At 66.7% G+C, this 118,115-nt stretch overlaps 7 protein-coding genes across 13 annotated transcripts; 3 read left to right on the top strand and 4 right to left on the bottom strand.

Moving 5' to 3' along the window:
- The first annotated feature begins 4,390 nt into the window (after positions 1-4,390).
- Positions 4,391-5,693, top strand: JUND (JunD proto-oncogene, AP-1 transcription factor subunit). Its single transcript, XM_019489799.2, has one exon. It carries the CDS (start codon positions 4,515-4,517, stop codon positions 5,517-5,519), a length of 1,005 nt encoding a protein of 334 aa, XP_019345344.2. The 5' UTR covers positions 4,391-4,514; the 3' UTR covers positions 5,520-5,693.
- A 92-nt stretch (positions 5,694-5,785) lies between these two features.
- Positions 5,786-31,166, top strand: PDE4C (phosphodiesterase 4C). Of its 5 annotated transcripts, none has more exons than XM_059719870.1 (20): positions 5,786-6,768; positions 7,384-7,671; positions 8,123-8,259; positions 8,354-9,020; positions 10,849-10,924; positions 12,740-12,957; positions 19,729-19,920; positions 20,117-20,153; positions 20,506-20,579; positions 20,793-20,842; positions 23,015-23,127; positions 24,216-24,309; positions 25,780-25,955; positions 26,150-26,248; positions 26,502-26,666; positions 26,908-27,007; positions 27,409-27,563; positions 28,040-28,162; positions 28,631-28,813; positions 29,325-31,166. In XM_059719870.1, exons 4-20 carry the CDS (start codon positions 8,950-8,952, stop codon positions 29,874-29,876), a joined length of 2,478 nt encoding a protein of 825 aa, XP_059575853.1. In that variant the 5' UTR covers positions 5,786-6,768; positions 7,384-7,671; positions 8,123-8,259; positions 8,354-8,949; the 3' UTR covers positions 29,877-31,166. The 5 variants fall into 5 exon arrangements, with proteins under 5 accessions (XP_059575853.1, XP_059575854.1, XP_059575852.1 ...); XM_059719871.1 differs by having other exon boundaries at positions 8,123-8,268; positions 8,354-8,475; XM_059719869.1 differs by having other exon boundaries at positions 8,123-8,268.
- A 1,407-nt stretch (positions 31,167-32,573) lies between these two features.
- RAB3A (RAB3A, member RAS oncogene family) lies at positions 32,574-40,016 on the top strand. The gene is made up of 5 exons (XM_019484691.2): positions 32,574-32,683; positions 35,434-35,661; positions 36,413-36,531; positions 37,114-37,238; positions 38,131-40,016. Exons 2-5 carry the CDS (start codon positions 35,434-35,436, stop codon positions 38,319-38,321), a joined length of 663 nt encoding a protein of 220 aa, XP_019340236.1. The 5' UTR covers positions 32,574-32,683; the 3' UTR covers positions 38,322-40,016.
- A 391-nt stretch (positions 40,017-40,407) lies between these two features.
- MPV17L2 (MPV17 mitochondrial inner membrane protein like 2) lies at positions 40,408-43,689 on the bottom strand. The gene is made up of 6 exons (XM_059719875.1): positions 43,618-43,689; positions 43,168-43,381; positions 42,675-42,845; positions 42,097-42,173; positions 41,880-42,008; positions 40,408-41,720 (listed from the first exon to the last, which is right to left on the bottom strand). Exons 2-6 carry the CDS (start codon positions 43,352-43,354, stop codon positions 41,646-41,648), a joined length of 639 nt encoding a protein of 212 aa, XP_059575858.1. The 5' UTR covers positions 43,355-43,381; positions 43,618-43,689; the 3' UTR covers positions 40,408-41,645.
- Positions 43,690-44,650: 961 nt separating this feature from the next.
- On the bottom strand, positions 44,651-47,755 carry IFI30 (IFI30 lysosomal thiol reductase). Its single transcript, XM_059719874.1, has 7 exons — positions 47,609-47,755; positions 46,766-46,951; positions 46,591-46,665; positions 46,329-46,424; positions 45,788-45,940; positions 45,594-45,662; positions 44,651-45,339 (listed from the first exon to the last, which is right to left on the bottom strand). Exons 1-7 carry the CDS (start codon positions 47,738-47,740, stop codon positions 45,262-45,264), a joined length of 789 nt encoding a protein of 262 aa, XP_059575857.1. The 5' UTR covers positions 47,741-47,755; the 3' UTR covers positions 44,651-45,261.
- Positions 47,756-49,048: 1,293 nt separating this feature from the next.
- On the bottom strand, positions 49,049-62,815 carry PIK3R2 (phosphoinositide-3-kinase regulatory subunit 2). Of its 2 annotated transcripts, none has more exons than XM_019492434.2 (16): positions 62,736-62,815; positions 56,257-56,893; positions 54,896-54,988; positions 54,470-54,532; positions 53,780-53,911; positions 53,440-53,641; positions 53,270-53,355; positions 52,884-52,989; positions 52,595-52,693; positions 52,241-52,421; positions 51,885-52,010; positions 51,487-51,629; positions 51,142-51,318; positions 50,893-50,964; positions 50,409-50,579; positions 49,049-50,036 (listed from the first exon to the last, which is right to left on the bottom strand). In XM_019492434.2, the coding sequence occupies exons 2-16, from the start codon at positions 56,594-56,596 to the stop codon at positions 49,844-49,846; spliced, it is 2,184 nt and encodes a 727-aa protein (XP_019347979.1). In that variant the 5' UTR covers positions 56,597-56,893; positions 62,736-62,815; the 3' UTR covers positions 49,049-49,843. The 2 variants fall into 2 exon arrangements, with proteins under 2 accessions (XP_019347979.1, XP_019347980.1); XM_019492435.2 differs by lacking the exon at positions 62,736-62,815 and adding an exon at positions 58,263-59,001.
- A 1,262-nt stretch (positions 62,816-64,077) lies between these two features.
- MAST3 (microtubule associated serine/threonine kinase 3) lies at positions 64,078-101,247 on the bottom strand. Of its 2 annotated transcripts, XM_059719825.1 has the most exons (28): positions 101,152-101,247; positions 100,881-100,970; positions 89,235-89,323; positions 88,644-88,716; positions 87,938-87,958; positions 86,564-86,642; positions 85,849-86,006; positions 83,618-83,693; positions 82,457-82,666; positions 82,273-82,374; positions 81,319-81,451; positions 80,398-80,465; positions 79,749-79,834; positions 78,811-79,019; positions 78,048-78,186; positions 77,515-77,647; positions 77,184-77,349; positions 76,585-76,686; positions 76,039-76,161; positions 75,798-75,907; positions 74,671-74,825; positions 74,003-74,235; positions 73,410-73,610; positions 72,712-72,938; positions 72,353-72,475; positions 71,562-71,698; positions 70,757-70,938; positions 64,078-70,330 (listed from the first exon to the last, which is right to left on the bottom strand). In XM_059719825.1, exons 1-28 carry the CDS (start codon positions 101,196-101,198, stop codon positions 69,096-69,098), a joined length of 4,707 nt encoding a protein of 1,568 aa, XP_059575808.1. In that variant the 5' UTR covers positions 101,199-101,247; the 3' UTR covers positions 64,078-69,095. The 2 variants fall into 2 exon arrangements, with proteins under 2 accessions (XP_059575808.1, XP_059575809.1); XM_059719826.1 differs by lacking the exons at positions 100,881-100,970; positions 101,152-101,247 and adding an exon at positions 94,654-94,784.
- Between the last annotated feature and the right edge of the window lie 16,868 nt (positions 101,248-118,115).

Below are 118,115 nucleotides of genomic sequence, written 5' to 3'. Positions count from 1 at the left end.
TGGGCTCACGCCCTTCCAGAGCAGCACTGCGGGCTCCCCTCCCTGCCGTCTGCCACGGCTGGAGCCGCCCGGCTCAGACTCGCTGGCATCAAGGCCGCCGGGCGAAGGGGGAGCAGAGGCCTTGGCCACGGGCGAGGCCGCACCAGCCGCCGGAGCCCCTCGCGCCTGGCTGGGGCCTGTGGCCGAGTGGGGGTTTATGCACAGCAGCTGCGCCCGCCCCCCACCGCAGCCGGCTGCAGGCGAGCGGGGCCTTGGCGTCACTGCTGACGCGGATCCACCCCCTCAGCCGCCTGCAGGGCTGTGACGCAGTGTGCACTGCTTTAACTCCTTCCCTGCTGCAGTGCAGTGCAGTGCTGTGCGAGGCAGGCCACCTGCAGGCACGAGGGGCCGCGGACTGGAGCTACGTAGGGGCTCCCTCTGCCCGGGGGTCACAGAAGACCAGGCTGGGCTGCACGGTGCAGTACCAGGGTCTGCTGCATGAACCTGTGCCCCTGAGCTGGGCTCGCTCCCCCGTAGTCCCAGGCTGCTGACCCACAGGACTGGCTGGTGGGAGCCGGGCGCTGGGGCCAGCTCCTCAGCCTGGCAAGGTGGTGGAGCCTCCATCCTCCCAGGGTCACAGAGCCGGGCACAGGGAGGCAGGGGGGACAGTGGCCTGCCCAGTGCAGGCAGCTCGGTGTGGCGTGCCCTGCTGCCAGCCTGGCTCTTTTGCGGCCCTGCAAGTGCAGGCCCAGGCGGTGTCAGCTCGGTCCCCGCTCACTGCCCGGGAGGGAGCTTGGCTCGCGCTAGCTGTCTCTGGTGATCGGGCACGACTGCTCTCCAGAGCTGCTTTTTCCTCAAGCGCTGGCGAGAGGGGCCCACGGCTCCTGCTGCCAGTGGCGGCACAGCCGGTCCAAGGGGCAGCCCCCACCCCCTTCCCCAGCGGGCTTCTGTCCAGGGCTGGCAGCATGGTGCTGAGGTTGCTCCCGCGTGCAGCGGGCCAGGCAGCTCTGCCAGGGTTTGGGGGCTGGGGGCAGAGGTGGGGAATGGCCAGGTCCCACCCGCAGCGCCGTGGCTCCCTCGCACCCCTGCGCCGCGCACAGCTGGGAGCTGACACGCGGGTCACGATGGCTCTCCCTGCAAAACAGGAAGCGTTGCCTGGAGCTGGCGGGGAGCAGGGGGCGGGGGGGAGGGCGGTGTTTTGCTCCAGGGTTTCTGTTTCCCCCAAGGCAGCCCCCTCCCTCCAGCCAGCCTGCAGGCACTGCCTGCCCCTGCTTCTGGGGGGAGGCCTCGCAGGCAGGAAGGAGTTAAAGCAACCCTTCCCCATTCCCCAGCTCTGAGGCCCCCAGCCTGACCTGGGGAGTGTGGGTGGGGAGGGGGCGTAGAGCCAGGGTGGGCGTGAGTCACGGTGAGTGTCAGCCTGGGCTGGGGGAGCCCTGCCGCCCCCTGCACCGTGCCGCCGAGAAACCTGCTTCTCCCGGCTCTGGTGCCCCACGCTTCCTGGGACTCGGTGTGCCGGGAACGGCCTTGAAAGGCTGGCGCGGAGCCCCGTGCAGCCAGCCAGCGCCTCGCCGGCCTGCAGGCCTGTGGCTCAGCACTGCAGCACCCTGGGCCGGGGGCTCTGGGCCAGGGGGTCGGCAGGTCCCCGAGCCACGGCTCCGTCACAGCCCTGCTCGCACCTGCTGCAGGGGCACAGGCAGGTCCCCTGGGCTGAGGGCGCAGGGCTGGCCTGCCTGGGCCTTGTCCTGCACCCACGGGCATGGAGGGGATCAGGCCAGGGTGGCAGCTGTCAGGATGCTCCCAGCTCAAGGGCTGGGGGCGGGCGCCTCGTGATCCTACCCTGGGCTCTGCCTTTGGTTTGTCCCCGTCCTGCCGCAGCTCCTCCGTGGGAGGGAAGCTCCCGCCTCCTGCCTTTGTCTCCCAGAGCAACCTAATCCCAGAGCATCTGCCCCGGCTTCGCCTCCAGGCTGGTACGTCCCAGGGCTGCGCACGCGCTCCTGGCTCTGATCACACGGGCTCCCCGCTGCCTCTGGGTCCAGGCTAAGGGCGAGGGGATGCCCTTTCCTGTGGTTTCTCTGTGGAGCAGCTGCCACCCCAGCCGGCCTACTGGGGCAGGGAGACCCCAAAGAGCAGCGCCCAGCCCTGCTCCGCACAGGTGTCCTCTGGGCCCCAGCGCAGCCTCGGGGGTGCTGGCGGGTCACCCTCCGGCTGCTGGCCCCAAGGAGCTCTGCTGGGACATGGGAAAGTCTGGCCTCACCTTGGGGGACAGGAGTTGGGACTGGGGGTGCTGGCAGGGAGTGCAGGCCGGGCCGTGGGTCGGAGCCATGTCCCCTCCCGCTGCCTCTGCCCCGCCTGCCGCCCTCCTCGCCCAGCTCCTCTCCCATGGCTGCGTTTGCTCCCTCTGGTTGAGCATTGCCCTTCCCTCCCAGGCATGTCGAAGGCCACGGGGGCCTTGGGCTGGCCTGGTCCAGGACAGGCATCGCGGGTGCTGTGCAGTGCAGAGGCTGTGGGAGCTGCCCCGGGCCCCCCACAGTGCTCTGGGGAAGTCTGAACCCAGGATCCTGTGAGTGTCTGTCACCCGCCCGGTGCTGGGGCCCGGTGCAGTGAGCGGCTGTGCTGGGCACCCCGGGCACAGCATCCAGGGGCAGCGCAACCCTGGCCTGCAAGGATGTGGGGGTACAACAGGCATCGAGGCAGGTCACAGTCCACCCAGGCAGGGAATGAGCTGCCCTGCAGCTGACGCTGATGCTGGGCTCTCATCAGGTCACAGGAGGGGAGAGTCCCCCACTGTGGAGGCCTGGGAGCTCTTCCAGACCCCGGCTCTGCCCAGGGGCTCTGCATGACAGCGGGCACATCAGCTCCCCTCTCTGTGCCTGTGGTGGTGGCATGCAAGCCAGGCCCCGCGGAAGCTGGGGGACGCGTGGAGGACCCCTGCATTCAGAGCACCGCAGACCGGGCCCTGGCCTACGCGCCGGGGCTCGCTGTTCCTCACCGGGAGACGTGCTGCTGGAAGCATCCTCGGTGAGGAAAAGCAGCCGGCCCATTGCACACAGCCCGGCCACAGCTGGCTGCAGAGCCCCTCCCAGCTCGGCACCCTCCAGGCACCTCCCCGGCCAGGGACGCGGCGGGAAGGGCCTGGCTGTGTCCTGGAGACTGAGCCGGTGTCAGGCGCCTCCTCAAAGGCCGCCCTGTAGCAGCAGCAGATGTTTGCCCGCAGGGCTGCGAGCAAGGGTCTCGCTGGGCGGCCGCAGGTGGTAGAAGAGCCCAAGCCATGCGAGGCAAGAAAGCCCCGGGCGGTGGCGGGGAGTGTGCAGGCCGGCGGGCCTGGGACCGCGCTGCGGGGCAGCTGCCCTGCGATGCGGCGCGGCGCGACGCCGGCAAGGCCCGGCCCGGTCCCGCGGGGAGGAGCAGGCGTGCGCCGGCCGCGGGCGCCGTGCGTCTGCGCCCGTCCCGCTGGAGGCTGCCGCGGGCCCGCACCGTCCCCGCTCGGGCAAGAGCGAGCTCGCCGAGCTGTGCGGCCATGGGTGGACGGGATCCCGGGACACGGCGCCCAGCCCAGCCCAGCCCAGCCCCTGATGGGAGCGTGGCCCCCGCCCGCCCGCCCGCCCGCCGCTGGCTCTGCTTCTTCCCCAAACTCGTTAGGCTTCATTTTTACTCGAGCCCTGATGAGATTAACCCTTCCACGGCTCCAGCCCGCGCTGAAGCAACAGGGCCTGCGGCTGCGGGTGTCCTGGGCGGAGCCGGGCCGGGGGCTGCAGAGCCGAGCACCGAACGGCGCGAGCGGCCCGGGCCCGGGGCTCCGCTGGAAGCCCGGCTCCTGCGCCGTGGGCCCGGGGCTGCGGCCCCTTCCCCAGCCCGGCACACGCGGAGCGAGCTCCAGCTCGGGCAGCGGGGAGCGACGGGCAGGTGCAGGGCGGCGGGGAGCTGCCCCAGGCCGGGCCGGCTGTCGGGACGGGGTCGGAGCTGCTTGCAGGGGGGCGGGGCCGGGCGGTCGTACCCCGCTCCGCCCCGCTGCAGCTCCCCGAGGGGCTCCGCGCAGCGCCGAGCACGCCCCGCCAGGCCCGAGCCAGGCCCCGCGGCGGCTCCCTTCGTGCCTATAAATAACCCCGGGCCGGGCCCGCGGGGCGCGCACCACGTGAGCCCTCCCCCCTCCCCTCCCCTATGACGTCAACCCAGGAGGCCCCGCGCTGTTGCCGTTTACCAGCCCGGTCTCCCCGGCGACAGCGCGGCCAGGAGGGGGCGTGGCGAGCAGGCCCCGCCCCCCATGCAAATGAGCCCCCGGAGACGTCATCTGCAGCCAATGGCGGCTGCGCGCGGTGAGCTCATCGGGCAGGCGCTGGGGATTTAAGGGCTCGGCGCGGCCGCGGCGCCCGAGACGCGCGTGTGCGTGGGGAGCGGGCGGAGGTGGCGGAGCAGCGCCCGGAGCTTCCCGCGCCCGCCCCCCGCCCCACTCCGCCGCCGCCGTCCCTCCCGCGCCGCCGCCGCCCCCGCGCCGCGCCGCGCCGAGCCGAGCCCCCGCCGCCGGGCGGGGGAGGAGGATGGAAACACCCTTCTACCATGATGATGTGTTGAGCGCGCTCGGCAGCGGCTTCGCCCCGTCGGCCGGCGGCAGCAGCAGCGGCCTCCTCCCGCCCTTCCCCGGCGGCAGCATGATGAAGAAGGACGCGCTGGGCCTGGCGCTCAGCGACCAGGTGGTGGCCGGCCTGAAGGCGCCCGGCGGCGCCGGCCCCGCGCACCCGCACCCGCACGCGCACCCGCACCCGCACGCGCGGGCCGAGGCGGCGGGCGGCAGCGGGGAGGCGCCCGCGCTGCTGGGCTCGCCCGAGCTGGGGCTGCTCAAGCTGGCGTCGCCCGAGCTGGAGCGGCTCATCATCCAGTCCAACGGGCTGGTGACCACCACGCCGACCAGCGGCCAGTTCCTCTACCCCAAGGCGGCGGCCAGCGAGGAGCAGGAGTTCGCCGAGGGCTTCGTCAAGGCGCTGGAGGACCTGCACAAGCAGAACCAGCTGGGCCCCGCGGCCGGGCCCGGCGCCGCCGGGGACCTGCCCGCCGCCAGCCTGGCGCCCGCGCCGCCGCCGCCGCCCGAGCCGCCGGTCTACGCCAACCTGAGCACCTACCCCGGCCCCGCCGGCACCTACGCCCCCGAGCCCGTGCCCTACCTGGCGCCGGGCCCCGCCGCGCAGCACCCGCGCCTGCAGCCGCCGCCGCTCAAGGACGAGCCGCAGACCGTGCCCGAGGCGCCCAGCTTCGGCGAGAGCCCGCCGCTCTCGCCCATCGACATGGACACGCAGGAGCGCATCAAGGCGGAGCGCAAGCGGCTGCGGAACCGCATCGCCGCCTCCAAGTGCCGCAAGAGGAAGCTGGAGCGCATCTCGCGGCTGGAGGAGAAGGTGAAGAGCCTCAAGAGCCAGAACACGGAGCTCGCCTCCACCGCCAACCTGCTGCGCGAGCAGGTGGCGCAGCTCAAGCAGAAGGTGCTCAGCCACGTCAACAGCGGCTGCCAGCTCCTGCCCCAGCCGCAGCACCAGGTGCCGGCCTACTGAGCGCCCCGGACTGTGCCCGGCCCCGGGACTGTGCCGGGCCGGGCCGCGCTCCCGCCCCGCCCGCCCCGCCCGGACTCTTCCTTTTTGCTCTATTTATGTCCGTGCCGGGCCCCGCGCCCTTTGTTCTCCGCACATTCCAGCGCGCGGCCCGTGCAGTAAAGCGCCGTGCCCGGACCTGTGTGTGCCTCTGCTTCTCCGCCCGCGGGGACGGGACGGGACGGGACGGGAGGGAGGGAGGACCGGCGGGCGGGCGGGGGACCTGGAGGAGGAGGAGGAGGAGGCCGCGCGCGGGGCCGGGCCGGGTTTCGGGCGCGGCGGAAGCCGACTGAGACAGAAAATGGAAGCTCCGGCCTCGCTTCCCTTCTGGGAAACCCCGAGCGAGCGGGAACTGGCGGCGCGGCCCGGGCCGGCCCTCCCCGAAAGCGGAACCGGGGGCCGCCACCGGGCTCGGGGACAGGGCAGGCCGGGCCCAAGGCCGGCAGGTACTTCCCTGCGCCCGGCGGAGAGCACGGAGCTCGGCTGGCCGGAAGGACTGGGCCCCGCTCGACCCTGGCCGTCTCCCGTCCGGTGGGCCGCAGCCCCCCTCTCCCCCCGGGACTGCCCGCGCCCCCGTTTCCCCGAGCCGCAGCTACGGCGGGGCTGGAGCCGCGGTTCCGGGCAGGAAGCTCCAGCCCCCTCGCCCTGCCCCGGCCTGGCACCAGCCCTCGCTCCTCCTCCCAGCGTCCGTCGCCTGGAAGCCAGATGTGGAGCTGGAAACACCCCCGCCCCACGCCGCGGCTGCTCCCGGCCCCACCGGGGCTCCCCACGGCCGGATCCGGGCCTGGCTGCTGGAACGAGCCCCGGGGGCAGAGGGCAGGCGCCTGCGGGCGGGGAAAGGCGGCGCGGTGCGGGAGGGGGGAGGCGAGCAGGGCCGCCCGCGTCTTCCCGGCCCGGGCCGATGACGGGGAAACTGAGGCACGGAGGGGCAAAGTGACTCCCCCACGATCGCGTGGCAAAGTGGCGGAGCCGGGAGGGGAGCCCAGGCGTCCTGCGCCGCCCCCGGAGGAGGCCGCGGGGAGTGCTGCCCGGCGGGGGAGCGCCTGTCCCGCCCCCCCGGCCCGCAGGTGAGAGCTGCCGCAGGTGCCGGGCCCCGCCTCCCCGGGGCGGATATAAGCTGGAGCCGGGCGCGGGGCTGGGCCCGGCTGCAGGATGACCGGGGGTGCGTCCTGGCTGCTGCTCGGCTGCTGCGTGTGGGCCGCGCTGGCCCGAGGTAAGGGCGGGAGGGGTCCAGCAGGCAGGTGGGTGCGAGGGGCGCCCCACAGCCTCGGCTGCACCGCGGCCCCGGGCAGCTCCCGTCCTGTCCCCCCGGAGCAGAGCCGTGTCCCGGTCGAGGGGAGGTGGGCATCGCCCCTAATCCGCGGGGCGGGATTCATGTGTCTCCCCGAGGGTCTGGAGCAGGCGTGGCTGGGGGGAGAGCGACGTGGGGCCAGGTCCTTTCCAGACGGCGCCTGTCCCACGGTGCAGATCGTCCCCGGGTCCCGCGGGGAAGGGGTTCCCCGTCTGCGGCTGCTGCCTGTAGGGCCTGGGCGTCCCATTCCCCTCCGGGGCAGTTCCCCGGGCCGCGGGGCTGGGACCCCACGCAGGGTAGCGGGGGCGGGGCTCCCCCGGAGCGGGGCCGGCCTGCCGCGTGGAGCTGGCGGCGGGGGAGGGACGGGGCGGGCGCCGATGCAGCCTCCCTTCCCCGGAGGGACGCGGCTCGCTGCGCCGGGGCCCGCCCGTGGCTGCCTTGGCCCCCGGCCCAGGTGGCCCCGCCCGCCGGGCAAACAGGATCCGCGTCGCTGCAGGCATCAGCGGCGGGCGGGAGCTTCCCCTCTCGCACCTGCAGGGAAGGCGGCGGGGCCCCTCGCGAGCGCCGACCCGCACTCCCAGAGCGCCCCCACCCCGCGGAGCCCCGGCAGCGGCCCCGGCCCCAGCCCCAGCCCCGGCCCGCCTGCCACGGGCAAAGAAGCGGAGACGTCTCCGGCAGCGCCTGAGCTGAGCTCCGCAGCCAGCCCCGCTCCCTCCCGCACAGTCTCGGCCCCGAGCCCCGCAACGACCCTGGGCAACGCTACCGCCGCCTCCGCCACCGGGGAGACCGCGGGGCCCGGCAGCAGCACGAACGGCACCGGCCCGGGTGAGCCGCTGCGGGGTGCGGGGGGCGCGGTGCGGGGCCGGCTCCCGCTCGGGGTCTCCCTTTCGGTGCAGCTCATCCCGGGGCCACCAGGTGGCGCCGCCGCCCCATCACGGGCCCGGAGCGGGGGGCTGCGGGCTCCGAGCCGGGGCGTCGGGAGGTACCAGCCTTCCACCGCGGGGTCGGAGAGGGCTGGGGGAGCGGGGCGGCCACGGGAGCGGGGCCGCGGGCTCCGTGGGGCAAAGAGCGCGGGGGCCCGCAGGCTCCACGGCCGGCTCGCAGCCTCGGGGCGCCATCCCCCCGCCGTGCCCGGCCCCCGGAGCGGCCTCGGGGCTGGGGGGAAGGGGGAGAAGAGGTCGAGCGGCCCCCGAGCAAGCGAGGAGTACTGCCGTGGGTGCTCCTCGGGCGGTGAGAGCTGGGGGGAGCCTCCGAGCCGTGTCCCCAACCCCCACAGCGGAACCGTCCGTGTCCCGGAGCCCGGGCCTGGTGGCCGTGATCTGCCTCTTCGTCTCCGTCCTGGCCATCACCTCCGCCCTGCTGCTCGCCCGCTTGTGCTGCCCCGCCGAGCCCGCCTTCCAGCGCCTGGACGAGGTGCCCATGGTGGGTGGGCCGGCGGGCTGGGGCGGGGGCAGGCCGGGTCGCTCCCGGCTCTGGGCTCAGGCTCCGCCTGGCTTTCTCCCCCCAGGGGCCCGTGGCCGAGGACTCGCCCTTCGCTCGCTGCCCTCCCAAGTAGTGGGTCCCGTCGGCGGAGCCCGGGGCCGCCCCGCGTCCTGCCGTCGCGGGCCAGGCCCGCTCGCGCCAGTTGCGGTGAATAAAGAGGCTGGGAGGATGCTCCTCGTGGCTGCGCGCTGCCTCGGCTCCTGGGGGCCCCTCGTCGCGGCCTGCAGCAAGTAGCTGCCCCGCGGGTCGGTGCGGGCCGGGGCAGCCCGAGCCCGCTCTGAAGGAGCCGGGCGCTGCAGCCGCCTGTGCCCGCGCCGCTCCCTCCGTCTGGTGCCAGGGAACCGGCTCCGCTTCACAGGCGCCCCTGGCAAGGTCACAGGGAGCCGGGGCGGCGCCTGCGCTCCGCGGCCCGGGTCAGGCTGGGGACACGGCCCCCGCAGGACCGGGAGGGCTACTCCCTGCCTCCGGCATCGCTGGGTATCGCGCTGCGCCCCCGTCCCAGACCTAGCCAGGTAGGGCCGAAGCCCCCGGCCCAAGCTCCCATCCCCGGGCGGGGCACAAGCCAGGGCCTGGCTCCCGGGCGGGAGGTCCGAGCTGGGGGCCGGCCATGGGAGAGAAGCGATGTGTCGGATGCCCCGGGACTCGCATCGCAGCCGCGACGGACAGAGGCAGGCGGAGGCTGGGTCCCCCAGGTAGGTGCCCCTCGGCGCGGCACCCCGCAAGCCCCCGCCGGCGCCCCGGGTCTACACGGCACTGCCCAGCGCCGGCCCCATGCTGCCCTACGGCCCGTGTCCCGCGGAGGCGGACACGGTCGGAGCGGCGGAGCCGGAGCGGGTTCCCATGACCTCCGGCGGCCGCGGCGTGGCCGGACACGCAGCCCAGGCTAATGAATAACGCGGGGCTGCAGCTAATTATTAACGCGGCGGCTGCAGCCTGCGGCTCAGCGCTGTGAACCGAGGAACTAGCAGGTGCTGGGGCGGGAGGGGAGCTCGGGCCTCCCGAGAGGCAGAGGATAGGATGCTCCTGAGGTGAGCGGCGCCCCCGGCTTCTCGTGACCGTGGCCTCAGCCCCGGGGCACTCCCCACACCGCGGGCTCCGGGGTGCCGGTGTGGGGTACACCCTCTGCTGGGGTGGGACCAGGTGAGGTTGGGAATGGGGGGGGGGTCCTTCGGGGCTCCACTGTCCCCTGGCTGCACTCGGGGCAGCAACCGCCTTGCCTGCTCCCCCGCAGGTGCTTCTACGTCTGGGTGCTTCTCCGCACCTATGCGGGGCCGCGCCCCGGCTACCCGCTGCGGGAGACGCTTCCCAGTCCCTCGGCTCAGCGGGTCTGCGTGGCCGAGGAGCTGGGAGCCCGGGTGCGGGGGGCTGTGGGGAGAGACCCGGCCTACCTTGTCGCGGCTTATCCCGCGGCTTTTCCAGTATAACTAGTGCCGCGCCCCGCCCCGCCCCGCCCCGCCGTGCCAGGGCTCCGGGCAGAGCAGTCGGAGGGGAACAGCGCGCTGCGGAAACGCGGAAGGCGAGAGCCGCGCTCCTCCTCCGCTGCCAGCGCCGGCCCCACACGGCCCGCGGGGAGGGCAGAGGCGTGAGGGCCCGTGAGGGGGAAGTGTACGGGTCACTGCGGGCTGCCAGAGCCCCGCGGCCAGCGAGGGAGCAGGGCGCGCTCCCGTTGCCCCTGCCCCTGCCCCTGCCCGCGGGCGCCCGGCTGCTCGCGGTAAGTCTGGGTGGACCCGGGACCGGCTGCGCGGGGCGCTGGCGGCTCCTTCCCTGGAGCGTGCCCCGTCGGCCGGTGCGGGCGCGGGGTCCAAGCCGGAGCGCCGGCGTGGCTCCCGAGCTGTCTGCGCGGAGCCTGCGGCGTCTTCCCTGCGGGGCGCTGCCCGGGCCCCGGGCTGGAGCAGGGGGAAGGAGGGGAGGCGGCTCCGCGGTGCGGGGCAGTGGCGGGCTCTGCCAGGCGCTGGGCTTTCGGGGGAGGCCGAAGGCAGTTGCTCCCGGCTCTGGCTTCGGTCCTCAGGCGCCGAGGGGCAGCGAGGGGGCAGCAGGGTCCTGAGGCAGGGCTGATGCCCTGGGCCTGGCGACAGAGCCGGGGCCGAAGCCCTGTCCTGAGCCCGGCGGGGGCATCGCGGCCGGCCCCGTCGGGGCAGGGGGACAGGACACAGCTCCTCTCTGCAGCTGCCCGGACGGCTCGGAGCCGAGCCGGCAGTTGGGCAGCCGGGGCGCTCTGAGTCACGGGAAAGCGGCAGGGGCAGGAGCTCCGCGGCCGGGGCGGGCCGGCGAGGAGGGCAGGGGCCACTCCAGGGTGTCTCCGGGTACCCGGAAGCGGCCCAGAGCCGGGGCCGAGACTGACGCCTCCTCCCGGCGCGGTCATCCTCGGGCCCTGGCTGTGCGGCCGGGCCGGGCCGGGCCGGGCCGGGCCGGGGGTTAGACGGGGCCTGCGGGACAGGGGCGTCCGAGCTGTCGGAGCAGCCTCGGGGCCCGGGCCGGCCCGGGCCTGGGCTCTGACCTCCGCTGTGCTGTCCGTTGCAGGGACGGAGCGATAGCGGCCGGCGCGGGGGGCAGGATGCGGCGGAGCCGGACGGCCGTGTCCTTCCTGAGCATGGAGGTGAGTGCGGCCGGGCGGGGGGTGCTCACGGTCATGGTCATGGTCACGGTCACAGCGCCCGGCCCCGCCATCCGCGGTCACCGGGGGCAGAAGCGTGAGGACGGGGCCGGCGGGGCGGGGCGGCGGGATGCTCCCCGAGCAGAGCGGCCGGTGCCCCCTCCCCCCGGCTGAGGAAGGGAAGGAAGGAACTTTCCCCATCGCGGGGCCTTGGCTAAGAGCGGCCGGGCCCGCAGCCGCTGCCAGTTAATTATCCCCCAGCGCCGGTTAATGATTGCGGGTCCCGCTGCCCGCGCAGCTCGGGCCTCTCTAGGATTTTTCCGCTGTGCAGTTTCGGGGGGGGACCCCGCACGGCCGGGGTCGCTCCCTCGGGGGCCGGGCCGCGGGCTCCCCGTGCTTCCCAGAGACCACCCCCGCACGGGGAGCGGGGAGCTTCCTCGCCGCCTGGGTGGTCGCGGGCCGGCCCCGCGCAGCCTCCCCGGGGCACGAGTCGAAGGACATTCTTCAGCCTAAAAAGGGAAGAGGCAGGGACGTCTCCGGAGCGAGCGGCGGCCCCGCTCCCCGCAGGGTCAGGCCTGGGCCGCGGCTGCAGCTGCCTCCCGCATCCCGGGACCCCCGCCGCAGGGCTGGGACCGCAGGGGACGCCCCGGGCAAGGCTGCAGCCCCCGCAGCTCCTCCCGGCTACTCCTGCCCTGGTGCTCAGCGCTGCACGTCCCTAGAGACAGAGAAGGGGAGACAGGGCAGGGGCCGAGCTGGGCAGGGGCCCAGGCGCAGTCCCGGCCGGGAGAGCACGGGGACCCCGGCCCCCTGCCCCGGCAGGGCTGGCGCTCCGAGGCGCTGCATGCTCGCGGGGTCCTGACCCCTCGCCCGCCGCCGGGCCTGTCCGCCTCGGCGGGGGCTGGCTCGGGCGTCCCGGTCCAGGCCACGGCCGCCGGGCAGGCGGCTCCTCGGCCCCAGCTGCTGCAGCCGCCAGCGGGGCCGGGCTGCGGTGCAGCTCCCCCGGGCCCAGTTCAGAGCGGCCTCGGTGCCAGCCTCGCGCCAGGGGCCCTCCCGCACAGCCCGGACCAGACCCCCGCCCCGCCGATGCCTCCCGCTCCCACCCTCGGGCCGGCCCTGCTGCACGTGCTCCGCACCGCTCCTGTCCTCTGCGCCCTGTGCCCCCGCCCTCTTCCCCCGGGCAGGCGGGGGCTGCAGCCCGGGGCCGGGGACCACCCTCCAGCTCCAGGGATGGCCGGGCCCCTGCCGCAGCCCCGATCTGGGGCTCCCGGAGCTGGTGCCTGAGCTGAGGCTCCCTCTCGTAGCTCGGCTGCGGAGCCTGGCGGGCCGGGCCAGCCGGGCATCTCCGCGCTCGGATGGGAGCGGGGCCCCAGCCTGGCAGCACCCGGCCCGCCCTAGCTGGGGGCCGCGGGCGCCTTTGGGGAGCCGTCGGGGGAAGAGCCAGCCCCGACGAGCCCCGGTCCCGCAGCCCCACGGAGCTCGTGGGCGCGTGTCTGCCTGGACCCGCCTGCCAGGAGAGACGAGGGGGTATCCAGTCCAGCTGGGCAGAGCCGGGGCTGCGAGGTCCCCGCCTGGACCTCTGCCTCTGCCTCCTGGGACCGCGGACAGCTGGGCAGGGGTAGGGGCAGGAGGAGCCGGGGGCTGCTCCAGCACCGCGGAGAGCTCCTCGCCCGGGCCCGCCCGCGTGTGCCCGCCCGGGCGGAGTGGGGCCGGGGTCCGCCCCTGGGCTTCGCCGGCAGCGGCCGCGCTTCGTCCCACCGGGGAGGGTGGGCAGGGCTCGGGGGCGCCGGGCTGCGGCTGACGAGACGCCTCTCCCCGCAGAGATCCCGGGACGCCGCCGACCTGGGCTCGTGCGGCGCGGCGCCCCCCGTCAACGCCATCAAGCGCCGCTTCTCGGGGACCCCGCTGCTGCCGCCCCTGGCCTGCCGCCACGGCGCCCTGGGCGAGGCCGGGCGGGCGCCGGAGCCCGAGGCCGCCAGGGTGGTGTTCACCATCGAGGAGAGAGGCCCGAGCGGCGGCGAGGAGCTCGGCATCCTGCGGTAAGAGGTGCCGGGCGGCGGGGCGATGCGGGGCCCCGCACATACCCTGGCCCGGCGGCTGCGCGGGGGGCTGGGACCAACGGGCCCGTCGCCTCTCCGGGCACCTCTGGCCCGGCCGCGCCGGTCCTCGCCGCAGCTCCTGGGGGGCTGGAGGCGGGGGGCGGCGGCTCCCCCCGCCCTCCACCGCCGCTGTGCAGAGCACGTCGCGCCCGGCCCTGCGCCTGCTGCTCGGTGGCAGCGGGCATCCATCACGGCGTGCGCCGGGCCCGGGGGCCTCCTGCCTGCTTTGTATGCACCGCCGCAGCGTCATCCCGGAGATGTATGGCCCTGGCTCTCCTCGCCCGCCCCCTCTCCCCCGCTTCCTGAGGGGGGCCGGGAGACGAGGGGCAGGCTGGGGGGGGGGGGGCCGCTGTGGCCTCAGGGGTGCTCCGTGCGCCCCGTGGCCCAGCCCGGAGGGGAGATCTCGCTAGCCCTGCTCTGGAGGCAGCAGCGACTCCCGGCCGGGGGCAGGGAGGGGGGGCCGAGGGCGGCAGGAGCTCCCTGCGCCTCGTCACGAGCCCGGCCCGGGGCTCTTCTCACCTTCGTCCGCCCCTGCGTCGCGCTGGGGGAGGCAGAAGAGCTCCCGGCTCTGCAGGGGGGGCTAGGGGAGCCCCGGCCCCGCAGCGTCGAGCCCCGTCGAGCTTGCCCGGAGGGAAACTAGGGGCGGGGCGAAGCGGGGAGAGGAGAGGCGCAGCTCCCGGCCAGGTCTCCACACTGAGGCTTGCGCCGGTCTAGGCTACCGGACACCCCCAGGGCAGCAGCAGTGCCTCCCTGCGGGGACTATAGCCCCGACGGGCAGCTGTCCTCCGGTGCGGGGCCGGGAACGCGGCGGCCGCCCTGCAGCGGGGCGACGAGCGGGGCTCCGGGCCCCGGGGCTGGTTCCGGGCGGGCCGGGTAGCAGACAACGCGGGGACAGGGCTGTGGCTCCGAGCGGGGCGGGGCACGCTGGGCTCCGCCGGACCGGGGGCGGCTCAGACGGGGGCGTGGGCGGGAGCGGCCCCGGGAGCTGCCAGCCGCATATATAAGAGGCGGTGCGGGCTGGCGCGGGCTGCGGGGGTGGCGGCGGAGCAGCTGGAGCCGGGAGCCGGGCCGCTCTCCGGGGGCAGCAGCGGGGAAAGTGCCGGCGCGGCTCTGCCCTCCCCTCCCGTCCCCGCGGACGCCCTCGCCCGTCCGCGCCCGGTCACCAGCCCCGTCCCGCCCCGCGCTCCCCGGCCGCTTCAGCACCGGCGGCCGGACAGCGCCCGCCCTGCCCCGGCCCGGCCCGGCCCGGCCCGGTCCGGCTCCGCCAGCCCGCCCGCCCGCCCGCCCGCCCGCCATGCAGCGGAGCCGCGAGGCCGCCGGCGCGGCCCGGCCCCCGCAGCACCTGTGGCGCCAGCCCCGCACCCGCATCCGCATCCAGCGGCGGTTCCACTCGGACACCGAGAGGGACCGGCTCCGCCGCGACGCGGCCGCCCCGCTCCGGCCCGGACTCCAGACGGCGCGGAAGTCCTGGCCCTGCTCGCTGCCCCGCCGGTGAGAACCGCCCGCGGGTCGAGGGGGCTGAGCCGGGCTGGGCGGGGGACTGGTCCAGCCCTTGGCGGCCGGGGAGCTCACCTCGGGGCCGCAGCTCCAAGGGGCCCGGCTGGGGGTTGGGCCGGGGTGGCTCCCCCGGGCTGGGCCGGGCCGGGCCGCTCCTGCCGGGTGCCGGCGCGTGACGGAGAGCGCACGCAGCTGTGCCTGATGCCCGGCCGAGCACCTCCGCGACGACCCCGCCGCAGCCCGGCCTTGCCGGGGGCTCTCGAGCTAGTCCATGGCCACGGGGGGTACAGCAAGCGTCGTGGGCCACCCTGTGGCCTTTGCGGGGCCCGGGGGCAGCGAGCAGAGCCGGCCCGGCCGGCCGATCTCGCTGAGAGGGAGCTCCGTGGCTGGGCGCTCTCAGGCCCCCCCAGCTCCCTCGCTCTCGGCCCGGCATTCCGGCCACGAGCGGCCACCCGGCCCCCCCGCCCCCTTCCGGTGTCTGCGGGGCCCGAGCGGCTCCTTCACGCACGCACTGGGCCCGGGAGCGGGACCGAGCCGGCGGCTGGGGCCGTGGCCTCGGGTACCCTTTGCGAGGAGCCGAGCGCTGCCCGTTCCCCGGCGCCGGGCTCCCCGCGCTTGTGGAGTGGGTCACCGCTCCGTGTCCCGCTCTGTATTCCGCTCCAGCAGCGGCGGCGTTCAAGGAATACCAATGAGGTCCCGGCGACGCCGAGCTGCGGCGCAGGCTATGCGGTTCGGCCCCGTTCCCCGCAGGCGCTTGTCCCGGAGGCGCCAGGCGAGGTGCGGGGCAGACGCCGGCCCGCAAAGCCCCCAGGCCCTGCCCCTGCCCCGCCATGAGCGGGGCACGCTGGTGCAGAGGCGCTGCCCGGGCCCTGCAGCCTGAGCTCCGGGGCAGGGGCAGCGGCGGGGGACCTGGCTCTGGGGCTGCCCTCAGTGACCGTCGCGGGTCGTTGCGCCCGGCCCCGACGGCTCCTGCCCCGGGCCGCGCCGCAGACAGAGCTCAGAGACCCTTGTACCTGCCCCCTCCCCCCCCGCAGCCAGGAGAGCGAGCCACTTGCCCACCCGGAGCAGGGAGCAGCCGGAGCCAGGCCCTTGCGGCTCCCGGGGCGGGGAGTCGGGCCGCTGCGGCTCCATCCCCGCCAGGCCCCGGACTAGCGGTGGCGGAGGCGCCCAGGGCCGGCGCTGCCGTCGGGGCGGTCCGTGCCCGGGCCCGGGCACATGCTGAGGCTCCTCCCGCGGCGCTGCCATCCTCTGCTGCCCTTGGCCGGCGCCCCGGCTATCCCCGACCCGCAGCGCCCGTCAGGCGGCCAGGATCTGCGGCCGGGGCTATTCTTAGTTCGTTCGCAGCTCGACCTTGGCGGGTGCCCTGGCCGGGGGCTGCCCCGTGCCCCGCCGCCTCGCCGCCCCGCGCCGCCCGCAGTCGCGGTTACTCGGGGCCCACGAGTCCCCGAGCCCCCGGGGCTGTGCGGGGCCGGGCCGGACCGTGCGGGACCCGGCTCAGCTCCGCCCTGCCCGTGGCTGCCGAGCCCGGACCCCTGCCCGCGGCGCCGGCCGCGCTGGGTCGCGGCCAGGGGAGGCTATTTTTGCCGCGCGAGGCTCAGCAGGTGCCGCGGCCGCCGGGAGGGTCGGGCCGGGCCGGGCCACCAGCCCGCCGCCGCAGGGCCGCCGCGGCTCTGGGGTCGGGGGCAGCGCCGACGCCCCCCGGAGGCTTCCCCCTGCCCGTGTCTCGCTCCCCGGGGAGCAGCGGGTCCCCCTTGCGGCCCCCGGGCCGTGGGGCTGCGGAGCCTGGTACCTCCCCGGCTCTGCCCCATCCCCGGGCGGCTTCAGCCTGGCTGCTCCCCACCTGGTCCCGCTCCAGCGCCCGGGGCCGGCGGCCAAGAGCAGCCCTCTGTGCCCCGCCGGGGACCTGGCCCCGCCCCAGGGTCCAAAGTCCCCCGCGCCCGAGGCCGCGGTGCGGGGAGCGGGGTGCGGGGGAGGAGGGGGCTGGGCTGCCGCAGAGACCCCGGAGCCCGGCCCGCGGCGCGGCTGCCCGGCCCGGCGGGGGAGGGGGGCCGAGAGTGAGCAGCTGCGGAGCCAGACAGTTGTTTAACTTCCCAGGCCGCGGGGAGGGGAACGGAAAGTTTCCCTGGGAGCCGCGTCCGTAGCGCGCTTCCTGCCCCGGCCCCGCGGGCGGCTCCGCTCCCGCAGCCGAGCCCCCGGCCCGGCCCCGCACCCCGCCCTGCGCAGGCAGCCCGCAGCGGCCCCATGGAGCGAAGTTAGAGGCGAGAAGGCGGCGGCCGGAGCCGCGGGACCGGGCGGGTGCTCCCCGAGGCAGGCGCGTGGCTCCGCCGACCTCCCTCCCGGGTGCGCCGCCGGCGCCCCCCGATGCTGAACCTCAGGCGCGGCTCCCCGGGGGCCTCTCCCGGCACCTCGCCCCGCAACTCGCCCCGCAACTCGCCAGTCCTCTTCAGGAAGCTCCTCATGAACCAGAGCATCCGGCTGCAGCGGCGCTTCACCGTGGCGCACCCGCTCTGGTGAGGGCCGGGCTGGGGGTGCGGGGTTCCCAGCTGAGGGAAGGCCGGGCCTGCGGGTCTGGGAGCGACGCCCCGAGGAGCCGGGGCCGGGCCGGGGACAGAGCATGGCCTTGCTGCCCCAGCGCCCCCCGCTCTCTCTGTGACCCGCCAGGGCTGCCCGTGCTCCCCGTGCGGCTCCTCGCTGCGGGAAGCGGGGCCGGGAATCCGGCCGGAGGGTCCCTCCACCGTTCCGGGGGCCCCGGGCACCTTCCCCCGCAGGCGCAGAGCCCCGGCCCCGCACGGCCGCGCAGACTTTGTTCCAGGACATCGCGGGGCTCCCTGCGGCCTGGAACTGCGGGGCCGTGCGGGTGGGAGCAGGTCTGCGCCGCGTTTGCAGGCTCCTGCCCAGGCCCAGGCCCAGGCCCAGGCCCAGGCCCGGGTGCGGCGGCACGGGGGCTGCCCGGGCTACCCCATATGCCCCCGCCGCAGGCCCCAGCGTGTCTCGGCCGAGACCTTTGCGTGGCAGGACAGGCTATTTATAGAGGACACGACCCCCCTCCCCCCATCAGCTGCCATCGCGAAAGTAAACAGCCGGGGACGAAACACATTTGTCCCTTGGCGCGGCCGCGGGCCCCCTGGGCCCGGGCTCCGCAGTCCCCTGGGCCCACAGCCGCCCCCGGCCCCGGGCACCGCCACGCTCCGTGCGGGGATGGGGGGCTGCGTGGTCTTCCTGCTGCCGTCACGGGGGTGTCCGGGAGACGGGTTGTGCCCGCCCGCTCGGGGTAGCCCCCCGGCGGGGGCTGGGAGCAGCGGGGGCAGGCAATGCGGGTTGCTGCTCCCGCACCCCCCTTGGCACACCCTGGATCCGCCCCTGCCGGGAGTCCTGACCCCCCTCGACGGCGCGGGCCCCGGGGCCTGCCCGGCTCCTCGGCCTGGCCCTGCCGGCCTGGCGGCTCCGGGGTCCGTGCGGGGCGGGCAGCGGCCGCAATGGGGCTTTGTCAGCCCGGTACCATCGGCCCGCGAGCGCCGGGGCTGGGCCCAGCGCCGGGTCACCCGCGCCCTGCGGCCGGGCCGGGGCGGCGGGGGAAGCTCGTGGGTCTGAGCGGGTCAGCACGGGCCGGGCCGGGCCGGGGCTGCGGCTCTCGGGGGAGATGCTGCCCGGCAGCCCGGCCCGGCCCGGCCCGCAAGCACGCGAGCGTCGGGGACCCGGGGCGGAGCCGGTGCGTGTGCGGGGGCCGGGCCCGCTCCTCCTCTCCCGCCCGCTCGCTCCGGGGAGGGCACGGATGCGGAGCCCAGGCCGGGGCCCGGCTGCGGGAGGCGGCGGTGCGGGGGCGATGCGGGCGTGGGACCGCGGGGGTCTGTGTCCGGAGCCCCCGGACACGGAGGAGCCCTCCGACCCTCCCCACTGCCGGCCTCCGGCGCCCGCCCCGCCGCTGCAGTCAGGCTCGTGACCCCGGCCCCGTTCTCACGCCGCAAGCCGGGCTGCGGGGGTTGTCCCGGATCCTGCCGCAGGGAGCTGGGAACAGACTGCCCCGGGGTTGGCCCGCGGGCCAGGGAGCCTGTGCGCGGGATGCGCCCCGAGGGACCGGCTGCCAGCCCGCACGGAGGCACGGCCCACTGCGCTCCTGCTGCAGAGAGGCGCCTAGGGGCAGGGGGCTCGGGGCTGCCGATGGGCCAGAGCCTCCTGCCCCCAAGGAGGGGATGGCCCTGAAACCCACGCCCAGGCCAGGGCAGCTGGGGCAGACGTGGGGTCCCAGGGCTACTGCACAGCCAGGGTATTGGCAGGTCCTGCAAGAAGGGAGTTCACCGGAAACTTCCCAGGAGCTGCATGTGCCCTCCCCACCCCTCGTGACCTCCCGGTGGGGTGGGCAGCATGGGGCCACGGGCATGGAGGTTGCAGGGGAGGCTCCAAAAGCCATCCCGGTGGGGAACAGGCACCCAGGAGAGCCTTGCATGCAGACCCCGTGGGGGGCAGTGCCCACACCCAGGGGCCCAGCTGGCACCTCCAGGCCCTGAAGGCGGTAGAGGGTGTCAGGGTCTACACCAACCTTGACCCAAGCAGTCACTCAGTACTGGTGCCCATGACCTGGCACCCCACAGAGCACGGCAGTCCCTGCCCAGGCCCCCAGTGGGTGGCTGCAGGTAGCTGTGGCTGGTGTTGCTGGTCCCAGCCAGCTGTGACAGGGATGGCCCTGGGTGCAGGGGGTGGGGGACGGCACTGGTGCTGGGCAGGTTTGAGCACACAAGGCTGCTCCAGCCCCAGGCATGTCTGCAGAGATGCCTGTGGCTGAAGCAGGGGGACAGGGAGGGCAGGCAGGGCCTGGGGCCTGCCCAGCTTCCTCCATTCCCTGGGCCAGACCTGGGGTTGTCCTCTCCACCAGGCTAAGAATAGCTGTCTGATGGAGACCGGCTATTTTTAGCCAGCTAGCAGGTGACCACTGCCCCGTGGTGGGGACCATGCAAGACTGGCACCCACCACACTTGGAGCCAGGGGAAGGGCAGGAGCTCAGGTAGCTGCTCTCCACTGACCCCTCTCAGCCCTGGGGCCCTGTCCCCAGGATACGATTCCCTCCCTGCTGTGGCACCAGGCAAGTCCCATCCTGGGCCAGGGCGGGTGCCAGTGTGCAGGTGGGTGCAGTGTGGCTGGGTCTGGTGCAGGGGCAGGGTGGGGGGGCGGGGGGGGTACCTGCCTGCTGCTCTGAGCCCCACATCTCTCCCTCTGCAGCTTCGACATCGAGAATGGCCTGGCATCCGCACGGAGCCCACTGGACCCCCAGGCCAGCCCCAGCGCAGGACTCGTGCTGCAGGGCCCTTTCCCGCACAGCCAGAGGCGCGAGTCCTTCCTGTACCGCTCTGACAGCGACTATGACCTCTCCCCCAAGAGCATGTCCCGCAACCCCTCCATCGCCAGCGACCTGTGAGCACCCTGGGGTACCAGGACTGGGGCTGGGGAGTGCAGGGCTTGTAGTGTGTGTGGAACAGGTCGGCCAGGGGCAGCCTGCGCCCCTGAGGCTGGGCACTGAGCTCTGGACCAATGCCGATGGGCTTCAGACCTCCTGGGCACCAGGCCCTTCCCCAGCCCCCAGGGCTGACGTGTTGCCTTGTCCCTGCAGGCATGGAGAAGACATGATCGTCACACCCTTCGCACAGGTAGGAGCCCTGGAGCATGCACGTGTCTCCCTCCCCAGGCATCTCCTGCCAGGTGGGACCAGCACGGCCCCTGGGCCTCTGTGTGGGGCCTGCCTGCATCCTCCAGGCTGGCCTGGCCCCCAGTCCCCAGCTCCTGGGGAGGGGCTGCTGCCTCCTCCCATCAGCTCTGGGTGAAGCCTGGGCAGCTCCGGGGTAGCTGGGTCTGAATGCCTGGCTGGGCCATGCCAAGCTCCTCCTCACCCCCAACGGGCCCCACCGCAGGGCTTCCCAGACATGGGGCTGCAGGCACCTGCTTCCAGCTGCTCCTGCCCTGCCCTGCATGCCCTCAGGTGCCTGGTTTGGTCTCCCCCAGGTCCTGGCCAGCCTGCGCACTGTCAGGAGCAATGTGGCCGCACTGACACACCTGCAGGACCGCGTCACCAACAAGTGAGTGTGTGCACTGGGCGCAAGGCTCATGAGAAACTGGGCCCTTCCTGGGGGCTGTGGCCTGGTGGGGAAGCTCCCATTACACACAGGCTACCAAAGCAGCCAACTGGTGGGGGCCAGGGATGGGGATGGGGTCTGGGTCCCATGTGGGGGTGGACTGGGGAAGCATCAATGCCGTGGGCTCTCAGCACACCTGCTCCATGTGTTCTGCAGGAGGACGACCAGCAACAGCCCAGCACCCACCTGCAAGCCCAGCCTCTCCGGTGAGTGCCCCTGCGGCAATGGGCCCGGGGCCCTCCCTGACCACCCTGCCCTGCCCAGCTGGGGTTGGGGGAGGGCAGACCCTGTCCAGCCCTCTGTAGCTCTCCCTGTCCTCAGTTCCCCTCTCCTCAGCCAGGCCTGCTCCAGCCACGTGGCAGCCTCTTGGAGCCAGGACCTGGGCTACCCAGAGAGCCACCCACCTGAGCCTCCATCCTCACCCCATGCCCCCTCCCCAGCCAAGACCATGCACCATGAGCCCACCGTGAGCACCTCCACTCCCTCCCAGCCTGGCCCTCACCCATCCCAGGGCCCGGTGTGGCCTCCCCGCTGTGTTCCACTGCTCATGCAGCCCCTGCCATGCTCTGCGCTGGGGATGGATCCTGGTTGCTTGTGTCCCAGGCCACGCCACTGCCTGACACTGGGTCCCATCACACCCTGGCACTCCCCAGGGAGCTGCAGCCCTGGGTGTGAATGCACCCTGCTCTGTCCTAGCCTGGATGTGGCCTGGCATTGGCGCAGGCCTCCCCGATCCGTGCCGGGTTTTGCCTGCGCCCAGACCCTCGCTGTTCTGCCGCAGCGCGGATGGAAAGTCTCCTATTGACGTCAAATGTTCCATTAATAAAACACTCGGCCCGTGTCTCCAGCCTACCGCCCTGCTCGGGCGGGATCCCAGCAGCATCCAGCTGGGCTGCAGGATGGGCCCTGTCCCTGCTTCTGCTGCCTCAGCTGGTCCGGCACAGGGGCAGGGCCCTGTGCAGCACAGCCAGCCCTGGGGCCTGGCTGCACCCATGAAGCCGTGCGGCCAGCTGGGCAACCTGGGGCATGCAGCACCCTGAGCCCCTTGGCTTGGGGCCGCAGAAGCAGGGTGCGTCCGGGATGATCCTGCCTCAGGCAGGGCTGGCCAACATGACTTCAGGAGGTCCCTGCCAGCCCCACTGCTCTAGGATGCTGTGATACGGGGACTGGGGCTGGGGTGGCTCCCAGAGCTGCTCGCTCTCCAGCAGGTGGGATGGGAGGTTGCTGCGCACGGCTCTTCATAGCAGGTAGATGCTGAGTCCTGGGATTCTGCTTGAGCAGGGGCTCCGGGCTGGGCAGAGTCCTGAGGCGAGGCATTGCCACGGGGCTGTGTCTGGCACCCTTTCAGCTGTGCATGGGTCCCATGAGGTCCCTGCCCTGCTCCCAGGATGCAGTGTCAGGGGTCGCTGCTCCCAGCCTCACGCGGCTGCGGCTGTGGCTGTGGCTCTGGGCAGCCGCTCGCTGCATGCCTGCAGCTAGAGCGAGGCCGGCAGCCTGCAGCATTGCAGGGTCCAGGCTGCTCGCAGGCGCTGGGATCTTGACAAAGGTCAGAGGCCTCGGGCTGGTCTCCTGCCTGCTGCCTCCCCTTGCAGTCAAGGCCCTGCTCCTCTGAGCAGTATCCTTGCTTTTCCTCCCAACCTGGAGTGCACCTGGCTTTCCCAGCACCTGAGCACTCCATGCGTGAGGCCCTTTGCCTGCCCTTCATCCAGGCAGCCCCTGCTCAGCTACCTCTGCCCAGGCTGGGGGCACCCTCGGGGAGGCGTGGGGCAGCAGCACATGTTGGCCAGGCACCTGCCCTCGCACCCCTTGTCTCAGTATCTGCAGCTGCCGGGGCCAGCAGCAAATGTGCCAGCAGAGATAAGGCGGCCTGGTGCGAGGCCAGCTGGGAGCACAGCACAGGGCTGGAGGCTGAAGCCAGGGCCCTGGGGGCAGGGCTGGTCCCAGGGAGCCTGTCTCACCAGGCTCCCTGTCTCACCTTGTGCCCTCCTCATGGCCCCAGGCTGTATGCGATGCCTGTAGGAATGCAATGCCAGCGCCCAGCTGGGTCCTGCCCTGGTGCTTGTCCTGTGCTTTCCCATGCCCCTGGCCACATCACCACAGCAGCGCAACAAGCGGCTGTGATTGCACCCAGTATTTGCTGTTGGGCTCTGATCAGTGAGCCCGTGTCCCCTGCCCACCTGGTGAGTCCAGCCTCTCCCAGCCACATGCACCCCACAGCGGGTAAGTGAGGGCCTTGGGGCCGTGGCCTGCAGCTGCTGGTGAACTTCAACATACCAGGTCAAAGCATGTGGGGGAACGTGGGCCACGGTGCACAGGGCCCGGCCATGGTGCCATGGGCTACCAGAGTCCTCCAAGCTGCCTGCTCCTTCCACCCACAGAGGATGCCTACCAGAAGCTGGCTGTGGAGACGCTGGAGGAGCTGGACTGGTGCTTGGACCAGCTGGAGACCCTGCAGACCCGGCATTCGGTCGGCGAGATGGCCTCCAACAAGGTGAGCAGCACCCACGGCCTTGGCCCCAGCCTTGCGCATCCAGCCCCACATGGGCGCTCCGGGGTGGCTTCAGCTCCCACCTCCCAGTGTCATGCGTGGGGTCCCTCTGCATGTGCATGACCCCACGTGGTTCCCGCCGGGCCCTGGCACGACCCAGATTTCTGGGCTCCAGCCTGTAACAGCTACAGCGGGGAAACTGAGGCACGCACGAGGCTCCTAGGAATGTTTTAAGCCTGCCTAGGCTGCAGGCTGGGGGGCTCCGTGCTGCAGGGCAAGCCCCTGGGCACTGGACGGAGTGGGGAGACAAGGGGTGCCGGGCTGGGCCGAGCAGCCCCTGCACCGCCCCGGCGGGCGGGAGACAAAGGGGGAGCTCGGCCTGCAGCGCGGAAAGGGTTAAGGCTGCTCCGTCTCCGGTCCTACGGCTGCGGCAGCCAATGCGAGTGCGGTGCGGGCTGCGCCGCTCCTCGGCCGCGGGAGCGGGAGCGGGGTGCGTGCCCTGGGCGCGGGGCTCCCCGCACCGCCAGCGCCCAGCCCCGCAGCACAGACCCCCGCTCGGGGACCCCCCTGCCCCGGAGCGGCCCCGGCTGGTGCCCGGCTGGATGGTGCCGGCCTGGGCAGGGGGGTCGCAGGGCCCCCCCCGGCGCTGAGATGCCTGACGCGGGCCCCCGGCTCCCCGCGTCCTGGAGCTGCACCAAGGTAAGGGGTGGAGGGCGTGTGGGCCCACAGCGCACGGAGCTGCCTCGGCCCGGCTGCCCGCTGGGGCCACACCTCCCCCGGGGCAAGTCCGGGCAGACGTGCCCCTGGAGCCATGCGCTCCCCCTCAGCCCCCGGCCCGGGCGCTGCCCCCTCCCTGCCCGCCACAGCCAGGCCTCTGCGGGCACCCGAGGGTGCCGGCTCTGCTCCCTGCAGCGGGGACAGGCCCTGGGGGGCGGGTAGTGCGGGCACCTGCCCGCTCCACACTGAGAGCCTGCAGCCCTTGGAGGCTAGCCCGAGCTCTGCTTGCCAGGGAGGGGGACGGGGACGGGGACGGGGATGGGGATGGGGCACCAGGTGCGGGTCCTGTGACGGCCCTTTGCTCGTCCCTGCAGTTCAAGAGGATGCTGAATCGGGAGCTGACGCACCTGTCAGAAACCAGCCGCTCGGGGAACCAGGTCTCCGAGTACATCTCCAGCACCTTCCTGGGTGAGCGGGTGCCCAGTGCAGCTGCACCCCAGGCCATGTTCATGCAGCGCTGCCCCGGGGGCCGGACTAGTGCAGCCCTGTGCCCTGCAGGCACTGGGCCCTGCTGTCGGGCTCTGAACAAGGCCCCTGGCATGTGTTGTGCTGCACGTCACCCCCCAGCCCTGGCTCCCTACCCACCCATGCCCACCTGCCATATTCTGGTCCTGGCCAAGCTTCAGGCGAGGCAGCTAGACCCGCATGTCTGCAAAGTGCCCAGGTCAGGGACATGCCCAGGGCTGGCTCTGGCTTGGGGCATTGAGGCAGCCAGGAGCAGTGACCTTCAGCAGGGCAGGTCCTGGGCCAGCCAGGCCAGGAGCTATGGGACCAGGTAGGGGTGAGACGGAGGAAGAGAGGCCAGGGCAGCGGACCGCGGCAGTCGCCCCTGTGCCAGGCTGGGCTGCGGGTGTGAGCAAGGGCTGGTGAGCAAGGGCGGATCTCAGCTGCTCCCGGGGAGAAGGAAGGGGGCACAGGGAGGGATGAACCTCTGAGCTCGCAGCCAGCAGCAGCCAGACCCAGGGGAAGGCCAGGGCGATAACCCCATTGTACAGAGAGCGAAGCTGAGGCACAGCAAGGCAGGGACTTGCCCAGGGCAGGACACATCCCACAGCCAAGATGCCAGCCTCCCTCCGTCTCTACCAAGGGCTTCCCCCAGCACCCGCCCCCGCAGGGTGCCTGGCGAGCCTGTCAGACTGCACGGGCCAGGTCGCAGGAGCTGGCAGGCCGCGAGTAACCGGCTCTCCCAGCCGCGCTGCCCTGGGCTCCGCTGTGCCCAGTGTCGGCTCGCACGGGACGGGCACCCGGGCCTCGGGGTCGGAGGGATCCGGCCCTTGAAGCATCCGTGTCAGGGAAGCACCAGCATTCCTCCACACGTCGCCTCCCGTTGCCATGGCAGCGGGAATATTATTAGCCTCCTCTGACGTCAATTCCCGGTGTCTGCTGGTGCTGGGGGGCGAGCGGGGCTGCGCGGGGGGCGGCCGTGCTCGGGGCCGCAGCTCCGCAGGACGCTGGCGGTGGGAGGGCGGTTGGCTGGCGGCAAGGAGCCGGCACCACAGGCTGCAGCAGGCACACGGCCTCCACGGCCGGGGCGGCGGGGCTGGTATGTGCCGCAACTTGGCTGCATGGCCGCGTCCCCGCAGCCAGCCCCTGGCTATCCCCTGCTGCACATCGCCAGGCCGGGCGAGCCATGGCCCGGATGCCTCTGCACTGGGTTGGCAGCCTGCAGGCTTCACCCGGGTGTCCGCTCTGCACTGGCCGCTCAGCACGCGGCTCGGAGCCCGGAGCACCACCTGCGCTCAGACCCGCTGGGCTCCACGCTCTGACCTGGGGCCCGCGTCCACTCCGCGGGGCCGGGCAGAGCTCCGAACGCCCAGGCCCAGGCCACCAGCGCCATGCCCCAGCCCCCCGCTCACCGCCGCACCTTCTCGCCCCCAGACAACCAGCATGAGGTGGAGATTCCCTCCCCGCCGCCCAAGGAGGACAAGGAGAAGGCGCAGCGCCCCATGTCGCAGATCAGCGGTGTGAAGAAGCTCATGCACAGCTCCAGCCTCAGCAGCGCCAGCATCCCGCGCTTCGGCGTCAAGACCGACCAGGAGGGGCCCCTGGCCAAGGTGAGTGGGGCCCAGTGTCCGCGCCCCACGCCCAGCGTGGACCCCCCTCGCTGCCGGGGCAGTGGCTGCTGCAGAGATGCCCGAGGGCTGTGGCTTCAGATGGGTGGCCAGGAGCACAGTTATGTGCCCAGGCCCCCACTACCCTCCCCAGAGCCCCCTGGCCCCGGCTCATCTGCTGCCTCCATGTCCTCCAGGAACTCGAAGACGCGAACAAGTGGGGCCTTGACATGTTCAAAGTGGCCGAGTACTCGGGGAACCGCCCGCTCACGGTCATCATGTACACCATCTTCCAGGTGAGCCCGCCGGCCCACCGCAGGCACCGCGCCAGGGCCCTGCAGGTGCCCCATGGCTCCCATGCCCGGCAGCCCCCTCCTCCGCCGAGCAACAACCACAATCTCCCTGTGCCTGCAGAGATGCTGGGTGGCCCCGGCCTGGCGCCGGCTCCCACGTTACAGCCCCATGGTTGGCTAATGGGGCATGTTAACAGCGTGGGGGGGAGCGTGCTCCCCCCCTGCCAAATCCCACTAAAGCACCTTCCCCCGGCAGGAGCGAGACCTGATGAAGACCTTCCGCATCCCGCCCGACACCTTCATCACCTACATGATGACCCTGGAGGACCATTACCACGCCGACGTGGCCTATCACAACAACATCCACGCTGCTGACGTGGCCCAGTCCACCCATGTGCTGCTGTCCACACCGGCGCTGGAGGTGAGGGCCCAGGGGCAGCCACTTGGGGTGGTGGGGCCCCATGGAGGGGACGTGTGATGGCCCCCCCACGGCTGTGGCCAGGCCCACTCCACACCCCCAGTGGGCAGTGGCCCTAGGGCACATCGGGGTCTGGGGACAGCAGTGGTGCTGGTGGCGCTCGGACCCCTGGGGCTCAGTGCCAGGCCCCACATGGCCCCTGTACTGCCTCGTGCCCCTAAGGGAACAGGCCCCTCCACTCCAGGCGGTGTTCACGGACCTGGAGATCATGGCTGCCATCTTCGCCAGCGCCATCCACGACGTCGACCACCCAGGCGTCTCCAACCAGTTCCTCATCAACACCAGTGAGTCTGGCATGTCTGCCCCTCGGGGCTTGCCCCTCGTACCATGCCAAGCCCTGGCACTGCCAGGGTTCATTCCAGGGCGAGCGGAGACGCTGCCCAGGGGGGTCCCCACAGCAGGGTGCCACGAGGGGCTTGGCCGCTCTGCTCTGTGTTGGGGGTGCCTGGGGGCTGCGGCTGCTGGGGCCCTGTGCGAGCCCTGCCAGCATGAATGTGCCAACCTCCTGCCAGGCAAGTGATACCCCTGGACCAGCTGCAGCCCCAAGGAGCTGCAGGCACGTGGCTCCCGTGGCCTGGTCCTGTCGCGCTTCATGCTGCAGGTCCTGTGGCTTCCAGGACCCAGTCGTACCCCACGGCAGCCACAGGCTGAGTGGCCCCTGCGCTCACCCGCCCCGTGTCCTCAGACTCAGAGCTGGCGCTGATGTACAACGATGCCTCTGTCCTGGAGAACCACCACCTGGCCGTGGGCTTCAAGCTGCTGCAGGAGGAGAACTGTGACATCTTCCAGAACCTCAGCAAGAAGCAGCGGCAGTCGCTGCGCAAGATGGCCATCGACATGGTGAGGGGCCGGCCTGAGCTGCCCGCATGGCCCGCACCCCTCCTGGCTGCTGCCCTTCGCCCCAGGCCTCCCTGCCATCACTCGCACACCACTGGCACAGCAGAGTTAGTAACAGGGCCACGCAGAGATAGCGCAGAGCGGGGCTGAAGGGCAGCCCCAGACCCCGGTGCATTGGCAGTAACAGCCTGGCCGGTGGATGCGGCAGCTACAGGCGCTGCACTCGTGTCCAAGGTGCTGTATCCCTGGGATGGAGGGGGAACGATCGCCCTGATCCTGCTGCCACCCCTGGCTCCCCGCTCATGCCAAGGCATGGCGGCCTCAGGGGTCAAACGAGTGTTGTCCCAAGCACTGCGGTGGTGGGAGCTGCATGGGCAGCCCTTGGAAGAGGACATGGTGTGCGCAGGGCGGGTGATTCCCTGGCTACACTGGCCCCTTGGTGCATGGCACTGAGCTGTGGCTCCCCTGTGCCCACCCAGGTGCTGGCCACAGACATGTCCAAGCACATGAACCTGCTGGCAGATCTGAAGACCATGGTGGAGACCAAGAAGGTGACCAGCCTGGGCGTCCTGCTGCTAGACAACTACTCGGACCGCATCCAGGTGGGTGGTGTGGCTGGCAGCGAGGGCTGGGCAGGGCTGGCCCTCCTTGGTGGGGCACCTCTCAGGGCCAGCGCTGGCACTGTGGAGCTTCACTGGACAGAGATGGGGGCAGACAGTGGCACCTGAGCCCAGCCCGAGCCAGCCCCCTAGGCAGGCAGGAGAGCTTGGGCTTGGGGACCGTCCAGCCAAGCCCCTTCCCCAAAGCCCCCCAGCAGATGCTCCCTACCCCCGTCCTGGGCCACACATGGCTCTTCTGCAGCAGCCTCAGCCTTTGCAAGGGGAGCAACTTCACCTGGTAATGGCCCCTCTGGGGAAACCCACAGCCCCAGGGCTCTGCTGCTCCAGCCTGTGGGTGCACGGCCCTTGCTGCCACCCGGCACTGGGCCTGGCCAGCCTTAGGAGGGGGAAAGGGTGCAGGGCGAGGGCACCTCTGGGCCAGTCCCTGTACAGCCACACCTCTGTGCCCAGGTGCTGCAGAACATGGTGCACTGCGCAGACCTGAGCAACCCCACAAAGCCGCTGGAGCTGTACCGGCAGTGGACGGACCGCATCATGGTGGAGTTCTTCCACCAGGGCGACCGGGAGCGGGAGAAGGGCATGGAGATCAGCCCCATGTGCGACAAGCACACGGCCTCTGTGGAGAAGTCCCAGGTGTGTGCGGGGCCCCTGCTGCCCGCAGGATCCACGGGGGGCTGGAGCAGGTCGTGAGGGATTGGGCAGGGCAGGGCAGGGCAGGGAGGTACCCCAGCCAGTGCAGGAGCTGCCAGGCAGAGAGCAGGGCTCCCCAGGCCTGGTCCTTGCTGGCCCAGGGCAGCAGTGGCCCCTCGCTGCACGCTGTGCCCACGGGGCGTGGAGGCTGCACGTCCCCTCCTGCACTGCGGAGCCAACTCCTGCCTGGCTTTGCCCCGGGGATGTCTGTGCTCCTGGTTCGGTCCAGTTGTGCGCGCGAGCTCCCATCAGCTGTGCCCCGCATACAGCTGGAGCCCCTATGCCTGGCAGATATCCAGGGTCAGGGCTGCACTGGGGTGTCCAGGAGCTGGAGACATGGGTGTCTTTTGCAGGTGCTGACCTGAGCGCAGGGATCTGTGGGGCTGGGAGAGGCAGGCGGGCACACTGCAGCTGCCTGGCCCAGTCCCCTGACCCAGCTGTGCTGCTCCCCCAGGTCGGCTTCATCGACTACATTGCACACCCACTATGGGAGACCTGGGCCGACCTGGTGCACCCCGACGCCCAGGAGATCCTGGACACGCTGGAGGACAACCGGGAGTGGTACCAGAGCATGATCCCCCGCAGCCCCTCGCCCCCGCCCGAGGCACCAGAGCCCAGCCCAGACAAGTTCGAGTTGGAGCTGACGCTGGCGGAGGATGGCGAGTCGGAGCCCGAGGAGGCTGAGAGCCCGCTGGAGGAGGACACCAGTGGCAGCGACTCCAAGACGCTGCCCATGGATGACTCTGAATCCACAGAAACCGAGCTGCTGTCGGCCAGCTCTGCCGGGCAGGACTCGCCACCCCCGGGGCATGGCAGCCCCCACCGCAGCGCGCCAGCCCGGCAGGAGCAGGCTTTGAACTTTGACCATCAGGGGCCTGGGCTGAGGACGCTCTCGCCACCCGAGGGCAGCGCCCCCCCAGAGCCGGGCCGCGGGGGCAGCCAGGGGGACAGGGAGATGAACCTGGACTCTGAGGGCAACGTCACATTCCTGCCGCTGGGGACGTAACGCCGCCGGCACAGTGCCCACAGCTCTGCCTGCAGCCACACGGGGACTGGGCCCCACTGGGCCGTTAATAAAGGGAGAGAGAGTGGGGCCATCCTCTCCCCACTCTGGAGAGACCCCCGAGGCCTGGGCACTGGATTGCATAGCCCCTGCCCTGCTCCTGCCCCACTGAGGCCCAGGGAGTGCCCTGGAGCCTGGCACAAGGTGAGAGCGCAGCTGGCTCCGACGGCTCCTAGCTCAGGGCCCCGGGCCAGGACTGTCCAGCTGCTGGGGGCAGTCAGGGGCCCCGAGGCCTCCCGTGTGCTGCTGGGGCCCTGGGAAGAGCCTTTCACCTGGGAGCCCCCACCCCATGTCTCTCCCATTGGCCTCACTCTGTGCAAGCTGGTCCTGGGCACCCTGCACTTAGCCGTGCCCTGGCAGCCCTGGCAGGGTGATGACCCTGTGTCCTGAGAAGCTGGCCCTGGGGCCCTGCTTTGTGGCTCCCTTTACTTGGCCGGCCAGCCCGAGGTGAATACCTGGGGGAGGGGGCTCCCCAGGGCTGGGCACAGCGACCTGCCCCAGGGCCTGTGGATGCCAGCCTGGCCTGGCTGCCTCTGGACCCCTGTTGCAGGGCTGCCCCGGCCTCGCTTGCCCCAGGGCACCTACACCTCTGTCACCCCAGCACTGCCCCCCCCCCCCCACTTCTGAAGGGCTCTGGCTGCGTAGGCCCAGGGAAGCCAGCGCTGCCGGGGCCCTACTGGCGCAGGGAGGGCCACAGCCCTGGTTTGCCCCTGCCCCAGGGTTTGCAGCAGCCACCACTGAGTCCTGTCCGGCCCCAGCTCCCCGCACTGCCCCGTGCATCACAGTGATGGGGCAACCAGGCCCAAGCCCACAGGCAGTGGGCTGCTGCTCCCGCGCAGGCTCCTCTTGCTTATGCCACCGACTGAGCAAGCAGCCCTGCCAGGATGGTGCCACGGCCAGCCGGGCCCTGGGGACGGCATGGAGCAGACAAGGGGCCGTGCCCTGGGCCCGGGCCGGGTCGGCGTGACCAGGCGCTGGGCTGCGACCCCGGGGGCCTCTCCTTTGCGTGAGAGGGGAGCGGGGCTGGGGCTCGGGGCGCAGGACAGGAGCCGAGCAGAGCGGGCGGTGGTTTAATTTATTGGGGACGGGTTCACTTTTTAAAGCCTTTTGTAGCGCACTTTTCGCGGCCCCCCTCCCGGTGTTGCAGTCGGGCCGGCGCGGCGCGGCGCGGCGGGGGGGGCTCGTCCCTCTCGCATTAAACCTGGCTCCGTCCTTGGAGTTTTTCACCGCGAAGCCTGGCCTCGCCTGTCGCGCGCGCCCGGCGGCAGGGTGCCCGGCCCCGCACGGCGCCGGCGGCCGCGGGAGGGCGGTGCGGGGCGCCGTGCAGCCCAGCGCGGGCTGAGCCGCCTCGGAGCGCGGGGCTGCAAGCCGGGCCGTGTCCCGCGGCTCCCGGCGCGGTGCTGCCCCCCCGCGGCGGCCGGGCTGCGGGACGCCGCCGGGGTCCGCCGCTGCGGGCGCGCCCGGAGGGACCGGCAGCTCCGGCTGGCCCGGCCCAGTGGCCGGCGCGGGAGGGAGCGGGGGGCGGGGAGCGGGCCTTGGCCCCGGGGCCGCGAGCCAGCTCCGTGGGAAGGGATGCACGGCTGGCCTGGAAAGCCGCGACCCCCGGGCTCCGGCGGCGGAGGGGACACCTGGTGCCCGGCGCGCCCGGGTTAGCCCGTGCCAGGGGCACGGCAGGTGTGCGGGCGCCGAGCCAGGCCGCGCAGCCCTCCCCGCTGCTGCAGAGGCCTAACGCCCTGCCTGCAGGCCGGAGGGTGAAGAGCCACCAGGATGGCCCGCCCAGGCTAACGGAGCCCCCTGGAAAGCTCCCCGGGCCGGGGCGGCTGAGCCGGCTGGACGGAGGCCCCGCCTGGTCCCCGCTCGGCACAGGACACGCTCGGGTGTAAAAGGAGAATGGTGCAAGCGGCCCAGCCCGGCTCGCTGCACGCAGTGTGGGAGCTGCCGGGCAGCCGCCGGGGCTCCTCCAGGGCAGGCGGCTGCCCTCTGACGGCCTGGGCACCTGGAGCCTGGCTCTTGCACGCGTGTGTGCAAGCGCATGCGCACACATGCGCGTCACCGTTCTCTCCCTTTCTTCTGCATCTCCCGGCCTGGCTCTCGGCGGCTGGGGAAGGCGCTGCACCGTCCCCCGCGTTCCGCCGCCGTCGCCGGCCCCCGCCAGACGGGCTCAAGCCCACGAGCCGTGCGAGGCGCGGGGGCCGCAGCTCTGCCGTCTGCTGTCTCAGCGCCTGGGCCGCGCACGAGGCCTGTGCCGGCTCCTCTTCACGCCCCCGGCGCTAGAAACGTCCTTTTGTCAATGAAAGCTGAGCCGCTCCTGCAAGCTCTCGACTCCGGCAGCTGGGGCTTGCGAGCCGCCGGGGCCAGGGGCGCCCGGGAGGTGGCAGCCGCCTTTGCTTCTGCCCCCCCCCCCCCAGGGGACCGGCCCGGGCGCTGAGCGGGACTCCCATGTCGCGACAGAGGGCCGGGCTGTCGCGACCCCGACGGTCATGTCGCGACAGGGCGGGGGCTGGGCCACAGCCCCAAGGGCCGCCCGGTTGGCCCGCGCGCCTGCCCATCACCGCCGCGGGCCTATCCTGGCGCAGCGCCCGCCCCGCCCCGCGGCTAGAAAGGGGAGGGGCGGGGCGGTCCCCGCGCGGTTGACGTCACGGCCTCATCTGCATGCCGGCTCCGCCCCACCAGAATGCTGCCGACGTCAGCCGGGTCCGCAATCGCCGGGCCGCGCCGCTGCTGCAGTCGCTGCGGGGGGAGCCGGGGAGGTGAGCCCCCCCGGGCCCGCACTGCATGGGGGGCTGCACTGCATGGGGGGGCATTGCGGGGGGGCGTGCATTGCCCCCAGCGCCCCTCCGACCCCCCCGCCCTGGCCTCGTGCGGGTGGGCAGCGCTGGGCGGCGGATCCCCCGCCCGCAGCCCCCCTCGGCCCGCACAGCCTGGGGCCCTTCCCCGCGGCCCGGCCCGGCCAGCGCCTCCTCCCTGCGGCGGGCGGGTGCGGGGGGGGGGGGAGGCGCTGGCTCGCGGCCGCGGGCACGGCTGGATGCGGCCTGCCCCTGCAGTCCCCCCCCCGGCGGTGCCCCCGCGGCGCCAGGCCCGGGGCGGGCGCGCTGCTGCCGGTCGGGGCCACCGGAGCCCCCGCGCCGCCCGGCCTTGCGCTGGCAGCGCGGGCCGCGATGCGGGGGAGCCGTGCCGGGGGGGGCGCGGGGCGGGGGGGCTGCGCGGAGACGGAGCCGCGGAGCCGCCCGCTGCACGTCGCCGGGCGGGATGAGTGCGCGGCGCGGCGCGGCGCGGCCCTCGGGAGCGCTCCTGCGCATCCTGGCGCGCCGCGCGGTGCGGGGCGGTGCGGGGTGGGCCCCGCCGCGCACAGCCTTGGCCCGGGCAGGACGGGGCTGCAGGGGCAGGGCCGCACTGCCCGCGCCCGCGCACGGCTTCTCGCGTTTCTGCGCGGTGTTGGATTGCCCCCCCGCCCCCCCAGCCGAGCGGGCGGCGGGCCGGATCCACGCAGCGCAGCCTCCAGCCCCGCCGCCGTGGCGCGGGTGCGACAGCTCGGCGGGGCAGCGAGCGGGTGTGTGCGGGAGGTGACAGGCAGGGCCAGCACCTTCCCTCCCTGCTCCTCCCCCTCTTCCCGCAGAGGAGGCTCCGGGCTGGCTGCAGGCTCTGGAAGCCAAGGCCCGGGTGGCCGGGCTGCGCCAGGCATGGGGCTGCCCTCTCCGGGGTGGGTCTCGTGCCCGCGCGCTGCCCCATGCCTGCCTGCCCGCCTGCCCGGCCATGGTTGAAGTCAGGATGCGCTGCCTCCCGCCCCCCTCGCTGCTTGGGCTCCTCGGGGTAAAGGCTCCCAGATCAGTGCACCGCGTGGCTGCTGCCAGTGTCCCTGGCCTGCACCCACGGCACGTGTGACGCAGCGCCGGGGCTGCTCTGGGTGCGTCGCACGGCTCCGCCCTGCCGGCGCAGGGACCCAGCTGCGCGTGCTGCCGGCTGGCGCTAGTCGCAGAGGGAGCTGGAGCTGGAGCTGGAGCTGCACCTGCCTGGGAAGCTGCTCGCTGCCAGGCCTTCTCCGGCGGGTGCTCGCGGGACAGAAGCACCCTGGGCGCGGGGCTGCCCCTCACCGGAGCAGTCATTTCAGCTCTGGGGACGCGGGTTGGGCCCAGCTTCACTTGGAGTACTGGGGACCTCCCAAAGCAAAGCAGGCATGGGGGCTGCTGTCTGTGGCATCCCTGGCAGGAGCGTTTGTGCCGTGTCCATGTGTCTGTCTGTGTTTGTGCGGTGTCCGTGTCCCTGGATGGCGTGGCAGGAGTGCACCTGTGCGTGTGTGCAGTGTCCGTGGACAGCGTGGTGGGCACGTGTCCGTACCGTGGCAGTGTGTCCCTGGATGGTGTGCAGGGGTGCATCTGTGTTTGGCGTGTCTGTGCAGCACAGTCCGACCTTGGCTCAGGGTCTCCCCTGGGCCTGGGCTCGCTGGTCCCAGCTAACCCAGCTGGGGATGTTCAGAGGTGCTGTGGTCCCCGGCGAGCCCACGAGACTCGGCCACAGTAGTGAGGGCCCCTGTGAGCTGAAGCCAAGCGTGCACCTCCTGCTGCAGACACGTCTGGCCAGCGTGGCCCCCGCATGGCTGCGTGCACAAGTCCGGCTCTCCGGAGGCTTTGCCTTGCAGACGTTCCCCTTCACCTGTGGCCACTGCCTGGTGCCTGGACGTCCGTCCATCTCCGGGCTGGATGTCCATCCCCAGGCCAGCACAGACCTCAGCTCCCCTGTTTCTGGACTGCAGCCTCCACCCCGCTCCTGTTCTGACTCCATGTATCCCCCACCTCTGACAAGGCTGCATTAATAAGTCTGGCCCTTGCCGGTGCTTGGAGCAGTCTGACTCCAGCTCCCCAGCCCGGGGACATGCAGGCCTGGCCAGGCCTTGGGAAAGGACTCCTTGGCCCTTTCTAGCTGGGGCTGGGGGCCGGGAAGCTGAGGCCACTGCTAGGGTGCCAGCGGGCAATCACAGGCTTCAACCTGCTGCTACTTACCTGCACATCTCTTTCTGGACACGAGGGAGCCATCCCGGTCAGCCCGGCTCCACAAAGAGGGGCAGAGGAAGCCGCCCCAGAGGCAGGGCGGCCTGCCCGAGGGCTGGGCATGGGGAGTTATGGGGGCAAAGGTGATGGAAAGAGGATGAGGCGAATCGAGGTGGATTATCCAGGAAAACCTGGCAATGGAAGGCTTTAGCCTCCCAGGGTGGGGGGGCACGAGGAGCTGCCAGCCGGGAGGTGGATTAGCTGTGACCTCGACGAGCCTCTTGTGTTGCAGGGAGCCGTGGGCGTCACCCGCTCCTGGCACCCGCCGTGGTGGAGCGGGGCGCCCGGCTCCTGTGCACCGTGTCTCCGGGCCTGGGCCCAGCCCAACAAGAGTGCTGGCTGGGGGATCTGGGAGGGAGCGCTTCACGCACGCCCTGCTCCTTGCGACGTCAGGGCTGGGTGGCCCCTGGGTCCAGCCGCTGCCGCCCTCCTCACGTGCTCGCGCCTGCTTCCAGATGGCTTCCGCTACTGACGCCCGCTATGGCCAGAAGGAGTCCTCAGACCAGAACTTCGACTACATGTTCAAGATCCTGATCATCGGGAACAGCAGCGTGGGCAAGACCTCCTTCCTGTTCCGCTACGCCGACGACTCCTTCACACCCGCCTTTGTCAGCACCGTCGGCATCGACTTCAAGGTCAAGACCATCTACCGCAACGACAAGCGCATCAAGCTGCAGATCTGGGTGAGCTGTGGGCCTGGGACAGGGCCCCCGCAGCGTCTGCGCATCCCGTGGGCGGCTGCTGGCACTGGGAGAGATGCAGTCCAGCCCTTCTCCCCACGGTGCCAAGCCTGGACCCCAGCCCAGGGAGGGAAGGTCTGTCCCCCGGAGCTGCCCTGCACCCTTCTGTGCCAGGCAGTGTGTGTCCCTGCTGCGCAGGGGCCAGGGGCTGTGGCGGGCTCATGGTCCAGGCCTGGTGCTCGGGGGGGTGCTGGAAACCAGCCCTGCAACAGCCATAGCACAGAGGTTGTGCACCAAGACCACCGAGCTCCCCGCAGCACCCTGCAGAAGCAGCTGGGAGGAGTCCCCCCAGCAGGGCTGCTGTGTGCTGGGGCAACAGCTTTCCCATGGGCCAGCTCTCCTAGAGCCCTCTCCCCTTGTGGGGTGGAAGGGACCCCTTGCCCCAGCCCGTTCTGGGATAGGGCTCGGCAGCTCTGGATCTGGCCCCGAGACCAGGTTTTCCTCCTGAGAAGACTGAGCCCCCTGCTCCTGCCCCAGGTGTTCAGAGGGGACTCCGGGGCCTCCACCTGCAGGACTTGCCTGCCTGCCCCCGAGCCATGGCACAGTCCTGCCCTGGCTCTGGGCTCTTCCCAGGGCCCCGGTGCCCCCCTCTCCCAGGGCTGGGGGAGATGAATCGGTGGCAGCCAGGTCCAGTGCTGGAGCCGCTTGGAGCTGCTGGCGCCACGTGTTCCCCTGACCCGCTGTCTCACCCCAGGACACTGCGGGCCAGGAGCGGTACCGGACAATCACCACCGCCTACTATCGCGGGGCCATGGGCTTCATCCTGATGTACGACATCACCAACGAGGAGTCTTTCAACGCAGTGCAGGACTGGTGAGCGCTGCGCGTGCAGGCGGGCGGGGGGCAGGGCCGGGAGCAGCCAGCTCCTGCTCGTCGCCACCACCTCCCTCCAGCCAGTGCGGGGGTGTTCCCGCCATGCGTGTGCTCACACACGCCGCTAGCAGCTGCCTCTGCAGAGAGGCCAAAGCCTGGACGGACCATGGGTGCCCCCAGCTGTGGCCTCTGCTGCGGGCTGGGAAGGTCCATTGCGGAGCCGGGCTTGGGCAGACGTGTGTCCTGCTGCCGCCTCTTCGACACTTGCCCCTCTGCAACCTGGGCTGTCGCCTGGCACCTGCCGAACCGCTGCCTGAGCCCTCCCGTGTCTGGTCGCCCCTGCAGCGAGTCCCCTGGCAGTGGGTGCCCAGGGGTCCTCTCCTCTCCTCTCCAAGCGCACTCCCTCGAGGGCTCCCACCCTGCTTGCAGCCTCCCTGCAGCCCTAGCTGTCCCAGGGGGGCTGCGGCGAGCGGGGCACGGTGGAGGGTGACGGCTGTCCCTGCTGGCCTGTGCCTGGTGCCCGCTGGGGGCTCCTTGCGGTGCCCCTCCCCTGCCCTGATGCTGTAGCTCTCTCTCCCGCAGGTCGACCCAGATCAAGACGTACTCGTGGGACAACGCGCAGGTGCTGCTGGTGGGGAACAAGTGCGACATGGAGGATGAGCGCGTCGTGTCGTCGGAGCGTGGCCGCCAGCTGGCCGAGCACCTGGGTGAGTCCCTGGGCCCTCAAGGGCCCATCCTGCCCAGCTCAGCACTGCGGCTGCAGTGAGGGGCGCATAGGGGCTGTGTTTCTTCCCTGGCCTTGGCTCAGCAGTTGCAGATGCAGCCAGAGCCCCTGGGCTGAAAAGGGGTAGCCGGAACGTGCCGCGTGCGGGCAGTCAGCAGGGGCAGGGGCATCGCACAAGCTCTGGAGCGCCCTGCCCCTGCAAGGGGAAGTGAGAGTGTGTCTATGGCTCTGGCTGCTGCATGCAAGTCGCAGCGTGTCTGTGCCCACGTGCATGTGCGCACACGCGACTGCAGAGCTCTTCCTGTGGAGCAGTTTCAGGCTCCGTTTCCTTGCAACGGGTCCATCGCTAAGCGGCAGCACTGATGTGCTGTTCCCCAGGCGGCGTCACCACCATGCTGTGAGCAGCGGGGTCGATGGCTGCTCCCATTGCGATCAGTAACAGCAGGCTTGGGCGCCTGCTGGGTGCGGTGGCAAAAAACTCAGAGCGGGTGGGGTGGAAAACCTGGGCAGGGGAACAAGCAGGGAAACCCCAGCTGGACTCGGGTGGGCACTGGGGGTTTGTAGCAAGGCCCTGCCCCGCAAGCGCCCTACACGTGTACGGCAGGACGCTGCTCCATGCATTGCTCCCCGGGCCCGGGACAGGCTGGCCAGTGGCTGTAGCACCCGGCAGGGAAGCAGCCACGCTGGGGCCTGCCCTGCTCTGGGGTGGCTTTAGGTTCCCTGTAACCTAGATAACTGCCTGGGGCTCACCGGCTGCTCTTGTTCCCCCTGCTACCCCCTGCCCCTGTGCCGGGAGCCCCTGAGCCACCTGCTTCTGGGGAGACGCCAGCTGCCCCGGGGCCCCGGCTCACGTGCTCCGCTCTCCCTCCGCCCAGGGTTTGAGTTCTTTGAGGCCAGCGCCAAGGACAACATCAACGTCAAGCAGACGTTCGAGCGGCTCGTCGACATCATCTGCGAGAAGATGTCTGAGTCCCTAGACACAGCGGATCCCGCCGTGACGGGGGCCAAGCAGGGGCCGCAGCTGACGGACCAGCAAGCCCCTCCGCACCAGGACTGTGCCTGCTAGACGCAAGCATGGCCCCCACTCCTCACCCGTCACCACCTCCGCGTCCCAGAGCCCTCGATCAGCCCCTTGTGCTCCCAATTAGCCCCTGTTCAATCGGTTTTATTGGGTAACCCCTGGAGACCGGCCGAGGCGAGGTGACCAGGCCGGGGCTCGTGCTGCGCAGGTTTTAGGAGGGCTGCATCCTCCCTCCAAGCCTGCGCCGCTCTGGCTCCCGGCTGCGCCCCGTCGCCCCTGCCCCCCCACCTCACTCTCACCCCGGGACGGTAGGAAAAAGCTCTTCTGTTTGCTCGTAGCTGTTGTCTGACCCCGGCTCTGTGTTCCTCATCGCTGGACCGCCAAAGCCAGGCGCTCCCCGCTGCTGGATGTCACATCTGCCTGCCCCTGGCACTGGCGGGCGTGAGGCCTCCAGCCAGCGGGACATGAGCTAGAAAACCCTGGCTTTGGGGCACAGCGCAGAACGGCCAGTGCCGAAGTCAGGGTTTGGGCTGGCTTCCAGGTATGGGGGGGCAGGGGCAGGGGCAGCATCTTAACACTATAGCTGACACCACGTGTTGTGACACTACGCAGGGTCCAGCATGACCTGCCTTCTCACGCAGCTGCCGTGCTGCAGCAGTGAGACTAACTGCATACCGCTGCTAATGAGAGGATGTTCCCCTCGGTCTGTGCGTCGGCTCCCTCCCCTCTGCCCTGCATGTCTGCTGCTGCATGGCGGGGGCTCCCAACAGCCACTCGCACGGTGAGCGCCCTGAGCCGGCTGCAGGCCATGCGCCTTGGCCCTGCCTCGTGCCCTGCAGCCGTGGCTGGGCCGGGGAGGGGGAGAGGTTGCAACTCTGGTCAGCCCTTGCTGGCTTGATGCGTTCGACCCCGATGAGGCGTGAGTGCAAGCGGTGCCGTGGAGACGCGTTGCAGCCCTGTCCTCCTGCCCCCTCGCAGCTTGTCCTGCGAAGGGCAGAGGATCCGGCCCCGGCCTGGCTGGAGAGCGCCCCGGCTTGTCAGTCCCGCCCGCCACTGATGCATATTTCACGACTCCTGTTTATTTGTACAAATAGAGGCTACTTCTGCTCCTGCTGTCTTCCTCCTTGTACATAAACACGACGCCCTGTACATAGACGTAGCCGTGCCCCTCGTGTGCGTGTGCCCTGCTGTGCCGTGGCTGTGCTGCTGTACTTATTTATTTTAGCGATGTGGTAGTGACCTGCTTGTGAAAACCACTTTGGAATCTATTATTTAAGAGCAGGACGAGCAAGGGCAGCGGCGGTGGCAGCACCGCAGCAAATCGGTGCCGGAGCCGCGGCCTCGCAGCAGTGCGGACAGTCTCCGCGCAGACGTCCGAGCCAGTGACCCGAGCTGGTGCACGGCTGGGCTTGGCGCGTTGCTGCAGCCCCTGCTGCTCCTTGCGTGTCCATATAGTGATGTGCTTACTGTGGAGACTGTGACTATGTGGAACTACCTGTATCAATGACCAACCCTGTCTGGCTCCCCCACCCCTATTTATTTTTCTTGGAGCACTGTCTTTGTTTTACAGATACGGAACGACGTGGCCACTCCGCCCAGCCTCCTCCTCTCTGTGACGTTGACTCATCTGGAAGAGTTTCGCTGTACTGTAAAAATGTCAAAAGTGTCAAAAGAGTCAAATTTCCTGAAACTCACTGTACGAGAGATGTTGTGAAGAAATAAACCAATGCTGATCACAAAGTGCTCCGCTCGTGGTCTGAAGGGAGGGGCAGCAGTGGGTGGAGGGGGAAGCCCACCTGGCAGGCTGTAGGGCCGGTCCCTGCCTGTCCCATCCCTGCCCCTGCAGCCAGAGCCTCGGGGAGGTGGGGTCGGGCCTCCTGCCCCGCTGCAACCTGCTTGTTCAGCCGCTGAGCTTGGTGTGCGGCCCATGCAGGGGAGGAGGAAGGTGGGTCCTTGCTCCCTTCCCGCTAAGTTGGGACAGAGCTGCTTGCCGCACTCAAGCTGAGCACAGCCAGGCCTGCTGGCCCATCTCCTTGCAGCGTGCCCTCCTTGTAGCAGCAGCTGTGCTGGGGGAGGTGGCAGAGACATGCTGGACGCGGTCACGCTTTTGAAAGGATTCACTTGAGGCAAGTCATGAGAATCATGTTTAATCTTTAGAAAAGTGATAGATGATTTGTTCTAGCAGCAACGTCCCCACAGCGCCAGGGACATCCACACTTGGGACCACACAGCTGGCTCACAGCTCAGCTGGAGACTACACCCAGGCCTTGGGGGCACAGGTGGCTTTTGTCCCCACGCTGCTGTTGCACTAGGTGCTGCACGTGCAGGGGTGATCCCCATCCTGCCGTGTGCAAGACCAGGGGCCAATGGATGCCCGTGGCAGCAGTGTTTGAGGCACATCAAGGAGAATGACAGAAGAAACGTCCTCCAGAGAAAGGTGCAGCAGGGGAGGATACCCCAGCACACCAGGCGCTGGACCTGGGGGTGGGTGAGACCCACACGCTGACAGGGTGCCAAGCAGGCCCAAGGGCAGGAGGAATGTGATGGCACGGGGGGCGGCCAGGTGGAGGGCAAGCAGCTCTGGTCCCAGCCCTGCCCCAGAGGAGTACTGACATCAGCCATGGGCTCCGCTGGAGCGGAAGAATGGACGTGGGACAGTAGAAGGCTGAGTCTGGAAGAGGAGCTGTGGGCAGGGGGCTTGGAGCCGGGCGGGGAAAGGGAGAAGTGCAGTGGGGACCCAGCTGCAGAGGCAAGAGGGGTTGAGGAAGCTTGTAACAGGAGGGGCAAGAGCCAGAGGAGTGCGTGTGAGGGGCCAGGCCGAGCCCCTCAGGGAGAACAGGCCAGAGACCCTCTGCCTGGGGGGTGGGGAAGGCCAAGGTTGCCTGTTCTGAGCTCTGCCGGGGCTGGGCAGGACTGCGTGAAGGGAGAGAAGCGGAAGGGCCTGGAGCCCCACAGCCGCCTCTGAAGCACAGCAGGTCAGTGGAGGCCAGGTGCAGCAGGGCTCCCTGCCCACGGGGAGACCCCACAAGAAGCAGGCGGCAGGAGAGGAATTGGTGCATGCCCGCAAGGCCCCAGCTCGCTCCACTGCGGGAGGAACGACGCCAGCGTTGGGATGCGGTTGACTGGTAAGGATCACGAGCAGGTTTGCGGGGCAAGGGCTGAGCATGTTGCAGAGCCCAGCCCCCAGCTTTCCCTCCACACGCCGCACGGGGCAGCACCACGGGTCTGTCTCCAGAAGGCAAGTTGATTTGTTGGACCAAGATGCTTGTCACAGCCCAGGGAGCCAGCTCCTCCCCAGGGACCATCTGGGCCTGGTCTTGGGGTCTGGTGGGAGTCCCGAGCCGTGGGTGCAGCCTCTCGCCCCACCCTTCAGAGGCCCATGCTGCGGGGCTGAGTGTCACTGGGGCTCTTCGGTTCATCCTCCATGTCCACCGGCTCCAGGTGCTACAAGCAAGGGAGAAAGGACTGGCTGACCTTGCTGCAGCACGGACTGATGTTGCAGCAAAGCCTCCAGCTCCTTCCTGCCCCACGGGCATCTCCCAGGCGTGGCGGGAGGCGGCGCGGGGCACAAGGAGGCCTGTGTGGACAGTGTGGACTGCTCACCCGGTGCTTGAGGTAGGAGAGATACGCATCCCATCCCAGCGTGACCACGTTCACGTAGACCACCCGGTACTTGGGCGGCAGGAACAGGAAGTTAACGAGTTGAGCTGCTGGCCACACGCACCAGTCTGCCTGGGAACAGCAAGCCAGCAGCGTTAGGTAACGAGCGGGGAGGCTGGGTGGGGAGGTGCCGGGTGCGCAGGGCTCGGGCTCCCTTTACCTTGTAGAATTCCCAGAACTTCTCCCGGAGCTCGGCCCAGCTCTCCTCCAAGCTCTGCCCTTCCAGCGCCCCCATCCCTGCACCGGGACACGACAGTTAGGGCTGAGGGAGCAGAGGGACCTGGTGTGGGGAGCAGGCTGGTTCCTGTCCAGTCAGGCATCACCTTCCCGGGGGCAGTGCTGCAAGGGGCCAGGGGACAGCGGGGTCTTTATGGCCTGCTCCCAGCCTGCCAGGGATCCTGATGGCTCAGGGCTTCCCCTTCGACCCTCCCTGGCCAGGAGAAGCTGAGTTGAGCTTGAGCTGGGCTTTGCAGGATGGGGACGGGCGCTTCCAGGGGAGGAGGGGGCTGCCTTTGGCCATGTCTGTGCCCGTGCAGGGGCTCTCGGTGCAACCACCAAGAGGAAGCGGGTGAGGGAAGGCAGGGCAGGGCTGTCCCTGCCTATCTGCAAAGCCAGGCGCAGGCGGTTAGCCCACAAGTGACAGCAGAAGTGGCCTGGCTCCCCGCAGCCCCGAGAGGGGAGGGGGGCGACCAGTCCCCGCTACCGGCGGTCGCAGGAGAGCCGAGGCCGAGGCGTTACCCAGGAAGTACCAGACCCCCAGGGTCGGCGAGGCCACCAGCTGGTCCACCAGGACTTTCTTCAGCACGACGCGGATTCCTTTAAAGCCGCTCGCAGGAAACACCACGTCCAGCCAGAGGTACCAGTAATGCATCAACGGGCCCATGCTGCATCCGATGGCGAACATGCGGGCTGCAACACAACGCCGCCTCGTTAATAAATGCAGAGCCCAGCACAATGTCGCCATCCATTATTCACGGCACGCCGTAAGTGTATCCGGGGCCGTACAAAGCGCGGGGGGCGCGGGAGCGCAGCTGCTGCCCTGGGCGGACGAGCAGGCTTTGCTTCGGTGCAGGAGGCGAGAGCCAGGAGCCCCCCGGGCCCATCCCACCCCCAAGGGCGTCCAGCCGGGGGAGGCCTGGGGTCACTTCCCTGCTGCCCGGGGGGGGGGGGGGGGCGTCCCCCTTCCTTCCCCTCGCTGCAGGGCCGGCGGGGGGAGGGGGGCGGCAGGCACCTGTGCGGCGGAGCTGGCGCGGGCGCGTCGGGTCCTTCCTCATCTCCCAGCTCTGCTGCAGGCTGTCGCCGGCGGCCAGCAGCGCGCCGCAGCTCAGCGTGTTGGTGACCAGCAGGAAGCGGCCCCGGAAGAGCGGCCGCCCGTAGCGCAGCACGCGGGACAGCGCCCGCCGGCCCCCGCCCAGCATCGCGGCCCCCGCCCGGCCCGGCCCGGCCTGCAGCGAGGAGCGGGTGTCGGGTGCAGGGTGGGGGGGGGTGAGCCCCCCACACGTGTGTGAGCCCCCCCATCCCAGCCACACGTGCCCGCCCACCCGACCCCTGCCCCGCCAGCCACGTGGGAGCCCCACGAGCCTGCCCCCCGCCCCCCCGCCCGCCCGCCCGCGAGAGCCCCCAGGTTCCCCCCGCCCTGCGGTTTGCCGGCGGGGGGGCAGGGGGGGAACCCGGCGTTGACCTTTGACCTCAGCCGCGGCTGCCCGCCCGCGCCTGCGGCCCCGCTCCGCCGCTTCCGGCCCGGCACCGTCACGTGACCGCGCTGCTACTTCCGGGTCCGCCGGCAGCAGTGCCCGGGCCCCGCCCCCTGCGCGGGCCGTGTCGGGGTGGGGGGGCGGCAGGTCTCGCCCCGCCGGGTCACGGCTCTGGGACGGCGCTTGTGGGGGGTCGTGACCCCGGGGAGGAGTTCAGACGGGGGGGGGGGCACCAGAGGCCAGGACCCCCAAACCCCCTCCCCCGCCCCACAAACCCAGTCTGCGGGCGGGTCGTAATGCCCCCCCCCCCCCCGCTCGGGGTCGTGCCCCTCCCCTCCATGCAAGGGCTCGTGTCCTGAGCCTGCACCAGAGCCCGCTCCCCCCGCCCGCACAGACAGGGAGCATGCCCCGCCCCCCACGGGCAATGCCCCGCCCCCACCTAGGACATCGGCGGGGGCTGCCCCCCCAATAGTCCCCACCTACCCACCCGACAACCCAACCCGGGGCCATACCCCCCCCCCCCCCCAAGCCGGTGGTGTGTCGGGGGCCGGGCACAAATGGTGCCGCCGCCGGGAGAGACCCCGTGTGCGTGTGCGTGTGCGCACACGAGTGTGTCGTGGGGGGGCGAGGGTTATGGTCCCTCCCCCTTCTAGCACCCCCCAAGGGCTCATGCCCCGCCCCCCCATGGCCCAGTGGCGCCCCCAAAGTTCTTCCCTGTCCCCCCAAAACTGTCTACCCTCGGGGGCCTGGCCCCGCCCACACATTTCTACCCCCGAAGTGGGGGGGGGCGCATAGGGGCAGTCGTCACGGTCCCCCCCCCCCCCCGACCCCACCTGGAAGGAGGGGGTGGAGCCCCCCCCCAGCGTGCTGCCCCACCCGCCCCCCACCCTGCAGGAGCAAGGGTTAATGCCCACCCCCACGGGTCATGACCCCCCCCTCCCTCCGCCCCTGTGGCAGCAGTGGGGGCGTCGCCTGCCCCCCCCACCCCCCCCGGGCTGGGAGCAGGCACAGAGGCAGGGAGCAGCGCAGGGCTCAGCTTTATTGAGGGACGGCGGCAGCCGCGGACGGACCGGTTCTGGGGCGCGCCGGGTACACGGCACCCACCTCCGCCCTCGATCGCAGCACGGAGCCGCACGACCGGTTTGCGGGGGCGCTGGAGCAGCTTTGCACGCGTAGCAGGGGGCGGCCTGGCCGGGGGGCTGGGGCCCAGGGACACGCATGGCAGGCTGCCCACGGCAGGCGGGAAGCACGGCTCAGCAGGCAGGGGTGCGGGGCACGGAGGTAGCATCCGGGGGAGTACGTGCAGAGGAGCAGGAGGCACAGGCCCTGCACGCAGCTCCGGTCCTGCCCCCACCCGTCTTGGGGCTCGCCCTGCAGCACTGCAAGCGGGGGGCAGGGGGGACATGGCAGAGGCGCAGCACCATGAGGCCGGCTCTCTCCTGCACAAGCGTTTGCTCTGTAGCACGCGCAGCAGCGTGCCCCTCTGCACCAGTCTCACTCCCGCCCCTGCGCTGGGCAGGGGCCTCGGCCCAAACCCGGCCTGGTGCCAGCCGGTGCCCGCGGGCTGCAGCCTGGGGCCATGCCCACGGTGCGCAGCGCTGGTGGGGGGCAGGGAGCGCCCACCGCTGGCATCACTTCAGGCAGCGCGACATCGTCTTCAGCGCAGCTGGACTAGGCCCAGAGCTGCGGCAGGCATCCGGCTTCGGTCCCTGCAAGGAGAAGGGGGGTCAGGGCAGCCCAGGACCCGGGCCGGAGCCTGCACTGGGCCCCTCCTGGCCATGGGCACCTCCTGGCCATGCCCTGCCCCCACTGCCCGCTGGTCCTGGAAGTGCCCACAGTCTGGAGCCGGGAGCCCCCGGGGCTGCGGGAGGGAAGGACAGCCCTTGCCCCGCCTGTTCCACCCCGCCGGGCCCCGGGCCAAGGAGCTCGGGAGCCCCAGGGCAGCAGGTATGCGGGCACTCACCGTGTACAGACCACAGACCAGGTTGAAGAGCGCGTTCTGGGCCTGGGCCTGCAGGTCGTCCGTGTGCTTCTGCGCAGGAGAGACAACGGGCCGTCAGGGAACAGCACGGCCGAGCCCAGCTCCCTGCCCACAAACAGGAGCCTCCACCAGGCCCAGCCCAGCTCCCCGCACACGGCTCAGAGCAGCCATCCTACCCCATTGACCAGGATCCAGGGCACGTAGTTGTGGGGCGGGTGGAGGGCATCCGTCCGCTGGGCATTCTCGTGCATCAGCTTGATGCCCCGGTCTCCCTTCACGCAGGCCATGATGTCGGACAGCTTGATGTCGGGTGCGTAGACCTGCAGGCACTGAGCGTGGCCGGGGCAGGGGTCAGTGCAGGGAGCAGGAACCCGGCCCGCCGTGCCCTTCTCCAGCACCCAGCGTGAGGGCAGGTGGCACCTGGGCCCGTCAGCCCGGACCAACTCGCAACTGTCTCCAGGGCAGGGGCAGGCAGCACAAGGCCGCACCGGGCCGGCTCCTACCGAGCGGCTGGTGGTCGGGAGCAGGGGCAACACCCAGGGAGGCATCCCCGTGCCATGGGCTTGGCCAGCAGCAGCCCAGACTCTGCCTTCGCTGGGGTGCTGCCAGGCTGGACGTGCCAGTCGCAGGGCCCCACAGGCAAGGGGAACGGCGCCAGGAGGCCCAACCTGGGCACCCTGCTCGCCCACCCGCACCGCCGCCCAGGCCCCAACGTACAGCGCCGATGTTGCCAGTCACGGAGGAGCCCGACTCCATGCAGAAGATGACGAGGAAGTAGAGGTCAAAGTCCTGCAGCATGTCCATGAGGCAGGTCTGGGGAGCGGGCAGGCGGGGGCAGGGGGTCAGTGCGGCGGCCCCGGGAGAGGCCAGGCAGGGAGGGACCCCGCTGCCCTCGGTCCCCAGCTCTGCAGGGCCTGGGCAGGGCAGGGCAGGGCCAAGGGCATCGCCACCCGCCCCAGGCCCGCGCACTGGGGCTCACCTCCATCATGTTGCCCAGGCACTCGTCCGAGCCGTGCTGGCACTTGAACTGCCACTTGCCGCTGACGTTCTTCTCCTGCAAGAGGAGCCGGCTCAGAGCCGCGGACACCGGGGCCAGCCAGCGCCCCGCGCCGGGACGGGGCCGGGGCCGGGGCCGGGGCCGGGGCCGGGCGTACCTGGGCGTTGCCGTAGGGCACCAGCGTGATGTTCAGGATGTCGTAGAGCATCACCCAGGTGGGGAAGAGCTGGGCGGCCAGGAACTGGCGGCAGGCGGGGCACAGGCTCTCGTAGTACAGGCTCAGCTCCACGGGGCGCGCGGCCGGCTGGCCGGGGCGGCGCAGGCCGAGGCACTGCTGCTCCACCTGCGCGGCGCGGCGCGGCTGTCAGCGAGGGGCCGGCTCCGGGCACCGGGCTCGGACCCGCGTCCCCAGCGCAGGGCAGGGCAGAGCACGGCCCCGCGCCCGCCCCCGCCCCCGCCCCCGCCGGCTCCAGGGGAAGTGAAACAGGCGGCGGGGCTTTCCTGCAGGTGCGGCGGGGCCCGCACAGCCCGGCAGCCGGGACTTCCCGGGGAGCTTTCCGGGCGAGGGCTCCAGCACCCGGGGCCCCGCCGTCCCGCAGGGCTGGGGGCGCCGCAAGGCCGGGCCGAGGCCGCCGAGGGGGATCCCGCGCCCTGCCCCTGCCCCACCCGCCCGCCCGCCCGCCGCGCTCGGCGAAAGCAGAAGTGAAGATGCCGCCGCCGCAGCCAGATGCGGAGCGGTCGGGGCCGGGGCCAGGGGAGCGCGGGCTCCCGGCCGGCCACGGCGCTGCTCGGCCCCGGGACACCAGGCGCCGCGGTGAGGGGCGCGGGCAGCGCCCGCCCGCCCGGGACTCCGCTCCGCCCGCGGCCACGGGCGCCCGTCGGGCAGGAGCCGGGCCCCAGGGCGCCGCGCCCGCCCCGACCCCGGCCGGTGCTGCGGAGCGCCCGCCGCGACCCGCGCCCCAGCCCCGCGGAGCGCCCGCCCCATCCCGCCCCGCCGCACCTGGCAGGCGGCCGCGACGCGGCGGGAGCTGCACCAGAGCCCCGGCGGGACGTCGCAGGCGGGCGGGGCGCCCCGCACCGCGGCCCCCAGAGCCGCCAGCAGCAGCGCGGGCAGCAGCGCGGAGCGGGCCATGGCGGGCTGGGCTGCCGCGCCGGGCCGGGCCGGCCTTTAAGGTGCGCGGGGCCGGCCCGCCCCGGGGGCGGAGGTTGCTGGAGCCCGGCCCAGCCCCAGCCCCGGCCCCGGCCCCGGCCCCGGCCCCGGCCCCGGCCCCGGCCGCTCCGCGCTTCCCCTTTCCAGAGCCGCGAGCGCGGCCCCCCCGCCCCGCCCCGCCCCAGGGAAGCAGGAGCCGAGCCTCGAGCCTCGTTAGCGCCCTTTATTCCCAGCTCCAGTACCGCCCCCACGCCCCCGGGAGCAGAGACCCGCAGGGCCCGGCCCCGGCCCCAGCCGCCCTGGGCTCCAGCTCCCAGACCCCGGGCCTCAGCGCCAGGAGCCTCTTCTGCCCCCCCCGCAGCAGCAGGACAGCCCCTGGCTGGAGCTGCGGCCCGGGCCCGGCCCGGCGGAGCAAAGGGCAGATCACAACTAGCTGATTCCGAAGGGGCCCTGCCCAGGGCTTCGCAGGGACAGAGCTGGGCTGGCCCAGCTCTCTCACAGGGAGGGCAGCTCCGCAGAGCCAGGGCCGCACTGCTGCAGCCTCCGGCCCTGCCTGAGAGCAGCCCACAACAGCGAGGGGGAAGGCGGCCGCGGGGGAAAGCAGGCACAGCCAACGTACGGGACGGAAATCACTTCATGGAGCCCCAACAGCCCCCTGCTCCCCGGGTGCAGCATGGCCACAGCTCTCTGGGCTGCAGCTGCACAGGCCCCAAGCAGCTCTGAACTAGAGCAGGGCGCAGATGCAGCCCTGAGCACAACCACAAGTGCCAGGGACACAGCCTGACTCCTCACTTTCCGTGTGCACTGTCTGCCTGTCTTGCGTGCAGCCCAGCCCAGCCCAGCCCAGCCGCTGGCTTCTTTACTTTCCGCTCCATCCAGGAAGAGCACCGACTGCGGAAACTTCCTCAGCCTGACGAAGGGTTTTTGAACCAGAAAACTTGCTTAATAATTGTTTTCCAACTATTTAAATGGGCCTAATAAAAGATATCAGATTCACCCAAAGAACCTTGTCTGCCAGGGACACGGGCGGAAGGGCTGCATGAGCGCAGGGCCCAGCCTGTCACCGCACCACCCGGGGGACGCACAAGTTGGGGCTGACGTTGCACAGGAGTGAGAAAAAGTGTGTGCAAATGCACACATGAAAACCACCTGCCCCTGCCAGGGCCCCAGGACGCTGCCCCGGCAGCAATACTGGCCGTGCAACCAAGCGAGCCCAGGCATGCAGCAGCAGCAACCTCGAGGATGAGCGCAGGCAGCCAGGACAAGCCCACAACAGTAAAACCACATGCATCCCTGGCTTGCCATTTAATGGACCTGAGCCAAGGGACACAGGCAATTGCACGCTCCAGTTGCAAGGCTCCTTCCCCTTCCCTCCAACACAGCTCATCCCCAGACGCACTACAGCAGCAGCCAAGTGCAAGCACCTGGCTCCTCGTGCAGGGAACACAGCTGGAGGCCACGGGACACAGGCAGAACAATGAGCACCTTCTAGACCCTGCACCCAGGAGCCGGGGGTTGCAGAGCTCCAAAGCCCCCATCTACTGCAGCCGGGCGGGTGGCACTGGGCTCCAGGGGGGAGCAAGAGGGGCATCCCAGCACAGGGAACACAGCGCTGCCCAGCCCAGCGCCCCTTCCCCTGCCAGGTCGCACCAGGGCAAGAGCACAAGGCCCGGGCCCCAGAGCCACCCCAGCAGTACTGGCAAGTGCTTTGCACACGTAGTGTGAGGTCCAGCAGGTCCCAGAGGCGCCAGCCAAGCCCGTGCCCAGCGCGTCCAGCTCCAGCTGCCTCCTGCTGCAGTTCCCACAGGACCCCGCCGTAGCCAGGCTCGCCTTGCCACAGCCCAGGCATTTGTACGTGGTAACCAGGGCTCTGTTGTGAGCAAGCGGCTCATCACAGAGCGATCCTGTTCGCAGGCCGTGCCAGCTCTGACAGGTGATGGGATTCCCCAGGCTGACAGCCCATCCTTCCACGTGCAGCGGGGGGCAGCCACTGACCAGAAGGGGCGCTGGAAAGGGGTCACGGAGCACGACAGGGCGTCTGTCCAACGCATAAAAGTCCAGGGCCGGGAGGGCCGTAGTGGGTACTCATCTGGCTGGCGGGGGAGCAAGGACAGGGTGGGCCAGGGTGACGTTCAGGGAGTCATTGTGCTGCACCAGCGACGTGTGCTTGTAGTGCAGGACCAGGTCCTTGAGCGAGGCGTAGAGGTTGTAGGGCTCCGCGAAGCCGAAGCCGGTCGCCGTCTTGTAGATCACGCAGTGCTTGGTGTCCCCATCCACCCTGTCGGGAAACCAGCACCGTCACCACGGCTGCCTCTCCACAGGGGCCATGACCCAGTATGGATGTGCCCACCCCTGCCCTGCATACCAGATGCACACCTGGCACCCCCATTACTCCCAGGGTGGCTCAAGGATGCGCCAGCTGCCTCCAACAGAAGCCCAGGGAGGGAGGTGCTAGCACCCACCTGAGCTGCCCTCTCCAGTGAGGCCGCTGGGCGCAGAGGCAAGAAGGGCTGCCCAGCCGGGGCCGAGACACTGCCAGCAAAACCCCCAGCCTCACCCTCATGTGCCCCCCACTGCCACAGGGCTGCAGCCCTGCAAGGGGGTGTGTGGGGAGGGAGCATTTGCATATATATGTATGTGCAGTACTCACACCACAGAGCAGGCGTAGCAGCCCTTCTGGCTGCTCTCGCGGATGAGGAAGGTGCCATCACGCTTGCCGCACAGCATCTCCTCCGCCTGCACCCGGTTGATCTTGCCCACGTACCACGTCCGCTCCTCGTGGTGCGGCAGCTCCTCCTCGTCATCCATCATGGAGTACAGGCTGCAGGCCGAGCCGGCAAGACCCATCAGGCAGGACCCACCCGGGCCTCGCCCCAGCACATGCTGCTGTGGGCTCTGCAGCTGCTGCCTGCGCTGGGAGCGTGACCACCCCCGCCTCACCCTCAGCCCCAGGACCTCGGGCACAGAGGACTTGCCCACCCCCTAGGGCAGAGCTGGGAATGCCGGGGCACAACTGCACTGCAACCCCAACCCAGGACTGGAGACTGGGAGCCCTGCACAGCTCCTGTGACACCCAGGCGATGCCCACACACCCCTGCCCACCCCAGCACACAGCGGAAGCAGGGGACACTCACTCCTCGGTCTCGTTCTTGATGCCCAGCCACTCGTTGATCTTCTTCTGCCGGGCCCCCTTCTGCGTCAGCCACCTGGGGAAGGAGAAGAGCGTCTGAGCCACGTGCTGGCAGAGTGGCTGTGGCTCCGCGGCCTGGCATCCTACCCACGTTGCCCAGCAGAGGGCAGCACCTGTTGGCAGGCCCGGGGTGGGGTCCCCAGCCCAGTGGGAGCCCGGGGCACAGGAGCAGGGGACCAGCTGGGACACCTACACCAGGTACTGGTCACGAAGCTTGCGCAGCTGCAGGAGATCGGGCTTGAGGCTGTTCATGCGCTTGTCGATCTCGCGGTTCTCCACCGCCTGCTTCTTCAGGTCCTGCTCCAGCTTCATCTTGCTGTCGTGGATCTCTGTGATGCGCGACTTCAGCTTCTCCGAGTTCATCAGGATGCTGCGAGCAGGGGGCAAGGTGAGGGGGTGGGCAGGCCGGGGGTCCCTGTGCCCACGCGCTGGAGACGACAGCCGTGCCCACATGCTCCAGGGAGGGCAGGCATGTCATGGGCAGTCCCTGCTCCCTGCTGGGCCACCCCGTGGCACGGGGGCAGCGCCGGGCACTCACCGCTGCACCTCCTTCTCGTTGCCCTCGCGCCGAAAGCGCTCGATGTACTCCTTGCTGCATTTCTCCTGCGTCTGGCACTGCTCCTCAAAGATCTTGATGGTCTCGTTGAAGGCCTCGATCGCCGTCCGCTTCATCTGCAGCTCCTGGGGGCAGCGAGGGCAGCACGGCTCGTCCCAGCAGCCATGTCCTGCCCCATAACACCCACCCAGGCAAACCCTATAGTGCCTCCACAGCCCCTCCAGGCCTCAGCCACGTCCTCTCAGCTCAAAGCCCCCATCACAGCACCAGACCTCTGCCAGTAGTGGGCACCTGCCAGGGCTGGGAGGGTGCCTCACTGCCCACGCTGCAAGCCACGCCACGCGAGACGGGGCCTCAGGGGCCGGGCAGCGCGGTGGTACCTGCGAGGTGCGCGTGTACTCCTCATACAGCAGGTCATACTCGCGGCTCTTATCCTGGTACTGCTGGTGATAGACCTTCAGCTGCTCCCCAACTGCCTCCACGCTGTCCTCCTTCACCACTTGGTCCTGCCGCCAAACGGGCCCAGACAGATGTCAGAGCCTGGCATGGCCACCGACCCTCAGCCACAACCCACATCCCGACCAGGCCAGGGAGGCTGAAGACACCCCATCCCTCCCATCACCTGTTGCTCGTGCGCCCCAGGCCAGAAGGAGCTCAGCCAGGCCCGCCGTGACCCCAGCCACTGCAGTGCCACCCCTGGAAACATGTAGTGCCCCAACCCTGGCCCCCGCCGCACCTGCTGGTACTTGGAGATGGGGTAGAGCAGTCTGGTGTCCAGCTTGGCGTTGTACTGCGCCAGCGACTCGTGCCGGTAATGAGTGATGAGCTCCACCACCGAGCCGAAGGTGAGCGGCTCAGAGAAGCCGTACCTCCCCTCCCGGTGGAAGATCTTGATCAGTTTGTTGTTGCCGCCTTTCCTGGTGAGCACAGGGAGCAGGCATGACACAGCCCCGAGGGGACACAGCCCCAGGCCACCCCCACCAGCCCTCCCTGCGCAGGGCAGCAGAGGACAGAGGGGCCTGGAGCAGCTGGTGGCCCCCACAGCAGATGCTCCTGGGGCATCCCGTCCCCCCACGCCAGCTGCACATACCTAAGCGTAAGTGTGTACTCGCCCTGGATCTTGCTGGAGGCGTCGCGGACCAGGAAGGTGCCATCTGGCATGTCCCGCAGCTTCTCGTTCACCTCCTCCCTGCACAGATGGAGCTGGTGACGTCTGCCCAGGGCTGCACCCAGGCTCTCCCACACTGCACCGCAGGGCACACACGTGTGCATGTGCACGTGTGCTGAGGGACCCAGGACAGGCCTGAGGGAGGCCAGCCCCTCCCAGCTGCTGCTTCAGAGCGTGGCACAGCCCTCCACCCCTACCTGGCACCCGTTACCTGGAGATGTCGCCCCAGTACCACTCGGCCTCCTGCAGGGTTGCACTGCTGCCGTTGGCCAGGCCGGCCACACCAGGCTTTGGCTTCGGCGGCTTCGGCGGCAGGGCTGTGACCGGGGCAGCGATCAGGCCCAATAATCCCGCACCCGCCCATCCGGGAAGCAGCCTTGCCCCAAGGGGCATCCACCCATGGTAACGCCCCGGAAAGGCCCTTACTCCCACTCCTGGCCTCAGGCCCAAGGGCAGGCATGCCCGAGCCACACCAGCAGGATGCCATGTGAGACGGGCCAGGGATCTGGCCCACTTACACCACGGCCTTCCCCCAGCCTGTGGCCGCCCCCGCAGCTCGAGTGCCAGGAGGAAGCACAAATGGCACGATTCTGGTACCTGGGGGCAGCTGCTCTGGCTCCAGCTCCGTCGCCTGCAGAAGCCTCTCCAGGAACACGGCAGAGAAGTCGGGGCTCAGCTCAGGGCTGCAGGGAGAGAAGCAGGGTTGGCGCCTTCTCTGCATGCAGGCGCCCTCCCACGGGCCCAGCAGCTGGCAGCCCGCCACGTACCTGGCACCGGGCAGCCGGAGCAGCAGCGGGCCAAAAAGCTCACCCAGGACCCGGGGATGGAGGCCGTTGCTGTCGGCCTGCTGGGACACCTTCGCCAGGTGCCGGAGCAGGAACTGCAGGGTGAGCATGTTCTGCAGCGGGACCGTGGGAGGCTCCAGCACCAGCAGCAGCTGCTTCCGGCAGGTCTCGAGCTGGGGCACCTCTGTGGAAGGGCAAGACATGCTGGCAGGGCAGGGGCAGGGCTGCTAGAGGCATCTCCAGGGCTGGATATGCGGGCTGTGCCCAGCTCAATGCTCCCGTGCCTGCCAGGCCCCTGCCCCCCAGCTGGGACAGCCCTCACCTTGCAGCACACGGAGGATGTCAGCATGCACGCATGCCGGCACCACGGGGGTGGGCAAGTCCTGCAGGTAGCTCCGCAGTGCCTCGCCCAGGCTGCGCACATCCAGCAGCTCCAGGTCGCCCAGCATCCCATCTGCAGAGGGCATGGATGCCTTAGGCAGGCTCAAGCGTGGCCCCCGGCAACCCTGGCAGGGCCCCGAGCACGCAGCCCTGAGCGCGGCTGCCCCAAGCTCTCCCCCCGCAGCACTGGCCCCCACACGGGTGCAGCTCACAGCAGTGAACGATGATGCCTTCTGGGACTCCTGCCCTGCCCGCTCCCTCTGCCCCCAGCCCACCTGGGACCCCCAGCCCAGCTCCATCACGATGCCAAGCAGCTCAGCAGGAGTGTGGGCACTGGGCACTGCAGGGGCAGGGAGCTGGGAGGAGACTGGTCCCAGCACAGAAGCCACGTGTCACTCCCCCCAGCGCCATCCTCCCTTGGCACGAAGCAGCCCCCTCGTCCCCCTCGAGGATGACCCTTGCGGGTGCCCCAATGGGACAGGGCAGGTGGGCAGGTCCCTGGAGAGACAGTGGCCAGGAGCTTGGCACCAGGATGGGCAGGGCTCAGCCAGGCCTGGACCCTGCTGCTGCCGCCCCAACCTCACCCCTCTGAACAGGCCCGAGCGCTTCCCGGCTGTGGTCTGGCTCTTACCAATTTTCAGTGCTTGTCGCGGCTCCGAACCAGACGTCCGGTACAGCATCTCGCTGTCCAAACCTGGGGGAGCAAGCATGGGATGGTGGCATGAGCACGGGAAGGACCCAGCTGCCCGCCCCGGTGCTCCCATGGGGGCTGTGCACCCGATGTGGCAGCCTGGGAACGAGGCCCCGTGCACTGCCCCAGCCGGACGATGGCTGCAGCAACCCAGGCGCTAGCGCTGGCCTGACCGGCTGGGCCCCAGGGCCATAGCGGCTGGCCAAGCCAGAACAAGACCAACAGGCCATGGGGATGACACCGCAGCGCCCCCCCACGCTGCCTGCCACTCCTTGGCATGGGGTGCAGCAGCAAAGGGGTCAAGGGTGACCGGCCTGGGGCAGCCACGCTGTTAACCCTTTGCTCCCTGAGGACCAGCCCCCTCACCTTTCTTCTCAATGGCTTCCACAAGCCTGGCCAGCAGCGGGGGCGCGATGTCAGGCGGGGAGAACTGCTCCGTCAGCTCCGGGAGGAGAGAGACTGGGGGGGGCAACGGGAGGAGGGTTAACGCTGGCCCTGCCACGTGGCCACTCACTGAGGCGCTGGTCACTGACTGGGTGCAGCCCACGCGGGCACCTCTGCCCTGGCCAGAGCTCAGTGGAGCCCAGGCCCAGCTGGTGCCCAGGCTGCGTCCGCACCCGTACGGCGGACGGTGCTGCATGCTGTAGGACATGTTCTGGGCCCCGGCTAACAGACCGTCCACCCTGCCCAGCCCGTGAGCATGGCTGCAAAGCAATGCGCTGGTGCTGGAAGGGTTAACGCCGGCTCGGCTGTGGGGGGGCGCTGGGGGGCTCGCACAAGAACAGCCGCACCAGCAGATTTCTGCCTGGGGCCGGCTGAGGATCAGAGGGACGCACGCTGGAACAGCGCCCGTGCCTGGCAGCATCCGAAGCAGGCGCCGAGCCTGGTCCCGTGGGGGTCTGTGGCCCCTTAACCAAGGCACAGTCCCTCCAAAGGGTGAACGCAGCCCTGCAGAAAGCAGAGCAGAGCTGGGAGCTGCCTTGGGGCTGCTCTGCCAAGGCCGGGGCCCAGGGCGAGAGCACTGGGCTGGGACATGTCAGCCGCTGGGCCCTGGAGGAGCGGGAACCAGCAGCTCCCAGCCTGACCCCACGGCAGGGCCCAGGAGGAAGCAAACAGCGTGGCTGCCCCACGTGACCCGGCCTGGAATGTGCTGCTTCAGCAGCCGCCGGGCCTGGCTTCCATCAGGCAGCCGGCACTGCAGCCAGGCAGCTCCCAGCTCAGCCTCCGGCCCGGGGACGGGCGCGGGGCTGGTGTGCTGCAGCAGCAGGCCGGGCAGCCAGGGCAGGAGGGCAGAGCCAGGCTGCGCCCCACTGCCCACGGCACCCACCTGCAGAGGAGCTGCGGGCACGTGGATCTGCTGGCCGCGCTGCGCCTCCCGCAGCATCCCAGGCACCAGGGCCGGCGGGCGAGGGAGCAGCCTCGAGTTCCTCATTCGAGGGCAGCTGGAAGCAACAGTGCCCAGCCCCAGCCTGCCCCACCCTGGGCCGGGGAAAACACCACTGCTGCCGTGGCCCCTTCCCTCCCCAGCCCGATAAGGCCTCGGCAGTGACACGTCAGCAGGAAGGGTGCAGAGAGCACAAGTGCCCTCGGCCTCACGGCACCGGCAGGACTGGCTCCCAGGCGTCCTGGCTCCCAGCCTGCTGCTCCGACCCCCGCGCCCACCCGCAGGCAGGCGGGAGCGCCAGTGCTTCGCCACAGCCCCCCGCACCGCCCGCAGCCCCGCGCACCTGGCTCCAGCGGCTCTGGCAGGCGGGACGTGCCGGCCCCTGGCGTCGCTGGCAGAGGCCTCTGCACCCGGGGCCTGTGGGAGGGCAGGGAGATCTTGACGGGCCCCACGTACTCCACGTAGGTGCCGGGGAAGTCGCCCTTTTGCTTGGTGCGCTCGTTCACCCCCAGGATCCACCCGATCTGCTTGGGCATCTGCTCGTCCCCGTCCTTGAAGCCCAGGGCCTGCAGGGCCCCTCTGCTCACGACCAGGACGTCTCCGGGCAGCAGGTCGATGTCCTCCTCGCGCTCCTTGCGGTAGGGGTAGAGGGCGCGGTACTGGAACCCGTCGGCGCTGCCCATCGTGGCTGCGGTGGGAAGAGCGTGGCGCGCGGCCGGGCAGGGGGCTCACATGCAGCACGGCCCCTTCAGCCAGACCAGAGACGCCCGGCCCAGGCGTGCAGCCCCGGTCCTCAGCTTGAAGCCGCGGCCTAGCCAGACGATGGAGCAGAGGGAGAAGGCAACGCACATAATCCAGCGCTGGCGGGCAGGCCTGCGGTGGCCACAGCACGCCACGGGGGCCTCAGAATCTGCAGGGCAAGGGCACCACGCAGGGCAGGCCACGCATGGTGCCGGTCACTGCTCCCCTCTGTCCAGAGCCTGGAGGGGGGCAGACAAGGCTGTTAGGTCAGGGGTCCATGCCCGGGGCAGCGTGGCCCACCACAGCCGGCAGACGCACAGGCCTGTGCCTGGACCTTGAGCCTGGCAGTGCCAGACGACGTGACTGTGGAGTTTACCCTCTCGGAGCCGCGCGGCGCCCGGGCCCTGCCTCTCCGCCCTGATTACAATTAACCCTGATTCTCCGCTGCTGCCAGGCCACGCAGAGCTGGGTCTACTCGTTCACCTTTACCCCCTTCCCAGCACAGGGCTCCAGGAAAACTGCTCCAGTCGCAGGCCGCGGCTGGACGCACGTGAGCTCGCTCAGGAAGGCCCTGGAGCCCCACGCGGGAGGGCCAAGGCTCCCCGGCCACGCTGGGCTGCAAGGCTCTGGGTGGAGGGGACCGGCTGACCGGAGGCAGCGCCGGGCAGAGGGCGCGTCCCCGGCTCCGCACGCCGCGCAGCGAGCTCTGGCCGTGCCAGGACGGCAGCCACGGAGCCAAGCTCGCCACCCGGCAGATCTGCAGCTCTGAGCCAGGCCCCGCCAGGGACACGCGACTTCGCTGCCCGCAGCCCGGACAGATGTGGGTCAGGGCTGGGGCTGCAGAGCCAGGGGCGCATCGCGAGGATGTGGGGCCTGGGCGGCCAAGGCGGCTCCCACTCCTCCCCGCACAGCCCTCGCGGGAGGGAGCGTGCACTCACCAGGGGAGCAAGGCAGGACCCCCGCCAGGACCTCAACTCACGGCGCCTCGCCCTGCAGCTTGGGGACAGATGCCTGTCCCAACCAAGCACCCCCGAGCACTCCCAGCCAGCCCCATCCGGGCTCCCAACCCACCCCGCACGCAGGGGCGGGAGGAGAGCGCCAGCGCGACAAGCCCCTTGCCGGAAAGCAGCTGCTGTCCCAGGGCAGCAGTGGGCCCAGGAGATCTGCCCGGAAGAAGCGTCTGACCCTGGAGGCTGCTCCAGCAGCCGGAGGGGACTGCTTTGAACCAGAGCAAGGGACAGGGCTAGGGGCGCGACCCGCCGGGGTCTGCAGCACAGCCCATGCACCCCAGACGCGAGGGCCGCCCCGCAGCGGGGGGAGCGTGGCGCTCAGCCCCCCCCGCGGACGGAGCACACGCAATTTACAGCCGCCCACCAGCTCCCCACATCCAAACACGTTGCTTTTTTTAAAAAGAACCCGTTTTAAATCGAACCTGAAGCTATGACAACCCCAGGGCTCAGCCCGCTGCAGGCTTTAAATAGAAAACGCCTTCTGCGAGGTCGAAATAAGCAGGAGCGTGCTGGTTTCTAATTAGACAGTCGGGGGGGAACGTTTTCTGGAGTCCAAATCTGGGTTTATAAATGTCCCGATACCATGTCCTGCACTCACCACTGTACTATTCCGGGTCTTCCCAACGGAGCAAATGCCAGACTTCCCACGTTTCTGACCGCAAGCAGCTTGCAGTTTGGAGCACCAAAGAGCTTTTGCCTTAATTTCTTCTGAAATCAGTAAAGCAGAGGAAATATTTCCTGTGCACGGACGAGCCCACTGGGCGCTAGGAACGGGGGAGCTGGAGGAGGGACGATGCGGCAGACGAGGACGAGGTCTGCCCGTGCAGAGGCCCTGGCTAGTTTGGGGGCTCAGATTCTCGATTTTGGGAGTGGGCGGAAGAGATTGGCACCAAACCTGCATGGACGCTGCTGACCAGCCCGCCAGGCATCCGGCTGCACTGGCTGGCGCCGGTGCTGACACCAGCCCTCAGTTCAGCGCCCTCCACTATAAGGCCACGAAAGAAAGCTCAAAGTGCGGCTCCCTTCGCTCGCAGACGGTTTCTACCGCTAACGAGCTCTCTCAAGGCGCTGCCGTGGTGCTCACGAGTTCATGCTGTGCCTGCCCAAATTGAGAAGCAATCAATTCAAAGCACAAGGTGTTGCTCGCCACCAACGCGATCCGAGATGCCACGACGAAGAAGCCAACGGCACAGCGAGGCGCTAAATGCCCGGAGGGCGTGGGGCCGGACAGAGCGCGTCCTCCCAGCTGGCAGGTGCCGTGTCACGGGAAGGCTGCCCTCGATGGAAACCAGCACCTGGCAATCGCCGCGCCGAGCGCCGGGAGCCCACGCGCCCCGGCCAGACCCACAGGCACAGGGACAACAGGACTAAAATGGAGGATTTCACTCCACCCGCGTCAGCCCCGAGGGACAGCGACCAGCTGCCCCCGCGGACCACGCCGCCGAGCGCCCAACTCGGGCCGCAGATTCCCAGCCCTGGAGGGACCGCAGCAGCAAGCTGGACTCCGACTGGCGCTGCTCCCTGCAGCCAGCGCCGCTCGGGGCCCCTGGGAAAAGCCAGGGACAAGTGGCCAGGATGCTGCAGCTCTCGCACGTGCTGCTGCAGGAAGTACCATGGCCCAGTTGAAAGGACGGTCTTGCCTGTAGCGTCATACTCCGTGCGCGGAGGCCAAGCCTGGGACACAGACATTTGGCCACGGCTGCCGCATCGGCATCCTCACACAGAGGCTGCGTGTGCAGACAGCATGGTGCTTTCGCCAGCCCTGCCCGGGCAAGCAGCAGCACTGGACCAGGCGCAACGAAGACCTGGCCTTGGACTGCAGCTTCTTTGGGACAGGATACATCTTCTCATCACATCCATAAATCACCTAACGCCGCAGGGACCTGTGCAGACCCCGCGGGCTTCACGCCCAACAAACCCCGACACCAAGCAGGGCTGGCACAGAAGGGAGCTCCGGGCACCATCTCCCACGAGCCATCTCTTGTAAGGGCTTCCTTTGCACGTCTCCCATCCCAGCGCCAGCCAGGCCCAGCCCTGCCGAGCTCGGGAGGCAGTGAGACCCGGGTGCAAAGAGCCAAGCAGGACGTGCAAAGGACACAATTACAGGGAAGAACATGTCTGAGCAGCTCCCAGACACGCTGAAGGCAAGCGCTCCCGGACGGACAAGGGCAGGGGAGGAGCCAGGAGGCACGCAATGCAGGCATGCACAGGGACCCCGCAGGGCTGGAATTTGCCCCATTTACCGGTTCCTGCAGGGGTGTCGCATGTGACAAATGCCCCCAGCCACCCCCAGCCCCAGGCAGCCGGAGCAACTCGCTCCCACATTCGGAGCATCTTCCTCACAGGCCGGGTTTCCTCCAAGACTCACCTCAGGCGCTTTGGGCACTGCCCCCATCGGCTTGATTCCAAGGCCAAGAAAGAAGTAGCCTTAACCGCTCTTTTGGAGCAGGCCTTTGCCTGCAGGCACGCAGCCTGCTCCCCATACCGAAACATGCAGAGATTTGGGGTGGGGAGGGAAGGGGGAAGTATTAAAACGCTCTATTTCCATAGCGTCATAGAAGGACCTCGAAAGGTCGCGTCCAACCCCCCTACTCCTGGTAGGAATACCGCTGAGATCAAATGATCCCAGTTACATTTAACGTCATTGCTTCGTCCCAAGAACCAAACCCGGGGTCAGAGCAATCGGGGCCGCATCACGGCTGACACAACCGTGACGCTGGCAGCGGGAATTACAATATCACCGTGCAACGTGTTCACTCCTTTCCCCTGCTTGGGGCTCATCTTCCACTGCCTGACTGCATCGATGCCAAGCAGCAGCTCCAAATCGGGGAAGCAGTAAAGGTGCCCCAATATCACAAATAACCTCTCTCCTTGTTAACATGGGCACTAGTTCCAGTTCAGCTGCTCGGTGCAACCCTGCATTCTCCCCCGCCCGCAGCTTCTCTCCCCATCCAGAGCTTTTGGCCGACAAGAACCGGCCGTGGACGGAGAGATCCACTGCTGCTGCGAGAGCAGGTTGCCCTCGGGTTTGGGACGCAGGCAAGTGCACGCAGGGAGAACAGGAGGTGCTGGCAGAGCCTCCAGCTCAGGCAGGAGGGGCCGGGCGCGTGCCCCCCACGTCAGAGCCCAAAGAGCAGAGAACAGCAAAAGCAAACCAGCCCTGCAGGAGAGACACCGGGGAAGCCGGCAACTGCCGCGCGGGCCAAGGAGCTCTCGGGGCCGGAGAAGCCCAACTTCAGCTCACGCGGGGCCGGGGCCAGCAGGAAAGCGGCCGTCCAGCCTGTATCGCCTCAGCTGCCTCCACCCTGGGCTCCTGCAGCCGGTGGCACAGAGCAAGCTCCTCGAGGCTCTGAGCGCTGCTCTAAACACAAAGGGACAACGCATGGGGCAAGCGCTGCTGGGGAGCAGAGGCAGCTACTGGCCAGCCGGGAAGAACCAGGCCTGGCGGCTCCCCGCCGTCTCCACGAGAGCCTGTGCCCAGCCTTGCCCACCAAAGCCTGCACGACGGGAACCCCGGGGGCAAAGCTGCCTACCGGGGCAGCAGCTCTGCAGCCAGGCCCTCGCGCGTGGGAGCCCGCTCTCACAGGCTGGAGCTCGGGGCGAGAGGAGCCGCTCTACACCCTGCCCGTCGGCTCAGACGTCCATCCGGTGGCACCGCATAAGCCCACATCCATCCCAGCAGCAGCCAGGACCAGCGCAGGGTTCTGGCCTCCAACCTCCCGGGAACACGCACACGTGCAACAGCCCCGCTGCTAACATGAGCAAGGGCAGGGAGGCCCCTGTGCTAGGAGCTGCCCCGGCTCCAGAGGCAGGCAGGCCTGCAGACCGCACGCGCTGGCAGAGCCCACGCCAGCCACAGGCCCAGGAGCAGCTCTCGCCCCGCAGGACCCCGCCGCCTGGGCTCGGCCCCTGCCACGAGGGCACGCGCCACCCTGCAACGAGGCTGCCCCGCTACCAGGCCCGAGGGGCTGCGGCCAGCCTGCGGGGAGCCAGACCACACCAGGGCCACGCACAGCCCGCCTGGCTTGGCTCAGCCCCCACGTTTCTCCGCACTCACTAGCTAGGCCTCAACGGCTCGGCCCCCAGGGCTCCTTTCACACCACAGCAACGCTCCCTTGCTGCCCCCCACTCCCCCGTACGCAGCGTGCAATGCTCTCCTCTCCTCCCCTCCCCCCGTGCATGGGGTGCAACCTCTCCTCCCCTCCCCTCCCCCCATGCATGGGGTGCAATGCTCCCCTCCCCTCTTCTTCCTCCTCCCCTGCACAGGGTGCAATGCTCCCCTCAACCCCCCCCCCACCCCCCAGTGCACACGGTGCAACCTCCCCTCCCCCCTCCTCCCCCCCATGCACGGGGTGCAATGCCCCCCTCAACCCCCCCCCCCCAGTGCACAGGGTGCAACCTCTCCTCCCCTCCCCTCCATGCACAGGGTGCAATGCCCTCCTTCCCCTTCCATGCACAGGGTGCAATGCTCCCCTCAACCACCCCCCGCCCCCCAGTGCACAGGGTGCAACCTCCCTTCTCCTCCCCCCCCCCCCCCCCCGTGCACGGGGTGCAATGCTCCCCCAATGCACGGGGTGCAATGCCCCCCTCAACTCCCCCCAGTGCACAGGGTGCAACCTCTCCTCCCCTCCCCTCCATGCACAGGGTGCAATGCCCTCCTTCCCCTTCCATGCACAGGGTGCAATGCTCCCCTCAACCACCCCCCGCCCCCCAGTGCACAGGGTGCAACCTCCCTTCTCCTCCCCCCCCCCCCCCCCGTGCACGGGGTGCAATGCTCCCCCAATGCACGGGGTGCAATGCCCCCCTCAACTCCCCCCAGTGCACAGGGTGCAACCTCTCCTCCCCTCCCCTCCCCCCATGCACGGGGTGCAATGATCTCCTCCCGTCCCCCCCGGGTGCACGGGGTGCAACACCCGTTCCTCCACCCCCACAACCCCGCTGCATAGCGTGCAATGCTCCCCCCGCCCTGGTGCACGGGGTGCAATGCTCCCTCCCCTTCTCCGCACCCCACTCGTGCACAGGCCCGGGGTGCAATGCCCCGAGCAGGACGCCCCGCGAGCCCGGGACCCACCTCTCCGCCAGCCCCATCCGCCCGCCGCCGCCAGCACCAGGCTCAGCCCCCGGACTCCAGCCTGGCCATGCCGGAAATGCCCGAGTCGCTGTCCGGAAAAGCCCGAGCAGTGGCGAAAGCGGCCGAACGTCTCGGAAACGAGGCGAGGCCGCGAGCTCAGCCGAGCGCTGGGGCCGACTGGGCGGGGCATGGAGACCTGCCGAGCCGGCACGGAAACACTCGAACCCCCCTGCCGAGCCGGCACGGAAACACCCGAGCACTCCCCCAGCCACCATGACGTCATTCATTCCCCTATATTTATACTGGAGTGAAAAACCATCTGTGCCTGTTTCAGTCCAGTTGGACCCCCCCTGGCTCCCCCCCCCCCCCGGTCTCCCCTTAGGGTACCCTGGCCCCTCACTGTCCCCCGTCTCCTCAGGGTGCCCCAGTGCCTGGCCCAACACCCCTCAGGCCTCCAGGCCCAAGGAGGGCAGCAGGCAGGCTCAGTACTGTGGAGGGGGATGGAGGGCAACGGTCCTTCCCTCGGGGAATGACAACACACAACCGGAGAGGAACAGGAGGGGAGTATCTCGCGTGCTCCAACGCCTCCGTTTGCCCGTCTGTGTGGCGCAGCTGGGGTGGCGGCACGGTGCCGCGGGGCAGCTCGGGCTGCGAGCCGGCTGGCCCAGGGCGTAGCCCCCTCTCACGCCGCGCGCCAGCATGGTAGCCGAGAAGCACAGGAATCCCCTTCGAGCTGGGTCACCCAAGAAACGTCCCCGCGTTAAAGGAGCTTCATTCACTTCGTCGTGTTTCACAGTACTTGGGGCGGAAGGGACCTAACAGATCGGTCCCGACCCCCTGCCCGGGCAGGAACGGGTGCCGGGTCATGTCACCCCAGCCAAGGATCTGTCCAGCCTCCTCCTGAATTCACTCCTCTTGTAATTGCACTGAAGTACATGCTACGTCCGTCTAACTGGAGCTTACCCACGAGACATGGCACAGATAAAATGAAAGAAGAACGTGGCCGAGCTGCGATCTAGAACCAGGAAAAGGCCGTTTCATCCACTAGTCCCAGCCCAAGATCCCACGAACCAGCACCGCACTGAGCTTTCCTTTCAAGCTGTGCCGGGGATCAAGAGCATCGGCTGTCAGGTCTCTATTGTGAAAGTAAATTTATTTATAAACTTGCTACGGGGAACAAAATCTGTTTGTCGTTAGGGCAATCTATCGTTAGTGCTGGATAATGATGTTGGGGTAGAAACTGTTCGTTAATGGGAGATCAGCAGTGGCCCACTGCTGTTAAAAGACTGAAGACCCCTGTATTTTCCCAATATTTCAAAGGGACCAAACTGATGAGAAGTAAAAGGTTTCAATACTGCCGCCTTTATTTACACTTTGCCTATGGTCGTGTAAGTGATATTACATCCATTAAAATAAATTGTTGGTGTTAGAGGGCGATCTTCCCCATTTTATTTGGATGCAGATTTCTTAGTACAGAAGTCTTGGTCATGTTCGAGAGATGTTATAGCTCAGATGGTCCAGGAATTATAAGAGGGGTAAGGATTTAGTTGGGTATTATCTTTTTAATTGAACCAACTATGTACTTGGGATGGAGTTAGACAAACTTTCAAATGCCAGACATTCTTCTTCAGCAGCCTCGTCACTATATGGACCATATGCTTTAGGCCATCATGCTTTAGGCCATCTGGAAAGGTCTTTGTCCCTATGCACATCTCAGCACTAAAATGCAGATTACTGCGCCTGGCTGGCCAGCAATGACAGCCTCCCTCTCCCCTTCTTATATTTAAAGCAAGAACCTTTTTGCTTTCCCCCATTTTGCCCCTCGTATCTGGGAGGATCTCAAGTATGGACATAGTCAAACATATCTCGCGATCCTCCTTCAAATCCACCCTTAGAGCTCTTTCTGGGAAGCGAAGCCGATGCCGGGATCTGCTGACGGACCGCAACCAGTTCAAACGACCGGGGCGGCTGCTGTCGGCCACGAGCACCTTGGGATCCTCCTCGCAGCCGGCAGCCTCCTTCACTCGCCTGCCTCCGCGAGAGACCAGACCGAGCTGCGCCCTGTGCCCGTCTGACCGGAGCGCGAGCCGCCGCGTTTCCGCTCCTTCGTCGTAACAGCTGCTCGTGCAAGGCAGGCTTTGCTTCCCGCTGGGCAGTCAGTCATTGTCTAGGCGTGAAATCACAAGAGCAGGAAGAGCCAGACACCGGTCACTTCCCATGGCGTTGCCCTTGCGGCTGCCTCGGGGGCGTAAGATCGGTTACGGGAACATGCAGGAAAAATACCCCAAAAAATCAACTAAAAAAATGATTCTTGAAAGCGCCTGCTCCGATTGCTGAGGTAAGTTACTCACTTCACAGAGGACGACGCATTTTCATTCCAAGTCAAGGAACACGTTTAATACAACATGAATTTTTTCTGAATAGATTCATGAGACCCATCTTCAATACAATACAGGAAGACCAGGTCCTGTTTTCTTTTAAGACATTTTCCATAAAAATCCCAAACCCGCAATTAGAAGTTCTACTTTTACAAAAGAGTCCTGTCATCACTGGTTTATTGAGATCCATTCAGGAGATGCCGGTTTCTTTGTGCTAAGCTTCTTGAGTGGGTCAGACAGCAGGCCGAGGAAGCAAGCAGGTGGCCAATCTTAAGAGGGACTTGGGAAAAGGAAACAACCAGTCCTGAAGAAATAGGGTTACAACAGAGCAAGTTTGGCGAGAGGCTTTTGGAAGCAAAGACATTTTATTCTGTATCATTATCTGGGACAGAATTATTTTATTCACTAAGCCCCAGGACCAGAAAACGTTTCTGCGCCTCCATAGGCCGATGAGACAGAGTCAACGCATGCTTTTGGTCACCAGCTTAAGTGTTGGCTTGTTTTGTGGGCTATAAGCATCAGCTATAAGGATTTACAACTGCAAGGATCAACACGGGAGCAGCAATTAATTTAAATGGCCTTCCGTGAACTGCACAAAGAAAAAGAAAACATTCAAAACAAAAAGGCAGGGTCACGAGATACTTCTGAGCGTGGGGCAGGAAAATGCATCACGTCACAGTGAGACCTGTGCTACAGAACAGCACAGACGTTAGTATTATACAAAAAAACCCACTTTGACAACTGTGCACGTGGCTACATATCATTGTAATACAAACTGTACAAGGGGGAATATAAATAAGTGCATTTCGACATAGAAGTCCAATACTCTCACTGTCAGTTTCTCCAAACACTGCAATTAAAAAAAATCCACATGCATTATCAAATGTAAACCATTTACATCATAGAAAACATTAGAAAGGCTGGGAAATGCCAGCGGGACTTTTACTTCATACAAAATCAGTTAGCGCAAAAAGAGAAGCAAATTTAGAAATTCCATTTAAAATGGTTTTAAGAAACGCGGAGCGGAGTTTGTCAGGACGTTAGCTGAAGCGCTCGGCCTGTTCGGCCAGGAGCGACTGCGGGATGGCTGCATGCCCGCAAGGTGGTTTCTGGAAACCAGGTTTATGTAGAACACGGCAGAGGAACGGCAAGCCGACAACAGAAACGGTTAATGCTGCTATCCAAATACTGAAACGCAACCCAGAGAAGGAGGGAGATGGATGAACAAATTCCAGTTGTGCTTCCCCTAGTCAGCGCAGCCTCCGACACAACATGTCAGAGAAGACAGCCTATCCGATTCATTTCTCTGGACTCACAACTATTTCATTTCTCTCTTTAAAAGGGAAAAAAGCATTAAAACCTCTAATGAAACCCTTTCTGTACATAAAAAACTAATCCCGTTTAAAAGAAAGTTGCCAGAATTTTCTTTAATCAAATCGTTTGCAAGTGAGCAGTAACACCACTTTTCATCAGGCTCAGGGAAACCCGGCCTTGAATGAGCTTTGAGATCTGACAGATCTTGCAAACCTCCAGCTTACCTATCTTATCTTATTTGCAAGCCCATTGTTCACCCAAGGCCTGAAGAAAGATTTCAGCGGACAGGAGTAGGCAGTGCAGTCAGTGCTGCCATCCTTACTAGTGTTATACAAAGACCCAGGTAGACTGGGATGATGCAGCTGGGGCTGGCCCTGCTTGGAGCAGGGGTTGCACTAGATGTGACCTCCTGAGGTCCCGTCCCACCCTCATTGTCTGTGATTTCTAAAGAAGGATATTCATAAGCCCCCTTTACAAAACCCTATCATTAATACCAAAGTATAGGATCATCACCTGGACCTCTAAAAGCGCACCCAGGGCAGCCTGTGGCAGTCCAAGCACTGAGAATTGTTTTGCTTTCTTGTCTTTAAAAAAAAAAAAAAGGGGGGGGGGGGGGACCTCTAAATGGAAAGGAAAAAGTCAAATGCTAAGCTAATGCTAGCCTGGCAAACTTAACTATAGGGAAAAACTGCTCTGGCAGTGGGCACTGCCCTATTCTCCTGGGGGCCGCTGCCGAGAGCCCAGAGCCCAGCTGTACGGAACAGGGCAAGAACACACGTGGCAAGTGAGGAAACCGCAGGGGAAACCGTTATGGTTTGCTTACTGGGGCAAGGTTTGGATGGAGGAATGGGGGAAGAGATTGCAGAGGCTTTCTGAAATGGAAAGGGGCTAAGTATGCAACTGCTGCCAGGGAAGGTGATGCTAAAGGCTGCTTTCCTTCCTGGTTTCCAGTTGCAGTAAAATGCTTTGGGAGACAGGTTTCCCTGCTCTGCTGCCGTCCAGGAGCGTGCTGTGATGGGACCGGGAACCAGCTGGGAAACAGGGGTAGGTAAGCCCAGGTGAAAGCCAGCTAGAGGTACCTGAACCTGGTGGCTTGCTGGCAGGTCCAGCCTGTGGGCAGGACCTGGAGCCTCTCTCTGCAAAACGCAGCCCGGAGATGGGCAAAACAGTCCTCACGTGCTGCAGTCTCACGGCAAAGGAGGAAGCATCATTTCAGTCAAAACAGACCTCATTTTCCGATCACACTCAGACTCCACTTCTAACAGTGGGCTTTTTCCAGGGGCCGCTGTTCAGACTACCCCCCGCTGTGCGCTTCCAGAGCCCGCTGCCCGCTCTGCTGCTGGGAAGCATCTGCAGGTCCCAGCACAATCAGCCCTGCAGGGAGTGACGAGCGTGGGCAGGAGGCATCCAGCCCAGCCCAGCCTGGAGCCTGATCCCTACGGCCTCCCCTTTTGCCCAGAGCAGGACAGAAATCTTGGCTGAAAAAGACAAATGCCAGCTCTCTTGCTTGGGACTCCAGAACCGCGGGAGAGATCTGATGAGCTTTGCGACCCGGGTCTCTTGCCTAAGGGAGGACTCGCTCGCACCGAAGGGGAGGGAGCGCCGCACCTCCGTCTGCAACCCCCTGGCTGAGCTACGGCAGCATCAGGAGGCCCCAGACAGGGCTAAAAAACCCGAGGGGGGCAAAATAGGTAACAGCGACCTCAGCACCAGGCAACCCCATTACTGCTGGGAACCAATTTTGTCCAAATGGATTTACAAACCATTAAACTTCCTTTGCTTTCTTCCCAACCAACCACACCGAACAAAGGGGAAATTGTGCTCAACTCCGAGGCACCTGGAATTGGGTGCTGGAGAGAGCAGGGCACCGAATTAGATGGACGTCTAGTCTGTGCCAGAACAGCACTGCCTACACTCCTGCCACCAGCATCAAGCACTGTTTCCTTCAGGGGAGACCAGCTCTTCTAGGAAGGGGGACAGAAAATACCTGCCTGCATGATCAGAGCCCCAGCACAACTAACCCTGGCCCAGGACCCACGCCTAACGGCTCAGCCCCGCACCACTCCCTGTGGGCCTGACCACCTGGAGTCAAAGGAATAGCATGGGCAAGAAGTGGTCCGCAGAAGTGTCAGGAAACCAACGGTGCCCGTCGGGGCGGGACTACGAACCACTTGGAAAACAACCGTGACTCCCTCTCCAGCACAGGTCAGGGGAGCCCCCCCACACAGATCTCACAATTCCTCCTCGTAGCTTATAAAAGTAATAAATTAGTCCTAAAGATTTGGATCCAGTCCTTTCTATTTACAAAAGCCCTCAAGCCTGTCACAAAAATGCCGTTACCACAAAAAAGCCACCTGCCGTTGCTCTACAAAAATAGGGACATCTTTCCAGTTAGTACAAAAAGCCTTTTATAAGTAGTCGTTGGGTCGTACCCACCCCCCGCCGGGGATGACATGCAGACTGTTTCGCTGCACACGGTCTCACAGAGGTCAAAGTCCAACACACGGGTACAGAAGGAAGCGTGCAGCACAACCGGGCGGCGTACCAGTCTCTGACATGGACGTGCTTCTGTGAAAGCTCATCCCCCGCAGAGTCCGCGCAGAGCTGAAACCCTCTCACCTTGCTGCATGCTCACGTGCAGCTGGGTTTTTCCCTTAAGCCACGGCCATTACTCATCCTTGGCTTTTTTGCGAGTGCAATCGTGCAATTCCTGTTGGCTTGCTTTGGGCATCCCAGCATCTGTGCACTCGTGCTCCTGGGTCCCGGTGGTCTCCCGCAACAGCAGCCCAGAAGAGGCTTGGGCTGGCCGCGGGGAGCCCACCGCTTCCTCGCCACTACAGGTCCTGTGCAAGGGCCCGGCAGCTGGCGAGGGCTCTTGCCACGCACCGAGCTCTCTCTGCTCCCGGCTGTCTCTCCGCTGGGAGGAGACACTCTTGTATTCCACGGCTGTAGTCCCGTCTGTTTGCTCGGTGTACACCCTGGCCATCAGCTGGATGGGATAAGACCCTTGGCACTCCCACTCGGCAGCATTAGTCTCCTGTTCATCGCTCTCTGACCCTTGAACTGCTATCTGGGGCACCTGCGTGGGCTTCTGCTCTGGTTTGGGGGGCTCTGGAGAGCCCCCAGACACTGACCGCTGCCTGGTCTCCACCCAGGAAGCTGTGTGAGGAACACGTCTCCACAGCATGCACTCGCTGTCCTGCTCGGGCTCTGCTTTCACACTATCCTCGCTGACTGGCAGCAGCTCGGGCTCATCAAAGCTCACTTCTTGGACAGCCTCTTGCTTCTTAAACGAGTCCCGGCGCTCCGACAGGTTCAGCCTCCTCATAATGACAAGCTCCTGGTCTCGGTCGTGCCTCTCCCCTGGCCAGTCCCTCAGCCGGGGGTTCCCTGGGAAGGCCCCCGCACCGTGCTCCCCAGGCAGAGCCGGGACAGGACTCTCGCCCCCGCCCAGCTCCTCCCCTGCCCCATCACTCGGAGGCATTTCCAGCGTGAGCTTCCGACTGCTGACCGTTTTCTTTTCTGCCATGTAGCTGACTATTTTCTCTGCTGACTGGACTCGCTTTAGCAGAGGGGACCTGGGGCCTTCAGCGCTCCTGGGCCGAGACACTTGCCTAACAATGGTGGGGGGAGACAGCGTCTTGCCCTGGAAGGAGTGAACGTTTCTGGTGTAACTCGGCAGTGGTGATGGAGACCTCTGGGGAGAAGGCGGCTGCGGGACCGAGGCGGGGGTACATGCGAGAGGGGACGGGGGGATGCTGCTGGTGGACTTCCGGCGCCCCACCTTGTAGCGCTGACCACTGAGCTTCGGTGCTAGCCCATGCAGAGAGCTCGGTCTGATGTGTCCTGCGGGAGAGGTGGGGGTGCTGGAGGAGGGGGACGTGCTCTGCGGGGAGACAGCGTCTGCCAGGGAGAAGAACAATACGCTTGGTTAAGATGCTGTGCTCGCGTTGCTGAGGACGCCGCGGGGCCGGGACCAGACGCCAGTCACAGATTCCAGCATCAGCCTGAGCAGTAGCAGCCCTCAGCCAGACCACAGCTAACTCAGGCCGCTCCTTCGAACCGGGACACCTTACTCTAGGGTGCTGCAGCCTCCGAGTTACACAGGGACCCGGGCCCAGCTGCCTTTTGGTTGGCGCAGGCTTAAAGCATCTATCACGTGCCCCAGAGCAAGCCACGCAGACCCAGAAGCGTCCCCAGGCCTCTGCCCAGCGGCAGGAACAGCCAACAGCCCGGCAGCACAAGCACTAGTCATGTCCGCTTGGCATTCACACACTTCAGCCAGGCCCAGAGGCAACCTGCCGGGCGACGAGCCCAACCAAGGCCTACCTGGTGGGAGGTCTGGAGCAGGACTGCGGCAAGGAGTCGTGGGGCCGGGAGACAGGCTGTGCGTGGGAGACCCTGGGAGGCTCTCACTCGAGGACAGGGAGTGATGGAGGCCGGAGGAGAAGCTCCGGCTGGTGTGCAGAACAGTTGACTGCTTGGAGATCTTCTTGAAGAGGCATTTCCTCCTTCAAGAGAGCATAGCCCCGGGGGACAGGGTTGACATGCAGGGGCTCACAAGACAGAAACCACACAAGCTGCTCACAGACTCCCTGGTTCCTCGAGTCAAACTCCCACCGTCTGGCCCTTGAGAAAGACTGTGCGTGCGGCCGGCATCCAGGCAAGCGCCTGCACAGAGCGCCTGGGAGAGGCGGTCACACGTCACCAGCGCCAGCAGAAGGAGTCCCGTGGCAGGCCACACCGAGCTAGACCTGCCACCGAGCCCCAGCACACACCTCACCATTGAGCGCCGCTGCAGCCATCAATAGCAAGGGCCTTTTCCTACAGGCGACGCGGTGCTCCCCACCACAGCCTGGCCTGGGGGGGTTTGAGCAGGCTGCCCTCGGGCTTGCTGCCATGTGGCACTACCAGACACAACGGTTTTAAAGAGCTGAGTGACAACCACTGCCAAGGATGAGCCTTTCGTTGGCATACACGAAGGGGTGGCCCAGCCTCGGGGACGGGATGCTGCCGGGCCCTTCTGCTAGTAACAAGACACGACGCCCGCTCGGTAGGAGCTCGGTAGGACTAGGATGCGGCAGCATTTGCCTTCCCCGGCACCGTTTCATGCTCCCCGTCTGTTTGTACTCACCGGTCCTGGCTGTCCCTTTTCCTGCTTTTCTTGCTCCTTCTGGCCATCCGGGTCTTGGAGCTGTTTTTCCGAGCGGGCCCGATTTTAATGGACGTGTTCTCCAAGGCGGTGGTTCGCAGAGCTACCTTGTTGCCGCTCTGAGACGCAGAAAAGGAGGTGTGACCGGTGCAACAAGAGCACGTTTAAAAGGGGGGCCGCAGCCACCACCCAGTCCAACCCCCCAGATGCTGCGTGGCGTGGCGTGGCGTGGCGTGGCGCGGGCAGCCTGCCACACAAGTGGCGCACGGCTCTGCGGTGCCAGATAGGAGGCCCTGGCACTACTGCCCTCGCTGGACCAAACACTCCTCCTCTGCAAGCGTGCTAGCAAGACAGCTTTACATCTATTTGCTTTCTCTGGATCAGCTTCCGAAGTGCATCTCTGCCTTGGAGGCCCCACCACGGCTGACCACGTCAAGGCAGAGCTTCCTTAAGCCACTGGAGGTAAACGCACGTCTTGCCAGCACTGAATGAGAAGGGTGAGGAGTCTGGACCACAGAGGAAAGGACCCCCTCTCGCCAGGGCCCGGGCAGGAGAAGCACAAAGCCCCCAGCCACCCTGCTCGTATTTCCTCTTGGAAACCTGCCCCAGGACAGGGGATGCCTTTGCGACGGAGCTGTAGTAATTCACACACAACTGCTAGCACGGGCCTGCCCTGGGGGTATTTCCTGGTTCAGCCCACTGGTGGGCTCCAAGGAAAGACAAGCAGGAAAGGAAAAGGACAGCTCAAGAGCCAGCAAACACAGGCCTCTTACCTTCAGCAGTAACTCCACCACGTCCCTGTGAACGAGCCCCAGGACGGACTCCCCGTTCACGTGTGTGATGAGATCACCCGCTTTCAGCCCTGCTTCCTGGGCAGGGCTCCCATCTTCCACGCTCTGGAACAGAAGAGCCAGGACGCGTTACCTGGAGGCAGCCCGAAGGTCGTTCGCGCAGTGCCTGGGTGCAGAGAGGCACTGGCCTCCGATAGTCTGCCGGCTCCTCTCCCCTCGGGGCTCGTCGCAAGGCTTCCTCTCCCTTTGCATTTACCTCCTGCCCGTGCCAATGTGCTGCTAAGGGTGGAGAGCACAACCCACCTCCGCACCCCTCCTGGGCCGAGCTCCCCGTCACTCACCCACACCATGTGATGGACTGCGTACACATCGCTGTCCCCCATGTACACCCGGATGGCACGCAGGGTGAAGCCATACTTCTTGCCGGAGCTGTGGATGGTGATGGGCGGTCGCAGGCTGGTGATGGTGAGGGAGGAATCTCGGCTCGGGGAGGAGTCACGGGATGAAGGGTTGGAAGAGAGGGAGCGGGGCGAGATGGGGCTCATCAGGGCTCCACTCCCACAGTCATCTGCAAGCAACGGAGAGCACTTCGTTTCACCGGTAAAAACCCTGCATGGCCCCCCGGTTTGCTCACCTGGCCGCTATTAAATGGGGCAGGGCTGAGATGTGGCTCACAAGCAGGAAGAACGTGCCTCAGGAGGCAGCGAGACCCCGAGCCACAAGTCACTTGTGTGGTTTTCCCTTAACTTATCTCAGCTGGGGCCGAGAGTGGGCTTGCCAGCTCCCTCACAGCCACGTCCGCCCCCCCGCCCGCGTGTGCTGCCACGGCCTCCGCCGCGGGCAGCACCAGGGCGGCTGGGCAGGGGCTGCCTGCGGACCAGGCGCACTCCTCGGGGACATCTCAGGCTGCAGGAGGGCTGAGGCAGGCAGCGCCAGGGGCACAGCAGCCGGGGCTGCTTCACGGGGGTCACTGCCCGCAGAGCCAGATGTGCCTCCCGGCTCCTCAGCAAGTCAGATGCAGCAGCCACTCCCCGCTCACCTGAGGTGATGATCAAGGACAGGGCTGAGACCGAGGCGGACTTGGGCACTCTGCTCCCCAGGGATGCCCTCTGCCTCTCTGAAGCATCCTTCTGGCTGCCCAGGCGGCGGCCGGCCCCGGGCTCCAGGCCCCGCGGGCTGGAGTTCTTGGTCCCGGTGCTGTTGCTCCGCAGGCGGATGCGGTTCAGATTGACGAGATCAGCTGGAGAGAGGGAGAAGGAGCCAGCAGGTCAGTGCTTCTGGGGGGCAGAGAGCAGCCCTGGTCAACGGCCGACCCGAGGAAAACTGCTCGCTGGAGCAGCATCGAGTCTAAGAGCTACTGCCCTCAATGCCACATCCCTCCTCAGCACCACCCTCTTCCCGCAGGCACTGGCCAAGCTCAAGGCTGCTGCGTAGCGAGCGCCTGGCTGAGGTCACTGTGCTCCGGTGGGTTATTCCCATCTCCCCGAGGCTGCCCCTGCCCTGCCCTGCCCTGCCCTGCCCGTCTCTGAGCGGGACCAACGCTCAAGAGCTGTCTCTCCTGGTGACCCAACGCGCTGCCCTGGCCCAAGGACCCGGGGCAAGGAGCTGTGCTCCAAGGAAGCTGCCACACACCCGACAACGTGGAAGACTTTGCTGCTCCTCCTGCCCCTGCCTCAGGGTCTCCCAGCACAAACACTGGCCGCTCCCGCTTCTTCGGGCCCGGGCAGGGGCTCTCATCCTCCGAGGAGAAAGCAAACTTGGGCATGGTCTCCAGGCTGTAGGTGCTGGTCAAGGTGGCCGGGCTATGGCTTCGCTCGTGCCGGGAGGAGTAGGGTGTCGAGCCACAGGACGTCCATGAGCGGAGCCTGGTCAGGAACAGAGATGGTCAGGACAGGGACGCAGCTCAGGCTGGAGGGACCACAAACTGCATCGCCCCGACGCGCGCCCTCGCGGTGCCACAGGGCACATCCCCGCTACGTCACTCTCGCAACCACCACGTCGTCCACAAGCCCGCTGCCCCGGGGCTGCACCGCCTCGTCAGGATTTCAAAGCAGCGGCTGGGAAAAGGAGTCCCTGGCCACAATTAGCTGACTGCTACCACATCGAACACAGAACCCAAAGCAATGCGCAGCCACGAGTCCAGGGCCACCAGGCTGGAGAACGACGCCCCACACCATCTTCCTCTCCGCAGAAGGACCTTGGAGCCCACATCTGCTGCAGCATCAAGGAGGCTCTGCTCCCACAAACCCAGATCCAGCTGGGCCCCCATGCAGGTCCCCCCTCCCCGGCTCACCCCTTACCTGGCCTCTGTGTTCGACACCCGGCTCTTCTCCTCATCTCCCGAGCTCCTGTCCCACCGTTCCGGCCTGTCCTCCTTCTCCTCGCTGTGACTTCGCTCAGAAGATGAGAGGCTGAGGGCTGAGTGAGCTGCCAGGTACTCGGAGCTGCTGTACACCTGCAGGAGAGGGGCCGTGTTAGCGGGCAGCGGAGGCTGGTGACCAGGGGCTGCTGCAGGATTCCCGCGGCGTCCGACTGCCAGGTTACGGCTCAGCCACGAACCCAGTCTTTACACGTCATCTGCAGGGATCACTTGCCAACCACCACGACGTGACCCCTCTCCAAGGTGGGACGTGCTGGCTGCTTAACAGTGCACGGCAAGGCCGCGTGCCAAGAGAGGGAGAATACCAGCCCAGTGGAAACACTGGGGGAACCTGAGCAAGCAGCAGCAAGGGACAGTCCAGCAGAAATGCCACATCTAACGCTCCCCCTCCTCCCACCCATTTGCAAGGTGCCCAGAGACCCACGGGGCAGACGGGGCTCGCACGCAGGGCAGCACCTCCAGCAACCCAGTCACATCTCTGTAGCCCCGGACGGAGGGTGTCTCAGGGCTGGCTTTGTCCCCCTGCTAACTCGCCACCCGCCCTGCTGGAGCACGTGCTGCAGCTCTCCCTGTGCCGCTCCTGCAAGGACAGCTGGCTCTCCGGGCTGCAATGTGCCTGCTGGAGTGCAGGACGCCCAACAGGGCACTGCCACCCCCCGCCCCGTCCGCGTGCAAGCCCCAGGCTTTGGGGCGCAGGAGGGAAGAAGCAGCGCTCTCTACAAGGAGGCTGTGCCACCCTGGGGTGCCTTGAGAGCCTTTCAAGGGTGCCGCAGGCTGACACACAGTGTTAGCACTGTTAGCTATGCAAACACGATTTACAGGATAAACCCACAGATTTCAAACAGAAATCCGTGGTGTTAAAAACATTGCGAACTGTTGTGGTCTAGGTTCTTTGCAACAAAATAATTACTTTATTATTGCTCTGTAGTCACAAATGAATGAAAACAAAGAGCCGGCATTTTCCCAGGAGGGCCTTGAGTCTAAAAATGCTGAGAACCACTGTTCTAAGCCCTCCCTCCTACGGGCTCCGCGGGCCACTTCCGATACCTTGCTAAAGCGGTGGGAGCACGAGGAGAACTGACCAATCTCCACAGACGACTCCTCATCATTGGTCTCTTCATCCTCGGAGTCCACGTGGCGGTACCGCTCCGTGCGAGCTAGAAGCAAGGAGGAGCAACAGCTGCCACGGAGCAGGCCCGCCATGCCCCAGCCAGCACAGACAGAGCCCCACCGTGACAACAGCCTGGGACAATGGCTCATACAGGAGACAAGCCCAAACTGGCCTTACTGTCAAAGTAGCTGGTATCGTCCTCGGACTCCAGCTGGGGGATGAACTCTGCCTTCTGTCGCAGCAGCCCGTTCCAGTCCAGGTTGTGGAAGAAGGAGTGATGCTTCACCTCGTGCGCACCTCCTAGCGCCCAGCACAGAAACCCGCCGTCACAGTGCTGCCCATCGGCAAGCTCCAGCCCCCCGCAACCTCCCTGGCTCTCGCTCTCGCTTGGGGACGCGTCGGGTGACGTGGGCACACTGGAACTGTGCTCTGCGCCCATCTGGCTTCGGTGTCCCAAAGCAAATCCAAGCCCCGTGGCACAACACGGCTTGCAGGAAAGGCATGCTCAGGGCTGAACCGCACAGAACCACGGAGGACAGCAAAGTGCAACCCACACCACGAAGAGCTGGTGTAGATACCCAGAGGTAATCCCAGGCATACCAGGGGCCACCCCAAACCCGGGGCAGCCTCAAACTGACAACGCGGAGCAGCCGCCATGCAGGAGCCCTGGCCCCCCAGCGCACGCGGGGTTCAAGCCACACAACAAGGCCTGAAGCCGCATACCAGTGCCGACGCGTTCGAGTGGACACTGCCTCAGCAGCCTCATGATCAAGTCCTGGGCATCCGCGGGAAGAGCTTCGTCTCCTTCAGGCCACATGATTTCATCTGAAACAGGAGAAAGCCTCGCAAGGTGCCTCCTCCCACGAGAGCTAAGTGCGTTCAGCTCCAGACAACCAGCCACTTCTCTGGAGGCACCAGCACAACACAGGGCACTAAACCCCTCCACCGGTGTCTTCTGCCCCGTCCCACTCTCGCTGTCTACAAAGCTTGCGCTGCTCCAAGGCCCGGTCTCAGCCAGGAGCGGTGCCCACCCACCACCGCAGGCACACACGACTTGGTTAGTGCTTGCCAAGCCCTTCAGAGCTCTTGGATGAAAGAGGGTTCAGAAGACTAAAGTCTTATTGATAGTCAGACCCCAGAGGGCAAGGCTCAGGGGCCGAACAAGGAGCAGAAGCAGAATATGCAGGAGCCCGGCAGCCAGGGCCCCTGACCCGAATACCCAGCCCCTATCCCACAGCTGCTACGAGCCAAAGGAAGAGCAAGGCTTGAAATGGCAAAACCCCAAGAGCCCCCGAGAGTCACCAACGTCACTGGAGACCTACCGCTGATCACCTGCCCAAAGAGCTCTTCCGGCGTGTCACCAAAGAAGGGGACGCAGCCCACGAGGAACTCGTACAGGATGATACCCATCGCCCACCAGTCGACTGGCTTCCCGTAGCCCTGCATTAAGATCACCTCTGGCGCGATGTACTCGGGTGTGCCACACACCTGCGTGAGAAGAGGACGGCGACACTGAAACGCCCCAGCTGGACTCCTGTGCCACCCCACAGCCACCCTGGCCTGCAGGAGGGACAGGGCAGCCCTCACACCCTTGCCCCAAGGCCTGGGAAGTGCTTTAGACAACGCCCGCACTTGCTGGGGTCCTGACTGTACCTGCTTGTCCATGAACTCCCGAGTATCCTTCGTCATGTGTCCTTCGTACAAGTTTGTGGTCATGTTCATCAGCCCGATCTTGGACAGGCCAAAGTCTGTCAGCTTGATGTGACCCATCGACGTGATCAGCAAACTGCACAGATATGCACGAGTGACCTGCCTGGCTCAGGTCTCCAGCACAAAGCAGGGAGAGGGGGAAGAGCCAGTGCTTCCAGCTCCAGGGACGCAGCAGAGGCAGAAAGACACAGAAGCCCGGCCCTCTGGGAAGAGGCCTGTGAGCCAGCACGTCCCCTCGCTCGCCCTTTACCCACCCCACTGGTACCCTGCTAAGCAGGCTGAGAAGCAGGGCCCTGCTCAGAAACCTGCAGTGAGAGTACTGGCTGCTTTCTGCCCTTGCCACGGGATTGCTGAACCTGGAGCAGGGCCCATCACTCCCCCAGGGAAGCAGAGGGACCCCCTCTCCCTGCCCCAGGTTAGACTCCAGCCACTTCTGCCCCAGAGCCCCCCCGGGTCTGCCCCACCCGTGTCCTTACTTGTCAGGCTTGAGGTCCCTGTGCACAATCCCATAGTTGTGGAGATACTCCAGGGCAAGGACAGTCTCAGCAAAGTACATCCTGGCCATGTCAACTGGCAGAGGGCCCATGTTCTTCAGCAGCGTGGCGCAGTCTCCCCCTGCGGGACACACAGACCCTCTGGGATCCACACGTGACCACGCATGAGACTCGGTGGGCGGAAGGAGGGATCCCTGAAGCCTTTCCTCACCAGGGAGTGACGATTCCCCGCACCAGGTTGGGCCCCAGGCCAGCGCTTCAGGCAGCTGCCACCTGATGCAACATGGCAGCACCCCAGCGGAGCCCCCAAACCCTTTGGCCTAAGGGCAAGAGGGGTCAGCATCTGGGCACACCTCAGCTGCCCGGGGGAACTGCCCTATGCCCTCAACTGCTCTGCAGGAAGTAAAGCTAAACTGGCCAATTTAGGTTTCATTTGGTGCTCTGGTCCTGTGCACGGACTCAGCCCTGTCTCAGGGGCAGCACAAGACCCTTGTGCCTCTGCCCGACACAGGAAAGAAGTGGACTGGGCAGGGGAAGTCCTGCGCTCCTCACCCTGCTGCCTGCTCACAGGGACAGAGCGGGCAGGGCAGGGCACAGGACACTGGGTGCCAAGGGTTCATTGCCCAAAGGCAGTCATTGGCCCACCTGGACAACAGCCCCGACACCGGGGAGCCCTCCATTCCCCTGCACGAAGGCAGCAGGGAGGCTTTACATCTGCTTTAAGAGCTGCAGCTTCAGCACTCACCTTCCACATACTCCATCACCATGCACAGGTGCCTCCTGGTCTCAAAGGAACAAAACATGCTGACCACGAAGGGGTTCTCGGCGAAAGTCAGGATGTCCCGCTCCACAAACACCTGCTGGATCTGGTTCCGGAGAACCAGGTTCTGCTTGTTAATTTTCTTTATGGCAAAGCGCTGGCGGGTCTCTTTGTGCCTCACCAGATACACCGCCCTGCACGGGAGAAAGACAGACAACGGCTCCTTGAGCAGCAGCCTTCGGCACCTGCCACATCAGCACTGCGAGGGCACCGCAGGATTCAGACAGAGCCCTGTGGCCGCTGTCACATGCACGCATCCAGAGCAGCTGGGCGGTCTACTCCAAACGCACTCCTACAAACAGCCCCGATCTACCACCCAGAGCACACGCTCAGGACTCCAAGTCGTCCCCCCCCGGCTTCCTAAGCATTTGCTGCTAACCAACCGTGCACCGTGCTCTCCGTGGCATCATCTACAGTTGGGTCAAGTAAACGGGGCGCTTCCAAGCATGCTGCCAGCGAGGCCTGCCTTACCGAGCAGCATCACTGCAGCGAGGTGGGAGCTGCTACCCAAGCGGCAAGCCGGCTTGGGTCTGGAGGAACGGGCGGGCAGGCACTAGAGCGCCAGCCACACTGAAAGGCAAGAGCTTAGGCTCACCAGTTCTAGCGGAAAGTCTCTACCCTGCCTGGCCAAGCGACACCAGAAGCAGCTGCAAGGAGCCAGAAGCACTGGGCCTGCTGCTCCTCTCTACTCACTGACGTTTGTGCCTTCTTAAAGGGGACAGCAAGACCGGGCAGGTCCTGTATTTGAAAGCAGCAGCCAACGTCTGCTGTCGGGACTGGGGACTGCTCAGTGCAGCCTCCAGTGCCCAGGCGTGCTGGCGCGCAAGCATCCTGCATGGAAGCAGCAGCCTCCCACAACTCACCCATAGGCCCCATTGCTGATCAGCTTGATGGTCTCAAAGTCGCTCTCGCATGGTTTCCTTCGATAAGTGGCAGCTGAAGCCCGGCTCTGAGTGAGTCACAGACAGACAGACACAGAGGGATATATCTGGCCTTCTGCAATCCTGGAACTGTTACAGATCACTGTACACATGTTCCCTGATTCACCATCCCTGCCATTGTCCAGTGCACTCCCACACCCCGGGATGCTGTCTCACCGAAGATGACAGTCCTGCCATCAGATGCTCACTACACCTACTTGCTGAAGTGGTGCCATCGCTCACCATCATGGGAACTACCCGACCAGGAACCCACTACACCACGCAGGCAAGGAACTGCAAGCCAAACCCGGCCTCCTGCCATGCCTGTTCCACATGCCCGGGTGCCATTTTGAGGGCCTGAGCATGGGACTGGGCATCTACACGATGTCTACCATCAACAATGCCTGAAAACCCACAGTTTCATCAGTCCTTTATGGATGGGGCAGCTCAAATGCTAGTTTTCCTGGGGTACGGCGATGCGGGAAGGCCGTCTGCATACAGGATGCTAGACGTTCACACTGTACACAGTACATGCAAAAGCAGGAAGGTCCAAGCAGGGACTGCAAATGCCGACTCTGCCGGCCGTACCCACCTCGGGGGGGTCATCCGCTTCTGGAGCAACAGTATTCCCACCATCCAACTGATCCAGCTGAACCATCTCTGAGGGGGGAAAAACAGCCGTCAGTCACGCAGTAGCAATGCAGGCACGGTGCTGCGGTTTGAGACAGCATGGGAATGACATCCGTCCAGCTGGTTCCATGGGATCCAGCCCAGACCTGCCAATGGAAAACTCAGGGTCGTGGCAGCCGAGGGTCCGAACTACAACATTACTACGTCACTACCGCACTGAGAGTTAAACTTGTATACAACGCTATCTGCTCCACAGCCCTCTCTGTGCTCTCTCCGTGGATTAAGATTCTCCTTGAGCTTTGGCTTCTCATGGATTAAGTGTTCTTGAAAGTAATCTACTTGACTTCCGTTGAGTGAGCATTAATGACAATGGAGTGGGGGTCTGGCCAGGAGCGTCTGGGCCACAGGCCTGGAACCGGCACCATACCACCACCACCTGCTGAGCCTTGCTGCCTTTGGTGGCCGATGCATCTAACTTCATCTCCGCACAGAGCGATTCGATACCACCTGCTTTTCAGGCACAGGGGATCGAGCATCCTCACAGGAGCGCAATCTGTCTCCACCAGCCAAAGTGACTGCTGCCTTTCACTCTGAGAGGGCTCCCACTTGGCCTCTGAAGCAGCCAGTGGAGGGGTTTGCATCTGATGCATATATATTGGCGACCCCAGGGGGAGCACAATGCTCCCATGGAGTGCTCCAGCCCCCCCAAGACAGTAGCAAGGCTGCCCCAGCATCAGCAGCACCGGTGCGGCAGGATGTGGGCAGCTGTTTGTCTGGGAATGGGACACCTTCCTGGACAGGGCGACATCCACCCAACAACCACAGCCTGGGGGCAAGCAGTGCTGCATCCTGCTCCCAGCTTGAGCACTGCTCGTTTCCCTACCCTCCAGGGGGTCCTTAGCGAGCCCCAGTTGGCTGATGATGTAGCGCGGGATGTCGGTCTTTATCCCTTGGCCAACTTTGGCATGGCCTTCCGCGGCTTCCAGCAGGTGATAAAACTCCTCCGGATCGAACTCCTGCACAGCGAAGAGCACGCGCAGTCAATGCAGGACTCTGCCTTAACGTCCCTCCTCCCCTGCCGCGCTCCGGGCATCCCGGTGCCTGAAGGCACGAATGTCTTTACATGGGGCTAGAGCAAGCGCTGATCTGAGCCGGCCCACTTCGGCTCTGGCGTTTTGCAACGCAGCACAGACTGGTTGGTGTTTCTGCTTCTGGCATAAACCCTCCAGGCATACAAGCCTGGATATAGATTTAGTCTTGTGCCCCGGAGTTTGAGGGCATTTTTCAGAGGACAGCCTGGCTCTGTGCCTAGGCAGTGTTATTCCTTCCAGCTGCTAAAACAAATCTCCAGTTAGACCCCTCAAGAGAGATTTGAAGATTTAACGAAGGTACAATTGCAGGGTTTCAAACCAGATTAATCCCTGAAGCAGAATATGTTTGGGAAGTTCAGTATAGGATAAAAGCGACAGCAGGGCATGAGAAGCAGCAAAGCAGATTAAGCACCCCTCCCAGCCCTGCGTCCCTCTTCATTAATAATTCTGAATGTCTGTGCGGGCTTCAGCTGATCTCTGCAGACCAACCACATTACATAACCACTAGCCTGACACCCACCGCCAGCGAGCGGGCCAAAGGGAACGGCCCCGTTCTGTCCGGACGTCCCACTGGGACTGAGCTGGACCTGCTACAGGGCAGACGACACATGCAGGAGCTGCTCTGCGCGTGTAAATGTGTTGGAGGGGACTCAGACTTTCTCTCCGACCACTGAGCCCAGCCCGCACAACTGAGACCAGAGCTGAGCCCTCACACTGACTGCAGCAAAGCCACGAGTGTCTCTTACCAAGCACTCTAGCAGGCGGGCCGGTCGAGATATTATTATCAGCAGCTTCCTCACCAGCTGGTCTACGAACCTCACTTCCTCACTCTCCGAACGCTCCTGGGCCTGTAGAAGAGGAGACAAAAGCCGCGAGGTCACCACAGAGCTGCAGGCAGCCAGGATGGCGGGGCGGGGGTCAGAGCCGTACGTCTCGCAGCATCTTCTCCAGCTTTTCCTGCAGCTCCATGAAGTAGCGCGAGGTGATGAGGGCTCCCTGGGACTTAGCCAAGCAGTCTCGGGCCAACTCGATGATCTGATGGTGGATGAACCCCAGCACCCCATCAGCAAGGGGCAAGGTGCTGCTCGGGGAGCAGCTGGTGATGGTCTCCTGCAGGCGCTCCTCCATCTGTGCCGTGGCCTGTGGGACAGAGGCGGAAGGTGTTGCAGAGGCACGTACCCCGTGTCAGCCACCAGCTGCACTGGTCCGGCTGCAGGGGCCATGCCTCGAGGCAAGCCGTGACCTGCAAGAGCGCAGTCCCATGACATCCTGAGCCAGAGCTCCCTGAAGGCAATGGAGCTGCAGCAGCTGGCGCGAGCCAAGCTTATCCCCCCGTGGCTGCCATTAGGACTCAGGACCCCTGGGCAGAGGAAGGGCGGTGCGGGCCTTTGGCTCGAGGTGAAGAAAACCATCATGAGCAGCTTTTCAGACAGGGCCCGGGTAGGTCCTGTGGGTCAAACACTTCCGAGCACAGTGCTGGTCGCACGCAAGGAACCCAGCACCGAGCAGTCGTGTCGCCAGCGCCTTCTTCCAGTGAACCCCAAGGCCAGATGCGTGGTACCGTAGGAAGGATGAAACCAAAGCAGGGACAGACTCCATTACGGCTCCCCGGACAGGCCGGAGGCTGGGAGGCGGCCAGCCGACAACGCAGAACATCGCCGGGGCAGCGCGGAGCCGGCGAACGAGGTGAGAGCGGCACGAGAGGGCTCCACGCTCGGGGCCGCCCGCCCGTCTGCAGCTCGCCAGCATCACACAAACTAGAAGCATCGATCCCCACTTCCGAGACGCGGGGCGGCACCAGCAGCCTTAAGGGCCAGAGCGTCCTTGTCTCGAGGACGGTGCATGCCATAGATCGTCGGGGCTGGAAGGGACCTTGTAGATCATCGGGTCCAGCCCCTGCGTAGTGTCCTAGAGCGAACCAGGCTGCTGCGGACATGGCTGTGCCAATACCGGGGCACACGCACCTCCCCGCGTGGCACACCCTCGACCTCTGCTCCCCCGGCGCACTGGGTGCACCTCCCCAGACACAAGAGACGGGTCTTGTGGGACGCCCGCCCTCCTAGGAGTGTCTATCCGAGCACCAGGCGTTACCTTAGGGAACCGCTCCTTGTAGACATGATTCATCATAACAATCTCGTTATCAAACGTTCCACTCGTCCGTCCCGGGCTGTGGGGAAGAACCCAATTATGTTCGATGTCATGTCACACACAGCACGTGCAGCTTTAAACGCGGGTGGAGATTCACCACGGCTTGTTTCCTATTCAAGATGCAACACTTCCATGTTTCACAAGCCGCCAACGCAGTCACGCCAAGCATGCGCGTGGGGACTGCCGGTCCACTGCGCTCCAAATGCAGCTGCCCCAGCGCACCCGAGGGCTCTCCCTCTGCCTCCCACCTGCCCCGCAGCCTCTCGCTCCCCTCCAAACTTGCAGAAGCTCCTCCTTGTCTAACATGGCACTTCCCCTTTCCCTTGCGCAGCCCAACTGCGACTCCGCCCAGACGTCTTGGCACGCCGGTCACAAGAGGAAGCCCGGTGCCTGCCTGCTCCGGCGCCGGTCTGCAAAGAGCCAGGCCGACTAGCCACTCGCACCAGTTACAGGGCAAGAGCAAGTCCCAGCCTTCAGGAACGAAAGGTCAACGTGCCGATTTCGTTTCAGAGGGCGATTTCGTCCTGCACACCCTCGACATTATCGTGTTGGCCGCTGCCCTTGCCCCGACACCAGTACTGACACCACGGGGAAGATGTTCTCGCCGTGCCCAATTCTGACCAGGTCAACCACCGCGCCACCTTTTCTTTCCAAGGCGCAGACGGACCTTCAGACGAGTCACTTATCTTCCTAGCCCCCCGTCTGCCCGCAGCAGAGCCAACTTCCCTCTGGGCCATGCCACAACCAGTGGCATTTTAATCCTGTTACACAAAGCAAGTTGCAGGGAGCAGGCAGCAAGAGAGAAGAAATGGCAAGAACAAAACCAGATTCAACCCATCCGCTCTTACTTCAGCGATTAAGCAGTAAGCCCTGGCTTAGTCTGGGGATGTTGTACATTTGCTGTGTACAAGCAATAGCAGCCCTGCAAGTGGCATCTCTCTGGTAAAACATGCATCCAGCTGTGAAGCCCTTGCAATAATTAATCTCACTTTAATGAGATTTCAGCAGACAAAGCCCCAGGCCAGCTATAGCTCCCACCCACCAAGCACACAGCAAGGTCTGGGCACGCTCAGCTGTGACCCCCCCCGCCACCATGGGAGGTGCACATGCACCGCGCTGGGCAAGGGGAGCACGGGCCAGCAATGGACGTGGACGGGTCGGTGTCTCCAGCACACGGAGCATTATGGAGGGATGCTAGCTCGTCAGGCTTGTGGGTCCTGACTACTGCCGTAGCCAGACTGCAGGAGTCAGACAGAGGCCCTGGGGCTCCCTGGCTTGCAGCTGCTTCCATGCTGGGACGCTTCATGCAATGGGCCCAGGTAGAAATGCAGCAAAGGGAAGTGCGACACCCCCACCTGCCCCCCACTGCATGCCTAAAACGTCCAAAAAACCCATGCCCCAGCCTGCTGTCTTAGGCCTGGGGCGGGAGTGGCCCTGCAGGCGCGTACTCAGAGCACTCAGCTCTTGTGAACACAGAGAATGCCTCCGGATCCAGCTACGCAAATGGGATGTTTCACGTGCCAGCAGTAAGTCAACTCCTGGCCTCTCTACTGCAAGCCTGACCCATCAGCAAGACCCACCAGGACAGAGTCCGGCACGTACACAGGCCTGTTGCAGGACCTGGGCTTCTGGCTGACAGCTCCCCACTGCCTTTGCCGTGACCCGCTTCAAGGAATGAGACAAACAGCTCAGCAGGAAACGGTTTCAAAAAAATGTTTTTGCAACAAGCAGCACGTGCTGAAACCTCAGCCCCAGGAGCCTGCCTCTCAGGTGGAAGCAATTTCCAGTAACACGCACAAGGCTGCTAGGATGTGGCTAGGCAAGCAAACCAAGCAACAGGATGAGGCACGGAGACCCGAGGAGCGCTGAAGACGGCGCTGAAGGGCTTGGCGGGACGGTCACGGTGCAGCGGCTTGGAATCAGACCCCCGTGCTCTCGGCTCGGGGCCGCTCCCAAGGTGGACAGCCGCGGCCTTGCTGCAGGTACAGCGCCTGCGCGATAAGCGAAGGAGGCCAGGCCGGGTGCACCGGGCACAGCCCAGCAGCCCCCGTAGCAGTGCAACGCCAGCCCCATGGGCATCACTCCTGGGCAGTAACCCCCACAGCTTCCCCTCCACCCATCAGCGCACGAAGCTGACTGCTGGGGAAGCCCAGGGGCAGAGAAAGGCTCCTAACCTTAGGCTCCTGGATCGTGGCCGCAGGCAGGGCGAGCGCCGGCCCTCCTCGTCCGTGACGCTCTCCGTGCTGCGGAAATGCTTGGAGAGAAAATGCAGCTCATCGGGGGTGGGTTGGTACGGCAGCTGGTGCAGGCGCTCCTGAGAGGACGAGGACGACTGGAAGGAAGGACAGGCGACAGGCATCAGGAGAGAGCCGGGCTGCCCTCGGGCAGAGCAGAACGGAGACCTACAGGAAGCAGCAGCCTCGGGACCCTGCGACTGGGAACGCTGATGGCAGCAGGTGGGGCCCTCCTGGTGTAACCGGCTGCACCGGGGGCTCGCGTGTGTGCATTGCGGGCTCTGCCGTGCCCCGCTCACCCAGGCCCGCGGCACCTGCTCTTCTGCCTCGGGGCTTCGCACATGCTCCTCTCCGCTCCCACCTGCAACACGGGCTGCTGCTCCAGTCCTGTCCCCACCACAACAGCTCTGCAGTGCACCCAGCCCGGACCCAGCGCCCCCACACTAATCTGGAAAAAGCAGCAGCTGCCATCTGCAACATGCTGCAGCTAGCACAGAAACACCCTATAAACAGTTTCCAAGTGAAACACGTGGCTGGGCAGAGGCCCTGGAGAGCAGGATGGATCCGCCTCGGATGGAGGCCACGGAGGCCCGGGGAGGGCTCCAACGCCCCACAACGCCACCCTGCCAGACTAGCAACGGCTGGCGAGCCTTACCGAGACCGTGGAGCTGGGGGTGTTAGTCCCATAGCCAGACGAGGGTAACGAAGCCAGTGACCACCTTCTGCCATCAGCCCTGCAAGAGGAGACGCAGACATGGGGGAAAGGGGAGGGAGAACTTTGTTTCAACGCAGATAAAGGAACGAGGAACATCTGAACGGAAAGGGCAGGACCGGGGAGTGAGCTCTGAGTGACGAGAAGGCCAGCTGCAGTCCCAAAGCCTCTTAGTCCCAGCGTATCTGATGTAGCTTCAGTTAAGTAACAGTCATTTGGTGCAATTAATTTTATGACCACAGGGAATGTAATACCACGGTGCTGGAAAGGAGGTCACGGCGCTGGGGAACTGGCTGCCCTGCGAGCTGGGCTGCTCCAAGGCAGAGAGCAGGGCAACCCCCAAAACAAGCCATTACTTAATTGCAGCCACGTGACAGCTCTGCCCTGCATCCACAGATTCATAGATCCCTGCAAGAGGAGACGCAGACGGGGGAAAGGGGAGGGAGAACTGTGTTTCAGTGAAGATGAAGGAATGAGGAACATCTGAACGGAAAGGGCAGGGCAGGGGAACGAGCTCTGAGTGACGACAAGGCCAGCTGCAGTCCCAAAGCCTCTTAGTCCCAGCGCATCTACGAATCTACGCTCTTTCCAGTCCATGCAATGCGTGGACCAGTCCACTCGAGCGGACGGAGAGGATGTAGCGTTTGATCTGAATTTTTGTTACAGAGAAATCCGGGCTCCTGAGACTGCGGTCTGCAGAGCAGCCCTGCCCCTGCCCCTGCAGACACCGGAGGCGAGAGCACACGGAGACCACGGCACCCCGCTCACAAGCAGAGCGGGCCTTGCCGGGAACGCTTTCCACCGTGCAGGCACCGGGCCCAACGGGTTCCCCGCGCTGCACCTGGTTGTGCTTCACGCCCAGGCTAGCCCAGTGCACTGGGCTCTGCTGCTAGACCCAGCAAAGCGTGCTGGTGCCAGGGTAAAGGCTCCGGCAGGGCCCAGCACTCCCAGACCTGCGCTCTGCCCTGCCGTTCACCAGCCACAGGGTTTTGTCACGCTGCTCAGAGTAAAGGACAGTTTACTCCGTCCGGGTTGCTCCCCATTAGGATGCCATGGGTCAGCAAGGCGCCTGCCCCTGCCTGAGCCGAGCCCGAACCGCACGGGACTGCCTGGAGGTTTACGTCTACTTGCGTGCGCGGCAAAGGTTAACCGGAGCAGCCCGGCGCAGGGCCCTGGATTCTGCACAGAGCAGCGGCTGCTTCCTCCCAACTCTGGATTTCAGCTGAGTAGCTGCTTATAATCCAGACAGCTTCACACGGGATATGATCCCTTGCCCACCCTTTCCCCCAGCTGAGGCTCGGCTGCTTTCATACTTGCCTATCAGTCCGAGGAGCATGGCTGCGGGAGCAGTGGCAGATCCGGTTGGCAGAAAGCAGGACACGGTGCCATGGGAAAGAGATGAATCAGAGAGAGAGGGAGGGAATCAGAAGGTGGCAATTAAGAACAAGGCAGGCTTGCTGTCACCCCTCAGCTCGTGGCTCATCACGTCCCCTCTACCTCGGGAACACCAGCAACCTGGCAGCTGTCACGACTCCCACCATCTCCAGAGAGCCGCAGGGAAGAGCTGCATGATGCAGAGCTGTGGGGACGCGCAGCAGCGCAGCGACTGCGGCCCTCAGCATCCTCCTCGTGCAGCAGCTCTTCCCACGCTACCCCGCTGCAGCTGCCCACGCGCCCCAGCCCCGAGCCGGGGGTACTGCAGGCGGTTTGTGCAGTGACCTGCCAAAGGAGCTCGGCAGTCCATGCTCTGTCCCTCTTGCTCCCATCTCAGGCCACTTTCAGACCAGTGACTGCACCAACCTGAGCCAAGGACCACCCCGAAGGGCACAATGAAGCCCCAGGCCCAGAGACCCAGTGCAAACCTGGGCCTCTGGAGGTGGAAGCTGACGCATGATCAGCTGCACCCGCTCTGCCCGGAGAGCCATGCTACCGACAGGAGCCCGTGCCTCCGTGCCTCCTGTGGGCAGCAGGCAGCCTGGCCCGATCCTTCCCAGCCTGCGGGCAGAAACCCGGCCCAGCTCACCTGCGAGCGAAGGGGAAGTTGACGGAGGCGCTGGTGGAGAAGTTCCTGGGACTGTCCAGAGGGCTGCTCCCGGCTGCAAAGAGGAAAGGAAGAAGTGAACGGCCTGGGGCTGGACCTGTCTCAGCCAGCAGCTGCCCCTCGAAGCTGGAAGGGCACCAGGCAAATGGTTGGCTTAGCCCATCTTGCTTTCCTGCTGGAGAACAAACCTGCTCTCTGGTGTGGGAGGAGACGGCCGCCCCATCACAGGCAACGGTGCCCGCCACAAGGATGGGTGTGTAAGCCAGGTTCCACACGCCTATGGGCACACACCTGCACCCACCCCGCCAGGCGCACGAGCGACTCTGGCAGCAAGCAGTGCTGCACAAAGCTCGTCTCACACGTGCTCCCCATCCCAAAGTGCCGACGGCCCTGGGATCGCAACGGGCCCTGCAGGAAGACCGCAGGCAGACGCGCCGAGAGGGGACTGAATTCACGGCAACAGGCTGCTGGGCCGCCTGCTCTGCGGCTCCTGCACAGGACCTTGCAGGGGATGCGAACACCAGCAAAGTCCTCGGCGGTGCCCGAGAGTCACTGAGCCCAGGTACTCCTTACCTGTTGGCACAGGCAGTGGGGACAGGGGACGCGATAGGGTTGGAGACGGCGTTCCCACCACCAGGCTCTTCCTGTTACTGCTTCGGCAGCTGGAAAGAGAAGACACATTTAGCTGCCGTTCCTCTCCAAGACGTCAAGACCGACAAGGGGCTGCAGAGGAAACCGGCGTGAAGAGACGTGAGCACCACCGCGCCGAGGGCTTTGCCCTGTAACCCCGGCACCACGCAGGAGGCAGACGAGAGGGCCGAGCTGGGCCAGAGGCTCGGCCTGCAAGGACAGCTCCAGCATAACCAGAACGACCAGCTCAGCCACGGGCAGCAGCCGGGCCCCACTGGAGCTCCCGACACGGGCTGGGCCACTCTTCCCAAAGGCAAACCGGCGTGCCAAGGCCCCACTTCCAGACCTAGGCGGAACTGGGGAGGGAGGCAGTATAAGTGCAGTTACTCAGAGCCCAGAGGACAAGAAGAGAAAAAAGGGATCTCAAACAGTCCAAAAAGGGGAAGCAAAGAGCTGCAAGTAGCTTTAGGCTCAGACTGAACCCACTTCGAAGCAGCAACTGCATGGAAAATGCCTCCAGTTCCCAGGACTGTTTCCCCCTCTTGTGTCTCTGCCATCATAACTCCAGCACAGAGTAAACGCCCCCCGTGCACTGGCAGCCCCGAGCGCAGGAGGCTGCCAGGGCCTTTTGCCAGAGCTCAAGACACCACCGGCGAAGGCGAGTAGACTTTCGCTTCAGGAGAAACATCGGTGGCACGAGGGTGTGGGAAAGTGGTTTGTTCCTTTTTGTTTTTAAAGTTAAAATTCTCTCATTTTCGAGCAGTACCGGCAGCTGCAGTCGACTGCAGTCTCAAAGAAAAAAAGGAGACTGCTGTCACGTCCATCTCACTCGCACGGCTTGTGCCCGCTATCCATCCCTCAATGCAAGCTGGTTTTCAACAGGGCAGGTTGCACTAGTTGTGCACAGTGCCCCGGCAGAGGCAACCCACCACCGCACCCGCTCCCTGTGCACGTATCCACACCTGCTCCGTCTCCACCTCAGTGCCACTTTGCAGGCCCGAACCTCCCCAGCCGCGGTCCCTTCCCCCCCATTTGCTGCTGCAGACTGGAGCTGGGGCCTACCGTTCGGTGCCTGCCACGTTTCTGGGCACACCGAATACAATCGTACTAAATAAGGGCCCGGCAAACACAGGAAAATACCGTCTGCAGAGTCAAAGGAACTACAATTAGGGGAGGTTTCCATAAATGTGAGACCAAGGATATATCAGTCAGGACAACTGGAGAGAACCTGAGAGCCAAGTTTCAAATCAAGTAGGTCCTGCCCCGTGATGGCGCGGTGCTTCGGTCTGCACCAGACTGGCTCTTTCTGGACTAGAGCAGTTTTTTGAACAAGCTACATCATCTGCAGCAGGAAGCTCCCCTCACCCCCCCCCGGCTCCCCATGGAGCAGGAATCCACCACCACGGGGGCCCCCGGGCTGCGACGCTCGCTGACGCCTGCCCACGCAGGAGACTTGGACAGAGACAAGATGCTGCTGCAACAACAAGCAGGCCCGTCCCCCACAGCGAGTCCAGGCGGATGCTCAGTCAGGCTTCCCTCCCTGTCGCTGCCTGTTTGCTCCCTTCCTTTGGCAGCCAGCCGTTAAATGCCGTAAATCAGGGCCACGGGCGGCAGAGGGGGGCACCAGCCACGTGCTGCTCTTATCTCTGCAGCAGGGGCTGTTTGCATGCGCCGTGGAGCAGCCCTGCCTGCTGCGCTGGGGGCCGCTTTGGAAGTAAAATGAGGCAGATGCTCATTTCCGGTTTCCGCAGCTCCACCCAGAGCGCTGCACCCTTGTCCAGTCCACCCCTGTTAACCCTGCCCAGCCTGGCACGGCCGCTCTACCCGCCCCCTTCCTCCCAACGCAGGACGCTGCTTCTTGTGGCGCCGGGGGCCAGCCCAGCTCCCTCCGTCTTCCTCAAATACTGGGGAAATTTACCAAACATGGAGCGGAAAAGTCAGCCACCTCCAGGATTATTCATACAAGGAGGCGATGACAAGCTGCCCAGGTCCCCCAGCGGCTACGGCACAGTCACCGTCCTCCCCCCTGGCAAGCGCTTTGTCAGGAGAGGAGGGGAAGTCACGGCACGGCACCGCTAACCCCAGAGCTGCCAGCAGCACAAGGCCGCAGCGCCCACGAGCCCATGGCAGAGGATGAGAAGTGTGCCCCAGACAGCTCTCGACCACCGCCGTATTGGCGGGTCGGGCCAGCAACTTGCAGGCAAGGCGCAGGCCCACGGGCACGCCAGCCAGCACACGGCATGGCACGGCACGGCACGGCACTCCCCCACGGGGCCGCCACGGCAGCCCCTGGCAGGAAGCCGCTCAAGCACCGGGACACGCAGATAAGGCTCTGCAAACCAAAGGCCTCGCTGGTGCTACAGGCTGCGCGAGGAGGGGCTCAGGCGCCCGCCCCCTTCCTGCTGCACCCGCCCCGAAGGGATGCGCCACGGCGCCATGAGCTTGGTAGAGAAATAAACAGCCAGAAATAAACAGGGCCGCGCAAGAGCAACCCAGGGCCCCAGGCACAGGGCAAGGGCGCTCCCAGCTCTGCTCGCCTGGGAAGGGCATGAGCAGCTAGTCAGGGCCCTGGGAGACATGAGTCCAGCCTCGGGGATGTAGAGGAGAGTGCTAGCGCAGGCACAGGCTGGAGCCCTCGTGGGACGGGCGCCGGAGCGGCACAGAGACAGAGCTCCTGCCCAGCGCAGCCCCTACCGTCCCTTAGCAGTGCGGAGGAGCGTGATGTCTGCCCAGCCAGCCAGTTCCAAGGGCTCCCGCTGGCACCCGTCGCCAGCATCCCATCCATCAAACCTCACTATCAAGTTAGGCACTGAGCTCCAGGCTGGGGCAGGCACGCACCGTCCAGAGTCAGCGCAGCTGTTTCTGGAGGTACCGCTGCAAGGGAGCGCTGCAGGGCTCGCTGCCGCAGCACCCCAGCACCAGGGCAAAGTCACAAGCTGCTCGTGACACATTCACCTTTACACTCACATCCCTGAGCAGAGCTGCTGCAGCACATGGCAGCCCCAGGAGTGGGCAGATGCTGGGCAGAAGGCACCTGGGCCCTGCTGCTGCCCTACTGGAAGGGCCCAGCCAAGCAGATCTGCACGCGCCGCCAGCCTGGAGTGACGCCTGCATCGCCCCCACCGCCGCAGAGTCCGGCATCCTCAATCCCCTCTCCCACCGCGTGGCACGGGCACTGGGGACAGCGCAGACCACGTGAGGAGAACGCAGCACGACCTCCCTGCACCCGCCTGCAATCTGCCAGTGGCTGTGGGGTGGTCCCACGTTTAGAAACACAGCACAGTCCCAGGGAGCAAGTGGGCCACAGGCAGCTTCTCTTCTCCTGGCTGGAACATGGAGACGGGGGACCCGGACTCCTGGTTGTCTCCCTGCACCCACAAAACGGGGACAGCCGTGCTGGCGTCGCTAAGCACAAGCACCTGGCCAGAGGCACAACACGAAGGGCCGCCTGCTGCTAACGAATGCACGTGGCATCAGGCTCGGCGCGGCTGCTTTCATCTGCCAGCTCACTTCTGAGGGGCAGCTTCGTGCCTGATCCCCAAACCAATGAGCCAAGCACCTTTCATCCACCATTCCCAGAGGGGGGCTCAGCACCATGCCTCCCCGACTGCAACCACTGCACCAGGTCACTCTGTTGGTGCAGCCCACAAGTCTGCCAGCTGCCAGGCTCCAGCAGCCACCTTCCACATACGACACACCTCCGCCCTGTCCCCGTCACACTTGCTGCTCAGGCCACGTCGGCCCTGCTGAGGCAAACGGCGCTCGCAGCCTGGTAGCCGGGGCTGTCTATGCACAGCTCGCTACCAAGACGCTGGATCGCTTTCCCAGGCTCGTGTGACTCACCTCCTCAGGCTCCTCACCTCAGATCACCTTGCAGCGAGGGTGCACGCAGCATGCACTCCGGAGCCCAGCCCAGCCCAGCCGCCGCGGCAGCGCTCCATGACCTCCCTTGGCCTGACAGCCCACGTTTGTCTGAAACCGGCGCTGGCCGCGCGTTGCTGAAGTGCTGCAACAGCACAGGGGATAGCGTGGGGCAAGCAGCCCCGAGGCAGGAGCGCAGAGCAGGAGGTTAAACAAGAACGACATATGGGGTGGGTGCTTTATGATAACCTCTGCCTCCCAGTCTCCATCACAGACCAGGCATGACTCAGACTTCAGGAGCCAGCGCCCTAGCAAGACCTCCAGGCAGGGCAGAGCTGGAAAGCCTGACGCTGGCCGAGTGGTAGGACAGCAAATGAGTGAGTAGGCCAGAGGGCCGTGGGGGAAATGACTCCGACGTCAGCCTCCTCTGCAAAGCCCCATGGTGCTGGGCAAGAGCCCTACGTCAGCCTCCAGCCTCGGCAGCACAAGGCCTCAAATTACTGCCAAGCCTCAAGGCCTGAACCCCAGAAGCCCATCGCTGACGTGCTGGCATCGTTAGGCATCTCGCACAGGCCTCCCCTGCTGCCCAAGCCCAGACGAGGCTGCCAGATCACGCGGTGAGGCACACTGATGTCAGCAGGCCACAGCCTTGAGACAGCAGCCTCCTGCAGCTCTGGCGCCTGGGCAGGAAAGACGCTCAGTTAACGATCGAGATCAGGGCAGGAAGGAGCAGCCTGCAAGCAGGCGGTTGCTCCAGCATTGCACCAGCCATTGCAACAGCCACACAGCAGGAAGCCAGGGTTGCCCGCATGTTACACTGCTCTTGGTCACGCAACGCTGCACCCTGCCTTTCTTACCCACTATAAAAGACCCCGGCCCAGTTCCAGCCCCCAGTCCAGCACAAGTGCCCTGCCCTCCAGGACCCCTCCCGTCTCTGCTTGGCTCCATGCCCACGGCTCCTGGATCACCACCACCCTGATTACGAGCATCATTAAGGAAGGAGCCGCTCCCCAGCCTGCTCTGTCCAGCAGGCTGACCCAGGGACTGGTGCGGTGGGAGGCTGCAGCAGGGCCACGCAGGCACCCACGAATCCCCACGTGCACCAGCGCGGAGGCCATGGGCATGGCCTGGGAGGCGAGGGCAGAAGTTGGTGTCCAGAGCCGAGCACCGGCACGCTTGCAGAGACGGGGGAATTTGCTAAGCGAAGGCGCCGGCCCGCGCCCCCCGTCACAACGCCCCGGCAGCCCGACACGGCGCAGAAACGGTCCTGCGGAGCATGGTGGCGCGAGCGCAGGTCCTGCCCCGCCAAAGCAAAGGGCCACCCGCAGCGCTGCAGACCCGGCCCGCCGGCTCCCGGGCTCCCGCCCGCCAGGCCCGCGGCGCCCCAACCCCAGCTCAGCCCGTCCCGGGGGCCGCCCGACCCGCCGCTCCCACAGCTCCCGGCCGGCAAACCAGCGGGGCAGGAGGCCCGGCACCATCCCGCACCCGGGCGGCGCGGTACCTCTTGGAGCGCTGCAGGAGCGCGCCCCGAGCGCGCTGCCCGCCGCGCCCCAGCGCCGCCGCGCCCCAGCAGCTGGGGTCCGACATCCCCGCCGGGCCGGGCCGCCTGCTCCGCTCCGCTCCGCTCCGCGCCCCGCCGCGCCGCTCCCCTCCCGGGGCCGGGCCGGGCCGGGCCGGGGCCGCCCGCGTCCGCCCCGCACCGCACCTCCGAGCGGCGCCGCCGGGGGCGCAGCGAGTCCGCCCGCCCGCCCGCCCGCCCCGCCCACGTAGCCGCCGCAGCCCCCGGCCCGGGGGATGCCACGGCCACGGCCACGGCCACGGCGCGGGCCCCGCTGCAGCCGCGCCCCGCGCACGCCCCGGCACGCACGAGTCCTCTGCTGGGTGTCGCACAGGCCTGGGGGCCAAGGGCTTTCCCCGCCCGAGCCCGGTGAAGGGCGGGCTGCTGGGCGAGGAGAGAAGCCGGCCCCCCCGGGCACCCCCGCCGGCTCCCCTCCCAGCAGGGCCCTTGGCATCGTGGCAGGGGCCGCTCCCTGCTCGTGGCTCCGGCCCCTGGGACGCGCTGCGCGCGGCTCAGCGCCAGCCCAGCCCGTTGCCCCCATGCAGAGGCTTGCCGCTCCGGCCACTCCCTGTCGGGTGGCAGCTTCCCCCCGTCTTCCTCGCGGCCGGGCCGGCGCACACGGCCTGGAAGTCTAAACACAAGCAGTGCCCTGCCCCAGAGCTCTCCTGCCGCGCAGCAGAGCAACCCCGCACCCAGCGGCGCCACGGCTGCGCCCTCCTTCGCATAACGAGCGCCTGGTGCTCTCGGGGAGACCCGAAGGACCTGTCCGAGGCGGCACGTGGAGGCCTTGCTCCTGCCCTGCCTGGGGACCGACCCCCCTATGCTGCCTTCATCACAGGATCTGGGCCCATGGGTGACGCCTTGCCTTTCCCTCCACAGAGAAATACAGCAGCTGTTTTGCAGCCCAGAGCAGCGCTCAGCCACAGCTGGAGGCAGGAAAGGGAAAAAATCCCGAAGCCAATTAAAGCTGCTCCGGGGGTTTAGAGCTGTAGAAGCAATGACTCATGCTGGCATCTAGCCAGGGGTGATGGCTCCCAGTCCCCGGGTTCAGACCAGAGGATGCTGCTGGACCGCTAGCGATCCCCCGCGACCGAGACCCCTTTCACAGCCCGTGCCTGCAACTGCGCGCTACCCTGCACGCCCAGGACAGCCCCTGCAGCCCCCCAGGGCTTTCCTGCAGCACCAGCCTTGCTTGGAAGACTCCAAGCCCAGGCCTGGCCCTGCTCGGCTGGAGGCTGGCAGCGCTCGCAGCCAAAGGTCAGCTGGCTGCAGGCCAGGCGCATGCAAGCGAATGAGGCGGCGCAGAGCATTGCAGCCGGGGCATGCTGGAGGCTGCCCGGGCCTGCAGCTCAGCCCCCCGGTGCCACGCACGGGCAGGGACACGGTCCCCACCCCCAGTCATCCCGACCCCCCTCTGCTAGGCCCTGGGAGCTGGAAGCAGTGCATCACTGTGACGCTCTCTTCTGCCGGGCTCTTCCCGGAACTGCACTTAGCGCTCGCATGCAAAGAGGAACCTGGGCATCCGGCATTTCCCTGACTGCAGGCGGCATCTGCTCTGAGCAGCCGTGTGGGGGCAGCGCCGTCGCTAGTTCAGTGGTGAACATGTCACCCGGGGCACTGCAGAGAGCAGGCAGTGGGCCCATCGTGGCCCGGGAGCCTAGCTCCCTGCCGTCCCCTGCACCCCTCCGTCACGCAGGCTGCCCAAAGGCTGGTTTCCACAGAGGATGTGACCTTTGGGGTGGGTTTCCAGCCGGAATTAGAGACCCTGCAGTGACAGAGCCCGGCTCACCACGAACATGGCTATGAAATCAGAGATGCACGCGCCTGCTGCTTTCTCACAGGGCACTCGCCTCCTTAGAAGTCCCTCTGCCCCCAGGATTTTTGATGGAATGGGCTGCTGACAGGGTCACGTCCTGCCCAAGCTGACATGCTGGTGGGCGCCGGCAGTCACACTGCCCACGCGTGCACCTGAGCTCACGTGTGCTCCCCACAGGAGGTCTTGGAGAGACTCGAAAGCAGCCACAGGAGAGGAAAACCCCAGAGAGGTGTTCCCCAGCACCTGAACTCTCCGACTGGATTAGTAGGTCAGGTACTAAATGATGGCAAGTGTGAATCGCACCGTAGCACCTTCTCAGAACACGCGCCAGAGCAGGGCCTGCAGCCTCCCAGCCCCGCCACGCAGGCAAGGCAAAGCAAAGCAAAGCTCTGCAGTCTCGGAAGCCAGAACCAGAGCAGCCAGAGGTCAGGGGCTCTCGAGAGCCGCCAACAGCGCAGGGGTCTCCACCTGTCATTGTCAAGGGGCTTCTCCCCAGCTAACGGCCCCAGCCCTGGAGTCACCAGCGCGCTTGCAGATGACCTGGGCAAAGTTCTCCAGCTGTGTACATGGGCGGCTGGCCACAGACCTCAGCAGATTTGCCCTGTAAGCCTCATTGCACAAGAACCAAACCCAGCTGGCCCCAAACTGACCATTGTGCTCAGAAGCAGGTGCCCGCCTGCCACGGGAGAAACTCTGCCTGGGCAAACCCACACGACTGCCGCCCAAGCCAAGACGTCCTTCCCCTTGTGGAATGCCTCCCTGCCCCCCCCTCACCAGGGTCTGGCTTCTAGGACGTGGAATCGGCACTCAGCACCACCCACGCAGCTCTAGAGGATGCGTAGGTTCGGTAGCGTGAGGGGGGCCTGCGTTTGGCTGTTTCTTTGCAGCTACCGCTGGCGCAGCAGCACTGCTGTTCAGCTGCTCACAGCCAATTGAGCATCCACCAGTGCCGATCCTGGACGTCTCTTTGTGCTCCTTGCACCATGAGCAGCAACAGCCCCAGGGCAGGAGGCAGGAGAGGCCATCAGAAGGGGCAGGGCAAGCAGCCCCTCCAGCTGGCTGGGGCAACCAGTGGAGCCCTGGACCAGCAGCCTTGTTCTATCAGACCCACACCCTGTATTTCCTTCTGGATCCAGAACAACCTGGGCAGACTTTGGACCCTGTTTGTTTAGAGCAGAGGTGGAGCTGGCTGCAGCAGTTCATGCGTCTGTGCCAGCACGAGCGTGCTGTCATGTCTCACACGTGCACAGCAACCTGACCCCTCTCCATGCACACCAGCACGTGTCATGAGCGAGAGGGGCAGGAGTTGGTGGGTTCGTGGACGCAGCTGAAGTCCCAGTGACATGGAGCAAGACGTCCCAGCCGACACCTCCCCACCAGCTGTCCCCAATCCAGCATGTGCAATGTCAGCCGCTCCCCTGGTTCCAGCCTGTCCCATGGACCCTGCGTCTCTCCTCGCATGCTCCATGCACCCGACACTACCATCCTCTCCCTCCGCCTGACACAGCCTCCCAGCAGCTCCCCCCACCCCAGCCCAGTGCTGCACTCAGCTGCGAATGACCCAGGGATCCATTCTCCAGAACAGGGCTGCCGAGATGCAGCTCCATGCACACGGGAGCAGCACCGTGCCTCTGCCAGGCCTTCAGCTCTGCTCAGCTGCTGCAGATCAGGTGCAGCAGGAGCTGCGGCCGCACCACCCAGGGGGAGGGCACCGCATCTGGGGGACTCCACCACTCAGGTGGATGCCACCTTCCACACGCTTGCTGACGGGGAACCGAACAGCGGAGCCTGGGGGATGCACCCCAGGGCAGTGAGCATCTGCATGGGCTGCCGCCCTAGGGCCTCCCCCAGGCCTGCCTACTCCGTACTGCACCCGTGCCATGACAGCACGGCTCTCCACGCCCAGAGCTGCCAGCACCTGGGCCCAGGTGGGGCTCAGGGCAGAGGTCAGGATGGGGACGTCCTCTCTCATTTCACATGCCTGTTGGCACACGGGGGGATTACCTCCAGAAGACAGAGCACCACAGGTACACGTCCACCCTCTCCAGCTTCATTCCCCCACGCGCCTCTGCCTCCATTTTCCACACCACTGCCAATGCACCTGCTGGACAAACTGGGGCCGGACCCTGACTCGCTGGCCAGAGCTCAGTGCCGGAGCCAGGCAAGATGCTTCTTCCTGCTGCCCACACTGCCCTATACAAGCCAACCCAGGCAGGCAGCCCATCCCCCCCAGGCTGGCGGATTGCTGCAGGGGGCCCTGCTATGCAGCGCTGGTTTTTCCATGATGCCAGGTCACGCGGGCTCGTTAATCCGAGTGCGGCTCGCAGAGGGGCAGCCGCATGGGCTGCTCCATGCAGAGCTTGGCACCGAGCCCCAATGCTGCAGCACAGCTGAGAGGGGCAAGCCGTGAGGACCACCACAGGTGGAGGAGCGGTACAAGGGCGGCACTGCTGAGACCCTGGCACCAACAGAAGTGAGGGCAGGAGGAGGAGGGCACCGCACTGGGCCGGGGCTTGGGGCAGCAGGGTCCAGTTCTCCACTGTGCCCTTACAAACCACGAGCAGGGACTCAGCTCCCGCCCGGGGGACAGGAGCTGCCCCATGCTCTCCTTTCGCCCACAGCCAGCTCCAGCTGCTCAGCCATCAGAGGCGGGTCTCTGCAGCCTCCGGGCATGCTGGGGCCCGTCTCTGCTGGGTCTCTAAACATGGCTGCAAAGCAAGTTCCTAGCAGGTAGGAAAGGTCTTGCCCGTCACCCTGGCTAGGGGGCCTTGGGTAGCCATGCCAGGGGTGCTGGGTTAGAGAAGAGCACCCTATTCCAGGGCCACATCCTTATGCCCAAAGGGGCCGTGAAATGGGAGCCTTTGCTGCAGCGTGTCCTGGATCAGCTCCCTCCCTGGCCCCATGCAGATGCTCCCAAGGTGCCAGGCTGCAGCCGGCCGGCCGGCCGAGGATGCCACTTGCCCCTCCTGGGCCCAGCTGGACTCCTGCCAGGTCAGGAGGTGCCACAGGCCAATGCTGTGCTCAGGCCACTCAGCTCTGCCTCTCCCGGGGTAAATTCCTCCCACAACACCACACTACCAGCACCGGAGAAGACTGCCCATCTGCGCTCCTCCGGGACAGCAGTGCCCCTACATGTTCTGCATGCACCTGCCCCCTTGCCCACGGCAGCTCTCCGGCCAGATCCCTGCCGTGCTAGCGACTGCCCCAGCAGAGCCACCATGGGGACCCCGGGGCTGCACCCCCTGCCTGTCTACTCACTGGAGGAGCCCACAGCCAGGCTGCCCCCCCACACCACCTGAATGAGGCCGAGGGAGGTGGAGTGCCGTGCCCAGGGACCCTGCAAGCATCTGGTGATTTGAACCTGGCCAGCCATGGGGCCGGGTTCCTCCTGGCACGGCCAGTGAAGCCGTGGGCTCCCTGGAGCGCACAGCGGTCGCTGGCCTCCCCACACACGCTGCCTCCCTTGGAGCCAGTGCACGGTGCCAACGCCCTGCCCACACATGTGCCCACAGACAGATGGGACAGAGCCATGGGCAGCAGGAGCCAGAGACATGGCAGGAGGCTCGAGTCTAGGGACCTCCACACCCAACCCCACCTGCGGCTGGCTCAGTGCTGGCTGGAAGAGCCTGGGGCAGAGAAGGACAGTGGCCTGGAGAGGAGCCTCAGGCCCCTGAATGCTGGCACCCTCCTGCCCTGCCACGCATGGAGGGAACCCCTCTGCTGAGCCCACGGGCCTAGCACCGTCATCACGTGCTGCCGACCAGCTGCGTCCTTCTGGCCAGCTGTGCGCAGGCTGTGGGCATGGAGAGGAGATACCCCCTTCCCCACGAGCATCAGCCCTACACCTCTGCGGGACCCTGGGCAGCCATCTACACTGGGCTAGAGACGCGTCCGCCTGGCTGCGAGCACTGGCAGGACCGTAGGGACCTGACCACGGCTCCATCTCCTCCTCGGACCTTGCTCCAGGAGCCCCAGGCAGAGCCAGGCCGTGGCCGGGCCCAGGCGGGTCCTGGAGTGGCAGGAGCGGGGCTCGGCTCCAAGTTCCCAAGTCCAGCACAGCAGCATGATCCCGTGACCCCCGGCAGAAGCCGCCCGTGCCCAGCCCCAAGGCCCCCTGCCCCTCTCCCCTGCAGCCAGGGGCCTCCAGCGCCAGTGCTGATGTCAGACGCGAGCAGGGAGATGAGGGAGCAGCCAAAGCCCAGGTGCCCGGTGGACCAGCCAGCCCCTGCCCACGCTGCTGGGGGGTCCACGCGACGGAGCTGCCACCCGCCCTGGGGCAAGGGCAGGAGCCCGCCAGCCCCTGGCCCCGCACGAGCCCCTGGCCGTGGGCGGCGGCGCGGGGCGCGGGTCTTACCTCCAGGGGTGCAGGGTTAGTAACGGGCTGCAGGGGCTGCAGGGGCTGCAGGGGCTCGGCAGGGGCGGGCTGCGGCTGCTCGGAGACAGGCTGCAAGGCAAGACGCGGCGGGCGGTGAGCTCCCCGCACGGCCCCGCGGCGCGGCGCCAGTCCCGCAGCAGCCCGGCTCCCCCGCACCGGCTCCAACCCGCCCCCGAACTCATGCCGTCTCCTAGCAACCGCGGGCGGGGGGCGCGGGGGAGCCCCGAGACCCCCGCCCGCCCGCACTCACTCCAAGGTCAAGGCGGGGATTTTCAGCTTGTCCCGCCGCGCTCGCATGGCTGGGGCTGCCGCTCCCGCTCCCGCAGCCCGGCTCCGCTCCGCTCCGCTCCGCTCGGCTGGGCGGCTCCCGCGGGGGACGGCGCAGCCCCCGCCCCGCACGGCCCCGCCCCGGGAGCGCCCGCGGGGTCCCGGCTGCGGGCTCCTGCCCGCCCCGCCCCGCCCCGCGCCGCGCCGCGCCGCGCCGCCCGCGGGCACTCACGCTCTTCCTCGCCGGAGCAGGCTCAGCTCCTTCTGCAACGAGAGATCGGGGGGATCGGGGTCAGCGCCGCCGCCACCCCGCCCGGCCCCGCGCAGCCCCACGCGTGTGCGGGCAGGGCGGCAGGACGGAGCCCCCGGGCCCCGCAGCCCCGCGCTCCGCTGCGCTCCGCTCCGCCCCGGTCCGGCCCGCGCTCGGCGGCAGTGCGGCCCCTCGCCCTTCCGCCTCTGCCGGGGCCGGGCCGGGCCGGGCCGGGGCAGCCGCGCGGGGGTGGGGGGCCGGCCGCGCTCACCTGCAGCCCGCGGCGCCGCAGGATGCTGGGCTCGTCCATGCTCCGCGCCGCCCCCGGGCCGCTCGTGTCCGCGCCGGGCGGGGGCAGAGCCGGGGCTCGCCCGCACGCCCCTAGCCCCTTGCCGTGTCCGTGCGGAGCAGCTCCACGCACCGGCCGCGTCCCGGGGCGGCCAGGCCGGGGGGAGCCGGCCGCGCTGCAGGGCCGGGCCGGGCCGGGCCGGGCCGGGCCGGGCTGCTGGCAATGCACACGTCCGGCCCGGACAATGGGGCTCTGTGTCCAGCCCTCTGTGCCACCCGGACCTGCTTCCCTCCAGGCATCTGTTGTGGTCACACCGCCACGCTGGCCCCACTGCCAGTCTCCCCGTGACACCGGGCCCCTGTGACTCATGCTCTCGCTCAGAGGCAGCCCTTGTGCCACGGCCCTGGCCGGGGCCACAGACTCACTGGGGCTTTTGTTCGGCGACGCGGGAGGGGAAAGCATCTCTGCTGGGAGAGGAGGCCATGTCCCACGGGGCTCCACGCCCCAGACACAACTCCAGGCCAGACCCCAGGCATAGCCAGCTCGGGTGGTGGGGAGGGGGTCGCAGACCCTGCAGCCCTTGCTCCAGCATCCCCTGGTGCTGGCCCCATAGCCCAGCCAACCGCGCACGCAGCCTGCACCAGGAGAAGCACAAGTCCGGCGCTCGTGGCCCACGTGAGCCGTGGCCGGCTCCCACCGTTGCTGTAGCGCTGCTCCTTGGGCAGAGGCTTCCCCGCGCTGCGGGGCATCTGCACCAAGCCTTGAGCTTCTCGGCAGCACAGCCCGGTGGGGATGCTCTACGCTGAAGGCAGAGGGTTCGGGGATGCTCTTGCTTTCAAATCTCATGGGGCCTTAGTCTGAATTCACGGTCAGGTGCAGACACCAGTGCAGGGCTGCAAGGTCCCCACCGTGGAGCAGGAACTGCCGCTGGCTCCAGCTCCAGATGTAGGCAATGGTATGAGGCAGACATTTTGGGGCCGTTTCTCTTCACGTCTGCCATTTTCCCACCCTTCCCAAGAACTGCCGAACTTGGTAATGTCCCTCCTGGCCCTCTGCTTCTCCTGTTGGACCCTGCAGCGAGGTCACAGCGCCGACATTTAGGACATCACAATAATGACACCAAGGGATCGTGGCAGGAACGCGAGGGCAGGGTTTTGGGGAGCAGGCTCACGGGTTAGGAGTCCCAGTAACACGCAGGATGACGAATGCTCTGGGTTCTTCATCTCTTCTCAAGCGCGAAGACCTCAGTCATGAGCAACAGGCTTTTTCTTTGAAATAACCTTGTTCTGTCAACACGGATCCCTTGACGTCCTAAAATCAGTGACACAGGGTTGGACCCAAAGCCACCAGCTCAGAAAACCTTACCAGAAATCTTCCTCTGGCACAAACCCACGTGCATTTGCACTTGCACACAAACAACCCACGCACACGTGCAACTCGGGCTGGAAATCAGCAGAGTGCCATACAAGCACACACAGGACAAGTGTGAACAGATGTGCCCTTGCCTGCCTGGCAGACTGACCACAGCCACCCCTAAGTCAGGAGTCCCTGAGCTGGCTGAAACGGCGCGACTCCCACCGGACTGAATTGCAGGAGCAGCCAGCCCCTGCCGCAGCCCCAGCCCCTGCCGCAGCAGACGCTTCTGCTTACCTTGTTTTCCTGCCCTGCAACTGCCTGTGGCAAGCTTGTGGCTGGGGCGACACTTGCCTGCATGTCCCGCACAGACATGTGCACACGCCAGCAGGTCTGGCTCTGCTGCTTTCTCTTTTGCTTTTGGTCAGAGCCGGAATACGCCATCACCTCCTTATCTGCCATCGGCCCCTCCGCCGCACCGTGGGGGAGCCCCGGCCGCCCCCGATCATACACGCGAGTGCCAGCGAGCTGTCACTTGTGCTTCGAGCCCAGAAGCTGCCTGAGACTTGGGGAGGATCCCGCATCTGGAGGGACCCTGAAGAGGGGCGAGCTGAGCAGTGAACCCACCAAGCCGTTCCCCAGCCCCTCGCATGGGAACTGTTGGAAACACGATGCTGTGGCACCTGCTGCTGTTGCTGGCCGTACTTCCCCTGAGAGGTGAGTGTTTCTGCGGCAGCGATGCCCAGGCGATAGCAAGGGCTTCCCTTCCCACGAGCCCACACGCCTCGGCCGGGGCCACAAAAGGGGCTTTCCAGGGACGAGGTCGGTCTAACGAACCGGCATCAGACGGCACCTGGCTCTGGGCATCTGGGAGCAGGAGCAGGAGCAGCACCAGCGGAGAGAGCGGCAGGGCTCTGAGCAGGGCCGGCAAGTTCCCGTCCCTGTGGTTCCCCTGCCACGGGAGCCACTGGAGCGCGGCTCGCCCAGAGCACGGGGCAGCTCCTCTGGGGCAGTCTCCTGCACTGGGCCATGGACATCGGCTGGCCTGAGTTTCCCAGGCCTGGTTCTGTGCCCAAATTCCCAAACTGGAGCCACTGCAGCTGGCTCCCTCTGGACTGACAGGTCTCCTACGCCGCAGCGTGAGCCCGGGTGGCCACAGGACCGGTCAGGTGAGCTGCATTTCCCGGAGTGAAGATTAGATGTCCCTGTTTCTCTCATTCTGAGTGCGGTGACTCAGCTCCATGCAGCCCCTTTGCAGAAACTCCCCGGCGCCTCTGGCGCTCTGACTCCCGCCGCCCCGTTTGTTGCTGGCAGGAAGGGGCCGTAACCCATGCCCTAAATACAAGGCTGTGTCCGGACCCCAGAGACAGCTCATTCAGAGTGCCCCAGTGACACCCACTAGCGCTGTAACACCAAGCCTTCCTCCTGCGCTGGGCTGGGCTGGGGAGGGGAGGGACCCGATTCCTTGCACCCGTCTCCTGCGAGGTACGAGGCTGCCATTTCCGTGGGACGAGGGCAGAGGTCAGGGGTACACATGAGCCTCCCCCTGCAAAGGCAGCCTGCTGTCAGGGGCCCTGGCACCACTTGTGGCTGGGGCTGCCACGTGGCTTCAGCCTCACTGCCGGGAAGGCGCTGGGCACTGGAGTGGAGGCGTCCCAGCCAGGAGCACTGGGATGAGTCACTGGGGTGTGGAGGCCCTGCCAGGCACGGCAGCACCTTCAACCACATGAGCTTCCTCTTGGGGCTGAGACCTCAGCAGGACTCTGAGGATTGAAACGCAGTGCCAGCAAGAAGCAGAAAGTCCACTTGTTCTTCTCTCTCATGCCAGCATGAGCACGCACACACACATGCACACAGATGCGTGCACGCATACGATGCTGCACACCTCTTCCCAAGCATGAGAGCACTCTCCCTCCTACCCACCTTCTCCCTTGCACCCCCACAGCACACAAACACAGTCTCTTGTGCACACTTATGCACTAGCACATGTCTCGCTGGCCCTGAGGGCTCATCACCTTTCAACTGGCAGCAGCCCAGAGGGTGACCTACATCTCTAAGGCTTGAAAACCCCAACGCAGGCAAAGCCTGGAGGCAGATCTGAGCGCACAGCAGAGCTGTGGCTGGCCCAGGCCACAACCTGCGTCCTGTGAGCAGAGGAAGAAAGGGGAAAGGCACTGCGAGCGCTCCTCTTGCGCTGGCTTAACCTCTCGGGTGCCAGGCCGCACACACAGAGGCTGCCCAGTTCACTCTTCACATGCTATCTCTGGGTGCAGGAGCAATGGGACCATGTCAGGCCCCTGGCCCAGGCACAGCCTCAGGCCATCAGTGAGCGGAGCCAGCTTGGGTGCCCTGTGCTATCAGCTCTCCCACCAGTTTCCAGGCATCTCAGAGCTCTGTGCTCTGTGCTGCACCCAGGGAGGAAAAATGTCCAGCACACCTACCGCCTAGGAAATGACCTGCTTGGTAGCACAGAAGCAGAAAGGGATCTTGGAGTCCTAGTGGACTCCAAGATGAACATGAGCCGGCAGTGTGACGAAACCATCAGAAAAGCTAACGGCACTTTATCGTGCATCAGCAGATGCATGACGAATAGGTCCAGGGAGGTGATACTTCCCCTCTATCGGGCGCTGGTCAGACCGCAGTTGGAGTACTGCGTGCAATTCTGGGCACCGCACTTCAAGAGGGATGCGGATAACCTGGAGAGGGTCCAGAGAAGGGCCACTCGTATGGTCAAGGGCCTGCAGACCAAGCCCTACGAGGAGAGACTAGAGAAACTGGACCTCTTCAGCCTCCGCAAGAGAAGGTTGAGAGGCGACCTTGTGGCTGCCTATAAGTTCATCATGGGGGCACAGAAGGGAATTGGTGAGGTTTTATTCACCAAGGCGCCCCCGGGGGTTACAAGAAACAATGGCCACAAGCTAGCAGAGAGCAGATTTAGATTGGACATTAGGAAGAACTTCTTCACAGTTCGAGTGGCCGAGGTCTGGAACGGGCTCCCAAGGGAGGTGGTGCTCTCCCCTACCCTGGGGGTCTTCAAGAGGAGGTTAGATGAGCATCTAGCTGGGGTCATCTAGACCCAGCACTCTTTCCTCCCTATGCAGGGGGTCGGACTCGATGATCTATTGAGATCCCTTCCGACCCTGGCATCTATGAATCTATGAGCCCTGGGAAAGCCTCAGGATGGTGCTCCCGCATGCACTCAGAGCACCAGCTGTATCACAGCCGCACCCGGCACAGCGTAGCACAGCGCGGTGCGGCCAGCACGCTCCTCGCCCGGCTCCATCCCGGCCATTCCTGGAACCGCAGCCCACGGGGGACACGGAGCAGGGAAAAGCAACTTCACCCACTTCCTCCATGTGTGCCTACAGGCTCTGCAGACCACCCCGACCTGCTCTGCTACCGCCGCTGCAACAGATGCGATCTCCACTGCTCCTGGACAGCTACGGCCCCCTCGGGCAATGCCACCTACCGGTTCAAGTACTGGTGAGTAGGAGGTGCCAGCAGTGAGCAGAGCAGGGTGGCTGCCCGGGCTGCAGGGCACGTGTCTTCTGCACCCTCAGCATCCGACCCCGTCCCACAAGGAGCACCCCCCACGCATGGAGCCAGAGCTGGCTGGGAGGGCTGGGCTCCAGCTCACTGCTCCGGCAGGACCAGAGCACGGGAAGGGGTAGGAGCATGGTGAAAGGGCAGCCCTGGCACCGTGCCGCGGCTCCCAGGCAAAGGCGGGCGAAGGCCTGGCATTGCAAGGGAGCCGGCTTTCCTCCTCAGCTATCACGGCATAAAGAACTACTGCACGGCCATGGAGGCCAGTACCACGCACTACACGCTTCCTTTCCGCAAGCTGTATCTCCTGAAAAACTTCACGGCCTGGGCGGAGATGGGCAGCGGCGACAGGACTTGGAGAACCAGGAACATCACGCTGCAGCTGGAGAACGCCAGTGAGTGTCCGCGGAGCCGGCGCGGGGGGCAGCCTGGACCTCACGGCACGAGCCGGCGGGCGCTGCCTGGACGGGGAGCAGCGAGGTGCCGACAGCGTGGGGTGGCTAGGCCCTGGGAGGTCACCCTCCTCTTCCTCCTCTGCCATGGCCCCACCAGCCTCCTCTAGCAGGAGGAGCTCAGCGCCCACAGACCAGTCACGCCCTGGGCCCCTTGGCTGGGGAAGGGGAGGAAATAAGGCGTTTCTTGTGCTGTGGCCACATGTCCCCCAGGGCGTGGGCGTGTGTGCACATGCATACGTGTGCACAAGCCCCCTCTGACCCCCCGGGGCCTGTGCTCCCCCTGCCTGTCCCAAACCCCACAGCTGCCTAAGGCTGCGGTGTCGTTCCAGTCAAACTGGACCCTCCCCCCAGCAAGATCAGCTTCTCCAAGGTCAACGGCACGCTGAGGCTGCAGCTGCCCCGGGCCGAGGAAAGGGCAGGCAAGGCTGTGGTGCTGCGGCGGGAGGTGCGGCACCGGCAGGGGAAGGACACCACGTGGACGCTGGTGAGTTCAAGGGATGCACGGAGCCGCCCCCGAGGGGTTGAAGCTGGGCAGGAGGGATGTGGCTGCAGTGGCAGCTGCTGCCTCGCTCCTGCCTGTTGTAGCATGCACACACATGCACAAGCACATACACTCGGGCACACGTGCCCACCCTGCCCTGGGGAGGGCGCTGGTCAGTGAAGCCAGGAACCACCAGCATGCGGTCACTACGGTTCTGCCAGCCCAGGTTATGCGCCCACCCCAGCCCCTCGGGGCCCGGTGACGTGCAGCCCCCAGCCTGGCTGCTCTGTTGCGTGACGCAGTCGCCCACGTGCACCAGCCCTGGGTTACGATGTCGTCGCAACAGGACCAGAGCGCAATTTGCAGGGACTGTGCAGGGAAGGGGCTCCGGCCAACAACCACCTGCCTAACGCACTCTGGGCACCAGCTGCCAACTCACCCGCTCTGATGCGTGGCAGTGCCCTGCCCCAGCCTCAGGGCCCAAGCCCCATGCAGATGCGACGCCCGCCGAGGGCAGGCCGCAGCTCCGACCCCGGCGCCCTGCGTCGGCACCAGCCGCGCTCCCCCCGTGTTGCTACCAGTCTGCCATCCCCCGCTCATCCACCCGGCCAGGCCGTGCCAGCAATTCCTCCCCACGTAACCCAGGGCTCGCTCACAAGTGCTCTCCTCCTGCACCACGACCAGCACCATTCAGATGGGGCGGGGACTGGGGCCTCGGCCCTTCCTGCGGGGCTGTGTCCTGCTGCAAGTACCCTGCACGCTGGTGCTGCGTCCGGTCCCCAGGTTGCTCAGCTCAAGACGTGTCTGCTTTGCTTGCAGGTGGAGTGCGAGACGCAGGAGGACGACGACAAGGAGAGCAAGGATGAGGCAGGTGGGTCTGGGCCGTGCCCCGAGGCACGTTCAGTTCTGCGCAAAGCGCCTGGGCCCAGCGGTGCAGGGAGCACCGAGGGGGGAGCAGGGCGACCCCCTGATCTACTGCGCAGCTCCAGGGCAGAGGCTCCTAGCCTGGTTCAGCGCCCCACCGCTCCTTCCTGCAGGGACCCGACTTGCACGGCTGCCCCCACCTCCCCGAGCCTCCGCCGAGGACACGATGCCTGCCCCCGGGGCTCTCGGCTGCACGCGGCAGCTGTGGCAGAGCCCTCATTCTGGGGGGACGCCTGCCCACGGGGGCTCCCCAATCCTGCCCAGGCACCACGTGGTCCTCCCCTCCCCAAACCAGCCCCGATCCGCAGCGAGTCGCTCCTTCCCTCTCACTGTGGGCTGGAGCTTGGCCAAATGAGAGGACACAGCAGCGTGTCCCAAGACCTCTAGGACGCCCCGGCCTGGTCTCGGCTGAGGGCTCAGGTCAGCTGGCAGCTCAGCCCCCGCGGCCTTGGCTCCCTAGTGACCTGCGACCTGGGGCAGACGGCCGCCCTCAAGCTGCAGATCCGGCACAAGACGCTGCACTGGAGCAGCACCTGGAGCGACTGGAGCCAAATCATCCTCGTCCCTGCAGGTGAGGGCGGCAGGACCTGCCCTGCAAGCGCTGGAGCCTGGCTTCAAGCACGTCCCAGTCATGCCCAGCGCTGCGTGTGTGGCCAGGAGCGCAGTGGGCAGGGCCTTGCCAGGACCAGCACGTGGCCCACGTCACCGCTTCCTTTCCAGAACTCGCTGAGAGGCCCAGGGCGAGTTACACGCTGGGAAGACTGGGCCAGAGTGGACGGAGGAACCTGACCCTGCAATGGCAGGTACCGTGGCCTCCTGGGCCCGAGCCACTGGGCAGCCCTGTCCCTGGCTTGCGAGCGTGGTTGGCCCGAGGGCTCCGTCCCTCGCGGTCCCTGGCACTGCGGCAAGGGGAGCCCGAGCCTTGCTTTAAGCACCCGGTGATGGGGCTGTTGCCTCGGACACCCTCCCTCCACCATGCCCGCTGCCACGGCAGGTGCTCGGGGGTCCCGACCTCCTGGGGCCACAACGCAATCACCTGGGGGGTGGCCCGGTGAGAGCAGCTCCCAACTGCTGAGCAGGCCGGGGAGCCTGGCAGCCGGGACGCCGCGTGGCACGGGACGCCTGCTGATGCCCCTTCCAACTGCCCCAGAAAGCCAGCGAGGAGCAAGGCAACGTCACCTACACGGTGGCCGTCCGCATGCTGACGTGTGGCTGCGGGGAGCCCGCGGCCAAGATCACCCTCCAGGACGTGGCAGAGCTGAACCTGGCTCTCTCGGGGGCGGAGTACAGCATCTCGCTGAGCGCGGCCAATGCAGCTGGACGCGGGCCCGCCTGGCCACTCCACATCCCGCCAGACCTGGACACAGGTACAGGGACCCTGCCACCCTCCTCTGCCCCAGGGCACCTCCCAGGATCACTGCTGCCTCCACCAGGGGTGCGGGGCAGAGCAGTCCTCTGCCAGGCTCGAGGGGACAGACAGGTTCCTCGACTTACTTCGAGCGTGTAAGTGTGCGTGCATGGGCATGCGCACACACCTGCCCCCTGCTCGGCGTTAGACCCCCAACTCCATGCGGTGCCCAACAGACTAGGGAGACGATGGTCCAATTGCTCGGGATCCAGTTGCTCGGGGGGCAAACCCCAGCACACGTTGCTCCACAACAGAATGGGGACCGCTCCGGGCGAGCTCCCAAAACCCAGCAAACCGGGGAGCAGCAACGAACATTAGGTCTTTTCACCTTTATACACCTCTGCTCACACTCATTGACATTTACTCCACCTTTGCCCCTCCTTTGCTCCACCCATACCCGCTCCTACCTCAGGCTCCGCCTCTCTTTACTTCATTAGCATGGAATTACCTGTGCATTTACATGTCTTTCTGCTAAGAGCACGTGCTCCAGACCATGACCGGAGGAATCCGGGGCCACTTGCTGTTTCTTGATTATTTCAGCACCATCTCCAAGGTCTTGCTTCTGCTTTATCTCCTGGCTAGCTGGTGGTCTGCATCTCGTTCTCCTTGCACAATGAATCGTATCTCCTGCACACTACCACATTGTTAGAAAACTGCCTGCCTAAGCATCTCGCACTGTTACTTGTAATATAGCATTCTGCCTTGTGGTCAGCAGCTTTACTGAGCCACAGATTCAGCTGCAAATCCAGTGCTCCCCAAGATCCAAACATTGTCACCCTAACGCTCGGCCCCAGCTCTGCTGAGACAGCTGCCTGTGTCGCACCCCAGAGATCAGCTTCCTGGCTGTCAGCGCGGCCGGCGCCAACACCATGGTGCAGTGGGCAGCAAAGGCCAACGGCACCTTCTACTGCATTGAGAAGCAGCTACTGGGAGACGACAGGAGGCCTGCGGACTGCATCCAGAAACCCTTCGTGGAGACGGGCACGTACACGGAGACAGGTAGCAAGGACGTCTTCCTCCTCGCCCCTTTCCTGTGGCCTGACTCCCCCCTTGGCCCCCCTTCCCAGTTAAAGGGTCAAGAAGGGCTGCATCCAAACAGGGTTTGAATTACAGGGGAGTTGGGCAGGGCCAAGCCCTCCCATAAGAGATGAAAGCTCCCCTGTAAGATTTGAAATCATAACCTTGGGGGGTCTTTGATTTTATTAAGGCATCGTGATGGGCAGACCAATCTTTTTTGCAGACTCCCTCAAGAGTCAAAGTATAATTCAAACCCTGCATCCAAGGTCTGGGAGGCACCCGGGCAGCCCGTGCTAGGCAAGGGCAAAGCTTCAGCGTGGGGCACCGTCTCCAGGTTTCCTAGCCCAGGTCGCAACTCGACCATGGCACTGTTGTGACCTGTGCTATCACAGCTTTCACTTATGCCAGAACCTCACAAAACCCACAAAATGGGGCAAAAAAACCTGGTTGGAAGGTGCAGCCAGAGCCATGGTCTCGGCCGTGCCCCGGGGCAGCCCGGCACATGCTGCAGGGTCACGGTTCAGGCGCTTGCGGCACATCGGGCGGGTTGGTAATGTCTCCGGGTGTGTGCTCCAGGCGTGCTGGAACCCAGGCGGTGCTACCGGATCGCCATTCACGGACAGGGACCCGGGCGCAGCTGGGCCACATTCGCTGCCACGTACCACTTCACGGGAACCGGTGAGTAGTTGAGCGCAGGGTGGCACAGGCCAAGTCCTGCAGCTCTGCACGCCCGGGCCTGCAGGACGGTGTCCAAGCAGCGACAGCGGGGCAGCCCCGAGACGAGGGGAAGCGGCCGGCCCCAGCCCGGGTGGCTGCGGGGGCCCGTCAGGGCACTGCTCTGCCTGACCTCCCACGTGCCCTTGGCCGGCAGGGGCAGGCGCCTCTCTCTGTGCCCGTGAAACACCGATGGCACCAGGCCCGTCCTGCCCCCGAGGCATAGGCGAACCCGCCGCCAGCTGCTGCCATTCCCCTTCCCGCAGCAACCCTGGACGGGCTTCTCCACATCACCGTCACCGAGGCCTCTGCCTCCCTGCAGTGGCAGGAGCTGCCCCTCGCCCGCTGCCCTGGCGCTCTCCAGAAGTACGTCGTGTGCTGCGCGGCCGAGCGGGATAACGTCACCGCGTGTGAGTGCAGGGCCCTTCGCCGTCCCTCCCGCTGGGCGCAACGCCGACGGCAGCCCACGGCCGGCCTCGGGCCGCTGGTGTCACTTGTGCCCCGCTGCACCACGCGGAGAGGAAGGGGACAAAGGGGCAAAGCAGAGCGCAGGGCAAAGGGGAGCAATGCGGGTGAGAGCGGGCGGAAGGAGGGAGCCCACGGCCCCGTGCAGGTGTGGCCGGTGCTGCGGTGGGGGGCGAGTTGCAGGGGAGCAGGGGCTGAAGGCGGCTGCACGCGGGGCAGGAGGGGTTTCCTGCAGCTCACCTCACTGCCGTCTGAGCAGATCATGAAGCAAACGCCTCGGTGACGCACTTCACGCTCCGGGGCCTGCAGCCCGGCACCTCGTACCGAGTGGGGATTCAGGCCGTCGCAGCCGGCGCAGCTGGGACCTGCCGGCCGCAGCACCTGTTCACAACCAAGGAGCTCGGTAACGGCCCAGGCGCCTTCCCCTGGCCGGGCTTGTCTCTGGGAGGGGGCCGACGCAGGTTTCCACCCCCCACGTCTCCGCGGTCCAGAACATGGGGTGCAGGGGTGCCAGCAAACCCCTCCCCGCGCTTCCCCCATGAGCCTAGTGTAAAATGCACACCCAGAGCCACAGCTCGCATTGCATCGCATTCGGGGGCAGCCAGAGGCCCACAGAGTTCTGCCCCCAGTACCCAGGACCCTGCCTTGGGCACCCAGCGCATTTCATTTGGGGGAGAGACGCAGGTCGTGGCACCCCGGGCCGGAGCCTGCTGGGATGCGCTGGGCGCTGGGGCAGGGGGGCAGTGCCACTGCCCGTTAGCCACAGTCCTGAGCGCAGACAGCTGCCGGTCGTGCCAGGACCCGGCCTCGGAGGCCGCAGGGGCGCAGGGACGTGGCGATGATTGCACCCGCTCGTATGGGGCGCGCGGGCCCCGGCAGACACTGGCACGTGGTGCCGAGGGCCCCGGCGGTTTCCAAGCGAGCCTGTGCTTGCCCCTAGGCTCCCAGCTGTCGGCGGTGAAGGCCAACCTCTGGTTCCTGGCCATCTTCGTGGGCGTCCCTGTCTCGGCCGCACTCTACCACGTCACCAGGAAGAGGTGAATGCGCCGGCAGCCCCCGCCCGCCCCTCCGCCCCGTCGCACATCTGCCCATTAACCACCCGCTGCACATGTTTCCCAGGGCCAAGAGCCTGCTCTGCCCGCTGCTGCCCAAGCCAGGGAGCAGCGAAGCCGTCAAGTTCCCGGCTCCCGAGACGAGTCAGGTGAGCCCCCGCCCGCAGCGCGCGCCCTCAGAAGACGGCAGGGGCTGCTGGAGGGGATGGGGAGGGGGCACGAGCACCACGGGACCTCGTGCTCCAGGAAGGGGCCAGGGATCGTGCCGTTCCTCCCGTGCGCGTCAGGGCCCCGCGAGGCCGGCACGCACCTGCTGCGTGCTGAGCACCTGTCCTGTCTCCGCAGGCGAAGCCACAGCCGGGCTTTGTGGAGCCCTCCGAAAACATCGGCCCCACAGAGCTGCTGGTGACCGAGCTGGTCTGGGACAAAGAGGTGCCCGAGGCGAGCGCGGAGACCCGCTCGCTGCTGCACTGCACCGTGGCCGACGACCCGGCGGGGACGCTGCCGGCCGAGGAGGGGCGGGCGGGCAGCGAGGCCGAGCTGCCCTTCGAGTACCGGCAGCAGGAGCTCCTGCCCCGCATGGGAGAGGCGCAGGGAGACTGTGCCGGGGGCTGCGGTCGGATCAGCCCTGGGGACGAGGTGCTGGGCTGCTCTCAGCCCCCTCCAGCTGGGGACATGGCCCTGGAGGCTGCGCAGCCCCCTCAGCCTCTGGTGCCGCTGTCCTTGCTGCTCTCGGATAAGCCCATTATCATCAAGAACGGCGAGGGCCTCGAGCTGCGACACGAGGAGGCAGCGCTGCCCTAAGCGCTGGGCATGGGAGAGACGGAGGGGCCGGCGTGCCAGGGCCTGGCTGGGGAGGAGCGCCCTGGCACGGGGCCGTGCCGCCACGAGCCGCCGCGGGGCAGGAGGGGCGAGCAGGCTCCGCGCGCGATGGCCACTGTCTCGGGCATGCGATGCCGGCAGGTCCGGGCCCGCTGCTTGAGCCCATCGGGCTTTCCAGGGCTGTTCCTGAGCACGTGGCCATAGGTGGACATTAAACACGTATCCGTGGATATGCACTCTCCTCTCTGCGCCCCCCTCCACTGCCCATCGCTGAAGTGACCCGGGTTGTTCCTGGGCTGGAAGAGCGAGATGAGAGGAACACGTGGAAACCCAACACGAAACCTCTAGCAAGACAGGCCCCGCGTGCCCCATGGACCCCAAACCCGGCCAGCGTCGCCTTGCCCCTTGCCTTGGTACACGTGCACCGCACAGCCCTAGGTAACACACCCGTCACACCGCTTCGCAGAGCCATTTGGTGCAGGGACTTTGTCTGGCAGGTCTCGATGCCTGGCACAGACACCCGGGAGCAACGCGCTGCCACAACCCTCCCCGCTCCCCGGAGGGTCCCGCTGCCGCCCGCCGCTCCAGGCCCTTTCCTTGCACAGCCCGGAGGCTCCTCGTAGCCAGGCACAGTCACATGCCCAGCGGGAACCCCGAGCGCTCCTGGCCCTGGGCTCTGCCTGTCAGCCTCCTGCCTGCCCATGCCAAGCCCTGTCCCCAGGCGCCGCACTCGGGAAGGCTGGCACTGCGTGGTCAGACCTCAGCGCAGCCCGGGAGCCACACGCAGGAAGGAGCAACATGTCCCCCCAGAGCCCGTGCCCGCTCCAGCCCAGGCGCCTGGTAGTGCCCCGCACCGGGGTGGGGAGGCTGCAGGTTTAGGTTGAAACTGAAACAAGCTCCGAAGAGCGAGGGCCGTGCGCTGTGGCCTCGGAGAGGCGCTGCCTTTCCTGGAAGACGCGCGCTCTGGCCCCAGAGCGGCGGTGCCGTTCCTGGCCCTGCTGAATGTGCAGCGAGCGTCTGCAGCTTGTGCGAGGCCAGGGGAAACTGAGGCCGGCCGCTCCCCAGCGACGGCCTCAAGCCCTCAGCTGGACGTGCTCAGCGGGGCCTGAGCAGGGAGCCCTCGGCCCCCTGCAACCCTGCCGAGTCCAGGCACGACAGCGGTCGCATCAGGGATGCCTTGGAGCACCCAGGCTGGCGCGGGGGCGCGCGCATGGCTTGGCTCCAGGCTCAGAGCGGCCACACACAAGGGCTTTGTTGGGAAGAACAGAGAGACGGTGTTTCTCTGTGCGCAGAGGTTCCTGGAGGCGCAGAGGCAGCTAGCTCTTGGGATGAGACCTCCGCGGGCCACACCGCATTGCCCTGCCAACGCGAGGCACGTGTATTGCAATGCAGCCGGGTCAGGAGCTGCCCGACGGTGCAAGCTGGCCTAGCCTCGCTCCTCCCCATCCCACTGCCCGCGGGGTCCGGGCCGGGCACCGCTGCGTTCTTCGGGGAAGCGGGACTGGAGACAGAGACGCTCCCAGTCGCCAGCTACGCGAGCACGGCCCAGCGCGCGACGGGGGGCTCCGGGCAGAGCTGGATTCATCGCCCGGCTGGGGCACGAGAGGAAAGTCGCGGCCGTGGCTCCGACATCACCCTCGCTCCTCCCCTCCTGCCACCGCTCGCCTGGGCCTCTGCTCTTTTCAGCTCCCGTGACCGAATTAGGGCACTGCCTGCGGCGGCGAGGGCAGGGGCAGGGGCACGACGGGGCACCAACGCGGCCGGGGAGAGCTGCCTCCCGAGCCAGGCAGCCGGCGCAGCGCGGCGCGACTCGCGCCCACTCACCCAGATCAGCGCGGCAGCGGCAAGTTCAGAAACCTATCAGCGCGCCGTCATCTCCTCGCTTCCTGGCGTGACACCGAGATAAACTGCTCGCTTTCTCACTGCTTCTCCAAGGCCTGTCGGCGCAGAGCTGCCATCGGCAGTCACTTGCCCTGATTTCCCCCACCACCCCCGCCGCTTCGTAGCTCAAGAACCACAAATCTCCCTTGGGGCTGGGAGCTGCTTCTGCCCGAGCAGCGACGTGGCACTTCAGTCCGGCTGGCACAAGGGTCCTTTTGGGCGGCCCCGAAGCCCGGGACCCCGGGGCGGGAGCAGGGCGGCTCGCTTGCCCCCTGGCAGCACGTGCTTAGCGCAGAAGCGAGGCATCTGCAACCCAGCAACCTCCAGGGGTGCATGGGGGCCCAAATGCCGGTTCCGAGAGCTGCAGAGGCGCCAGCCGGGACGGCCCCAGAGCAGAGACGTGCGACGAGCCCTGCTGCCCCGAGCCAGGCCCACCCCCTCAACCCGGGCACCGATTGCCCCCGCCCAGAGGGAAGGATGCTGCCCCTGGAAGGAGCCTCCCCGCGGCACCCACCGCCCACCCGCAGCCAGCCTTCGTGCAGAGCCCGGCCGGGCGCAGGTCGCCCGCCCGCCCCCCGCCTCCAGCCTGCTCCCCAAGGCCTTGCAAGCGACTCGTGCAGGAACGCCCGGCTGCATTACCGGGCCTGCGGGCGACGTGCTGGGGGCAGAGCCCGGCTTGCTGCCAGCAGGCCTCCCACCGGGGCAACCTCAGCAGGGGCTAAAGGTTCAAGTGAGCGTGGGCTGGGCCCCGGACGCCTGCCTCTCCCAGCCGGGAGCTCGGGCACATGCCCTAAGGCTTGCATGCAGGCCTGGGGAGATGTAGGACAGGGGAGGAAGGCGGTGGAGAGCAGGGTATCGGCATGTGCCAACCAGCAAAACCTCACTTGTTTGCCAGGAGATAAACATCAAGCGGCTCCGAGCTGAGCGCACCGCAAGAGCGGCAGCGACACGCCTGTGCGACGTCCGCCCACGGAGCATCTGTCCTGGACGCCCCAACTGCTTCTGCCCCTGCCTCCGCTTCTGCAGCCCGACCAGCGCCCGCTCCCCGCCAGCCTCGCAGAATCCCCGCTCCCTCCTCCGTCTCGTGCCCGCAGAGCCGGGCTCCGGGCTGCTGCAGGCCAGCTGCGATGCAAATGCCTCCGCGCCGCCTCGAGGCAGCCGAGACCGGCTCCGAGCTTTGAGGTGTTTTCCTGTTCGGGACACGGGTTTCCACGTGCTCTGGGCAGGCAGCAGCCTCCAACACGTCAGCCCGAGCTTGGAGCGTCTTCCGCCGCCGGACGGCAAAGGGAAAGACAAGAAACCAGCTCCTCCGAGTCCTGCCAGATGCAGCCGCGCGCTCCACTCCGGCTCGGCTCCCACGGCCCCCGCGTAGCGAGTCCACCGCTCTGCTCCCGGTCCCCCTCCGGCCCGGGGGAGCCAGCAACCCCATGACCCTCTCCGTCTCGTTGCCGCGGCACAGAAACGTCACCCGCGCCGAGTCCTGTCACCCGTCATCAGGCGGTCCCAGAGCCGCCGGCCCGTCCGTCTCCTGTGCCCCTGGATTTCGGGGCACTTGCGAACGGTGCAGGGAGAGACGGGCGAGGGGTGGGCTTGAGCCAGCACGCAGCCCCGCGCCCCTCTCGGGACCAGGCACTCATGTCCCCGCCGCGGACGGCCGGTAGCAAGGAGCTGCGCCGATGCACGGAGATGAACGGCTGCCCCGGCGGCGCAGCCACGGAGCCACCAGCTCCTCTCGCGTGCTTGCAGTGCAGGGCATCGCTAGCGTGGAGGGCGCTGTCCTCCTGGTGCCCCGGGGCAGCCCAGCCACGTGCCATGGAAGGCGCGTGCCGGCGGCTGGAGGATCACACCCGGGAGAGCCAAGACCAGAAACTCCTCTGCGGGACTATGTGGGACCCGGAAGGCCCTCGACGCCACTGCTCTCAGGCACTGTCCTCGGGCTATCTGCCCGGGCAGGGACCATCCCCTGCAGCTTATCCACGGCCACGTCTGGCAGCTGGACACCTGAACCCGGTCCAAGCAAGCAGGCCTCCGTGACCTCGGCAGCACAACAGCCCTCTTGCCCCTGGGCTTTGACGCGATGGGAGGGGAGGGGAGGGGACGGCGGCTGTTCGGTGCTCCACGCCTGTGCCACACGAGGGCACCAGAGGCGCGTGGCTGTGCACGGACCGGAGCTCCGGCCTGGCCACGCTCCCGAGCCTGGGAGCAGGAGGGCCTGTCGCAGCCTGGGCTGGACGCGCCGCTCCTCGGTGGGTTTACCCAGGCAGGATGCGACAGGCGAAGCTCTGCGCTCTGT

This window comes from Alligator mississippiensis, chromosome 16 (assembly GCF_030867095.1).
Source record: "Alligator mississippiensis isolate rAllMis1 chromosome 16, rAllMis1, whole genome shotgun sequence".
Classification (NCBI taxonomy): Eukaryota; Metazoa; Chordata; order Crocodylia; family Alligatoridae; genus Alligator; species Alligator mississippiensis.
This window is presented reverse-complemented; position numbering and strand designations above follow the sequence as displayed.

Bases quoted from the DNA above. Each gene is read 5' to 3' on its own strand.
- JUND (XM_019489799.2), top strand. From the start codon at position 4,515: ATGGAAACACCCTTCTACCATGATGATGTGTTGAGCGCGCTCGGCAGC.
- PDE4C (XM_059719870.1), top strand. From the start codon at position 8,950: ATGTGTCGGATGCCCCGGGACTCGCATCGCAGCCGCGACGGACAGAGG. The intron at 20,580-20,792 runs GTGAGTGTGTGC...TGTGTTCTGCAG, and splicing joins CAGGACCGCGTCACCAACAA to GAGGACGACCAGCAACAGCC. The intron at 27,564-28,039 runs GTGAGGGGCCGG...GTGCCCACCCAG, and splicing joins GCAAGATGGCCATCGACATG to GTGCTGGCCACAGACATGTC.
- RAB3A (XM_019484691.2), top strand. From the start codon at position 35,434: ATGGCTTCCGCTACTGACGCCCGCTATGGCCAGAAGGAGTCCTCAGAC. The intron at 36,532-37,113 runs GTGAGCGCTGCG...TCTCTCCCGCAG, and splicing joins TTCAACGCAGTGCAGGACTG to GTCGACCCAGATCAAGACGT. The intron at 37,239-38,130 runs GTGAGTCCCTGG...CCCTCCGCCCAG, and splicing joins CCAGCTGGCCGAGCACCTGG to GGTTTGAGTTCTTTGAGGCC.
- MPV17L2 (XM_059719875.1), bottom strand. From the start codon at position 43,354: ATGCTGGGCGGGGGCCGGCGGGCGCTGTCCCGCGTGCTGCGCTACGGG. The intron at 42,174-42,674 runs GTAACGCCTCGG...GTCCCGGTGCAG, and splicing joins GGGGGTCTGGTACTTCCTGG to GGATGGGGGCGCTGGAAGGG. The intron at 41,721-41,879 runs GTGAGCAGTCCA...CCTTGCTTGTAG, and splicing joins TCTCCTACCTCAAGCACCGG to CACCTGGAGCCGGTGGACAT.
- IFI30 (XM_059719874.1), bottom strand. From the start codon at position 47,740: ATGGCCCGCTCCGCGCTGCTGCCCGCGCTGCTGCTGGCGGCTCTGGGG. The intron at 46,666-46,765 runs GTACGCCCGGCC...CTCCTCTTGCAG, and splicing joins TGCCCTACGGCAACGCCCAG to GAGAAGAACGTCAGCGGCAA. The intron at 45,340-45,593 runs GTGAGTGCCCGC...TTCTCCTTGCAG, and splicing joins TGGTCTGTGGTCTGTACACG to GGACCGAAGCCGGATGCCTG.
- PIK3R2 (XM_019492434.2), bottom strand. From the start codon at position 56,596: ATGGGCAGCGCCGACGGGTTCCAGTACCGCGCCCTCTACCCCTACCGC. The intron at 53,356-53,439 runs GTACGTGGCGGG...CTCTCCCTGCAG, and splicing joins CTCCGGCTGCCCGGTGCCAG to CCCTGAGCTGAGCCCCGACT. The intron at 52,422-52,594 runs GTATGTGCAGCT...TGTGCTCACCAG, and splicing joins GAGTACACACTTACGCTTAG to GAAAGGCGGCAACAACAAAC.
- MAST3 (XM_059719825.1), bottom strand. From the start codon at position 101,198: ATGCGAGCGCGGCGGGACAAGCTGAAAATCCCCGCCTTGACCTTGGA. The intron at 86,007-86,563 runs GTAAGGCTCGCC...CCTTCCTTCCAG, and splicing joins CCCCCAGCTCCACGGTCTCG to TCGTCCTCGTCCTCTCAGGA. The intron at 72,476-72,711 runs GTGAGTGACGGG...CTTCTGTTCCAG, and splicing joins CAGTCCATCACATGGTGTGG to AGCGTGGAAGATGGGAGCCC.